The sequence below is a fragment of the Leucopleurus acutus genome (assembly GCF_964270905.1).
Source record: "Leucopleurus acutus genome assembly, chromosome: X".
In the NCBI taxonomy this organism is placed as follows: domain Eukaryota; kingdom Metazoa; phylum Chordata; class Mammalia; order Artiodactyla; family Delphinidae; genus Leucopleurus; species Leucopleurus acutus.
The window spans coordinates 45,699,688-45,842,410 of record NC_139148.1 but is presented as its reverse complement, the minus strand read 5'-3'; the positions used below and the strand labels follow the sequence as shown (position 1 = coordinate 45,842,410).

At 48.2% G+C, this 142,723-nt stretch overlaps 2 protein-coding genes and 1 pseudogene across 14 annotated transcripts; 2 read left to right on the top strand and 1 right to left on the bottom strand.

The window, feature by feature from the left end:
• Window positions 1–25,372: 25,372 nt before the first annotated feature.
• On the bottom strand, window positions 25,373–26,215 carry LOC309978561 (small ribosomal subunit protein uS2-like; annotated as a pseudogene). Its single transcript has one exon. The product of its transcript is annotated as a small ribosomal subunit protein uS2-like (transcript).
• Window positions 26,216–27,677: 1,462 nt separating this feature from the next.
• IQSEC2 (IQ motif and Sec7 domain ArfGEF 2) lies at window positions 27,678–102,368 on the top strand (the record flags this gene model as incomplete). 8 transcript variants are annotated; one of them, XM_082864125.1, is made up of 16 exons in its annotated part: window positions 27,678–28,384; window positions 51,737–51,766; window positions 64,145–64,240; window positions 83,964–84,225; window positions 85,505–85,906; window positions 88,331–89,226; window positions 90,591–90,752; window positions 91,208–91,330; window positions 92,320–92,486; window positions 94,773–94,912; window positions 95,691–95,816; window positions 97,675–97,774; window positions 98,327–98,488; window positions 100,088–100,261; window positions 100,749–100,798; window positions 101,403–102,368. In XM_082864125.1, the coding sequence occupies 16 exons, from the start codon at window positions 27,678–27,680 to the stop codon at window positions 102,366–102,368; spliced, it is 4,563 nt and encodes a 1,520-aa protein (XP_082720251.1). The 8 variants fall into 8 exon arrangements, with proteins under 8 accessions (XP_082720251.1, XP_082720253.1, XP_082720252.1 ...); XM_082864127.1 differs by lacking the exon at window positions 64,145–64,240 and having other exon boundaries at window positions 95,691–95,789; XM_082864126.1 differs by lacking the exon at window positions 64,145–64,240.
• Window positions 102,369–110,847: 8,479 nt separating this feature from the next.
• On the top strand, window positions 110,848–142,395 carry KDM5C (lysine demethylase 5C). 5 transcript variants are annotated; one of them, XM_082864242.1, is made up of 26 exons: window positions 110,848–111,293; window positions 115,395–115,472; window positions 117,727–117,849; window positions 118,143–118,313; window positions 118,693–118,824; window positions 119,572–119,695; window positions 119,805–119,986; window positions 121,022–121,180; window positions 122,954–123,073; window positions 123,200–123,358; window positions 124,211–124,392; window positions 124,490–124,652; window positions 131,435–131,554; window positions 131,664–131,858; window positions 136,153–136,334; window positions 136,424–136,548; window positions 136,677–136,824; window positions 137,443–137,548; window positions 138,271–138,629; window positions 139,242–139,380; window positions 139,881–140,060; window positions 140,216–140,353; window positions 140,540–141,139; window positions 141,419–141,488; window positions 141,624–141,823; window positions 141,932–142,395. In XM_082864242.1, exons 1-26 carry the CDS (start codon window positions 111,144–111,146, stop codon window positions 142,289–142,291), a joined length of 4,665 nt encoding a protein of 1,554 aa, XP_082720368.1. In that variant the 5' UTR covers window positions 110,848–111,143; the 3' UTR covers window positions 142,292–142,395. The 5 variants fall into 5 exon arrangements, with proteins under 5 accessions (XP_082720368.1, XP_082720365.1, XP_082720366.1 ...); XM_082864239.1 differs by having other exon boundaries at window positions 141,419–141,497; XM_082864240.1 differs by having other exon boundaries at window positions 118,690–118,824; window positions 141,425–141,497.
• Window positions 142,396–142,723: the final 328 nt, after the last annotated feature.

Below are 142,723 nucleotides of genomic sequence, written 5' to 3'. Positions count from 1 at the left end.
CTAAGTGAAAGAAGCCAAACACAATAGACCACATATTGTATGATTCCACTTACATGAAATGTCCAGAAAAGGTAAATTCTTATAGAAAGTGGATTGTTTGTTTCCAGGGGCTGGGCAGAAAGAGGGAATGGGGAGCGACTGGCTAATGGGTACAGGGTTTCCATTAGGGGGTGATGAAAATATTGTGTAACTAGATAAAAGTGGTAGTTGCACAACACTATCTATGTATTTTCACTGAACTCTACACTTTAAAATGCTTACTTTTCTGTTTGGTGCATTTTACCTTTATTCATTTATTTTATTATTATTTTTAAAATAAATTTATTTATTTATTTGGCTATGTTTGGTCTTAGTTGCTGTGCTCGGGCTCTCTCTAGTTGTGGTGAGTGGGGTCTACTCTTCGTTGCGGTGCATGGGCCTCTCATTGTGGTGGCCTCTCCTGTTGCAGAGCACAGGCTCTAGGTGCACAGGCTTCAGTAGTTGTGACTCGTGGGCTGTAGAGTGCAGGCTCAGTAGTTGTGGTGCATGGGCCTAGTTGCTCCGCTGCATGTGGAATCTTCCTGGACCAGGGCTCAAACATCTGTCCCCTGCATTGGCAGGCAGATTCCCAACCACTGTACCACCAGGGAAGTCCTTTACCTCTATTTTAAAAATACTTGCCTCCATTTCTTAAAAAGTTAAACATAAATTTACCATGTGACCCAGAAACTCTACTCCTAGGTATCTACCTAAGAGAAATGAAAACATATATCTGCATTGAAAATTGTACTTGGATGTTCATAGCATTATTTATAATAACCAAAAGGTGTAAACAACCCAAATGTTTACCAGCTGGTGAATGCATGAATAAAATGTGATATATCCATACCATTTGGCAATAAAAAGCAATAGAGTATTGATACATGCTACTCCAGGTATGAATTTTAAAAACATTTTGCTTAATGAAAGAAGTCAGACACACCCCAAACCGCACATATTATGAGTCAATTTATATGAAATTTCCAAAAGTTGCAAATCTATAGAGACAGAAAGTAGATTAGTGGTTGCCTGGGGCTGGGGGTGGGGATGGGGAGTGACTATAAATGAGCACAAGGGATCTTTCTGGAGAGATAGAAATGTTCAAAAAGTGGATTGTGGTGATAGTAGTACAATTCTGTAAATATGCTAAAATTAATTGAATTGTATAATTAAAGCAGGTGAATTTTATGCTATGTAACTATACCCCAATAAAGCTGTTTTTTTTTTTAAGAACAACACAGGAACATTCTATCCAACAGAATTGGAATACACATTCTTCTCAAGTGCACATAGAAGATTTTCCAGGATAGGTCATATGTTAGGCCACAGAAAAGTCTTAATAAATTTAAGATGACTGAAATCATATCAAGCATCTTTTCCAACCACAATAATATGAAACTAGAAATCAATTACAAGAAGAAAACTGGAAAATTCACAAATATATGGAGATTAAACAACATGCTACTGAACAACCGATGACTCAAAGAAGGAATTAAAAGAGAAATAAATATCTTGAGACAAATAAAATGCAAATACAGCACATTATAATTTAAGGGATGCAGCAGTTCTAAGAAGGAAGTTCATAATGATAAACATTTACATTAAGAAAGAAAATCTTAAATTTAAAAAATATAACTTTACACCTCAAGGAACTAGAAAAAGAAGAACAAACTAAGTCCGAAGTTAGTAGAAGGAAGGAAATAAAGATCAGAGTGGAAATAAATGAAATAGAAACAAAAAAGAAAATAGAAAAGATCAATGAAACTAAGAGCCATTTTTTAAAAGATAAACAAAATAGACAAAACTTTAGCTAGACTTACCAAGAAAAAGAGAGAGAAGGCCCAAATAAATAAAATTAGAAATGAAAGAGGAGTTATTACTGCTAATACCACAGACACACATAGGACCATAATAGACTACTATGAACAATTACATTCCAACAAATTGGGCAACCTAGAAGAAATGGATAAATTCCTAGAAACATACAACTTACCAAGACTGAATCATGAAGAAATAGAAAAAATTACCAATAAGGGGATTGAATCAGTAATCAAAAACCTTCCAACAAAGAAAAGCCCCAGGCCAGATGGCTTCACTGGTGAATTCTACCAAACATTTAAAGAAGAATAAATGCCAATCCTTCTCAAACTCTTCCAAAAAATAGGAGGAAACACTTCCAATCTCATTTTATGAGGCCAGCATTACCCTGATACCAAAACCAGATAAAGGCACTAGAAGAAAAGAAAATTATAGGTCAATATCTTGAATTCAACACCACACTAAAAGGATAATACAACATGATTGAGTGGGATTTATTCCAGGGATGCAAGGATGGTTAAACATCTAGAAACCAATCAGTGTGATATACCACATTAACAAAATGAAGGATATAAATCATGTGATCATCCTAATAGATGCAGAAAAAGCATTTGACAAAATTCAACATCCATTCATAAATAAAAACTTTCAACAAACTAGGTGTAGCGAGAATGTACTCAACATAATAAAGGTCATATATGGCAAGCTCACAGATAACATTATACTCAATGGTGAAAAGCTGAAAGCTTTTCCTCTAGGATCAGGAACAAGACAAGGATGCCCACTTTCACCACTTTTATTCAACATAGTACTAGAAGTTGTAGCCAGAGAAACTAGGCAGGAAAAAGAAATAAAAGGCATCTATATTGGAAAGGAAGAAGTAAAACTGCCTCTATTTGCAGATGACATATCATGTATAGAAAACCCTGAAGACTCCACAAAAACAAACAAACAAACAAACTGTTAGAACTAATCAACAAATTCAGTAAAGTTTCAGGATACAAAATCAATATACAAAAGTCATCTGCATTTCTATACACCAACAATGAAGTATCAGAAAGAGAAATTAAGAAAACAATTCCATTTACAATTGCATCAAAAAGAATAAAATACCTAGGAATAAATTTAACCAAGGAAATGAAAGATCTGTACCTTGAAAATTATAAGACATTGATGAAAGAAATAGAAGACACATAAAAAATGGAAAGATCCTCCATGCTCATAGATTAGAAGAATTAATATTATTAAAAAGGTCATACTACCCAAAGCAATGTACAGATTCAATGCAGTCCTCATCAAAATTCCAATAAATCTTTTTTTCACAGAAACAAAACAAACAATCCTAAAATTTGTTGGAACAACAAAAGACCCTAAATAGCCAAAGCAATCTTGAGAAAGAAGGACAAAGCTGGAAGCATCACACTTTCTAATTGTAAACTATATTACAAAGCTATAGTAATCAAAACAGCATGCTATTAGACCCAAAAAGTTCAGTCATTATGTTGTACACCTTTAACTTATACAGTGCTGTATGTCAATTATATCTCAATTAAACTGGAAGAAAAACAGTATGTTATTGGCATGAAAACAGACACATTGATCAATTGAAGAGAACAGAGAACACAGAAATAAACCCATGCATATATTGGTGAAGTAATTTGTGACAAAGGAGCCAAGAATACACAATGGGGAAAGAGTAATCTCTTCAGTATATGGTGCTGACAAAACAGGATAGACACATGCAAAAGAATGAAACTGGACCCCTGTCTTACAACATACACAAGAATCAACTAAAAACGGATTAACAACTTGAATATTAGACCTGAAACCATAAAACTCCTAGAAGAAAACATAGGGGGTAAGCTCCTTGATGTTGGTCTTGGCAATGAGTTTTTTGGATTTGATACCAAAAGCAAAGGCAACAAAAGCAAAAATAAGCAAGTGGAACTAAAAACTTCTGCACAGCAAAGGAAACCATCAACAGAGTGAAAAGGCAACCTACAGAATGGGAGAAAATATTTGCAAATCATATATCTGATAAGGGTTAATATTTAAAATACATAAAGAACTCATGCAACTCTGTAGCAAAAATCCCAAACAAAATGGGCAGAGGAACTGAATAGACATTTTCTCAAAGAAGACATACAAATGGTCAACAGGTACATGAAAGGTGCTCAGCATCACTAATCATCAGGAAAAGCACATCAAAACCACAGTGAGATATAACTTCACACCTGTTAGAATGGCTATCATCAAAAAGACAAGTGATAACAAATGTCAGCGAAGATATGGAGAAAAGGGGACCCTTTTGCACTGTTGGTGGGACTGTAAATTGGGCAGCCACTATGGAAAACAGTGTGTAGCTTCCTCAAAAAATTAAAACTAGAACTACTCTATGATCCAGCAATTCCACATCTGGGTATATATCCAAAGGAAATGAGAACAGGATCTCAAAGAGATATCTGCACTCCCATGTTCACTGCAGCATTTTTCATAATGGCCAGGATATGGAGACAACCTAAGGGTCCATCAATGAATGAAAAAAATATGATACACACACACACACACTGGAATATTATTCAGCCATGAGAAAGAAGGAAATCCTGCCATTTGCGACAACATGGATGGAACTTGAGGGCATTATGTTAAGTGAAATAAGCCATACAGGGAAAGACAAATATTGCATGGTATCACTTACATGTGGAATCTTAAAAAAAAAAAAGTTAAACTCATAGAAACAGTAGAAAAGTGGTTGCCAAAGGCTGGGGTGGGGGGGTGAATGAGGAGAGGTTGGTAAAAGGGTAGAAACTTTCAGCTATATGATGAAGGTCTGAGGATCTAATGTCTAACATGATGACTAGAGTTGATAACACTGTATTGTATAATTGAAATTGGCTAAGAGAGTAGAACTTAAATGTTCTCACCACACACACACAAAGAGATAACAACAACACTGCCTCAGCACACCTCATCATTCTCTAGCTTCTGCAGTGTATCTCTATCACTGTCATAGGCGAACAGCTTGAGAACATTATTTGCACTCCTGTCCATACTTCCTGTTCACTGTTTTCATTTTTATCTTTTTTTCCTCTAATCACTTCTTAACCCATTGCATTTTGCCTTCCACTCCTTCCTTCTTAGTCCGTTGTAATTTTCCATCCCCCCCCCACCACTCCATGTTCTCTACAAGACTCCCAGTGATCTTGTTGCTAAATTAGTGGTTGGTTTTCAGACTTTGTTTTGTGTACTATTTGGCATGTTAACCACTCCTTCCATTTTGGAAGATGATTTGCCCTTGGTTTCTGTGACACCACACTCTCCTGGTTCTACTCTTTACTCTGTGTCAGTGAATTGCTCCATCATCCATCCAGCCACCTCAGTCATAAATCCAGACTTCCTCTCTGACTCACTCTGTTAACTACCACATGAAATCCACTCGCTAATCATGCTGATTTTTACCTCCTAAATATTCTATTGTTCAGAATTCTATCAAGAGTTCGTGGACCCTGGAAGGTTTCAAAGGATCCACGCACATGCTGAATTGCAGGCAAAATTTGCTATGATTGTGTGTATTAGCATTTTTCTAGGGAGAGTGTACAAGCCGTAGCTTTCATTATATTCTTACACAGGCCTGTGACTCAACAAAAAAGTTAAACACCATTGCTCTAAATTCATCCATTTATTTTCATCCCCCCCACTCCGCCCACTCTGACCACATGCAGTCACTACAAAGACCTACTTCTCCATATAACAGTCTCTCTGCTCTCTCAGGGCCACAAATAAGAAGGGGTTATTGCGGAGGACATGGACTGAGGCTAGCAGGGCTGGGTGCATTCTGCCTCAGGGGCCTCCTGTGTGCCATAAAGCCCTGCTCCTCTCTCCCCTTTCTGCCAACAGACCATTTATTTTTTCTCTTTTCCTTTCCCTCCCATCTCTTCTTCAACTTCTCCTTTTCTCTTTTCCTCATTCTCCTTTTCTTCCTCTTTCTCTTCCCCACCTTCTCCTTCTTGCTTCATTAACACATTAATTATAGGGTAATCGGACTTTGACCACAGAGCTTGAAGCCTCTTAGAATAAAGACTAGATGCAGGACTTCCCTGGTGGTGCAGTGGTTAAGAATCTGCCTGCCAATGCAGGAGACATGGGTTCGAGCCCTGGTCTGGGAAGATCCCACATGCCACAGAGCAACTAAGCCCATGCGCCACAACTACTGAACCTGCACTCTAGAGCCCGTGAGCCACAACTACTAAGCCTCCGTGCCTAGAACCCGTGCTCTAAAACAAGAGAAGCCACCGCAATGAAAAGCCCGCCACCACAACAAAGAGTAGCCCCCCCTCACTGCAACTAGAGAAAGCCCACACGTAGCAACAAGACCCAACACAGCCAAAAATAAATAAATAAATAAATAAATAAATAAATAAAAAGACTAGTTGCAGCATTCACCTTGCTCATTGGCTCTTACTTGCAGAGTCCCCAGCATACCCTCCAAAGAAGAGGAAAGGGGAGTGGGGGGGGAGCTGAGATTGGAGGTATGGGGTCAATAACTAGGGAGACCCCAGCCCCAAGTATAACTGTAGTGGGTTAGGAGAAATACGTGGGTCAGGTCAAGGAATCATCGACCTTACAGCTTTTTATTAAAACAAAGTTTGGGGGGACTTCCGGGAAGATGGCGGAAGAGTAAGACGCGGAGTTCACCTTCCTCCCCACAGATACACCAGAAATACATCTACGCGTGGAACAACTCCTACGGAGCACCTACTGAACGCTGGCAGAAGACCTCAGGCCTCCCAAAAGGCAAGGAACCCCCCACGTACCTGGTTAGGGCAAAAGAAAAAACTAAACAGAGACAAAAGGATAGGGACGGGTCCTGCACCAGCGGGAGAGAGCTGTGAAGGAGGAAAAGTGTCCACACACTAGGAAGCCCCTTCGCGGGTGGAGACTTCGGGAGGCGGAGTGGGGGAGCTTGGGAGCCGCGGAGGAGAGCACAGCAACAGGGGTGCGGAGGGCAAAGCGGACAGATTCCAGCGCAGAGGATCGGGCCGACCGGCACTCACCAGCCGAGAGGCTTGTCTGCTCGCCCGCCGGGGCGGGCGGGACTGGGAGCTGAGGCTCCGGCTTTTGTCGGAGCGCCGGGAGAGGACTGAGGTTGGCGGCGTGAACACAGCCTGCAGGGCGTTAGTGCGCCGCGGCTAGCCGGGAGGGAGTCCGGGGAAAAGTCTGGACCTGCCGAAGAGGCAAGAGACTTTTACGTCCCTCTTTGTTTCCTGGTGCACGAGGAGAGGGGATTAAGAACGCTGCTTGAGAGAGCTCCAGGGACGGGCGCGAGCCGCGGCTAAAAGTGCGGAGCCCAGAGACAGACATGAGACGCTGGGGCCGCTGCTGCCGCCACCAGGAGGCCTGTGTGCGAACACAGGTCACTAGCCACACGCCCTTCCGGGGAGCCTGTGCAGTCCGCCACTGCCAGGGTCCCGGGATCCAGGGACAACTCCCCCGGGAGAACGCACGGTGCGCCTCAGGCTGCAACGTCACGCCGGCCTCTGCCGCCGCAGGCCCGCCCCACACTCCGTGACCCTCCCTACCCCCCGGCCTGAGTGAGCCAGAGCCTCCGAATCAGCGGCTCCTTTAACCCCGTCCTGTCTGAGCAAAGAACAGACGCCCTCCGGCGACCTACACGCACAGGCGGGGCCAAATCCAAAGCTAAGCCCCTGGAAACTGTGAGAACAAAGAAGAGAAAGGGAAATCTCTCCCAGCAGCCTCAGAAGCAGCGGATTAAAGCTCCACAATCAACTTGATATACCCTGCATCTGTGGAATGCCTGAATAGACAACGAATCATCCCAAATTAAGGAGCCCTGTGGATGAAAGGCTCTTGGTGCTGCAGCCAGGAGTCAGTGCTCTGCCTCTGAGGTGGGAGAGCCAACTTCAGGACACTGGTCCACAAGAGGCCTCCCAGCTGCACATAATATCAAACAGCAAAAATCTCCGAGAGATCTCCATCTCAACGCCAGCACGGAGCTTCACTCAACGACCAGCAAGCTACAGTGCTGGACATCCTATGCCAAACAACTAGCAAGACAGGAACACAACCCCACCCATTAGCAGACAGGCTGCCCAAAATCATAATAAGTCTACAGACACCCCAAAACACACCACCAGACGTGGACCTGCCCACCAGAAAGACAAGATCCAGCCTCATCCACCAGAACACAGGCACTAGTACCCTCCACCAGGAAGCCTACACAACCCACTGAACCAACCTTAGCCACTGGGGACAGACACAAAAAACAACAGGAACTACGAACCTTCAGCCTGCAAAAAAGGAGACCCCAAGCACAGTAAGATGAGCAAAATGAAAAGACAGAAAAACACACAGCAGATGAAGGAGCAAGATAAAAACCCACCAGACCTAACAAATGAAGAGGAAATAGGCAGTCTACCTGAAAAAGAATTCAGAATAATGATAGTAAGGTTGATCCGAAATCTTGGAGATAGAATGGACAATAGAATGGACAAAATGCAAGAATCAGTTAACAAGGACCTAGAAGAACTAAAGATGAAACAAGCAACGATGAACAACACAATAAATGAAATTAAAAGTACTCTAGATGGGATCAATAGCAGAATAACTGAGGCAGAAGAACGGATAAGTGACCTGGAAGATAAAATAGTGGAAATAACTACTGCAGAGCAGAATAAAGAAAAAAGAATGAAAAGAACTGAGGACAGTCTCAGAGACCTCTGGGACAACATTAAACGCACCAACATTCGAATTATAGGGGTTCCAGAAGAAGAAGAGAAAAAGAAAGGGACTGAGAAAATATTTGAAGAGATTATAGTTGAAAACTTCCCTAATATGGGAAAGGAAATAGTTAATCAAGTCCAGGAAGCACAGAGAGTCCCATACAGGATAAATCCAAGGAGAAATACGCCAAGACACATATTAATCAAACTGTCAAAAATTAAATACAAAGAAAACATATTAAAAGCAGCAAGGGAAAAACAACAAATAACACACAAGGGAATCCCCATAAGGTTAACAGCTGATCTTTCAGCAGAAACTCTGCAAGCCAGAAGGGAGTGGCAGGACATATTGAAAGTGTTGAAGGAGAAAAACCTGCAACCAAGATTACTCTACCCAGCAAGGATCTCATTCAGATTGGATGGAGAAATTAAAACCTTTACAGACAAGCAAAAGCTGAGAGAGTTCAGCACCACCAAACCAGCTCTACAACAACTGCTAAAGGAACTTCTCTAGGCAAGAAACACAAAAGAAGGAAAAGACCTACAATAACGAACCCAAAACAATTAAGAAAATGGGAATAGGAACACACATATCGATAATTACCTTAAATGTAAATGGATTAAATGCTCCCACCAAAAGACACAGATTGGCTGAATGGATACAAAAACAAGACCCATATATTTGCTGTCTACAAGAGACCCACTTCAGACCTAGAGACACATACAGACTGAAAGTAAGGGGATGGAAAAAGGTATTTCATGCAAATGGAAACCAAAAGAAAACTGGAGTAGCAATTCTCATATCAGACAAAATAGACTTTAAAACAAAGACTATTAGAAGAGACAAAGAAGGACACTACATAATGATCAAGGGATCGATCCAAGAGGAAGATATAACAATTGTAAATATTTATGCACCCAACATAGGTGCACCTCAATACATAAGGCAAATACTGACAACCATGAAAGGGGAAATCGACAGTAACACATTCATAGTGGGGGACTTTAACACCCCACTTTCACCAATGGACAGATCATCCAAAATGAAAATAAATAAGGAAACACAAGCTTTAAATGATACATTAAACGAGATGGAGTTAATTGATATTTATAGGACATTCCATCCAAAAACAACAGAATACACATTTTTCTCAAGTGCTCATGGAACATTCTCCACGATAGATCATATCCTGGGTCACAAATCAAGCCTTGGTAAATTTAAGAAAATTGAAATTGTATCAAGTATCTTTTCCGACCACAACACTATGAGACTCGATATCAATTACAGGAGAAGATCTGTAAAAAATACAAACACATGGAGGCTAAACAATACACTACTTAATAATGAAGATATCACTGAAGAAATCAAAGAGGAAATCAAAAAATACCTAGAAACAAATGACAATGGAGACACAACGACCCAAAACCTGTGGGATGCAGCAAAAGCAGTTCTAAGAGGGAAGTTTATAGCAATACAATCTTACCTTAAGAAACAGGAAATATCTCGAATAAACAACCTAACCTTGCACCTAAAGCAATTAGAGAAAGAAGAACAAAAAAACCCCAAAGTTAGCAGGAGGAAAGAAATCATAAAAATCAGATCAGAAATAAATGAAAAAGAAATGAAGGAAACAATAGCAAAGATCAATAAAACTAAAAGCTGGTTCTTTGAAAGGATAAACAAAATTGATAAACCATTAGCCAGACTCATCAAGAAAAAAAGGGAGAAGACTCAAATCAATAGAATTAGAAATGAAAAAGGAGAAGTAACAACTGACACTGCAGAAATACAAAAGATCATGATAGATTACTACAAGCAACTCTATGCCAATAAAATGGACAACCTGGAAGAAATGGACAAATTCTTAGAAAGGCACAATCTGCCAAGACTGAATCAGGAAGAAATAGAAAATATGAACAGACCAATCACAAGCACTGAAATTGAAACTGTGATAAAAAATCTTCCAACAAGCAAAAGCCCAGGACCAGATGGCTTCACAGGCGAATTCTATCAACCATTTAGAGAAGAGCTATCACCTATCCTTCTCAGACTCTTCCAAAATATAGCAGAGGGAGGAACACTCCCCAACTCATTCTACGAGGCCACCATCACCCTGATACCAAAACCAGACAAGGATGTCACAAAGAAAGAAAACTACAGGCCAATATCACTGATGAACATAGATGCAAAGATCCTCAACAAAATACTAGCAAACAGAATCCAACAGCACATTAAACCGATCATACACCATGATCAAGTGGGGTTTATTCCAGGAATGCAAGGATTCTTCAATATACGCAAATCAATCAACGTGATACACCATATTAACAAATTGAAGGAGAAAAACCATATGATCATCTCAATAGATGCAGAGAAAGCTTTTGACAAAATTCAACACCAATATATGATAAAAACCCTGCAGAAAGTAGGCATAGAGGGAACTTTCCTCAACATAATAAAGGCCATATATGACAAACCCACAGCCAACATCGTCCTCAATGGTGAAAAACTGAAAGCATTTCCACTAAGATCAGGAACAAGACAAGGTTGCCCACTCTCACCACTATTATTCAACATAGTTTTGGAAGTTTTAGCCACAGCAATCAGAGAAGAAAAGGAAATAAAAGGAATCCATATCGGAAAAGAAGAAGTAAAGCTGTCACTGTTTGCAGATGACATGATACTATACATAGAGAATCCTAAAGATGCTACCAGAAAACTACTAGAGCTAATCAATGAATTTGGTAAAGTAGCAGGATACAAAATTAATGCACAGAAATCTCTGGCATTCCTATACACTAAGGATGAAAAATCTGAAAGTGAAATCAAGAAAACACTCCCATTTACCATTGCAACAAAAAGAATAAAATACCTAGGAATAAACCTACCTAAGGAGACAAAAGACCTGTATGCAGAAAATTATAAGACACTGATGAAAGAAATTAAAGATGATACAAATAGATGGAGACATATACCATGTTCTTGGATTGGAAGAATCAACATTGTGAAAATGACTCTACTACCCAAAGCAATCTACAGATTCAATGCAATCCCTATGAAACTACCACTGGCATTTTTCACAGAACTAGAACAAAAAATTTCACAATTTGTATGGAAACACAAAAGACCCCGAATAGCCAAAGCAATCTTGAGAACGAAAAATGGAGCTGGAGGAATCAGCCTTCCTGACTTCAGACTATACTACAAAGCTACAGTAATCAAGACAGTATGGTACTGGCACAAAAACAGAAATATAGATCAATGGAACAGGATAGAAAGCCCAGAGATAAACCCACGCACATATGGTCACCTTATCTTTGACAAAGGAGGCAGAAATGTACAGTGGAGAAAGGACAGCCTATTCAATAAGTGGTGCTGGGAAAACTGGACAGCTACATGTAAAAGTATGAGATTAGATCACTCCCTAACACCATACACAAAAATAAGCTCAAAATGGATTAAAGACCGAAATGTAAGGCCAGAAACTATCAAACTCTTAGAGGAAAACATAGGCAGAACACTCTATGACATAAATCACAGCAAGGTCCTTTTTGACCCACCTCCTAGAGAAATGGAAATAAAAACAAAAGTAAACAAATGGGACCTAATGAAACTTAAAAGCTTTTGCGCAGCAAAGGAAACCATAAAGAAGACCAAAAGACAACCCTCAGAATGGGAGAAAATATTTGCAAATGAAGCAACTGACAAAGGATTAATCTCCAAAATTTATAAGCAGCTCATGCAGCTTAATAACAAAAAAACAAACAACCCAATCCAAAAATGGGCAGAAGACCTAAATAGACATTTCTCCAAAGAAGATATACAGAGTGCCAACAAACACATGAAAGAATGCTCAACATCACTAATCATTAGAGAAATGCAAATCAAAACTACAATGAGATATCATCTCACACCAGTCAGAATGACCATCATCAAAAAATCTAGAAACAATAAATGCTGGAGAGGGTGTGGAGAAAAGGGAACCCTCTTACACTGTTGGTGGGAATGTAAATTGATACAGCCACTGTGGAGAACAGTATGGAGGTTCCTTAAAGGGCTACAAATAGAACTACCATATGACCCAGCAATCCCACTACTGGGCATATACCCTGAGAAAACCATAATTCAAAAAGAGTCATGTACCAAAATGTTCATTGCAGCTCTATTTACAATAGCCCGGAGATGGAAACAACCTAAGTGTCCATCATCGGATGAATGGATAAAGAAGATGTGGCACATATATACAATGGAATATTACTCAGCCATAAAAAGAGACGAAATTGAGCTATTTGTAATGAGGTGGATAGACCTAGAGTCTGTCATACAGAGTGAAGTAAGTCAGAAAGAGAGAGACAAATACCATATGCTAACACATATATATGGAATTTAAGAAAAAAAAATGTCATGAAAAACCTAGGGCTGAAACAGGAATAAAGACACAGACTTACTAGAGAATGGACTTGAGGCTATGGGGAGGGGGAAGGGTAAACGGTGACAAAGCGATAAAGAGGCATGGACATATATACACTACCAAACGTAAGGTAGATAACTAGTGGGAAGCAGCCGCATAGCACAGGGAGATCAGCTCGGTGCTTTGTGACCGCCTGGAGGGGTGGGATAGGGAGGGTGGGAGGGAGGGAGACGCAAGCGGGAAGAGATATGGGAATATATGTATATATATAACTGATTCATTTTGTTGTGAAGCTGAAACTAACATACCATTGTAAAGCAATTATACTCCAATAAAGATGTTAAAAAAAAAACAAACAAAGTTTGGAAGAAATTTTTAAAGATATCTAACCCAATCTTCCTCCCATCGTGTCCTTCTTGATTCCTTTCTTTTCTTCACCCCATCCCTCCATCAACAAGTTTTTTAGCTCTACCTTAAAATTTATTCCATTCCACTGTCTTGTGTACTGTAGCTTCTGGCACTGTAGTTATCTTGAAATTGGGTAGTGTCAATCCTCCAACTTTGTTCTTCTTCAGTATTGTTTTGGTTGCACTAGGTCTTTTGCTTTTCCATATGAACCTTAGAATCACTTTGTCTATATCTATGAAATAGTTTAGCAGGGTTTTGACCAAAATTATGTTGAATCTATAGATCAAGTTGGGAAGAACTGATATTTAAAAAATATTGAGACTTCCTATCCATGAACATGGAATATCTCTCCATTTATTTAGATCTTCTTTGATTCCTTTCATTAGTGTTTTGTAGTTTTCCACATTCAGATACTATACATATTTTATTATATTTATACCTATTTCATTGTTTTGCAGCTACTGTTAAGTAGTACCATTTTCTTAAAATTTCAAATTCTAATTTTTACTACTGACATATAGGAAAGAAATTAATGTTTGTGTATTGACCTTGTATTCTGTACCCTTGCTATCTATATACACCCTCATTAGCTCCAGAAGGGTTTTTTTTTTTTTTTGGTAGATTGTTTGGGATTTTCCACAATCCCCAAAATTTTCATAAATTGTATTTTTCATTTTCATTTAACTCAAAATATTTAAAAATTTCTCTTGAGACTTCTTCTTTGACTTATATGTTATTTAGAAATATATTGTTTAATTTCTAAACATTTGGGGATTTCCTGGAAATTTTCCTGTTACTGATTTCTAGTTTAATTCCATTGTGGTCTGAGAGCATACTTTGTATGATTTCTATTCTTTTAAATTTGTTAAAATGTGTTTTATGGCCCAGAATATGGACTATCTTGGTGAGCATTCATTGCAAGCTTGAGAAGAATGTACATTCTGCTGTTGTTGGAAAGAGTAGTCTATAAGTGCCAGTGAGATCAAGTTGATTGATAGTGCTGTAGAACTACCATATGACCCAGCAATCCCACTACTGGGCATATACCCTGAGAAAACCGTAATTTAAAAAGAGTCATGTACCAAAATGTTCATTGTAGCTCTATTTACAATAGCCCGGAGATGGAAACAACCTAAGTGCCCATCATCGGATGAATGGATAAAGAAGATGTGGCACATATATACAATGGAATATTACTCAGCCATAAAAAGAAACGAAATTGAGCTATTTGTAATCAGGTGGATAGACCTAGAGTCTGTCATACAGAGTGAAGTAAGTCAGAAAGAGAAAGACAAATACCGTATGCTAACACTTATATATGGAATTTAAGAAAAAAAATGTCATGAAGAACCTAGGGGTAAGACAGGAATAAAGACACAGACCTACTGGAGAACGGACTTGAGGATATGGGGGGGGGGAAGGGTGAGCTGTGACAAAGCAAGAGAGAGGCATGGACATATATACACTACCAAACGTAAGGTAGATAGTGGGAAGCAGCCGCATAGCACAGGGATATCAGCTCAGTGCTTTGTGACCGCCTGGAGGGGTGGGATAGGGAGGGTGGGAGGGAGGAAGATGCAAGAGGGAAGAGATATGGGAACATATGTATATGTATAACTGATTCACTTTGTTATAAAGCAGAAACTAACACACCATTGTAAAGCAATTACACCCCAATAAAGATGTTAAAAAAAAAAAAAACAGATCCAAAATCTTTCCACTTATCTTTCTCCATAATCACTATCCTAGCCCAAGCTATCATGGTCTCTTGCTTAGACCTCCTAACTGGTCTCATCGTTAGCCTCCTAACTGGTCTACCTGTTTGCAGTTTTGCCCCCACTATAATCCATTCTCCACACATCAGACAGAATGATCATAGACATGTCAATCCCAGCTCAAAACCATCTAATGGCTTGTCACAGTACTTGAAATAAACACCTTCCCATGGCTGACATGGTCCTACACAGGCTTGCTCCAGAATTTCTCTCCTGCCTCATTTAGTACCAGTCTCTCCTTTTGCTCTCTTTAGTCAGACTTCTTCCTGAAATCCCTTGAATACACCAAGCTCATTCCCACTCTAGGACTTTTGCCCTTGTGTTTCACCCTGCCTGGGACGCCATGCCTCTGGATCTTCCTGAAATGATTGCCTTCTTGTCATTCAATCTCACTTCAACTGTCACCTCCTCGGAGAGACCTTCCCTGACTACTCTATTTAATCTTGTAGTCTGTAAGTGACAATGTGATCAAGTTGATTGATAGTGCTGTTCAGGTAAAAATATATCCCAAATCTGCCCAGAGACCTTTCCTGACTATTCTATTTAATCTTGTTCCCCAGCCCTACCCAGTCACACTACCTTTGCACATTATTTTCATTTGTTTTCAAAGCACTTTTACTTTCTGAAATGATCCTGTTCCTGTATTTGTTGGTTGTTTGTATCTGTCATCCTTTCTCTAAAATGTGACCACCAGGAGAGCAGGGACCCTCTTCATCACCGAACTGTCAGCATCTAGAACAGAGTCTGGCACCTAAATATTTATTGAATGGCTGCACTTCTGTTTGAACATTTCCAGTGACTTGGAGCTGACTACTTTGATCCATAAAGCAGCCGATGGCTCTTTGGATGGTTTTCTGTGTTAGAAATTTCATCTTTCTCTTGAGCTAAGCACTGCATTCTTGACCATATAAACAGATTAGAAGAGAAAAAAAAACATATGATCATTACGAAAGATGCTGAGAAGGCTTTGATAAAATTTAACACCAGTTAGTGACAAAAAAAGTTCTAAGCATATTAGGTATAAGAAGGAACTTTCTTAAACCGAAAAAAAGCATCCTCCAAAATCCTACAGCAAACATATATAATGGTTAAACACTGAAACTTTTCCCTTTAAGATAAGTAAGAAGACAGGGATGCCCATTGTCAACCCTTTTGTTCAGCATTGAATTGGAGATCCTGCACAGTAAGGGAAGGAAGTGAAATAACAGGAATAGGGATTTGGAAGGAAGAAACAAAACTGTCATTTAAATCTACTTTCTCATAGCTTTCACCCACTGGTTCTCTTTCGGTTTCCTGGAGGCCCACAGACCAAAGTTGTCCCTTCTTCTTCATGACAGCCCAGGTCTTCTTCCATCTCTGGGTCTCAGTCACCTCACCTAGAAAATGAAGGGTTGGACAATGTTATCCAAAAAGGTCCTTGTGGTTCCATCTTTCCATAATTCTTTGAGCCCATATCATCTCTCCTGCAGGCTAAGCATCTCTGTTTTCCTCAATAGTTCCTAATAGTGATGATTTCCAGAGCTCTCCTTTCCTATCAGCACATCCAGTTTTTAAAAATATATGGTTCCCAGAACTGGGGCAGAAGGTGAAGAAAGGGTAGGACATGAAAAGATTGGAGTAGAGGGAGTTGGTTAGACTGCAGACAGAGTGTAGAAATGAAATGGTAGAGAGAGGCAGCAGAAGGAATGGGTTGGCAGGAGGCAGGGGACAGCATCTGTGGAAAAAGTTGCCTGGTGAGGGAGAGCTCCTTGACTTCTTTCCCTGGGATGAGAAGAGGGTCCCTGCATGGTTTGGGAGAACAGTGATGGGAACTGAGTTTGTAGTTGGCCACAAGCATTTGGTGGCTCTATCAGTCCTTCCTTCCAGCTCTTCTACGCTGGGCTCCAAGACCCTCTCTCCCCATAGCTGGGCGGAGGGAGGGGATTGACACAAGCCAGCTCAGGGTGGGAAGGGAGACTGCACAGAGCCAGGTCCCTGTCCAGGAGGCAGGAGCAGCCGCCACAGTGGGAGGGAGCAGCAAGCCAACAGCTGAGTGAGACAAGGCCTGGGTTATTTTTTTTCCAGTTTGTTGGCATGTGGGTGGATTTTTCTCCTTTTTTCTTCTCTCCTGCTCTCTGCCGTTTCCACAGAGATGTGGGAGTTTGCAAATTTGTCTCAGTGGAGGGGAGAGGCAAGAGCCGATTTGGGGGTCCTTGTCAGGGACCAGGGGAGCAGAGAAGGACACTGCAATTCTGGTAACAAGAAAACTAGGGCCCATTCCCTGATAGTATCACTAGGGCGAGGAAGGCTCTCACTCTCTTCTTTCCTCTTGAGGCTGCAGGGACGCCTTCTCACCTCTGTTCAACTCTTAGCTCTCAAATTCATCCCACCTGGTGATTGCAAAAGGTTTTTCTCTGCTTCTTTCCTTGCTCTGCAATGCCAAATGCCCTTTCCTCAGGGCCCTGGACAAACTATGGGCACCCGTGAGACTCTTCTACCTAGAGGCTGCTCTCCTCTCCCGTATGGCCGGGGGCTGGGGGTGGGGAGCTGAGGAGCTTTTCTTTTTTCTAGTTATACATTTAAAGGATTAAAAAAAAAAACAGTACTTATAGCACATGCTAAGTGCCAAATGAGTGTTTCAGGCTTTCAGAGGGGGAAGCTTTCTGAAAGAATTAAGGGGTGAGTAATTTACAGAAGTCTTCCTGGAGGATGTGGGACAGAGACAAACTGATAAAGTAGGTGAGGACATGCCAGGCAGAGGCCAAGAGCACGGAGTTGTGGGTCTGGGCACCTAGATGCTGATCCCAGTTCTGCCATTTTGTAATGTGATGTTGAAAAAGGAAGTTACTTCCTTTCTCTTGGGCCGTCTTTCCTCATCTGGAAAATAAGCAGAATCTCTAAAGCTCTACAGATTTGTGGAGCCTGAATCCTGGCCTTGGGCGGGGAGGGGCGGCGGTTATGAGCCATCTAATGAGATCATGTGTATCCAGAGTGTGTTGAACACCATCAAGGGATTAGATGACCAACTGTACCATTTTGCCTGGGACTCAGAGGTTCCCTGGGAAGCAGAACTTCAGCGCTGAAACGATCCTGGGCAAACTGGTATTGTTGGTCACCTCAGCAAGGCCCACATCCCCTACTTGTTATTATCACTATCATTATTGTTATCATTACCATTATTATTACCACTAGAGGGCAACACACTCTTATGCCTGGGAGTAGGTCTAACCACCCCCACCAAAGAAAAGGTACGGAAGTGTCCCCTCATTCCAGGACCAACCAATCCTCTCAGGCTTTCTCTTGTAGAGAACACTGAGGAACAGAAAGATCTGTGGACCTTGAATTCCAGGAGCTTCCTTTTGGCCTTGCCAGCCCCACGTGGTCTGACTTTGCCAACTGTGTCCAAACCCCAACCAGCAGTCAGTTGCCTAGTCTGTCTCACTGTGGCAGAACTACCCTGCTTCTCAGGGTACTGGTGACATAGGAGATGCTGGCACATAGTGTTGGCTTGTCTGAACACAACAGGAACATTCACAAGGCTTTGCTGCTTGCATGCTTTTTAAAAAAATACATCTTTATTGGAGTATAATTGCTTTACATTGTGTTAGTTTCTGCTGTACAACAAAGTGGATCAGCTATACGTATATCACCATATCCCCTCCCTCTTGAGCCTCCCTCCCACCCTCCCTATCCCACCCCTCTAGGTGGTCACAAAGCACTGAGCTGATCTCCCTGTGCTATGCTTGCATGCTTTGACTACCTGGCAGTATATACATTCCACCAGGCCAGCTCCATTGATACAGGAGCTGGCTTTCTCCTTCCTAAAGAATTGATTTGTGGGACTTCCCTGGTGGTCCAGTGGTTAAGACTCTGTGCTCCCAATGCAGGGGGCCCAGGTTTGATCTCTGGTCAAGGAACTAGATCCTGCATGCTGCAACTAAAAATCCGCATGCTGCAACTAAGACCCGGTGCAGCCAAATAATAAATATTTAAAAAATAAATAAATAAAGAATTGATTACTGTATTACCTTATAGCTGTCATCACATCAAATTGTAGTTGTAATTTATCTATCTATATACTCCATTAGATTGTTGATTCATGCATTCAACAAACATGGATTGCTTACTGCTTACCTACCACGTCCCAGGCTTTTTGCCAGACTCGTGGTAGAGTGGGGGGCAAAACAGACGGAATATCTGCCCTTGTAGAGCTAATAGTCTAGTGAGGGAGGTAGGAGGGAAGCAAACAAAGAACCACACAAATCAATGTGTAATTACACACTTGCTAAGTTCAAGGAAGGAGGACTCACCAAAAGCATATATCAGAGGGATCTGCCTCATCTGGGAGTGAGAGAAGGCGCTGCTGATGAACTGACATTTGAACTGAGATCTGAAGAATGAATAAGCGGTAAGTAGGCAAAGGCAGCAGAAAAGAGCTTTCTATGCCAAAAGAACAGCAGGTGTGCAGGGCCTGAGAGGGGAAGAGCCCAGCTCCCAGGAGGAGCCGTTTGCTTCTTCAGGGCACAACCTGCCTCTTGTTCATGTTTTGCTATAGCTCCAGGCCTGGCATACAGAGATGCCAAATAAATGCCCGGGGACTTGAATTGGATGAAATTTGGTCATGGAAATCATCATAGGTTGGAGGTCAAAAGACCTAACTTCTGGTTCCATCCCTTCTGGGTAATTCGATTTTCCAACTGCTTACTGTGCACACATCATGTGCAAGGACCTGGGGCCAGGCTGGGCTGGGGGATTGAAAGGTAAACAAAGTGGTCTCTGCCCTTCAGCAGCACAGGGTCAGGTGAAGTGGCTGACAGGCAGACAGGCTCCTTCCACTCTCTGGCCCTCTTTCTCTTTGGTTCTAAAATGAAAGATTGGGGCTCCAAAATTCCTAAGGCCCCTTCTATCTCTAACAGTCTTGACCCGCTCTTCCTTGAATACCAGCTGGTTAGATGGCAGTGGGAACAGTGGAGCAATGCTTCCATTTCTCCTGCCTTATAGGCGTCACATAGAATAGGACTGGGGAAATATAGACTTGAGTTCTGTTTATGGACCATTCTCCCTTTTACAAGGGTCTCAGGAGCAGTTAGGGTTTGCTGCTTTTGGGGAGAATGTTTCAGAATTCCATGAACCTTTGTTTCTTTCTTTCCTCTCTCCTCTCCCCACCTACCCCCTCCCCCCAGTCTTCTTGTCTACATCTAGAACTGTGTTCATATATCAGGGCTGCAAAGGGCCTTTAACATCATCTTATCTAACCCCTCTATCCAGTGTTTACATTCCCTAGGCAATAGACCCTCCAAGTGAGTCCGTCTGGCCACTATTTGAAGACCTCCTTTTGATGGTGAACTCACCCTCTTCACTAGGCTTCGCCTATGAGATGTTTCTTCCCTCTGGGAGTTTCCCTGTAATTTTCACCCATTGCTTCTGGCTATGCCCTTTGGAGCTAAGCAGAATAATTCCACTACATTGCCCCCACTGACAGCCTATTGGATATTTGAAGCCAGGAATCATGTCTTCATAAGCGTGCTCTCCTCTAGGCCTAATATCCTCTGTTCCTTCAAATGTTCTTCACTGGTTCAAATCCCCTTAGCATCTGTAATATAGTTTAGTTTATGTAAGATTTATATCCCACCTACTTTAAAGAGGATATTAGGCAACTCATCAGTTACAACATGAAAGAAAGACAATTAGGGATAAAAATGTGGAAGAAAACAGACCAGAGACCATGTAAAGGAAGCACAAATAGATGTTGCCAGGTACCTAAAATGAACTGGATTATAATTGGACTCTGAATTTGGCTCGAAGTTTTATGGCAGCTAGGACAAAATTGGAAATGCATTGGGTTACGTGGTTTTATGTTCTGACAGACTTGAGCTTACAAATCATCTTCAGAGAGAAAATTTTCCTTAATCGAAACCCAGACTGGCCTATTAGGATTGCTTTCTGTGAGACTGTTCAAAGGCTGACTGGTACTTCACATACATCTTGCCCCTTCCCCCACTAGGGGGAAAGGGGCTGGAAGGATAATTAATTAATTAGCAAAATGCTGTCTCAGTTTTAAGCACCGCTATCTCTTTAGGGAACCCCACAGGGATGAGCCTTCTTTTTTTGTTCCTTTTTCCTTCTATGTGCCTTACAGATGGTCACTTTCTTACCATTCTTCTCTTTACAGTCTTTGATCTTAAGACTCTTTGGAATACCAGACCTCAGGAAATAGCCCAAGTAAGGAGTTATAGCCTAGGGGTCACACAGCAATTATGTGCAAATCATTTCTCTCTGGTCCTCAGTGTTCTCATCTGAAAAATGAGTTCATCTCTAAGCACTCTAAGCTTCAGGTCGGATATTCTGGACTGTAAAGTCTTTGAGGGAAAAGACTGATGATTTTTTAAAAAAATTTTATTTTCCCATCTTGTGTCTGGCAGCTAACAGTATAGGAGAAGATCTGCTTGTGGTAGAGCTGTGAGAATCCAATAGGAAAAACCAATTTGAACAGATGCCGCCTTCAAATCTGAGGAAAATATTTCATGGCTCTCATCATCATGATGAGTTCTTGTTGACTGGATACTGGCAGCAGTGAGATGTGGTTTTCAGGGTTCTTTCCTGCTTTAGCTCTGCATTCCTTGGCAAAGCTGGCCCTGGGGTAAGGGGAATTGCAACAATCACACGAGGGACCGAGGCTTCTGGGAAACGACTCTGGGAGGCAGCAGGCAGGAAAAAAAGGTAGTGCCACAGTCTCTGGTGAACGACAACAATGAACCAATAAAAACCCACTTTGTAGTGTGTAATATTCGGTACACTTAATGTCCACGTCCAGGAACCCCTCCCCTCCTAGCATGTTCCTCTCCTGCTCAAAAACCTTCCATGACTTTTCATTGCCTATAACAGAAGGTCCAGATGCTCTAGTTTGGCTTTGGAGTCTTCTCCAAGCGGAATCAAGCCATGTCTTCCCATCTCCTTCTATCTCTTACAATTGCACGCACGCACGCGTGCACTTCTCCTTCTCTCTTCAAACTACGTGTGGTTCCCTAAACACACAGTTTTCCCGACTCTGTTTCTTTCCTGCCATGGCATGTGGCTCCCTTCAACAGGTGTTTCTCAGCTCTACCACTTCCACTTGTTGAAATCCTCAGCTCAGCTCAAATACCTTCACATCCATAAAGACCTCCCAGCACCCTACTCCTGGTGCCTCCACTTTTGTTCTTTGCACATTCCATTTTGTTAGTCCTGTTTGTGATTTAGGATTGTAATCTGACTAGGCTGGGAGCTCCCTTAGGGCACAGGCCATGTGTAATTCCCCCAGAGCTCTCCATCATCCTTTGCTGCTTTGTTTTTCTCCAGAGCATCTAGCACCATCTGGGTTCATTTCCTAGGACTGCCGTAACAAAGTACCACAAACTGGGTGGCTTGAAACAGCAGACATTTATTTTCTCACAGTTTTGGGGGCTAGAAGTCCGAAATTGGGCCATGCTCTCTATGAAGGCTAGAGGGAAGAATCCTTCCTTGCCTCTTCCTAGCTTCTGGTGGTTGCCAGCAATCTTTTGTGTTCCTTAGCTTGGAGACTCCAAACTCTGCCTCCATTTCAGGTTGTATTCTCCCTCTCTCTCTCTCCCTGTGTGTGTGTGTGTGTGTGTGTGTGTGTCTATGTCCAAATTTCCCTCTTCTTTTAAGGACACCAGTCATTAGATTGGGACCCATGCCAATAGAATATGACTTCACCTTAACTTGAGTACATCTGCAAAGACCCTAATTTCCAAAATAGATCACATTCACAGGGTGGACATCAAGTCTGGGGGGATACTATTCAACCCAGTACTCCATTCAACATGTTCTACCTATTCTATTTCTTTATTGTCTCTCTCCCCCAGTAGAATGTCAGCTCTATGAGGTTAGGAACTGTTGTCTGTTTTGTTTGTTGGTATATCCTCAGTGTCTAGAATACTACTTGACACATAGTAAACACTCAATAAATATTTTGTGACTGAAACTTTATACCCATCTGCCTCCTACCTCGCAGAGAATCTGAATGAGAGAAGCAGGGACAGGGATGGGAATGCAGGTTTGCCTAGAACATAATAAATGCTCTGTAAATGTTTGCTGGATGAATAGAAGTATTTGATGGATATATTAATTTAACACTTATGGAGCACCTATTTTGTACAGAGTATAAGGAAAGATACAGAGAAATGAGGAGGAAACATCTGAGCATCCTGGCTATGCCTCTGTGTGACCCTGGGCAAGTCATTCAACCTCTGGGTTTCACTTTCCTCATCCGTAAGGTGGAGGTAATAACATTATCTACCTCATAGGATTGTCATGCAAATTGAGTTCGTGCATGTAAAGTACTTAGCACAGTGCCTGACACATGGTAAGCACCATAGATGTGTTATTATTACTGTAGTTGCTGTTACATGCTAGACTCTGTGCAAAGTGTTTTTAAAAAGCAGCTTTATCGAGATACAATTCACATACCATAAAATTCTCCCTTTTAAAATGTACAATTCAGTGGTTTTTAATTAAGAGTTGTGCAACCATCACCACCATCTAATTTTAGAAAATTTTCATTCTCTCTCCCCAAAACCCCATAGCAGTCACTCTTCTTTCCCCAACCCATGCCCTCGCCCCTGACAACCACTACGCTACTTTTTGTCTCTATGGATTTGCCTATTCTGGAATTTTATATAAATGGAATCATGCAATATGTGGACTTTTGTGTCTCCTTTAGCATAATTTAGCATAATGTTTTCAAGGTTCATCCATGTTTTAGCATGTATCAGTACTTCACTCCTTTCTTAAGAATTGAGGTATAGTCGATTTACAATATTATATAAGTTTCAGGTGTACAATACAGTGATTCACAATTTTTAAAGGTTATATTCCATTTATAGTTACTATAAAAATTGGCTATATTCCCTGTGCTGTACAATATATCCTGTAGCTTATTTATTTTATAGATAGTAGTTTGTACCTCTTAATCCTCTACCCCTCTCTTGCCCCTCCCTGCTTCCCTCTCCTCACTGGTAACCACTAATTTGTTCTCTATAACTGTAAGTCTGTTTCTGTTTTGTTGTATTCATTGCTTTGTTTTATTTTTTAGATTCCACATATAAATGATATCATCAGTATTTGTCTTTCACTGTCTGACTTATTTCACTAAGCATGATACCCTCCAAGTCCATCCATATTGTTGCAAATGGCAAAATTTCACTCTTTTTTATGGCTGAGTAGTATTCCATCTTGTACATATACCACATCTTCTTTATCCATTCATCTGTTGAAGGACACTTAGGTTGCTTCCATATCTTAGCTATTGTAAGTAATACTGCTTCAAACATTGGGGTGCATATATCTTTTCGAAGTAATGCTTTCCTTTTCTTTGGATATATACCCAGGAGTTGAATTGCTGGATCATATGGCAGTTCTATTTTTAGTTTTTTGAGGAACCTTCATAATGTTTTCCACAGTGGCTGCACAAATTTACATTCCCACCAACATTATACTAGGGTTCCCTTTTCTTCACATCCTCATCAACACTTGTTATTTGTGGTCTTTTTGATGATAGCCATTATGACAGGTGTGAGGTGACATCTCATTGTGGTTTTGATTTGCATTTCTCTGATGATTAGGGACGTTGAGCATCTTTTCATGTGCCTGTTGGCCATCTGTACATCTTCTTTGGGAAAATGTCTATTCAGGTCTTCTGCCCATTTAAAAAATTATTTTGCTTTTTTGACATTGAGTTGGATGGGCTGTTTATATGTTTTGGAACTTCATTCCTTTTTATGGCTGAACAATATTCCACTGTGTAGATATACCACATTTTGTTTACCCATTCATCAACAGATGAACATTTAATTGTTTCCACTTTTTGGCTATTATGAATAATGCTGCTATGAACATTCATGTATAAGTTTTCGTGTAAACACTTTTCATTTCCCTTGGGTATATTCCTAGGAGTGGATTCCTGGGTCATATGGTAACCCTATGTTTAACATTTTGAGAAACTTCCAAACTGTTTTCCAAAGCAACTGAACCATTTTACATTCCCACCAGCAATTGCTCCACAGGTTCACCAATACTTCTCCTTGTCTGTCCTTTTTGTTTTAGCTATCATAGTGGGTGTGAAGTGGCATCTGTATGTGTGTGTTTTAAGAAACTGATGTTTATTTTTCAACAACTTTATTTCCATTTTCTGTTTAAGAGCCTATGGAAGAACAGCTTCAAACTACCCAGTGGTCATTCCTACCCATTCAGTGGCCTGAGCATTGGGAGCAGTCTTCAATGGTGGGCTGAGTGCTCCAATCTTCAGCAGAGAACGGCTGGATAGTCACAGAGGGCACCAACATACTATCAGACCAGCCTGTGACCTCAGGTTGAGTAGCAGTAAACTCAGGAGCTGGAGCAGTCCATTCACTCTGAAATTCTTCCACGGTCACACCTTTCCAGCAGTGGCCTGTTTATCCTTTTCGATATCTTTAGGGTCTCTGTAGAAGGAGAGATCAGGCATGACCTCCAGTGGATGCTCATGGGAGATGGTGTCACATATGCATGGTACTTCCCAGGCCAGCATCCACATCAGACCCACTGAGTGGGCTCCTTTGTTGTTGCATGGGGTAGCAGCATCCACGTGGCACAGAGGAGAATCTGTGTCACACAGAGCAATGGTGGGCAGGTTAACATAAGACACCTCTGTGAGAGGCTGGTGGTCAGCGGTGGGATCGGTGACCACTGGAAGTTGTGGCTCATGGAAGGCTGCCTGGATCTTGTTAACGAAGATTCCAGGAGCGAAGCGGCCAGCAATAGGAGTGGCCCTGGTGGCAGCAGCGAACTTCAGCACAGCTTGCTGGCCAGTATTCCTGGAAGATATGACACTGACATCAGCTGGGTTTTCAGTGGCACGAGTCACCAGCAGAAGCTTCTCTTTAGATTTGTGATGTAGATACCATCACTGCCTTTTGTAGACATACTGTTCCATTTGAGTCAAGGTTGGTGCCACCTAAGTGGGTTCCTGCTGCAAGGAATTTAAGGACATCCTCCTTCATCTCAGGATATCAAGGGCTCTGGACATTGTGAAAGATTCCCTTTAAGTTACGATGGAAAGCTCATTGCGGTTTTGATCTGCATTCCCCTGATGGCTAATGATGTTGAGCATCTTTTCATGTGGTTAATGGTCATTTGTATATCTTTGGAGAAATATCTATTCAAGTCCTTTAAAAAATGGGTTGTTTTTTTGATGTTGAGCTTTTAGAGTTCTTTACATATTCAGATATATCATTTGCAAATATTTTCTTCCATTTTCTGTGTTATCTTTTCTGTGACAAATGTTTTTGCATGCTGTTTCCCAAGACCACTCCTGTGAGGTAGGTGTTATTGATAGGGAAATGGAAGTTCAGAGAGAAGATGAAATTTAAATCTAGTTCTGTCTGACTGTAAAACTCAAGCTTTCTCTTCTACCCCAACCTGCTCACAAAGATGAATGAAGACATGTTTCTGGCTTTAAGGAGCTTGGTCTGGCAGAGGACATGACACAAGAACAAAAACGAATGCGCTATAAAGCAGAGTTCCACTTGTCCCACAAGTGCCACAAAAGACGTGTGGAGGAAGCGAGCGATTCTGGCTGGGGAGACCAGGGCTGGCTTCAGTAAGTTGGCATATAAGTCTTGAAAGATGGGTACAGTTTCATTGGATGGAGGTGATGGAGTAAATGGAGGTGAGCATTTCCAAAGGAGAGCAGAAAATGGGGGTTGAATGAATGAATGGGGCTTTGATCCTAAGACTGGCTGTGATGGGGTGTCCCAGGGCTTGTTGGGGTGGGAGATCCTGGGACTGCCCATGCTGTGGACTAGAGAGAGGTCACCTGAGGTAGGAGGTCCAGGGGTTGGATGGGATGGGGAATCTGACACTTGGGATTGGCAGACCCAGGGGATGGGGAGTCTGTGTGATGCCTAGACCTGGGAGCTGCCTGGGATGGAGTTTTCTGGGAGGTCTTAGACGAGGATCTTGGGCCTGGTGGACCCAAGGGACATTGGAACGGACTGGGATGGAGGGCTTCTTTAGGCTGCATTAAGGGAAGACTCTGGGACCGGTGGAATGTGAGGGGGCTGGCCCGGGTGCCTTGGGGCGGGTCCGGCTTCGGGTGCGGGCGGCGGTGGCAGGTGGGACGCTCGGGGGCGGGCCGGGTGCGCGGGGTGGGGGCAGGGGCGGGGGGCGGGCCGGCGGTCGGGGCGGTCCCGCGCGGCCGCGCTGCGCAGTGACTCCGCAGCGGGCGGAGCGCCGTGGGCCGCGTCCTCGAGAGCCGTGGCGGTTGGCGGCGGCGGCGGCAGCGGCAGCGGCAGCCTCAGCTCCTGCTCCCCGTGCCGCCTGCCCCAGCGCTGTCTCCCGGGCCCCCCCGGGCCCCCGGGCCCTCGAGCCCGGTGCGCGCCCTCGCGTCCCGCCGGCCCCCTCCCCCGGCTGGGCCCGGGGGAGGGTGGCGCCGTGAGCGAGCGGGGACCGGGCTCTCTTGCCCCTTCCCCTGCCCCTGGGCCGCCAGGATGGAGGCGGGGTCGGGTCCCCCGGGCGGCCCGGGATCCGAGAGCCCCAACCGGGCGGTGGAGTACCTGCTGGAGCTGAACAACATCATAGAGAGCCAGCAGCAGCTGCTGGAGACCCAGCGGCGGCGCATCGAAGAGCTGGAGGGCCAGCTGGACCAGCTCACCCAGGAGAACCGCGACCTGAGAGAGGAGAGCCAGCTGCACCGCGGGGAGCTGCACCGGGATCCCCACGGCGCGCGGGATAGCCCGAGCCGCGAGAGCCAGTACCAGAACCTGCGCGAGACCCAGTTCCACCACCGCGAGCTGCGGGAGAGCCAGTTCCACCAGGCGGCCCGGGACGTGGGCTACGCGAACCGGGACGGCGCCTATCAGAACCGGGAGGCTGTGTATCGGGACAAGGAGCGGGACGCCTCCTACCCACTCCAGGACACTGCTGGTTACTCTGCCCGCGAGCGCGACGTGGCCCAGTGCCACCTGCACCACGAGAACCCAGCCCTGGGTCGCGAGCGTGGCGGGCGGGAGGCCGGGCCAGCGCACCCGGGCCGCGAGAAGGAATCCGGCTATTCGGCGGCGGTGGGCGTGGGGCCCCGTCCATCACGAGAGCGGGGCCAGCTGAGCCGTGGCGCATCCAGGAGCTCCAGCCCCGGGGCCGGCGGCGGCCACAGTACCAGTACCAGCACCAGCCCGGCCACAACCCTCCAGAGAAAGTAAGGAACGCGTGTTTGTCTTCCCTGGCTCTTCCCCGCTAGTTCCCTCTCCAACTTGTACGGCTGGTAAAGTAAGAAGCCGGTGCCTGATTCCATGTCCTTCTCTCCAGTCCCAACCTGCCGGGAGAAGCCGGGTCCCCCTCGTGCAGCCGACACCCCTTCTCTAGCTACCCCAGAGTGGGTTGGCCCGATGAGTGCAGGCGTCTCTTCTTTCTCAAAACCGTGGCCAGTGAGGGCCTGGAGCAGTCATCACCCCCTCCACTTCTTCACCCCCTCGCTATATCCTTGCCAGAGGATGGCTTTTCATTTATTTATTTTATTTGGATGTGCCGGTTGGGATTTTTATTGTCTCCGACGGTGTCAGATCAGAGCCCCAAGGGAAAGAAAGGCCCCCCCCCCCCCCACCTCGGGTCTCCTCTGCGGGTCCTGAGCACAGGCCTGATCTGATCTCCTCTGGCGGCCTCAGCTCCATCCTTTCGCAGAGAGGCAGGTGGAGACCAGAATGGCTGCTGGAGGCTCTTATCCCTCTGAGGGGAACTGCCGCACATCCTGGTCGGGGGAGCAAAGATGGAGGCTCGGCCCTTGGCTAGTTCCTCAAAGACCACCCCCTCTCCACCCTCAAGGAAAAACCACCCAATTAAAGAGCATACCAGCAAGGGAAGGCTACAGATCTTCCCTCTTGTTGGATCAGTGCCAGTTTCTGTGCTGGGGTCTGTGTGTCTGCCTATTTGGGACACCTTGGCAACATCTATTGGGTTGGTGGAGCATGGGCTGGGTCCACTTCTTCCATGCAGATACCACGGTGAGCTGGTTGGGATAAATGTCAGGCCAAGAGAGTCAAGGGCGTGCAGGCTCACAGGGCTGCCCTAAAGGCTCCCTGATTTCTCTTCTGCTGGATTGGAAAGAATACTGACCTGGGAGTTAGGAAACCCAGGTTCCCCTTCCAGCTCTGCTGCAGATTGGCTTTGTGACCTTGACTGAGTCCCTTCCTCGCTCAGGCCATCAGTTCTCCCATATCTTTTTAAAAGGCAAGGTCTGCCTTGAATGCTCTTTAAGGGCCCCTCCAGCTTAGATTTGATGGTTCTATGACTAATCCAGCCACCACTACAGAGCAAGTCTGAAGTCCTCTAGCGAATGGACAGCTTTCCCCCTCCTCTCACTGCTCAGCTGGTCCTACCATGTGCCACAACCAGTGGAGTGTCTCTTGGAGGCTGGTCTGGGGGTGGGGAAGCCTTCTGCCTCAGGAAATCTGCCGGGAGACAGCTCTCTGCAACTCCCCCGTGGTGAGGCAGCAGGCTGGGGTGCTGGGTTGAGATGGCTGGGCCCCAGGAGCAGCAGCTGCAGCTCAAGGGCTCGGCTGGGCTTCACTGCAGTGCACCCTCAGTTGAGGTTTGGTGTGGGCTGCCCCAGAGGGAGATGGACTCTTCTGCCCAGCCAGGGCTGCTGGGAGCCCATTCCAGGAGGACTGACTGTGTGCAGCTTGGGACCCCACACTGGAGGGAGGGGCCAGGTCGACTGACCAAGCAAGGCCTTTTCAGGAGAGGGCCATGATGGGGTGGGGACAGAGGGAGACTGTATGGGCATTGTGGTCCTTTAGCCTGGCTGCCGAAGACTTTTCCAGAGTGGTCAAACCTGTGACAGAGGAAGCAGCCTCATTATGTGTGGCTCCAGGGAGCAGAACCAGGAGCAATGGGAAATTTTGGGATAAATCAGGAAGAACTTTCCAACCTGGCTGTCTGGTGATGCAGTGGACTGCCTCAAGGGGGTCGGGGAGGGCTGGAGAAAGCATAATTCCTGAACTGGTGGAAAGCCCAATGAAATGACCTGGGTCTTCCCAAATTCTAGGATTCCATTCTTCTCAGATTCTCCATCCTGCAGATGTGGGTCTGAATCTCTTGGCTGGCTGGAAGCCTGTTTGCTCTTGAGCTCTGTGCTTCTGCCATCTGGGCAGGCCTGCCTCTCGGTCTTTCCCTCTTTTTGTGCACCCTCCAGGCTGTTTGTTGGATTCCCTTGCTTCACATTTCCTACTGGATTAATACAGGAATTTAGACGGTACTTTGATTGTACACCCATTATTACCTCTTTTGGTCCTCACAACAGGGCCTGTGCAGTGAGCACTAGCAATTCCATTTTAGAGATGGGGAAACTGAGGCTCCAAAAAAATGAAGGGAACATGCTCAAGATTACACTGCCAGTTCCTAATAGATCTGGGGCTAGAACCCAAGTCCACCTGTCTCTGAGGCCTGTTATTTTTCCACTGGGGCTTTCCAGCCTGAAGGAGTCTCTTGGCCTCAGGACCTGGCCAGGTCACCAACTGGGAGAGGCCAGGAGAGCCTGAGGTATCTGGAGGATTTGAGCAAGGGGAGATTGCTCTGGGATGAGTGATGAGAAGGGGAGTCGATGGGGGAGGGCAGAAGGCCTGTCTCCCTTCTTTCTGCTCTCCCTCCCTCTCTCGCGACCAGGCATCAGGAGGGCGTATTGATGCACTAGCCATTGTTGTCGCCACAGCTGCTGCAAGCTACTCCCCTGCCAGGCCTGTTCTGGGTTTGTAAGGAGTGGGTGAGAGGCTGCCGCTGGAAGCCAGGGCAGGCAGGGTGGGTGTTGAGCAGCAGAGGCTGCAGCATTGGGGGAGGCTAGGTAGAGCTGGTACATGCTGGGCGCTCCTGGTCCCCAGGCTCCCTCTGGTGGAGGAAGAGGGGACAGAGGGGCCTGGGCCCAGCTGCTGCTTGTTGAAGGGCCCCTCTGCCCAGCGATGCTGTCCGTCTGTCACCACAACCCACGTTTTACAGCTGAAGAAACCGAGGGCTCAGAGAAGTGAAGTAACACACCAGAGGTCACACTATCTGTGAGACAGACTCCCGAGCCTGTGAACTTGCCCTCTACCGCAGTTGATAGCAGCTGTCACGTCCACCCCCACCTATGTCATCCCCCCAGGATTCCCACATCCTCCCGCACTGTCTCTTCTGGACAGGTTCCCGGATGCCAGTCTGCCTTCTGCTGTGCTCTGGGTGTGGCCTTTCTAGTGCAGCATAGCGCAGGATGAGGCCCGACCTCCTTCTGGCCACTGGGCCTCTGTACATGAGGTCTTTGCTTGCTTGTTTGTTTTTTTAGCAGCTGCTGGTCTGCAATGCTTAGGTCTTTTTCCCTGGAATTGTCACCCCCACTCCCCATGGTTAGAGAAGAGCTCTGTTTTCGTTGCTGATCTTGGCCTGGCCCCCCCCTTTCCGTTCTGGCACCTGGAATGATTTACAGGCGTGCTGGGGGCCACTGCTGAGTCCTCCACGCTGAAGAGAGCTGCATTTCCCATGATTTTTGCCTGGGCCCAGCTCCGGCTCTGCCGTAGGCGGTGGTGGGCTGAAGCTGGTTTGGTGGTAACTCTTCATCCTCTGCACGCCACCCCCCTGCCAGCAGGCTGGCTTGCGTTGGGGGACAGCAACCAGCAGGACTGGCCTGGTGTTCTCAGCAGCCAGGACAATGCGTGGTCTAGGCTCTAGGCACAGTTGCCGGGTTGTCTTATGTGTGCGCTGGAGTGTCAGTGCACTCCCCACAGGGGCTGAGGGCACTGGGAGGGAGGGAGGGAGCCCAGGGAGGGGCCCTGGGGAAGTCTGTCTCCTTTGGGGTATTGGGCACTTTTCCTGGGCGGGGGGTGGGGGTCTTTCCTTCTTCCCAGGAGGGAATACCATTGCCCTCCCTCCCCCCACTGTGTTGGGAGCATTATACTCACGTGGGAGGCAATGATAATGTCGAATTGAATGAGAATTAGAGGAATCTTGCTTCTCAGTCTAGATCTGGGGCGAGAATGGGGCTGTTGTCATCCACAAACATTTCTTGGCTGTGTGCACAGAGCAGGAGGGGCCCCCAGGCTGAGCAAACACCAGACTCTCTGCGCTTGAGAACCCTCCCACCCCCTTCCCTGACCAAAGACATAGGAGACCAAGCCTGACCCACTGTAGTGCCGGTGCTTAGGACAAAATGAGTAGGAAGGGCAGTGAGGAGTGGAGGCCAGGCCACTGGTCTAAGACCTGGGCAGGGGACTTTGAAGAGAGTGGGTGGAGGATGGAGGGGGAGGTGGGAGGAAGACCGGACCCAGGCTTGCCCTCTGCTACTCTTTCATCTATCTCACCTCTGCCTCTGGTGGCCTCTGAATTTGCTGGGAGCACAGAGGAGGCCTGGGGCATGGAGAAGGGGCCGCACATGTGCTGAGTGAGCCTCAGCCTTCTATGTGCCAGGCACCACCCTATGTGGCTTTATGTAACAATAGCTAACGTCTTTTTTTAACCTGCATTTACTGTGTGCCAAGCACTATTTGTTCTAAGTGCCTTCTGTGTATTAATTCATTCAATCGCCATATGAAACCTTTGATGTAGATACTGTTATTAAGTCCATTTCACAGATGAGGAAACCGAGGCCCAGAAAGGTTGGGTAACTTCCCCAAGGTCACTCAGTGAATAAGTAGCAGAACTGAGAAGGAGTTAGAAGGAGCCCAGGTGGCCAGGCTCCAGAGTCCATCCTCAACGTTCTCACCCACCATTCCATGTTGCTTCTTATCTCATTTGCACAGAGTCCATACCAGGTGGATATTGGTATTATCCTCTTTTTTCAGACAGGGAAACGAGAGGTCAGAGAGGTGCGATGACCTGCCCAAGGTTACACAACTGCATGAGGCCCAGAACTATCTGGCTCCTGAGCCTTTGGTCCACCAATGCCTCCTGCAGGCGGGTGTGAAGACGGTAAAGATGCTCTGGATGTGGCTCTGGGCTTCCCCCAGCAGAGCTCCTGGGACCACTGCTTGAGTCAAGCTCCCTCTCCTGATAGCCTCTTGGATTTTGACCACAGTCTCCTAATCGATGCCCTCCTGCTCTTGTTCCCTCGGGCCCCTGATGAGGTACAGACAGACCAAGCTTTCTGTGGGGCTCCAGCAGTTTCCTGCTGTCTCTGCCTGCAGGAGAAGGTTCAGACTGCTTTGCCTGCCATGCATGGACCCTTTAGGATCTCACCTTTCTCCTCTCATCTTTTTACAGTCCCCCTCACACAGACCGAGTTCCAGCCAGACTGGCCTGTGTGCCCCATTGTCAGCCCACTCAGCCTCCTGAGAGCCTCTGGGTCTTTGCTCATGTTGTTTGCTTCTCCTGGGCTGTTCCATCCAGTGCCCAGGCTGCATTCCACTGTTGTTGCCTCTCCCGTGTTTGTGCACAGGTCTATCCCTGACCCTTGAAATGAGCACTTTGCCCCCTTTTATACCTTTATTTGTTTACACCTCGTGTCATCTCTACTAGCTTGAGGGCTCCATCAGATTAAGATTTCATACACATATATCATGTGCACGTTGTGTCAGTCCCTCTGCTAGGTGCTGTGGGTGTAACTTAAGGAGCTAGAAGCTTGGAAAAACATAGCACAGCACATAGTGGCTGCTCAGTAAATGTTGAGTAGACAAATGATTGTCAGATTAAGTCCCGGTGCACTAATGGCCAGGGGTGCCTAAGGTGTTCTTCCTTTCAGGACTCCTGTAGAGAGAGATGACTCAACTTCAGGGTTCTCTAGGCTTCTCTGTGGCTTTTCCCTCATGCTCCCTGGAGCTGTTTGGCCTCTGCCCTCTGTGTTCCTCCCACTCACCAGTCTCCCAGTTCATAGGATGTCAGGGTAGCAGAGTCAGATGAGACTTCAGAGACATTTAGGCCAATCTGCTCATCATTACCTGTCCCTCCCATGCCATGGCCATGTCATACCATGTTCTTCTCCCTTAATGCGGGATCTTCTGTCCTGAAAGGAGCAAAGAGGCCTGCATAGGACCTGTGTGCCCTCTGCCTCATCCAGTGGGAAATTACTTATTTACCCATCAAATCTTTATTGGGCTCTGACCCTGGGCTAGGCACGGCGTCTTGGAGTCAGAATAAGACACAGCCCTTCTAGCTCATTCTCTGCTATGTTCCCTGGCAGAAGAATCAACACTTGTCATGGGGAGGAATGAGGAGTAAATGACTTATTCCTCTGTTGTGGTAAGTCATTTAGGGCAAGATCATTTGCTAGTTACCCTCACTTCCTTGTGGTGTCAGGTCTCTCTCCAGGCATCCATGTTGAAAAGCACTCACGCAAGGATGCCTGTTTTTTGTGTTGGCTGCACAGTGTGGCATGCGGGATGTTAGTTCCCCAACTAGGGATTGAACCCATGCCCACCTGCATTGGGCGTGTAGAGTCTTAACCACTGGACCGCTGGGGAAGTCCCGGGACGCCTGTTCTTAAGCACTTAGGAGCTGCTCTCTGGGACCTTCGCATTTGGAGAAAAATGTGGTGCCGTGGGAAGGAGGAATTTCTGTGACTCTAGGCAAGTCACTTAACTTTCAGAACCTCCGTTTTCTCAAGTAGTCAATGGGGATAAAACTGTATTTTCTGATGGGTGCGATTCCTGTTGCCCGCCTCCCCCCAGCCCCACAAAAATATATCAGAAAGTTTCCTGGCTGCCAAGCACACCCAGCAAGGTCCTGATCAGGATGAAAAAACCAAGGGATAAGGGTGGAAAACAATATGTGAGGCTGCCCTGCCCTCTAGAGGTGGAGTGTAGCAGACAAAGCAACCCAGCCAAGATTGTCTCATCACATCCTTTTTAAAACAAACATGACAAGCCAGGGCTACACGACAGATCACGATGATTCCTCTAACATTTTAGAGGGAAATTTATCACAATTATCACCTGATATGTACCATTTCACTAATATCAAATGTATTTCTTTGTAGCTATGTGATGATACACACACACACACACACACACACACACACACACACATATATATATATTTTTTTTAAGGGATAATAAGATTGCATATCTGGCTGGGCCTTGTGATTTTCTACTGGATTCCAGATGCAATATACTGCATTCACCTGAATAGAACCAATATTTTCCTCTATAGAACCACTTTAGAATTATTGTCATTATATCTGTGATTAAAAAGTACCTAATTTCTTCCTTCCCCCAAATTTCCTTACAAAACTGGGAGGCATGCCTCACAACTGTACATCTGATATGCTAGACAATTCATAAATGACCCATCTTGTCATGATTGTTGTGAGAATTCAGTGAGATGACAGAGAAGTGTTCAGCAGAGAGTGTGTGTTTACTTGGTGATAGGCATTTTTATTATTAATAATGATAATTTTGCAAAATTCCGTGCCATGGAAGGGCAGGAGCGAGAGGTCATGTGCGAGCTCATCACATTTCTGAGAGATAGAGGGCCATCCAGTGAATATTGTGCACCTGGGATGTGCCACAGCTTGTGCTATTGCAGGCAGGGAGTTCCGTGATTAATAGCATATGCTTCTTGGCTTCAGGGAGCTCACAGTTGGGTGGAGAAGACAAATGTAACGTGGTGTCTTGTGTGCTATGCCAGAGGGGAGCACGGGAGGCCACGGGTGCCCAAAGGAGGGACATCTACCCAGACTGAGGTGATGCCTGATCTGAGGCTTGGAGGATGAGTAGGGGCTAGCTAGGTGAAGAAGGACGGTATGTGGGTCAGTGGGAATTGGGAACCAAAGGGAGGTCAAGACGGAGGGGACAGCACGAGCAAATGTACAGAAGTATGAGACCAGCAGGGTATGTGGAGGTGAGGAGGGGAACACTTTTACCAGGTCAGTACAAACTAGAGCACAAACAGGGAGGCAGGGAGGATCCAGAGAAGAGTCTGACGACTTGGCTGGTGCAGATCATGAGGACACTGGAGTAGCGGGATAAGGAGCTTTATTCTGTTGCAAATTGGGAACCAACATAGAGTTCTAAGCTGAGGGAAGAGGTGTGTATTGTAGAGTACGGGGTGACGTGTTGAGAGCAGTGTATTGGAGAGATCCTACTACAGGGCAATTTGGAAGATAGACTGGAGGGCATTCAGTGATGAGGCTGTGCGACAGTCTAGATAAGAAGTGATAAGGCCTGAACTTGGGTGGTGGGAGTAGAGATAATCTACTGGGGGAGAAAGACAGTGGCAACACACTGATAAGTGCTGTGACAGAAGGGAGTGCAGCCACTCATGACCAGTAGGGTTTTAATAATATCAGCATGAACGTGAAGAACCTTCCAGCTGGAGGGACCCTTAAAAATCAGGATGTTCATTTTACAGATGAGAAGACTGAAGCCTAAAGAAAGGACTTGTAGGAGGCCACTCAACGTGTGAGCAGAAGAGCTCTGATTAGAAAAGTCACTCTAGTGTTAATGCCAGTGTTTAAAGCATCATTCCTTAAATGTGCTATTTTATGCCTTGAAATCCTGTGAAGGTTGTAGGGATCATTATCTTTGTCCTACAGATGAGAAAACCAGGCCTCCAGGAGGCTGGCTGATTTGCTGGGGAGGAAACGGTAAAGAGTATGCATCACCTAAGTAAAGGATCTCTTGCTTCAGTGGCAGACAGACCCTCTGCTCTGGTTCAGCCCCTCAGAAATCAGATCAGGTAGATTCATAGCTGGGGTCTGTGGTTTCCGTTTCTCCACCCAGGCCCAGCTTTCTTTTTGCTGCTTTCTGCCTTGCAGGTCCTCATTTAATGTAACTGAGGCAGCTCAGAGGCAGTTTCTGGCTTGACAGCAAGGCCTGTCATCCCCCTTTTTCTGTTTTCATGGAAGAGGGCGGGCCTGTGTCATTACTGTGTCCCCATTGCCTTAGGCAGGGTGTCTCTAGCCTGGGTGGCTTTGTTTTGAGGCCCCCGGTATGATACGTAAAGAATGAGCTTTGGAGACCGACCTAAGTTTGAATCTCGGCTCTGCCCCAACCAACTGGATGACCTCAGCTAGGTCATTTTACCTTCTCTGAGCTTTAGTTTCCTCATCTGTAAAATGGGATGACAATGCCCATCTCTCAGGATTGACCAAGATCATTTGAATGGCATTCCCTGATATTTGTAGGTGCTCAATAAATAGTCATTTCCGGGGGAAGAAAAGCAATGACATAATTCATGATTGTGCCAAAACATATGCTCTTATACCTCATTTCATAATCATGATATTACCTAGGATTCTTCAGTTTTTATAGGAGATAAGTCATCCAGATCTGGATAGCACATCATTACAATAGGACAGCTTGAAGTTTAATAAAACAAAAACAAAACAAATCAAAAACAGTCATTTCCTTCTCCTTCATGAAATCTCCCATGGACAATGGACAATGACTTGAAGAATTCAGTGCTCGGCAAAGGTTTGCTTCCCCTGAAAACTGGTATATTTCCTCCTTCCTAATATGAGGCTGTCATGGCTCATTGTATCTTGCTTTCTGCCTCAGCTACCAGTTAATTTGAAGTACAGCTCTAGCATCTTTGTTGATCTCTTTTTCTGAGCTCTTATTTTCTAGTTCAATTTTTATTCTTTCCTTATCTGTGTTATTAGAGTAAGCCACCTCAAATCCTTTGTGACTCAGGCAGGTATAAATAACTAATGGGTGTAAATAGTTGAATGAATGGAAGGCTGGTGAGGCTGGACTGGTGATGGTGGGGTTTGAAGATGACCAGAGGGTGGTGCAGGCTGGGGCACCTGAGAAGGCATCTGTAACGGATGATTATGATACTGTGAGGAGTCGAGGGGTTAGTTAGGAAAGAGTCGGTCCTTCACTGGCATGTCTTGCTTCTGCTCTAGAAAGAAGCATGGATTTTGGAGAACAAGACTTCGCATCACCTAGAGTCATCAACCTCCCCATTTTATATGGACCGTGTGGGAGACTGAGGTCCAAAGAAAGAGGAGGGACTTGTTTTGAAAAATTAAATCAAAGCAGTACATATACATAATTTATTTATTTATTTAAAAAAATACTTATTTATATAGGCTGCGCCAGGTCTTAGTTGCACCACTCGGGACCTTAGTTGTGGCATGTGGACTTCTTAGTTGCGGCATGCGGACTTCTTAGTTGCGGCATGCGAACTCTTAGTTGTGGCATGCATGTGGGATCTAGTTCCATGACCAGGGATCAAACCTGGGCCCCCTGCATTGAGAGCGCACAGAGTCTTACCCACCGGACCACCAAGGAAGTCCCCATATACATAATTTTAAAAGGGCAAATAGTACACAAGGACATGCATACTAGTAAGCCAATGTCTCCCTGCCCCCCACTTCCCAGCCCCCAGAGGTGACCACTTTTACCATTGAGGCTTTCTGGTGGTGACTTCGTATCTCCAAATAAACATCCTTTGTCGGTTATTTCTTCATTTATCAACTTTAAACATCATCTATTGACTTCTTTCTACTATGACAAGTGAGAATTTAGCTTGTTTACAACACTTGACTCTTTTTTCCCCCTTCCAAACTTTAATAATTATATTACTATTTTGGTTCCTCTATTAGTTACCTTTGTAACTTTGCTAGATACTACTTAGACTGTAATTTCTTATTCCATCAATTTTCCACAGTATCTCTTGACCACTCAGTTTGTAAGATATAGTTATTAGTGCCCCATCCTTCCCTCCATCTCTCCTCCACCTTTCCATCTCCCACTTTCTGTGTTCTGTACTTTTGCATCCAGCAAGGTTGACTACATTTGCATTCTGTTATGTAACAATAATTAGGTCTTCAGTGCTTTTCTGGACAGATTGACTTTAAAAGTTGACCACCAATACACGGTGTTTATGTGATTATGACTATGTCATATTATTAATTGCAGGGCTAAATAGTGTACTGTAATTACACCTCACTTCCCACAGGTCCACTGTCCCAACCTCTGTACTCCCAGGAAAATTTTCCTAGCATCAAGATCAAATGAATTTTCGTTTCTTATGCTCTACGAATTGCTCAAAGTCATGCCGCTTGTTACTTTGTTTCATATTTGGATCAGGACTTTCCACCTTATCGATTTATTTATTTATTTATGTACTTACTTAAACTTACTGTTGTGTGGTGTTCCTTGAAACCACAGGATAATCATAGCACATCTTCTGGGGACATTTTATTTGAAAATTTTTTAGGAGGGGGATTTTTTTAAAAACTTCATACTGAAATATGTATACAGAAAAGTGCTCATATCACATGGTCAAGTTTCCACAAGCCAAACACACCTGTAAAACCAACACTCAGCTCAAGGTCTGTTTTTCATTAACCCTACCTGGTACTCAGTGAGCCCTTTCAACTTGATGCACCTTGTCTTTTCTTACATAATTTCTTTGGTAGTTTCCTGCCCTTCATTTTCTCTGTTTTCTCTTTCTGGAATGTCTGTTAATTGGATGTTGAACTTCCTGGATTGATCCTCTACGCTGCTCACCTTTTCTCTCATATTTTCTATTTTATAGTTTGTGAATGAGTTGATACAAAGTGAGATGTCTGTATATCCAGCTGACTTGTCCACTTGCTGGCTTTATTTTAGGTGAGCCGCCGGGGAGCTGGCAGTTGTAATGGGTGCCCCCCAAATGCCAGAATGAAAAGCACTTTATTCTGGGAGCACCAACATGCCACTAGGTGCCCTGAGTAATCCCAGATAGTTTAATTCCTTTGATATTTTGCCTAGGGATGAAAGCCAGGCAGCTTGTGTTTTGGATCTGGGAGTTGTCAGTGGGGGCACAGGGAAGGATTTCATGTACTTACCTTCAGTTTATCCCCCCGTTTTCAGCCCCTGATTGCTCCTACCCTCCCCTGTACCTACCATCTTCAAGTCTGGACTCTCTCTGGGCCTCTGCTGGCCTGACTGGCTCCCTCTCCAGCTGCAACCCCCTGAGTGGCGTTGCTGGCTCTCCTTCAACTGTGAACACTCTTCTCTTTGTTTTTCGCTCCCAGAAATTGGTTGAAATCTCTCACCCATTGATATCACCCTCTCCCATCCTCTTCACTGTTATGATTTCTTACCTTATTTTATTCCTTCACATTCTTTTCAGCAGGGTCCTGACAGAAGAGAGAGATAAAGATTTATGCTCTTGAGGTCCAAACTAAGGCTAAAGCTACTTTTAAAAAGTGGTTGTTTTGCTTTCTCAATCCAGATTGAGAATGGAAATTATTAGTCAACCCCCAAAATACCCAACCCTGTATGGCCTCATTTTGGCATGTGTTGCCTCTGGCTCCAGCCCTGTCATGAGCCTTCCTGTGGCAGCCTCCTGAGCACCCCTTTTCCTCAACCTCTGCCATCTAGACCACGCAATCAAGAGAGCCCTCAGCTGAGGGACTGGAGACCTGGGTTCTGACCCCCATCCTGCCACTGCCTTCCTCTGAACCCCCGGGCTAGTCCCTCCACCTCTCAGGGTGCCCTCACTGTGACTTGAGAGGGTCTGGGTCTGCTGTAAGCTGTGCTTTGGCAGGATTGGGTGGGTGCTTGGAGAACAGCCTAGCCTCCTTTGCTTAGGCAGTGGGAGCAGGTGGGCCAGAGATGGGCCCCAAGCACACAGGAGGGGGCTTTGAGGCTGAGCTGAGGCTTCTGCAATAGCAGGCTGCTCTTGCTGCTTCCCCTTCCGCCCACTCTCTCTGCCATCATGGCTGAACCTCCATCCTTCTGCCGCCAGCAGAGGGAAGCAAGAAGGGAGGGCTGGAGAGCCAGTTCCATTTTCCTTCTCTCTCTCTCTCTTTTTGTGATAGTGCTGAGCTGCTTTGGGCTGCAGTACCTGTGCCTAACCCCACCTTCCCTTTTTGGTGCCCCGCCTTCCATCCTTGAATGATTGTCTCTTCCAGAAGCACCCCCTGAATGCTCATGGTGTGGAGGGGAGTTTGGAGCCAGTTGAGGGAGAGAGGTCAAGCTGTGGGAGATGAAGTGCTGCCTAGCTCTGGCATGACAGAAGGAAGCCACAGCTGTAGCAGTGAAAAGCATTGGCTTTGGAATCATACAAACCTAGACTTGAGTCTCGGCTCCACTACTTATTAGCCGTGTGACTCTAGGTAAATCACGTTGCTACTCTGAGCCCCAGTTCTCACATCTATACAATGAGAAGAATAATAATGACCTTGCACAGCTGTTATGAAGATAACACAAGTCCTGGACCATTGTAGGTGCTTAATAATCACTTTATTCTTTTTGGATTATTAGAAGGCAGAGATGCTAAGGACCAAATAAAGCTCGCTTTAGTGATTGAAAGGGGCGGGAGGTTAGGAAGGCAGCATTTGACCTTGTCACTGCTTGGTTCGAGACCCTCAGGGGCTTCCTGGCAATTATACAATGAGGTTCACACTCTTGCCTGGTGTTCAATGCTGTTTTTGTTGTAGTCTCTGCCTGTCTTTCTTTTCTTTAAAATAAAAATGTGAAGTGATACTTGCCTCTTTATTTTCTGAAAAAGAAATTTGAAAAGTGATAGACAGATATTTCCTCTGATGCAGCAATCTTTATCATCATCATCATCGTCATTGTCATCCCAGGACTTTTCAATGAGTAGTGGTAACAAAGGACTAGAGGAAGAGTAATCATCAACAGAAAGATAACTAGCAACTGAAACCACCATGGGCTTTCATTTCGTTTCCCCACCACGATCTTGGCCTGTGAATCATGTGGATCCATTCAATATCATGTGAAAAATGCTGAAAATGGTTACATTATCCAACAAGGTTTCTGATTTGTTCTGTGGTTCATCTAGTTTTTCTTCTCTTTAATTAACCTTATAAGATTTTTTTGCATGTCACTATTACCTCATCCACATGACTTCTATACTTGCCTATTTGTCATTTCTAGGTCTGATTCTTGGCTCAGATGGCCCCTTAGAAAGGAGTCTTCCCTCCACCTGAATTATCTTTCAAAAGGTTTTAACTTTGGCCTTTCACATCATCATGATTTAGGTGGCAGTTGAACTTGGGAGGCATCTTTGCCTCTCCCCTAGTGCTTTTCCACTTCCTGGCTGTCACAAGTTGGTTTTCACACCACCTGTGGTCTAGGGAAGCTCTCGCATGCTCCTTTGGGTCAGGCCACAGCCCCGCTCACCTTTCAATTAAATTTAGTTTTTATTTATTTATTTTTTATTGGGGTATAGTTGTTTTACAATGTTGTGTTAATTTCTACTGTGCAGCGAAGTGGAGTTCCCTGTGCTCTACAGCACGTTCTTATTAGTTATGTATTTTATACAATATTATACGTATTAGTCAATCCAAATCTCCCAATTCATCCCCTTGCCCCCCCGCCCTCCCCCCTCCCGCTTTCCCCACTCATCTTTCTAGCCACTCTGTTCCCTTCCTGACCTGCATTCAAGTTGTACTGAAGTATCTAGGATACCCTCGGCAAAGTGGACTTCTTTATGGGTCCATGCCTATATTCTGGCTGTTCTCTTGGCCAAGAATACCTTTTACCCCTGTCTACATGGCAGATATCTACTCGACTGTTGAGGAACATCTTCAGTCTCTCACTGATACAGGCACTTGGAAACAGTGAACAAAACAGACCTCTCTCCTGCTGAGCTGACATTCTAGTGTGTGAATGTAGAGAGTGGGGAAAGAAAAGAAACAAATAAACAAGAATATACAAAAATATGTCAAATAGTGGTAAGTGCTATGGAGAAAAATAAAGCTGGGCAGGAGGATGGGAGTGCAGAAGTCTGGTCAATCCTACCATAGCCAACATTTGCACACCCATTAATAAAAGCAGCCTTTTCTCATTTAAGCATTTTCTAATGTTATTACATACTCATTATAACCATAATCCTTCCAACAACTTTATCAGGTTAGTGCTATTATTTTCTTTATCATATTGGTGAGCAAACTGTGCCTTAGAGATGTAAATCACATAGTTAGGAGGGGCAGAGCTGGGATTCAAACCTGGGCCTGTCTGACCCAAAGCCTGTGCTCATAACCTCTAAGGCATTGTGCCCCCAGCAAGCCTCACAACAACTCTCTGAGATTGGAATTATTATACCTATTTTATAGTTGGGGAAGCCGAGGTTCAGAGAGGGGAATGGACTCATCCATGGTTGCACAGCAAATAAATGGATTTGAACCTAGATCTGTCTAACACTCAAGGTAGGCCCTTCTACCAACCTTGAGGCCTAGGGACCTACGGACCTGCCTGCCTCTATGTTTGTGCAGCCCATGCAAGGTACCAGTTGAGGCCATTGGCCCTTCCCCCTTCTCTTCCCACCTGTAGTTCATATGGAGCTTTGAGATGTGTATGGATACCCCAGCCCACATCCAAACCCTGTCTGTTTTCCCTTCCCATTGACCACCCACTGGGCCTAGCAGATGGACCTGGATAATAAGACCACACAATTCCTGCAAGTAAGCTCAAGAAATATGGACAGAGAATTCTGGGTTCCAGGTACCTGAGTGCAGTCTAGAAGGGAGAGGGCCAGAGATCCTGATGGGCATATTCTCTTGGCCCCACAGACCCTTTACCTCACAGAGAGAGGCCTCTGAAGTGTGATGTCCAGTGTAGGGTAAACCTTCTGTTTCCCAGTACAGCCTATGATATTGCAATTTGTAAAAAGCTGGGCTCTGTGATCCTCCTCCTTTGGCTTCCTGAACTAGGTCCTGCTTTGCAGTGGGGGTGGGGGCTGCAGTGGGGCTGGGGTTCCATGGGCCTGGGCCTTCCGGGTCTCTGGCCAGTGAAGAACGGAGCCTTTCCAGCAAGTGCCGCTAGAAGTGTACACAGACCCTTGGGTCCCCTTCACAATATTTTGTTCATAAGTATCTCAGGATACTTCATTTCTTAGGAAATTTTTAAAAGTATACACTTAATGCATTCTTCCATTCGAAAATTTATAAAAACTTAGAAAAGTAGAGGAGAAAAACATTACCCATAATTACAACACACAGAGGCAGCTACTCTGAACATTTGATGTATTTCCCTGTTCTCTGCATTCTTTTCATCTGATTGAAATAATACAGCACATACAATTTTTTCTTGCTTTGTTCGTTTGAACGTTTCCCCATGTAATTGCATATTCTTCAGAAGCATCATTTTTAATGGCAACTGATATACCATAATGTACTTAACCATCCTCTCAACATGCTGGGCCTATTTTTTTCACTGGTTTTTATTTATTTGTTTGTTTGTTTGTTTATTTATTTATGGCCGCGCTGGGTCTCTGCTGCTGCCTGCGGGCTTTCTGTAGTTGCAGCGAGCGGGGCCACTGTTCATTGCGGCGCACAGGCTTCTCATTGCGGCGGCTTCTCCTGTTGCTGAGCCTGGGCTCTAGGCACACGGGCTTCAGTAGTTGTGGCACGCGGGCTCAGTAGTTGTGGCTCACGGGCTGTAGAGCGCAGGCTCAGTAGTTGTGGCGCATGGGCTTAGTTGCTCCACAGCATGTGGGATCTTCCCGGACCAGGGCTCAAACCTGTGTCCCCTGCATTGGCAGGTGGATTCTTAACCACTGTGCTACCAGGGAAGTCCTTCACAGGTTTAAATCATGCTGCAGTAGGCATCTTTGCACATACAGCTTTTAGGGAACTTAGAGCTTTTAGGGAACTGGCCTTGTATAAGAACAATTGTATTCCGCTTATTTCCCTTTCTAGATGGTCCCTCTGGCTGGGTCTGATTCATACGTATAGTCATTCATTTATTAATTCAATCCATCATCACTTTTTTATTTTTTTTTTTGCGGTACGCGGGCCTCTCACTGCTGTGGCCTCTCCCGTTGCGGAGCACAGGCTCCGGACGCGCAGGCTCAGCGGCCATGGCTCACGGGCCCATCCGCTCTGCAGTATGTGGGATCTTCCCGGACCAGGGCACGAACCCGTGTCCCCTGCATCGGCAGGCGGACTCTCAACCACTGCGCCACCAGGGAAGCCCATCATCACATATTTACTGTGTACCCCTGTGGACCAGACCCTGGGAACTGGGGGCACAGGCATGACTAAGACGTGGCCCCAGACTGCCAGGAGGCCTCAGTCTGCAGGGAGAATCAGGCATGGAAACGGACACTTTCAAAACAGTTTGATCAGAGCTGTGATGGAGGCAAGAAAAGGAGCCTGTGGGAGAACAGAGGAGGGGCTCCTCATCCAACTTAGGGACATTAAGATAAGCTTCCTGGAGGAGGTCTTGCCTAAATGAGTCACGGAGGATGAATAAGAGTTGGCTGGAATACGAAGGGGAACTTCCTGTTAAACACAACTAATTGAGTAAACTTCTTTATCTCTGCTGCTTCCCCAAATCCCACTGAAATATGAGTAAAGGAATAAAAAAGGTAGAAACACAAGGTCTGGGGTGCTGACCAGAAGTAAACTATTCCACCCAGCAAGCCCCAGGAATCAGAGGTCCCGTGAAGCACAGAAGGCAGGATGAGGCATGGAACTGCAGAAAGCAAGGAGAATATTGAAAGTCTGTGAACAGACCCTCTTGGCCCCTCTCCGACCCCTTTCAGTCGGGACACCCCTCCCCAGCTCCACCTCTATAGATGGAGGGTGATTCTTTGGAGAAATTGAAGTTAGGAGCCTCCAGGCTTGGGGACACCAGGCACAGTGGAGGATGGGGGTGAAACAGGGCTGCAAGCAAAGGGATCTGTACCCTAAAGCAGTGGAACCCCAGCCTCCTTCCACTTGCCTACTTCCAGAACACCAAAGTCAGGAGCACATGAGACAGAAAAAGATTCTTCTCTGGGGAAACTGAAAGGCCCCAGACAGAGCCCTCCAAAAGATGACATGTGGGAGTCCTCCAACAAAAGAACAGGCTCTCAGCCCATAAACTCTGTAGTGAAGCCCATCACCTGGCCAGCTCCATCTACACACAGAGCTTCCCGTCATGGGAACTGATCGCCGGGGCTCACCAGCCAAGGATCCTTAAGGTAGGTATATTTCATTTTATGTAAATTAAACTTCAGTGTAACTGGCATTAATAAAAAACAAGCCTTAGGTAGCCAGAGATGATCAGATAGTACAAGGGTACTTGAGGAAGCCCATCAACCTGCAAGAATGACCCAAAAAGCAAACAAACAAACAAACCAAAAAACTTGGAAGGAACAGAGGTAATGAAGGGAGGGGAAGAAACCTGGGAAATTTGAGATAGTGAGAGCCAACATAAAGATTTCAAGAGAAGGATTAGAAAATAAAGTTGAAGAAATATCCTAGGAAGCAGAATAACAAGGCAAAGAGATGGACAACAGAAGAGAAAAGATGAGAACACGGGAGGATCAGTTGAGGAACTGCAACATCCAACAATAGGAGTTCCAGAAATAGAGAATGGAGGAAACAGCAGAAAGGAAAGGATCAAAGACGTGATACAAGAACAAGTCCAGAACTAAAGGAATGAATATCCCACCGAGTAACCAGCAACATAAATGATTAAAGAAAAACCCCACCAAGTTATGCCACAGCGCAATTTCAGAATACCAGGGATAAAGAGAGGATCCTAAAAGCTTCCAGAAGAAAAATATATCATGTACAAAGGATCAGGAAAAAGAATGGCATTGGACTGCTCAACAGCAGCACTGGAAGCTAGGAGGCAATGGAGCAGTGTTCTCAAAATTCTGACAGACCATAATTTCCAACCTAGAAGCCTATACTCAGTTGAATTATCAATCAAGGGTGAGGGTGCAATAGAGACATCTTCAGACAAAGGAGAGCTAAAGATTTTATGTCCTAGGCCTCCTTTCTCAGGAAGCACTGGAGAATGTGCTCCAGCAAAATGCAGGCATAAACTCAGAAAAAAGGCCAAGGAATCCAGGAAACAGGAAATTAACACAGAAGACAGGTGAAGGGAATCCCAGAGTGATGGAGAAGGGAGCAGATCTATGGGCAACCTTGTGCAGGCCTGGAGAGCAACCAGTCTGGATTGCAGCGAGAATGATGTCTCAAAGGAAAAAAAAAAATCTGATGGATTACCTGATGTGTCAGAACACATTGAGAAGAGAAATGCACTACTCACAGAGTTTGGGGAGAATTGATCATATACATGAAAAAAACTAAGCAAGCAAAAAAAAAAAAAAAAAAAAAGAATAGTCATCAACACCAGGGAAAAGAAAAAGTTGTATGGGAAGGAAAATGTAATTATAGCAAATGATTTACTCATTATTAATATCAATGCAGTCATAATAATGTAAGCCACCAATATTGATTTAACCAAAACTTTGTGCTATAACTACAGTGGTAGAATGGGAAGGAAGGACGGTGCACCCACATAAGAACTGGGGGCTAGAGGTGGTTGTGTGTGTTAGGGAGCCCACCCTCTCTCTGCACGGTAGGAATTCAGTACATGATATACAGAACTGAAAAAAGTAAATCAAGAAATAGAAGTACGCATGTGTTCCTTAGAAATGAGGAGGTAAATACCTGAAAAAGTAGTTAAAAGACTTGAAAACAGTTTGTCTCTGAGAGTGGGAGTTGGGGGTGAGGAGGGGTAGAGTGGGGAATTTGTGTGTTTTGTTTTGTTTTAATCCTTGCAGTACTATGTGACTTGAAAATCTATATGCATGTATTACTTTGGTTAAAAAAATATTGAAAGGGCACACACACACAAAAATGCCAAAAATGGATTAGCAATATAAGCGTATACTTTAGAAATATGAAAGTAAACTCAGAAAAAGGTAACTAAGAGAGTTGAAAAGGAAACTTTTATTTTTAAGATCCTTTCAGAATTTGACTTTTTAAACTAGTTTACATATCACTTTAATAAAATTTAAAATAATTTTTAAAAACATAAAGGGGAGCAAGAGTGTTCCAGGGAACAAATACCAAATGTTCTAAGAAAGTAGATGGGAGGGCGGAGTAAGATTTAGAGCTTCGGAGAGTCTGGGCTCGACTGGCACGGAAGTTTGTGGGAAAATTGTCTGTGGGAAAACTATCGGTGAGAAAATTATTGAATGTTTGAAGCAGCAGAACCACATCAACTGATTTGTGCTTGAGAGATGTTCCTTTAGCAGCCAGTGAGAGAAGGTGGTTGCCCATTGAAGAGACTTGCAGTTAGACAAGTTGATGTTTGGGAGATCAGTTGCCTGGCTGCCCCAGGGCTGGTTCTCAGCTTTTAGAGAGACTTGTATGATCCCTGGGCCAGGGTACCCACCTCTTTCTCCTCAGGACACTTCTAGGAGGAGCCCTGTACACAGCAGCTCTTCAAGTCTCCTTTAAAAAATGTACTTCTGTTCGTGTCCAATCACCTTTCTGTTGGACACCTGATTTTGTAGACATGTTGCTCAAATGCTGGCTTGAGAAACAGTCTCTCTTTCTCACGTAACTTTGCATATCTCGTTTCTGATGCATTTTTTGTTTCTTAGTTTAGGTCTCAGAGGACAACCTTATTTATCCAATTCCAGGTTCTTGGGAGAGAGGCACCTTATTGTGTTCCCAGGCACTGTTTATAGATAGCTTGGAGGGTCAAAATGAGAGGCAGGGAATCCAGTCAGGAGGTGAGAGCAGAAACCCCAGTATGGCAACTCAAAGGCTTATATTCTTTTGAGTTATTCTGCCCTGTTGTCGCCATAAGTCCCCCAAAGGTTCAAGAACTGTCGATATTTTGCCATTTATTCTCCCATCTGCCAGATTGCCCCTTGTACCTGGAAGCAGCAACGTCAGAATCCTTGGTCTCATTACATGCCTGTGTTTTTGGTTCAGAAAATACGGTCACTATACTCATAGGCTTCAATCAGTTACTGTTTATTGAGCATTACTCTTGAGGATGGGAATTGGCTTAGACAAGCCTTTTGAGAACCCTGGGGTCTGAAGTGGCCTTCCATTGGGAGAAAGCCATAGGAGTAGCAGGAGAAATCCATCTCCTTTCCTGACATGGATTGATAAAGGGAGGTCTGGTACCCTGGGTCTTTGTTTCTACCCATAGGTAGCTGAACCCAATTGATAAAAGAGAGAAACTTTGGGATTCTGAAGAAACTAAGTATCTTAGGGCCTGAAGATTGGAACTCAACTAACACAGCCCCCTTGTTTTATAGATGACGAACCAAGGTCCAGAGAGCAGTGATTTCTCCAATTCTATGCTGCCAGTTAGGGAATGAGCCATAATAGAGCCCAGCATTCTTTCTACGTCTGTGCTACTTCACAAAAGAATGGCGGTCCAGCTTCATGGAGTAAGGGGTGGATTGACCATTGGGCTGGGCATTAGTCCTGAAGAGGTGTAGGATAGCACAGTGTTAATGATGATGGTTATCTAGATGTAAATAACAATTTGTATACTAAACGCATAAGAGCCTATAAACCCCTGAGGTGGCATGCACCCCCGCATTGAGGGTCATAAGATGCCGTATACCCTCGAACTAGTAAGAATCAGTCCACAGTGAGGAGAGCTGGCTAATTCACTCTGCCTCATGGTGTGGAGCTCTTTTGCTCCCCGTAGCTGCCATCTTGAGGACTGTAACATCATACAGAAGTGCTTTTGGAGCAGAAGTACATATCTGGTAATCTCTCCTAAGAAAGAGCCTGTCAGGAAGTGCCTGTCCTGACTTAGGGGGACGAGGATAAGGGAACTCACCTTAACGATGCGTAAATGCCCAGCACTGAGCTGCTGGTGCAGTGGAGCGTGGTGGTAAGAGCACGAGCTGTGGGGTCCAGGCCAAGCTTTGCCCCTTCTTGTGTGCCGTGGGCAAATCATTTCAACTTCTCTGAGTTTCAGTTTCATCATCTTAAAATTGCATGAGTAATTCCCACTTTGCAGGATCAAAGGAGGTCATGTACCAAAAGAGCCTGCCACCCTGCCTGGTACATAGTAGGTGCCCGGTGATTGTTCACATGCCAGTGGAGACGATTATATATGTGGCTTATGCTCTGAAGTATAATAGATTGAGGCAAGGGGCCAGTCTGTGAGCAACTTGAGGGTTTATATTCCTGAGTCGGGGCCTGGTATATAGTAGTTTGAATACGTGTGTGCTGGGGGTTTTGGGGTGGGGTGGCGAGGAGACCAGCCTGCCTGGAGCAGAGGGTTTGTGTTAGGGAGAAAGGCTGAGGGGCTTAACTTCCATTCTGTTGACAGTTGGGGAGTCATTGAATTAAGCCCACCTGATCTGGTACCTGTGAATAATTGAGCCAGGCCTGAGAAGAAATCTTGTTGCTGCAGAGTGAGATGGAAAGTTTTAATAAATGTGAAAAGGTGCTCTGTGGCCCTGCTCCTCTGTCCCTTTAGGGGGCTGCAAAGGCTAACGATTGGACCCACTGTTGTCCACTGTGCCAGGCTGAACCTCACAGCCACCCCACCCTCCTGCCCCCATCCCCTCCCCTGTCATGTCATTTTACAAGTGAGAAAGCTGAGGCTGGACATCGGGGAGTGCCTTCCCTAGGAGTATATGGCTAGTAAGTAGCAGAGCTGGAAGCACTGGCCTCACCCACTGCCTGTGCTCCTGCACCCAGATGCTTGCCTGCCCCACCTGGCCGGTGGGTGCTCCATTCACTCTTCCAACAAATACTCACTTTCCCCTCCCCGCGTGTCCCTCTCACTTTGCAATCAGCATAGATGACTCTCCCCCCACTCAGGTCCCCTCACTAAGGTCCCTTCTTGGTTCTCTCACCTGAGGACAGAGCCTGTGATGTGTTCATCTCTGTCTCCTCCGAAGTCTGCAGTGGGAGTGGGAGTGGGGGTGGGGGAGGGAGGGGAGAAAAGGAGGAAGAAGAGGACAGAGGGGACAGGGAAGCCACTTCACACACTCTCCCCGCTTCTTCCAAGTGCCCTGGTCCTTCTTCCTCCCTTTCCCCACCCCCAAGGACAGTTCCACTGTTCCTCCCTACACACACACACACACACACACACACACACACACACACACACACACACATTCTTTTAGGGAGGAACAGCCGGAGTGGGTGTGGGTCGGGTTTCACTCATTCTCTCAGTCCCCTCAAAGCTGTCCCCAGTGCCACTCTCTTCTCTTGCCCTTCCTTTGCCTCTGAGGGGGCCTCACAATGAAGAAGGCAGACCAATGTAGTAGAAAGGAGCCCAGCAGCTGACTCACTCACCCCTCTCAGCCTCATTCTTGTCATCCAGAAAATAAGCAGGTTGGACCAGGCAATTGGCAAAGCCTTTTCTATGTTGTTAATAATACCTGGCATTTGTCTGCTGGGCTGCAAAGGGCTTAATCATCCCAACAGCCCTGCAAGGATTGGCCTCGTGTTACAAGTGAGGAGACTGAGGCTCAGATTCCAAGCAGGGAGGTGATTTGCCCAGGTCACAGGGCTGGTAAGTGGCAGAGCCAGTATCTGAGGCTTGGTCTCTCTGTGTTTAAACCTCGGGCTCTGCCCCTGGCCACCGCTGCAGGCTGCCTCTCAGCCACTCCGAGGAAGGCTCTTCACCATGACCCACTAGGCTAGAACATGGTTGGTTCCTGGCACCTCCTCGACCTCACCTCCAACCATTCTTCCCCTCACTTATTCCACCCCGGCCACACTGTCCTCCTCCGTGTCCCAACAACTGGCCAGGCCCTCCGCCACATCATGGCCTATGCACTGGCCATTCTCTCTGCACGAAATGCCCTACCCTTCATTTTCACGATGCGTGCTAGGTGTCAGGGCTGGGCAGAGGGAGGAGAGGAGTAGAGGGCATATGCTGACTGTCGGGTTTTTTCTCTGTTTCTCTTTCAGATCTGATGGTGAGAATTCCAGAACAGTCAGGTCAGTACCTCCTTTCTTTAGTAGTGCTTGGGAGTTGGGGCAGGGACTGGGGTGGGGGCCTCTGGCTTGTCACTTTGGGATCCATGGGAGGGGCGGGGGCCAACTCCAGGGGTTTTGTCCCACTGGTATTAGGGGTGGGGAGGAGGCAAGCATAGGGAGGGGGTTGAAAACTCTTCCTTAGTCTTTCTGACCCTAGCTGATTTGGGGGCTCGGCTGAACACTGGAGGGGCTCATGGGAGCTACCTAGATGGGAAAGCTGACCTGCAGAGAGGTCAGCTCTGGACCCGGGACCTTCTCCCCCTCCCTTCCCGGGAGAAGGGGACACGATAGAAACGGGGCTTCCCTGGTCTGGCGTTTGTGCTCCACCCTGACCTGCACTAGCCCTGAGTAGTGTGGTTTGGATGGACTTTTGATGTGACACATTCCAGTCATTAGAAATATACCTTATATTTAAGGTAATGTTACACTTAAATATACCTTATATTTAAGTGTAACAAGTGCCCCCCCCCTTTTTTTTTGCATGCTTGGTGAAAAAGGTTTACAAGCATCAATCAGTAAGTTTTCAGGGTGTGATCAATCTGCCATTTGGGGGTAAAACTGGGGTTAGGGACAAGGACTATTAGTGCATTTCCCAGGCCTTAACCCAACAGAAGCTTCGTGAAAACACAAGTGTCAAGGATAGGGACTATGTGGGAATGATGCGGGGCTCAGGGTAGGGCCCAGTCAGAGAGCATCCAGGCCAGGGGTGATGCAGTGGGCCTCTGAAATGAGATGGGTCCAGGCAGCAGAGGCATGAGATGGGCTCACTCGGTTCCAGCCAGGGCTGCAACTAACATATATAACACCTATGTGAAGAGTAGAACCCACTGCGTGGATCAGTTGGAGGAATGTTCCCTTTCCACAGGGCTCCTGCAGCCCCTCACCAGGGTTCCCGGCTCAGTGAGTAGAGCACAGGTTGAACTTCAGCCGCGACTCATGCCCTCTTGGCTGTGAACCCTTGTGCAAGGCACTGCTTGTCCAACCATATGCAGCAGCCCAGGTCCTGGCATCCAGGCAGTGGATATGGGAGGGGGGCAGAGGATCCCAGCATCCAGACGGAGGTGCATAATGAGACATGCTGTGTCCTTGCATCCCAGGCAGGGGGGATGGGATGAGCACACTGGTGCCCTGGGCCAAGGTAGGGGCTGTGGGATGGGAGCACACTTCAGCCAGCAGGAAAGCAGGGGAAGTGTGGTAGATACAGTCCGGCCTAGTGTCCAGGCAAGGGGTATATGATGAGATGCAATTAGTCCTGGCATGCAGCCAAGGAGTATGGCCTGGGAACAGCCTGTCCTAGCATTTAGGAAGGCACTGGTCTAGCAAAGGACACTGATCCCAGTGCCCCACTGTGGGTTTGGAGAAAGACAGCTTGGGCTGACTCTGAGCACAGGCCCCCAGGCATCCCCGTTGATATGCCTGCGACTTGTCAAGGAATGCGACTGAAGGCGTCTCTAGCTCTTCCCGACAGGGGAGGTCCTAGGACCTATAGCTCAGGGTTTTAATAGTTATTATGATCATAAATCATATGATGATGTACGTTGGGCCTTTACAACTTACAGAAGTTGTCAGGGACTTTCTTTTGTTTGATCCTCCCAGTGACACTGTAGGTGGAACCTGGGCTGCCCTTATCATCATTATTTTACAGTTGAGGAAACTGAGGCTCAGGCTGGTTATGGGTTTTGCCCACAGCCATGCAACTTATTTATGGCTGAGCCAGGATTCAAACCCAGGTCTGCCTGGCACCAAGCCCAGAGCCCTGCCCACGCCATCCCTGCAGGAGCTTTCGACAGCCTTGCAGATAATAATAATCATCCTCATCCTCATCCTAATATTAGTAATCATAGCAGTTATCATTTGCTCCTCACATACTAAGAACTCTGAATATGATCTTATTTAATGCTCACAACAGCCCTATTAGGCATGGATTGGGATCTCTGATTTACACATGAGGAAAATGAGGTCCCACAGAGGGTCAGTGCCTTGCCCAAGGAAATAAGAGAAATGGGGCAGGGTGGCATCACTCTGACTCATACCCTGGGCTGTCTGCTGCCAAAGCTGGTATTTGTTTTACTGAGATGTACTTCCCGACATCCACCCTGGACCTACAGTCAAGGAGGCTACAGGGACCTTGCAGACTCAGCAACTGTGGAAGCAGGGGTCAAACTTGGACTGTGGAAGGGGCCTAAAATAGCACTTGTGGGGCAAAATCTTGCAAATATGGTGGGAAGGTCCTTTAACTTGGAACCAGAGCTGGGTGGGGTCATCTGAGGATGCTCTCAGGACCCGCATGTGAATTCTTGAGCTCACTTCAGTTAGGGGTCAGGGAGAGCTTCCTGGAGAAGGTGGTGTCTGAGCTGGGTCATGGAGGACTGACACGCAGACTGTGTAAGGAGCGCATCCCTGTAAATGAAACCAGCAGGCATCGGAGGTGAGGGGGGCTGGGTGGGGGCAGTCAGTCGGGCTAAAACAGATCTGGGCAGGAAAGGAGCAAGTGTTAAAGTTCAGAACTGGTCTGGTCGGGACTGGGTCACAGATACCTTCTGTCATCAGTGGGAGCCGGGGGAGGCTGGAGGAGAGAGGTGGGGCTCTGTAGCACAGAAAGGGCAGCAACTGGATCTGGGCAAAGGGTTCCATTTATGGCCAGGTCGCTTTCTAGTTATGTGACTTTGAACAGATCTTTTCCCCCCCTGGAGCCCCAGGGTTGTCATCTAATAAACATTGTGTGTGTGGAGGGGAAAGTTTAGGAGGGTAGAAGGAACACGAAGGAAAGGAGCTAGACTTCGGCTGCTGTGGAAGTGGAATGGGAAGGAATGAGCAGGGTCGGTGGATTGAAAACCCCCCGTAGCAGGGCCCAGGCATGAGGGCTTCCAGGTATGGGGTGCCAGAGGAAGTGTGGAGTCTAATTAGAGCTGAACAGCTGGTGTTGCTAAAGGGCTGTGGGCAGAGGAAGATGCCTGGACTTCCTGTAGATCCATGAGAAGTTGTCAGACCTACAGGCGCCTTAAATCCAGGTCCAGAAAGGGACTGGCGATGGCTCAAGGTCACAAACTAGCTCTCAGCAGAGCCTGCTTCCTAGCTGTGTGTTGTTTGCAAAGTCACTTGGCTTCTCTGATCCTTACTTTCCTCATCTGTAAAATGAGGTCAATAATTCTGACTTCTTTGGGTTGATGAGAGAACTTAAAGCAATGCTCAGCATAAAATGGTGGCTCAACATATTGTAGTGCCCTCCGCCATCCCCTAACCCAATGCATTGTCATTTATGGGGCAGTCAAGCTTGAGATATGTGGAGAGGTGCAGAACTTGAAGACAGAGGGGCAGGAGGGGCTGATACCTCCGCCACCAGAAGAGGAGGGAGCCCAGGCCTAGAGGTGCTACCGCTGCAGTGAGGGTCTGGCTGGAACTTGGGGGCCCTGGGGACCAGGCTGGGGTTGACAGGCAAGCAAGGATGAGAGCCAGAGGAGGTGGCCTGTTGCTAGGGAAGGAGGGAGGAGGTGGGGGAGCTGCTGACACCCGCAGAGCCAGGGACGTCCCCATGGCAACAGGAGCCGCTGCTGTCGGGAGGAGAAGTGGGAGGAGGAGCCAACGCTGGCTCTGTTCCCAGAGGAGGCCTCCCACTCTGGGCCTCAGTGCCCCCATCTGTCCAACGGGAGTTTGGATTAGGTAATCTCTAAGATTCTTTCTTGTTTTGACCTCCTGGCAATCTGGGGTAGCTGAGACCTCACAGACCTTCCGTGGCTCCCCCATCCACATGTCCAGACACTGCCAGTCCCCAGAGCTGCCCCAGCTGCTTCCAAATCTTCCCTTGCGTGCTGCCTTCTGTTCAGCGCAGCCTGGTTGCCTGCCCTGCCCAGCTCTCTGTTCCCACCACTTCCTTTTCCTGGAACCTTGTCACTTACCGCCTGCTGAATGCTCTCTGGCTCTGGTGGGTCCAACTCCAGCCCTGTGCACTCTGGGGTGCCTTCCCTGGCTGCCCGAGTCCACCCTGACTGCTTCCTCGCTCCTGGGCTTCTTTGGCCCCACAGGTCTGCGCTCCTCCTGCTATCCTTAGTAATCGCTGCTGCAATGCATGGAGCCACTTCTGAGAGCTGGGCTCCCCTTGACAGGCTCAAATCATTACAGTAAATTTATGGTGTCATATTGTGAATACCCATTTTACATATGAGCCAATGCTCTGAGAGCTTATGTGGCTTGTCTGAGTTCCCCCGGGTCCTATGTGGTAGAGCCAGGCTTGGAACTCAGCTCTGTATAATTGCTGCTACCCCAGGCCTGAGGCAGGGCATAATTTATCAGCGGCAGCAGCACTTGCTGGGTGATAGCTAAAGCCCATATATGCTGGCCACCATGCTGGGCACTTTACCTGTGTTTTCTCACTTCATCTTCACAATAATCCTATAGAGTATATATTCTAGTCACTTTACAGGTGAGGAAACTGAGGCTTTCAGAGTTAAAATAATTTACCCCCTCCCCCCCATAGAACTCAGATCAGAATCCAGACCATCAGAGTTGCGGTCACCATGCTATACTGGGGTTAACCCAGTTGTTTTCCAGAAGCACGAACAGAGCATTCCCTGTGTACCAGGCCTGTGTTGGGTGATCCATGGGGGAGATGGAAGCGGGCTACAGACACAGATGAGCCAGCTCTGGCAAGCCCAAATGGGAGTGCGTTGATGAGGAGAAGCCAGTTGTAAGGACAAGAGGCTGGAGGGGGTAGAACTTGAATCTGACTGTGGGATGGAGGAGGAGGGAGGTGGGGGGGGGAGGGAGATGGGTAATTTTCCCAAAGGAGTTACCTTTTTCCAGGAAGCTCACGAGGGGCAAGAAGGGGTAAGGGGGTCCTCCTTCCCCTTCCTGTTAGTGTTTCCCTGCCCCGGCCTGGCCCAGCCCCAGGAAGTGGGTGACCCCTAAGCTGGCTGCATGCCTGATTGGCACCAAAATAAACTTGCCTTCTCTCTCTTTCCCTCCCCTCCTCTCTGTCCCCTCGGTCCTGGCTTTAATTAGCAGCCCTGGGGATGAGTCACTTGGCAGCTGGGGAGGGAGGCTGCTCAGAACCCAGTCGAGCCTGAGCCTCGGTTCCTGGCCCAAGCCTCCCAGGCAGCACCACTGTGTTCTTGGTGTGGCTTCACATCTGTGCGGGTGTGAGGAACGCAGGGGCAGCGCTGCGTGCTGGTGGGTGTCCATGCACGGCAGGGTGTCTGCATAGAAGCAGATCTGGTTGTTGCTGCATTTGTCTTGGTGTCCACTGAATGTCAGTGTATGTGAGTGTGCGACTGTAGCATGTATCTGTGGTCGCAACTGTCAGGAAATGAGGGAGCATTTGGGTGAACAAACACAAATGCTTTATAATTGCATTCACCCCTCCCTACCTAAGTGTTCTTTATGCGTTTTTGCTTATGCAAGCCCTGCACTTACATCCCCAATTTTCCCTTGTCTTAGTCTGGGTACACTTTGTTGCAGGGAACTGAAACCCACTCAAACGCGCTCAAGAATAAAGGGGGGGGGAGACTATTGTGAGGCTACATCTCACAGAATCTAAGAGCAGTAAATGACGTATAGCCAGGCCTCATGCCAACTGGAAGTGGGACCAAGAAGTCAAGGAGGAAAATTGCTCTCTCTTTCTCTCTCTCTCTCTCTGCATCTCTGCATCTCCCTGGCTCATGCGTTGTCTCTCTCCATCTTTCATGACTTGCCTGGTCCCTGTCATCTCTTTGTCACTGACTCCTCTCTCTGGACTGACTTCCTCTGCTCTCAGGTGGCCTGATGTGGCCACCAACCTAGAAGCTATGTGACCTTCCAGCTTCAGGGCCCACCCCCACGGGACAGCACTGTTTCTGTCCATCCTGTGGTAAACGAGGTGGCAAGGGGCTGTAGGTGGGAGTGGATTCTCCTAGAAGTGGGTGAGCGTAGAGGTCAAATACTCTGGACTTGGTGTTTCTTCTACAGTGCCCACAGCTTTTATGTGTTCACAAGCGAGGTCAGAGCCTGGGGAGTAGTCTGCTCAGAGGCCCACGATTATAAGCTTGCTCGTCCATCAAGGTTTTGGTTCCTACTCTAATGCAAGTTGACCTTAGCTCACTATGCTTTCAAGTTCCATGCTCTTGCATCAAAATACCCTGTTTTATCTAAAACTTTCCCCTTATTTTGTGCCCAAACAGCCTTTAAGTGCACAGTGAATATTACCATCGCCACCAGTGTGCGGTGATTTTCATAGTCTCAGAACAACTGGCATAATGCTACTCATGGTACAGCTGCTACCAAGTTCTTGGTTGTTTCAGGAATTTTCACATTTTATTAGTGCAGTGACTGAATTTATAGTTATCTTCAGTATAGAATTACAAGCACACATTATCAATATTATCAACTTGACGCTCGAGCTCACTTTTCCATTAATACAAACCCTGCAGTTTTTACATTAATTACAGAGGGAACCTTAGACAGGTTTTCACCTATGAGTAAAGAGTTTGGAACCAGCTGTGCATGTAATGACTGTTCTCCAGATGTAGGGGCAATGCCCATGGCTCTGACCTCGGCCCGGGCCTTGCATCCTCTGGCTGAGACTGGAGACTGCCTACCTCCTTAGGGAGCTCCTACTTCTGGCCTGGCACATAGCAGGTGCTGTTGTTATTTTTTAATAAAAAGGATAGTTTTCTTATTATTGTTAAGTCCATCTTCCACATATAGGTGGTAAGCCTGAGTGGGAGAGATCATCCCAGGCTCAGGGCAAAGCCTCCTTCAACTTAATAAATGCTTTGATTCAGAAAATGTGTACTATGTATCAGGTACTGTTAAGGAGCATTCCACACACCTTATCTTTAATCCTCCTGGCAGCTCTGCCAAGTAAGGGTGATGGGATCCACTTTACAGAGGGGGAAACTGAAACCTTGAGAGGTAGAGTCACTTGCCCGAGGTCATCCATCCATCTGTCCATCCATCCATCCACTTAGTCATGGGACAATTTCTTGAGTACCTACAACGTGCCAGGCACTGTGCTAAACTAAATGCAGTTGATACAATGATGAATAATAGAATCCTGCTCTGAGGAAGCTCACCGTCTGGTAGGAAAGCAGATAAGGAAACAGACAATTACAGGCGAAGTGTAGGGTGCTGTGGGAGAACCTCAGAAGTGTACCCAACACAACCTGAGGGTCAGGGAGGCTTCTCCAAGCTGACATCTAAACTGTGACTTGGTGGATGAGTAGAAGTTAGCCTGGTGAGGGGTGGGGGTGTGTGTGAGGTGAAGTGGAGAGTGTTGCAGACAGAGCAAAAAAGTGTGCCAGGGCTGTGGAGCAGTGTTTGGTACTTGCATTCGTGAAGAACTGTAACTGTATCTGCAGTGGGATGGCACTGTCATGAGAGATAATCTGGAAAGGAGGCAGAAGGTAAATTGGGAAGCTGGGACTGGGACCCCGGTCAGTTAGACCCAGAGCCAAGGAGCTGCAGGACCCAGGAGCAGAGTTTCCATGCTTCCCCGCCTGCCTGGTCCCAGGGGCCAGCCTGGGCCAGCCTGGCTAGTGCCAGCGGCAGGCCAGGATTCCAGTGGCCACAGTGCCCTCTAGTGTCCAGCAGCCCATCTTGCAGCCTCTACCTCAGTGTGGATTGTCTGTCTCTCAATACCTGCTGACCTGTTTGACTAGGTGCCCTGTGCCGGATGCTGGGGACACTGGAATGAATAAGACATGGTGTCTGTCCCCACCGAGCTCCTGGACCAGAAGGGGCAACGGCATGTGAATAGACAGCGCTGGAGAAACGCAGGGTGGGAAGGACACAGGGGAGGGATCCCAGAGTCAGGTTCCCAGAGGGCACCACCTCTGAGCAGACTTGTGAGGAACAAGGGGGAGCTAACGAGGTGGGGAGGTGGCACTGGGGGCAGGGTGGTGGGGAACGGTGTTTTGAGCAGAGGCAAAGGTGAGGGCGGACAGCAGAGTGTGGCAGAGAATTGTAGGCGCTTCTGTTTGGGTGGAGCACAGGTTGAAGGTGGGGTGGGGGGAGGCTGAGACCACGGGGAAGTGGTGGGGAGGGGCAGCTCACAGAAGGTCCTGGGATGCCTGACACTAGCTCATAGTCAGCACTTAGTGAATGGACTCATATAAGGAGTTTCCCTGCCCTTTTGGGATCACAAACCCATCTGAGGATCTAATGAAAGCAATGTTCTCCCCGGAAATGCACTCATACTCACTCATATTTTTCATACAACTTTAGGGGCTTCAGAGACACTCCCCGCCCCAGGCCTATCCGTGAACCACAGACTTCCAAATTCCTCTTAGTATAAATACTGAAACCTTATCAGGACCTCCAGGCTCTGCATGATTGGGCCCCCGCCTACATCTCCAGTCTCGCTCATCTCCCCTTTGCTTTTTCCACTCAGCCACGTTGGCCTCCTTGTAGTTCCTGGAAATACCACCTCAGGTCCTTTGCCCAAGTTGTTTCCTCTGCCTGGAACACTCTCCCCCACTACCTCCACTTTTTGCCCAGCTTAATTCCATTAGTGGTTGAATAATGTCTGTCTCCTCTCACTTGAATATGAGCTCCATGAGATCGGGACATTGACTGCCCTTAGTCACTGCCGTATCTGTCACCCAGCTCAGTGCCTGGCTCACAGGATCTGTAGTGTAAGTGAATGAAGGCCCTGCCAGTGCCCTGCGGCTGGGTCAGGCTCCTCACCCTTCGCTCCTTCTTCCCTTCAGCCCCTAGAGGGTTATCACATGAGTCGCCCCAACAGGCTCAGATATGCCTGAATTCCAAGAGTGGCCCAGATGAAGAGGTATCTTCCTAGAAATCTTCCCCTGCCCAAAACAAACAGGTTTCCCAAGAGTCTCCCGTACCTCCCTGGGAGAAGGATCATACTCTCTCAGGCTCAGACTGAGACTTTTCAGCATGTGCATATGTGTCTCATTGAAACCTCACAAGAACCTGTGAGATAGGAGTTGCCACTCACCTTTTATAGATGAACAGACCGTGCCTCAGAGGGGTTACCCAGCTGAAAAGTTGTAGAGCTGGGACTTGTATCCAGCTCTGCCAGGCACCAAAATGTAAGCTCTTTGCCTCACCAGAGAGGGGAAGGGGCTTGCTCAAGGTCACACAGCATCAGCCTTAGGGCCAGGACTAGAATTTCTGTCTCTCAACTTCTGCCAGGCCAAGGTGAAGGTTTGGGCCACAGGTGCCACCCTTAGGACAATAACTGCAAATGGGCACAAGGTGTGGCTGCCACAAGAGCCAAGAGAGTTGCTGAGGGAGAGAGAAAGAAAAGCAGGGGCTGAGACCAGAGCCTTGAAGACCAAGGGGCTTTAGGGGGTGGGCAGAGGGAGAAGAGGCCATGAAGAGCCCATAGATGCCAACTTTGCGGTGGTCCATAGGGCCTATCTCTCTCAGCAGCTTTGGCTTTCTTGAGAGGAACCAGCTGCCCCGGCAGGGAGGCAGGAAGGCAGGAAGGCAGGAAGGCTGGCCTGTTGCCTGTCAACTCCTATTCCTTCTAGATCACTGGCCCCCTGGCCCCTCCCAGGGCTGCCTTCTGCTCAGAACAGCCAGGGGCCTGGGCTCTGGGGCTGTGAAAGGACAGGAGCCCTCTGAGCTGGATCTGGGGTACTCTTCAGGAACCCCACACCCTTCAAATCCTCCAAATTGTCCCCTTTCTCCAGCCCCCCACATAAGGAGGAGAGAGAGATTACTGTGGTAGGTCGATGGGGATTCTAGTTTGACTGGCTGTATGAACTTTAGTAAGACTCTTCCCCTCTCCCCGTCTGTAAAATCAGGTTGGCCAATTTCCTTGGAAGAACAGCCTATAGATTGTGAATGGCGTGTCTTCTGATTTTTGCTTTTCTCTTCAGGGAGCATTTCTCTTAGCCAGTTCAGAAAACAACGCAGAAGAAAGTGAGAGCTTATTGCAATGGTCAAGAAATCGGCTGGGCCCTCATCTTGATTTCCCCAGATGGGTGATTTGAATTTTACTTGAACTGGAGCATCCCAGCATAACCACCACACAGAGTCTCTTTAACTCTGTGGAAGATGAAAATGTTTGTGAAAAGCTTCTATGGAAAGGTTTCTGTATTCACAGGGCAGCAATATGGCCAAGGGGACAGAGTCCTGATTTGGGAATGGCCAAACCAGGTCCTGATCTTGGGGTTCTGCTACTTACTAGCTCTATTACCTGTGCCGAGTTACTTAATGTTTCTACATCTCAATTTTCTCTTCGGGAGAATAGGGCTAGTGACATGTACTTGACAGGGTACTTGGGGAGATTCCAACAGAGGTGCATATAGTGAGCACAGCCTGAGGTTTGGCCGAGAGGAGTCACTTCAAGCTCTCAAAGCTGCTTCCTCGTACTAGGAGTTCCCAGCCCTCCTGGGGGAGCAGGGGAAGGAGCAAAGTTTCCAGTTGCAGTCTGGCCTATAGCCCAGCAGGCCTGGCCCCGCCTCCTTGGTTCCTCCTTCTAGGGAAGGGCTGGGGAGGAGGGGGTGGCAACAGCAGTGGAGGCACCGCCCTGGCCAGGGGGCCTGCCCTCGGGACAGGTCCAGACCCATGGAGCCCCCCGGGAGGAGTAGCAGGTAGGAACCTGGCCCCCACCCCCAACCCTGCAGCCCGACCCCCTCCCTTCCTGCCCAGGCCTGGACCTGGTCCCTGGGCTGCTGATTCAGCAGCCTCCTGGCTTCCTGGTTCCTGGCTCTCCTCTTGGATTCTTGGAGGCCTTTGGCTTGGGGGAGGGAGCCAGCTCAAGTGGGTGAGCCCAGGGGCATCTGGGTGCCCAGCTCTGTAAGAACCCTGGAGCCCTGAGCAGCGCAGTCGGTGGCCTGTGAGGGGTGTGATTGGTGGCTGCCCTGGCTCCTAGCCTGGTGCTGCGGGGCTGTCCACAACAGCTGAGACTCTCTGATACCAACATTCCAGCAGCCTAAGGGTCTCTGAGTCTCAGGTTTAACGAGTCAAGGACTTGGGCCAGTGACTGGCACTTAGATGGCACTTGAGAAACAGTCGTTCTGCTGATGACAATTATTCCAGAGGCTCTGATAAGAAGAGTATCAGATTCCAGGATTCTCTGTTAAGGTTCTAAGATTTAGGCATCCTCTCCAATTCGCAGCAAGCGAGATAGTGGGCAGCTGGCCTGGCCTGCAGCCACATCTCCCGGCCTTTACTTCGGCTCTTGAATGGCCAGGCCCTGACCACAACCTGCCTTCAGGGGCTCGTGGGGGGCAGGGGCTGGCTGACCTGGCACTCACTCCCAGTATCTGCCCTGTGCTGCGTAGGGCAGGGACAGGGCCCTCGGCCTCACTACCCTGCTGTCTCTCCTCCCCCTTCCCCTTCTCTGGACTTTAATCGTGGGAAGCAGGAGGCAGAGGGGCCTTTGGACCCCACGCTAAGGGTGGGAGCACAGCGCTGGGGGGCGGAGCTTGGGCCCTGCCCCAGGCTGGGGGCGCAGCACTGGCCTTGGAAGCAAAGAACCACCCTGTCCTCTGGCTCGCTGGGCCCCACTCGCCCACTCAGCCCGAGTCCCATCCTGTCACCAAGACCACTGAGACCTTGTCAGCTCTCCTCCGCCCTCGCCTCTCCTGTCCTTTGCTCTGGCACTCTCTGCCTCTCCCCGTCTTCTCTCTGTGTCTTTTGTCTCGCCCTTTCACTGTCTTCCTCCTTCTCTGTCTTTCTCCTTTTCTGTCTTGTCTCTTTCGGTTTCTCTCTGTCTCTTTCCCTCTCCTCCTCCAGTGTCTCCTGCACCCCCCCACCCCCACCCCCACCCCGCCCTGGCCTGGGTTCTTCCCCCACTTTGGACCCAGAGCCTCTTTTCTCCCCATCCCTCCCTCCTTTCTTGTGAGGGGGTCTTCTCTAAGGGGGAACCCCCCCATACACCTTTTCCCTTTCTCTTTCATCCACCCTTCCCTCTCCCCTCTTCCCTACCCGTGGCGTCTGGTGTGAGGAGGGCTCCCTTCCCCCTTCCCTACTGTGGTGTCCCAGTGTCTCTGAGGCCGAGGTCCCCACGGAGTCACCTGGAACACAGGAGGCCCAGCCCAGCTCTTTCGTCTCTGCTGCCCCCTGTTGTCGTTGTGTTCTGTTTGTGGTTCGAGTGCCGTCCTCTCTTTCTTGACTTTGTGGTTTTTTCTTTTTTTCTTCCTTCCTTCCTTCCTTCCTTCCTTCCTTCCTTCCTTCCTTCCTTCCTTCCTGCCTTCCCCCTCTCCCTCCCTCCCTCCCACCCCTCCTCTTCCATTCCCTATCCTCCACCACCCATTCCTCCCAGTCTTCCCCTTTCCCCTACCCCACTCACTTTCGCCTCCTTGTCCCCATTCCCCACCCTGCCTCTCCCCTCCCTCCCTGTCTCTCTCTCTGTCTCTCTTTCTCTCTCTGTCTCTTGCTGTCTCTCAGGTCCACAGCGTCTCATACTCTACACCAGTATTGCTGTCCTACTCAGGTCCTTGACTCCATGAAGCTTACCCCCTCAGGCAGGCTGGCAGAGAGCAGGTAAGAGCTAGACCCACCCCTCCCCCAATCCCTCACCCCTCCAGACAAATATCAATATCATTGCCAGCCCCTCCCCCATCTCCCTCTAGCCTCTGGAGTGACTGTGGAATGGGTGTCTGAGCGTGTGAGGAGAGTGACTGGGGGACCAGGCCAGAAGACCAAAGAGGACATTCACAGGCTGTTTGTAGCTTGTCCTTCCTTAAAAATCCTTCTCTAGATACCTTCCCCCCCGAAGTGGGAGTGGTTGGTCCTAGAATATATAACATTTGAGCTGTTTTGTAGGATGAGTAAGAGTTTGTCAGTTGGATAGGATGGGGAAGGGTGTTTAGACAGAGAGAACAATCTGCTTATACTTTTGGGGAAGGAGATTATTTCCAAGTTAATTTGAAAACACATTTTACATTTTCTGATTATAATGCAATGAAATAAAATATTAATAGCAATGGCAAAAAGGCTAGGTCCATTTGAAAGTTTAAAAATACTTGTGTTAAAGAGGAAATAAGAATGGAATTTATGGACTATTTAGAATAAATGTCAATTGAGAATGTCATAGATCAAAACCTATGGGATATGACCATGGGGGTTCCCAGAAGAAAGTTTGTGGTCTTAAATGCTTTTATTAGAGAACAAGACAGTTTAAATGAACTAATTATTCTGATCAAGAGTCTAGAAAGTTCTAGAAAAAGAACAACCAAAAGAAAGCAGAATCAAGTAATTACTATATATAAAACCAGAAATTAATGAAATAGAAAACAAAAGGTTTGATAAGCTAAGAGGTGTTTTTTGAAAAGACCAGCAAACTAGACAGACCCTCCTCTGGCAGTTATGATTGAGAAAAAGGCAAGAAAACATAAATAAAATAAGGTATGATGAAGGGGATTTAACCACAGATTCAGAGTATATGAAAAAGTCATAAGAAAATGCTTTGTGTAATTTTATACCAATAAATGTGAAAATCTAGATGAGATGGGTGGTTTTCTAGGAAAATATAAATTACCAAAATCACTTAAGGAGTGGCAGAAAACCTGAATAGAATGGAACAGTATAGAAGAAGTTTAAAAGATGGTCAAAGTTTTCTCCTCAGAAATGGTACCAGGCCCAGCTGGTATTATGGAAGTTCAGGTATTATGGAAGTTCTATCCAATATTGAAAGATCAGCTAATAGGAAAAGATGGACAGCTTCCTAGTTCATTCTAGAAGGCTGGTATCACTGGACAGGTTTAGACAAAAAAAAGGAAAACTATAGTCTAACCTCACATATTAATAGAGCAACACATGTTTTAAATTACAGATTCTCCAACTGAATCCATCAGTATATTAAAAGAAGACTGTATCGTGACAAGTGAAGGTTTGTCCCAGGAGTGCAGGGATTGTTCAACATTAGGGAAGCTGTTATTGTAATTGATTATGCTAATAGTTTTACAATCTTTTTACTCTATCTCCATAAATGCTGAAAAAATAATCTGACAAAATCACACATCCATTCTTGATTTAAAAACCCTTAGTGCCTTAGTTATCTCTTGCTGCATTGGGGTAATTTGTTAAACAGCAATAGATAACTAGTACAGTAAACTAGGAATGAATGAAAACCTCCTTAACTTGGAAAGAATTTTTATCAGAAACCAAAAACAATCATCAAATGTAACAATGACGTGCTAGATAAATTTCCATTCAATTTGGGAACAAAATAAGGATGACTACTATCACTGTCACTAACCAGTGTTTTCTGGAAGTTTTAATCATTGGGATTAAAAAAAGAAATAAGTGGTATAAATATCAGAAATAGAGTCAGAATTAGCATTATTTGAAGATGATATAGTTGTCTACTTAGATAATCAAAGAGAATAAAAGGAAAAATTATTAGAACTAATAAGAAAATTCAGTGAGATGGGTAGATACAAGATAAATATACACCCAAACCATCAACTTCTCTAAATACCATCAATAACTAATTAGAAGACATAATAGAAAAAGATTCCCATTCACAATAGCAAAAAAAAAAGATAAAATTCCTACGAATTTATAAGAAATTTAAAATACTTCTCTGTAGAAAACTAAAATTTCGTCAAAGGCTATAAGACTTGAATAAATCACGAGTCACATCCTATTCTTGGATGGGAAGAATTCAATATGGTTTAAAATGACATTTTACCCCAATTTGATCAAAAGATTCAATGTATTTCTCATTAAAATTTCAGTGGTATTTTCTTTGGGGATTGTGCAATTGGATTTTAAAGTTCATTTGGAAGAGTAAATGCCCATGAATTACTAAGAAAATTTTGAAAAAGAAGAACAATGAGGGGGGACTTGCCCCGTTAGATATAAAAACTTACCATAAATCTACAGAAATTACAAATATTATATCGTCACAGAAATAGAGGAATACATAAATGGAACAAAATAGAGAATTTAGAAACAAACCCATATATTCATATGGGAATTTAATTTGTGACAAAGAATGCATTTCAGATCAGTGGGAAGTCAGTAAATAGGATGGGACTATTAGCTACCATTTGGAAAAAATTTAAGTTAAATCCCTACCTTGTACAAAAACAAATGCAAAAAATAAAGCTGTAAAAGTACCAGAGGAAAATCTAGAATATTTTTATAACAGGGTGGAGAAGCCTTTCTGATCAGGGTTTAAGAACTCAGGAGCCATAAAGTAAAGAGCAATAATTTCAACTACATTAAAGTTAAGAACTTCTGTGTGGAGAAAGATACTATACACAAAGTTAAAACAGAAACAGGCTAGAAGAAAGTATTTGCTACATAGACATCTGTCTATATCGTCTCCTGGAAATCAATAAGAAAAAGGTGCCCTACCCATTTAAAGTGGAGAAATAACGTGATTTGACAATTCAGAGAAGAAGTAGACAGCTAATGAATGAGAAAGGATGTTCAACCTTACAAATAGCCAAAGAAATGTAACTAAAACAACAGCGAAGTACTAATTTTAAAGTACCAAAATTTAAAAGATTGAAAGGGTTGTGAGGAAACAGAATCGCTCATATTCCTTGATAAGAGTACGAATTGGTTTCATTTTATTATGGGACCAGTTTGTTAGCTGCCCCCAGAAACTTAAATGTGCATATACTTCCAAGCTGAGAACTATGTCTTAGAGTTAGGTTTCTCTAGAGTTTTACTACTAGGTAGACCCCAATTTGGCCAGCCAGAGGCCTTTTCTAAAATACCCCAACCCCAACTGCAAACATAAGCCATACTGTGCAACTCTATCACACGCCCTTTTGTAGGGTAGCATTCTCAACCAACTCTTAATGAAAAGGTTGTATGATATATGCTTCTTAAATAAAGACAGGATTATATGAGTAGGAATAATCTTTATTTTTAGCCAGTTTATAAAAATGTTAAAGCCACGGAAATAACTTTTATCTACATTTTAAACAAAATGTTCATTCCCTTTGCCCAGCAATTCAACTTTTAGGAATCCTTCAAAACTACTTTCAGACACATGCGAAGATGTTCACTGCAGCATTGTTTATAATAGCAAGCAATTAAAACAACCTACATGTCCATCAGTAGGAAACAGCTTTTCCTTCATGATCCATCCATACTCTGTAGCAGATCAAAAGAAAAAGATATATCTCTAGATACTCACCTGGAAAGACCTCTAAGACTTATTGTTATATGAAAAAAGCAAATTGCAGAACAGGGCTTATAGTATGATCCCATTTTTGTAAGGAAAAGAAAACCCCCATAACAACAATGAAAAAGATGTTATACATACCCTGTCACAACTTTAAAATTACTGGCCTTTTTTCTTGGTCCCACTTCCTTGCCTTTACTAACTTGTTTCCTTCCTCCTCTGTACCTTTTTCCTGTATCCACCTGTTGTTTTTCCTTTTAATAACTTGCTCAAATACCACCTGATTCATTCAGCAAGCATTTGTTCTGCCTGCTCTCAGTTAGGCCTTGTGTTGAACCTTGGTGGTATATGGGAATGAGCTGTATCTGGTCCTACAGTCAGGGAGCTCAAGTCTGGAAGGGAGAGAGAGACACATAGACAATGACTGCATAGTGTGGTTTGGGATAGAACAGAAGTAGGCCCAGAGGGCTGCCAGAGGAGGGGTACCTAACCCCACCTGTCCCCTACAGGAGGGGACATGTGTACTAAGTCTTGAAAAAGTAATAGCTTTCCTTTATCCCCCAATCCTGCCGGAAATGGTTGCCTACTTTTTGGCTCTTCAAGCAGGATGACCTAATGGGGGAAAATAGTTGGGTCAGTATCTTTATTCAAGTCCAAATTCGGCTACTTCCAAGCTTGACTTTCGGCAAGCCTCTGAACTTCTATTTCCTCATCTGTGGAATGAGGACAATGCCTATTTACCTCTCAGGGCTGATTTTGGGATTGGAGAAGGTACATGTAAAACTCCCGGATGACTATCAACTGTTGAAGGGCAGGGACTACCCATGTCTTGTTTTCCTCGTAGCTAATATGTAGCCTTGGATTGGATTGGATCTAAAAGCTGTACGTGTCTAGGGATGGTTCTGGAACAAAGGATGCGCCTGACCATAGTGGGGCTTTGGGATGAGGAGGCTGAGAGTAGTACATGGGATGGAGGGGATCGCACCGTAAGAAGAGAGAGCCAGGGAATTCGCTGGCAGTCCAGTGGTTAGGACTTGGTGCTTTCACTGCTGGGGCCCAGGTTCAGTCCCTGGTCCGGGAACTAAGATCCTGCAAGCCTCGCAGCATGGCCAAAAGAAAAAAGAGAGAGAGAGAGAGAGAGAGCCAGGTCCCTGGTGTTGACATGAAGGTGACACAGGAGGGAAAATAAGAGTAGGCGGCCCTGGGAAATGGAGCCCAGAGGGCATTCTGGCCCTGGTTCTTGGTCCTATTCTGCTACTGATACCATCTCCTAATCTCACAGTGCAGGGCAGGGAAGCATGGTGGACCAATACTTGCATTGGTGTCAACATGTCTCAATTCAATCCCACCTCTGTCACTCACTAACTGGGTGACCTTAAACAACTCACTTCACATCTCTGAGCCTAGTTCCTTATCTGTTAAAAAGAATACCAACATCATGGGGTTTATTTATTGAGGAGTAGAAGAGATCATAAATAGTATTCATGTTGTTGAGTGCCTGGCACATAATGAGTACTCAAAACAGGGTAGCTGTTATTAGTGTTTGTTTCAGTAGACACTTAGGGAGTTCTGCTACGGCAGGGCCTATGCTGGGTAATGGTTCTTGCCTTCCACAAATTCCCAGTCAGCTGGGGAGACTGAGGAGGGCTATGACAGAGGAGAGCACAGGGTGGGGGGCTGCTGTGGAAGCCCAGTGGAAGAGATCTGGCCCCACCTAGGGCTGGTGCAGGTCAACTCAGCCTAAGAGCTGAGTCTTAGAGGATGAGTCAGAGGCAGTCAGGGGCAGAAGGGTGAAGTATGGCAGAATGTTCCAGGCAGAAGGAACAGCATATGCAAAAGAACCTGGATGTTGTTGGGAAGAGCCAGAGGTTTGTTACGAGCCTGGGTTGCATGGGTCCCAAATGGCTTCAGGTGGCCCATGAACCTCCTGAAATTGAATGCAAAATGTTGTGTGTGTCTAGTTGTGTGCATTTTCTGTTGGGGAGGTGGTTTGTGGCTTTCATTAAATGCCTAAAGGGTTTTGGGTTCCTCCAAAAAAGGTTAAGAACCAATGTTGCTGGTGATGAAGTATCATGTGAATGGATTCTAAATAGGAGAGAAATTTGGTAAAATTTGTGTTTTAGACATATCACATTAGCAATCGGTATGAAAAATGGATCGTATGCATGGAGGCCAGCTGGAAGGCCTACACTGGGATATTGGCATAGAAGAAGTGGCTTGGAGCAGGGCTACTATGTTGCACTATTCCCGTGGGCACCATTCGCAAAGAACCATTTTAATTTCAAATTATGGAATCTAAATTCTTTGAGAGATAGACCCAACAGCAGGTGAGAGAAAGGGAGGAGGCAAGGATGGATCAGTGTTAGCAGAGGGCCAGAGGGCCATGAGTCCAGGGTAATAGTGCAGGAGGAGAAGGGAACCTCTGTTAAGGCTCGCCCAGCACCCAAAGTCCGTGGTCTCAGATATAATTACTAACTTCCATCCTACTCCTGGTTCTCGGAGATTCTGAGTGACACTGGAGACACTTATTTCTCTATGTATTTGGGGGAGGAATTACTTCTGGTTTGTGAGTCAGGTATTTTCCTGAAAAAAGTCGTGTTTGAGCCAGTCATCCAGGGTCTGTAAAGATTTTGAGTGGTAGAGATGGGAGAGGATGCTCTGAGAGTGAACACAGAGGCCTGGAGGTGAGAAATGGTAAGGCTGAACACTGATGCGGAGGTTAGACACGCCTCAAACAGCTGTCTGGGGAGCCCAGGGTCCTTTCTCGTGGTAGGCAGCTGGAGAGCCATGAGCAGTTCTTGAGGAGGGAAAGTAACATGATCAAATTAGCATTTTAGAAGGAAGGGAGACTAGGGAGGAGGCTTTTGCAGTAATCCAAGAGAGGTAAGCTGAGGTAGTGGCTGTGGGGCTGGAGCAGAGGAGGTGGATTTGAGAGGTGATGGGGTAGAAGAGAGAGCTGGAGTCAGAGAGACTGAATAGATAATGGGGGTGGAAGTGGGGGGTGGAGATGACTGAGGATGGTCACAGTGAGTTGCCCGTGTTCAGGCCTGGCAATGGATTCATTCATTCAACAAATATTTATCGAGTGCTAGACACTGTGCTGGGCATTAAGGATATAGCACTGAGCAAAACAGATGCCTGTCCTGATGGATCTTACGATGGGTGAGACAGATACTAAATAAATAAGCAACTAAATATATAGAATGTGTCTGGTGCCACACCTATCTGGGGGATGATGTTCCAGCGAGTGCAAAGGCCCTGAGGCAAGAGTGTGCTTGTTATGTTTGAGGGACGGCAGGGAGACCAGTACGATTGGAGAAAGAGTGAGCGAGGGGCAAGGGGAGTAGATGATGAGTTAGCAGAGGCCAGATCATGTGTAGTCTTTTAGAGCTATTTAGGGGGTAGAATCAGCAGGATTCAGTGGCTGACTTGGTAAGGGAACAGGAAGAACCTAGGGTGACTTCCAGGTGTGTTTTGGGCTTGGGCCCCTGGGTGGTGGTGCCTTTCACGAAGGTGGGAAATGCAGGAGGACGGGTTTGCAGCGGTAAGATGCTGCATTAGAGGTCCCTGTGAACTCTGAAGGCCCTAAGGGCCATCTTGGTGGAGCTTCCAGCAAGCATTAATTAGGCTTGATGGGTCTGGGACCCAGGAGAGAGATCCATGCTAGAGAGAGAGATGTGGGGTCCTCAGCCATACCTGAAGTTATGGAATGGACTGAGATCACTGACAGAGAGTGTGGAATGAAAGAGAAGAGGACCAGAGCAGAACTGGGGAAGAGGTACTAACGCATAAGGAATGGAGAGAGGAAGAGGAGCTGGGGGTGGTCCGAGAAGTAGGAGGAAAACCAGCAGGGAGTGGGCTCACGGAAGCAGAGGAAGGAAAGAGCCGTCTGCGCACGGGGGGGCTTGTTAAGAGTGGCAAATGTTACAGCTGGGGGAAGTAAGATGAGGGTGGGAGAGAGTCTATTGGCTTTAACCAGTGGGAGGTCCTGGGCGACCTTACTAAGAAGAGTTTCTGTGGCTTGGTGGGCGCACGAGGCAGATTGCAGTGGGTTGAAGAGCCCGTGGGAGGTACTGAAGTGGAGATGGCCAGTGTAGACGAATTTCTCAAGAAGCTTAGCTGTGAAGAGGAGAGAGGGACACTGATTGCTAGAGGGAGATGTGGGGGCAGATCGAGGGTTTTTATTCCCAGATGGGAGAGACTTGAGCTTCTATAAATGTTGGTAGGAAGGAGGCAACAGAGAGGGAGAGGTTGAAATACTGGAGGGAGAGGGGATGATTGTTATGGAGGTGGTAGCAGGGGTGGGCTCCAGAGCCTGGGTGTAGGGACTGGCCTTAAATAGTATAGGGGCCCTCTTTTTCTCACAGGGAAGGAAAGCAGAGATAGTGGTGGTCGGGGGAATTCAAGGGCGTTGAGGGGATTAGTGAAAGAAATGCTTCAGAAAAGTTCAAAGCAACACATGGAGATCCCTGACAAAGAGCACGGATGCTGGAGCTAGGAGGAAGCAAAGAATACTTCTGGTTGGAAGTCAGGGAGGACTTCCTGCAGGAAGCAGCATTTGAGCTGGGTTGTGAAGTTCAGACAGGATTTCAACAGGCAAAGCTCTGTGCAGAAGGAAGAAACAGAGTCAGCAAAGGCATAGAGGCGTGAAAAGGCTGGACGTGCTGATGTAATAACAAACAAGCTAGTTTGATGAAGGCTGGGCGGTATAACATTGATGGCACTGATGCTGACAGTAACAGTAATAGTTACCATGTATGAGGCACCAAACCTACCCTGTGGCAGGTGCCTTACATACTTGAATTCATTTAATCCCCACCACATCCTGCAGAATAGGTATTTCCTCATTTTGCAGATAAGGAAAATAAGTCCTAGAGAGGTGAAGAAATGGACTAAAGGTCACCCAGCTAGTAGGTTGTGGGGCTGATATTTAAACCCAGGTCTGTCTGACTCTAAAGCCTGGGCTTTTTCCACCTGACAGGAAAGGCCAGGTGAGGCCATATGGTGGGGGAGCCTTGAATGCCAAGTAAAGGAATCTGAACTTTATCCAGGAAGCTAAGGGGAGCCAAGGTGGGTGTCTGAGCAGAAGAGATTCACACTCAAAGGTGGGCTTTAGGAAGGCTAATGTGGTCCAAGAGAGTAGGGAGAAGAAATCAGGAGGTGACTGCAGTGTCAGGGTGAAGGGTAGCAGGGGCCTGGCCTGGATAGGAGGGGAGTGAGCAGAGGGACTGGAAGATCATTTGTTCCTCATGACAGCCTTGAGAGGTGTGGAGTTTCCTTCTCCTTTTATAGATGAGGAATGGGAGACTCTGAAAGGAGGAGCTACTTGCCCAGGACTTGAGCACTGGTTCATGTGGTTTTGCTGACTCAGTGACTCTGTGGAACAATGTGTCAGAGGGAGCTCTGAGTATGAGGAGGGTGTGTGTGTGTGTGTGTGTGTGTGTGTGTGTGTGTGTGTGTGTGTCCCCGCGCGCGCACCCTGCACGTGCTTGTCTGTCAGTTGGACAGCAGTGCCTTCCCTTGCCTTCTCTTTCCTTCCCATGTCTTCCCAATACTCCAGCATCCTGGATTCCATATTTCCTACATCTCCTGAGCCAAGGGGGTCTGGGAGTGGGCTGAGACTGTTTCTTTGGAAATCTCTAGAAGATCAGCCTTTTCACTCCCAAGACACCTGGTCCCACCCCAGCCCTCCTGCCTGTCCATCCACCCCATGAAAATGTAGTCCAGCTCCAGTGACTGCCACATGCAGACTGGCCCCTGGTACTGCTCCGCAGGACCCGAGGAACAGGTGCTTGTTCCTGCAATGTTTCCTCCCCGCCGCTGTGGCGCTTCTGTGTGGGTGCAAACGGCCACCTTGGTAATTAGGTTCAGTTCATGAGCAGTTAACAATAACCACCACCATGTTCCCATCACTCTTGTTTGCCAGGCATTTGACATGTATTCCAGTCCTTTGAACAATCCTGTGGGGTTGGCATCATAAGCCTCATTTTTACAGATGAGGAAACTGAAGCTCTAAGAGGGGCATTAACATGCCTGGGGCCGCAGCCTAGAAGCACTTGTAGAGCTGGCCTTGGAACTCAGGTCTGTTTGCTTCCAAAGCTGTGGACTTTCCACGCACCATTTCTAAGCATCTCCTACATTCCCGACGCTGAAGCCTTCAGGAAATACAAATCTTTGTCCTTCAAGGGCACAGTGGATTTCTAGAGATAGTACCAAGTTCACCCAAAGGACCTGCTGGGAAGAGTCTGAGACTTGGAGCTCCAAGAACTTCCAGGTTTAAATCCTGACTACCGCTCACCCAGCTGTGTGACCTTGGGCAGATATCTAACCTCTCTGAGCTTGAATGCCCTCATCTTTAAAATGTTGCACAGTTGTTGCAGGGGTTAAATGAGATGATGCATGCAAAGTGCCAGCAGAGAGCTGATTGCTACTATTTATGTTAAAATTAAGGTTGGGCACCTGTCAGGTCAGAAAGGGAGTTTACATACTCTGGGTGTAACCTTAAGCCTGAGCCCAGCCTGAGTGTGGGGGAGGGCCGTTCCAGGAGGGGGACCAGCAACAGGCTGCTTGGAGACTGAGATGGATGTGGCCCCATTGGTCACGCTGGCCTCCCCATTCCAACCCCCATCCTAGCCCTACCTCCCTGGTTCCAGCCCTTCTTGCGTCTCCCTTGCTCTGCAAACTAATGCCTCTGCCTCTCTCTGTCACCCGCCGCCTGTGGCCTCTACCCTGCCCTTCCTGGCCCCAGGGAAGAGGAGGAGGAGGAGGAGACTGAGGAAGAGGAAGAGGAAGACGCTCATCAGTTCTGCTGTCCGGCCTCCGAGTGCAGTAGTCCCTCCTCTCGGTAACTGAGAGGACAAGGGTCATTTTCTATGCAGAAGCAAAAGCCTTAACCAGCCCCCTGCCCCCTGCCCCCTCGATCCCCCATGGGACCCCGTCCCTGCTTCAGGAACCAGATGGGCAGGCATAGTGCCCCGTCCTCACCCACCCCCTTCTTGGAATTCCCACCCTCACTGCTGTCTCCCCTGGACTCCAGCCCCCAAATTATAAAGGCTGGAGCCCTAGGTCTGACTAAAATGTGGGAGCAGCAGAGCTTGGAGCTTGGAGCTTGAAACCTGGACCCTCCCATACCCGCACCCCACTTCCCAGGCACCCTGGAGCCTGCCACTCCTGGAGAGGTCTCCAAATGACATCCCAAGGACCTACCTCTGTCCTCTGTGAGCACAAACAGAGATGCAGGGTGCCTAGGGCTTAGAGGACCAGACGGGGTCGGGACCCAGCCTGCTCATTCCCTCGCTGTGGCCATTGCTGCCATCTCTTCTACTGCTTGGAGGCCTTGTCCCGTGCCTCCTGCCACTCCCATAGCGCTCTGTAAATATGATCAGGAGGAAAAGGCCTTTCAGAGTGCGTGTCGCTGTGTACAAAAGAATTTCCATCAATAAAAGCTGATCTCTTCTCTCTGTCTGATGTATGTTCCACCCCACCCCACTTCCCTCTCCCCATCCCCACCAGGGTCTTACCTTCTTTCCTATCCAGGGCTGGGAACAGGGGCTGGGAGAGAGAGTAGGGTTTGATTTTATTGTCAACACCCAGAAGGCACTCAATAAATGAATGAATGATGTGGCGCTCTCACCATGTGCAAGCCTAGCGCCTTCTTCAGCCTGAGGTGGTGCGAGCTGGTCAACTTGGACACGTTGCTTGGCCTCCCTGCTACCCAGTTTCCCCATGTGTAAAAGGAGGAGGGAGCCTGGACCAGAGGATCTCCAAGGGCTCCTCCAGCTCTGACATTCTGTGAATCTGAGATGGTACAATTTTAAGAAACTATGATTACATGACTTTAAGAGAGGGTAATTCAGTGACACATTCCATCCAATTCTGTGGTTTCTCTTTCTATGATGCTGTGATTTGGGGATTCTACAATACTGTGGTTTTAAGATTTCATGATTCTACCATTTAGAAAAAATTCTGATGGTGTGATTTTAACATTCTGTGATGTTAATAGTCCTTGATTCTGTACTTTCAAGGTTCTGATTCTACAGCTTTGGGGATCTCTGAGTCTGAGGGAAAGCCACTGCCCCCAGATGCAATAACCCTAAGTATTTCCTGCACCTGCCAAAAGCTAGTTCTAAGAATCCCCAGAGGCTGTTGGCAGGAAGGCAGAAGGTGTCCTCTATGCGCTGTAGAACCCACACCTTCCATGATGAGTCTGTGTTAGGAGCAAAGCCAGGAGACTCCCAGGTGGGCTCATACCCCTGCTTTCCCTTTCTGAGCCTTTTTTTTTTTCATTAGACAAATCTGAGTTTACCTTATGGTTCTGCCACTTACTCTCTGTATAACCTTGAACAAGTCTTTTCTTCTCCTTGAGCTTCATTTTCTTCCCAAGTACAGTGAGAATAGATCTACCTCTCTGCGTTGTCATGAAGATTAGCAAGAAAAAGCACAAGGAGCTCAGCATAGGGTCTAGTGCACAGCTGCCAAGTGTGTACTGATTGGAGGCTCTTGTTTTGATTAAGGCCCAGGTGAGAGTCCCTCCTCTCCTTTGTTTCCCCCCTCCCTTCAGCATCCCCATCACATGCCCTGGTAGTTTTCCAGAGGCTCGCCTCACTCTTCACTCGTTGCTTGACTCACTTAGGCACTCAACTCAGCTACTCACTCACTCATTCAAATTCTCATTTATTTCTCCCCTCCCTTCTTCCCTCCCTCTCTCTTCCTCTCTCCTTTATTTACTCTTCCAGAAGGCATTGCTCAAACACCTACTGTGTACAAGGTTTCAAGCTAAATACAGTGAGGGACCGAAAGTAAGACAGTGGCTGTGTTCTCCATAAGTTCTCCATCTATCAGGGGAGATGAGAATTCCTTTGGGAAAGTAGGCAGGGTGTGAAGGGCAGAAGTGATTGAGCAGATATGGCTTCAGTAATGAGCAAAATATGTTCCTGGCCCAAAGAGTAGGGAGATGTCAAGATGAGCTGGGGGTGGTGGTGTCCAAGGATTGCTGGAGGAACAGGGGCAAGAGTAGACGGCCGGGAAGGGTTTGGATAGATGGTTTGAGAGGTGAGGCATTAAGGAGTCAGAGACAGCATGGACCAAAACCTGGTGGAAAGCCCCAGGGGTTGTGTTGGGGAATGATACATACATTGCTTGGTTCAAGCTGGGCGTGTGAGTCTAGGTGACCTGTGGCTGTGGAGGGGGAGACCATTCTACCCTTCATTTGATTGGAGATAGAAACAAGTTAGGGGGCACAGGGGCTCAACGAAAGGTCAGATAGCCATTGTGGGAGCCATGGGGGTGTAGACTCCTGTGTAGGCAACTGAATTGGCTGAGGGCCTGTGCTATGGGAAAGGGGAAGGTTTCTATCTGTTGTGAGGGAAACGTGTGTGCCTGTGCACAGGTGTGCATGAGGCTGGCAGGTGAGAGAAGAGTGAGAGGCTGTGCACTGTTGTGTATCTGAGGGAATGTGATTGTGTGAGGCTGGGTGTGAGGGATTCTGAGTGTGTGAGGTTGATTGTGTGAGGTGGCAACTTTCTGTGCCTGGCAGTCTCTCTGCATGTGCCCCGGTGGAGATAATCACAAGAATGTGTGTCAGTGGCTTTTGAGCATGTGGTGCTGTGGCTTTTAGGGTGACAGTTGTCAGACAGGATGGTCACACAGACACACATGACTGCCACCTGTGGTCTTAGGGGACCAAGGTGGCTGCTGGGCCCTGGCCTGGGCATAGGGAGGGTCCACAGAGGTGAATTATACCAGGCCACTGCCCCTGGGAAACGGGAGTAGTGTAGGGAATGGACACTTCAAGAGAGAATCTCAAGTTAGCCGGTGATAAGGACGGCCGGTGACATGAGTGTGCACAAAACATAGAGAGGGGATAACTGACCCTGTCAGGTTCTGTGGGGGGTGGGAGTGAGTCAGAACCAACTTCCCAGGAGGGCTGGCTGGCTCAGGGCACCACAAGATTCAGAAAAGCTCAGCCAGACCGACAAAGGCTGCAGGTAGAGGGGAGAGGGAGGAAATCCTGGGCAGTAAGAGCCTGGGCACAGGCGTGGTGCTGTGGATCAGCTTGCCTTGCCTAGAAAGTTCAAGGAGCCTGCTGCCACCAACATCTAGGAGCTTAAAGGTGCCGGGGGGCGGGGGTGGGCACTGGACAGAGTCAGCTAAAAAGTTACGCTGGCCTGGAAGATAGGGGATTGGGGTTCTCGTCCTGTGTGACCCTGAGCAAGCAAGTCACTTAGATTTTTTGAGCCTTAATCTGAATCTGTGGAATTAGATGGTTCGAAAAGTCCATCCCAGTTCTGTGGATCTTCTACTCTTGGCCAGCCAAACCAGTGAGTCATTGCTCTCAAAGTCAGGTACTTCTTCCATCTAACCTCAGTCTTTCCTGCTTCCTCCTGGATCGCTTCCTCACTCACACACTCCACAAATATTTACTCAGCATCTGGCCCTCTGTGTGCCACTGTGGGAAGGCACAGGGAGCTGGAGAATGCAAGGACTCTGCCTCAGAGGGGCTGCTCAGTGCTGGGCTGGTGGGTACAGGCATGAGCGATGATTCGACTCCTGGCACCACCACTGCTGAGCATTGAGACTTTAGGCAAATTACTTCATCTCTCTGTACCTCAGTTTCTTCATCTGTGTTATCCCCTTCAAGGGGAACAACCCAGACCTTGCAGAGTTGCTGGGCCTAGCTAAAAGTACGTCCTCAGTAAATGACAACTATTATATTTAGGGCTGCAAAGGAAGCAGAGCCAGGATTGAAACCCTGATCTGTGTGCTCCCAAGCCTATGTTTGCCTGCTGGGTACCCAATCAGCCCCTCCGATGGCTTCCTCTTCCCCTGCCAGTCCCTGTGCCAAGCCGGGCTGGCCTCAGGTTTGGAGTCTTTGTGGCGCTGGGATTGGACAGCAGAAACAGCTTGTTGAAAAGCTGTCGGGGGAGAGGGAGGTGACTGGAGTCCCTCTGCCCTTCTGCCCCCACCCCCCGCTGGGTCTGGTCTCCTTGCCCAGTCTTCCTCCAGAGCCCAATGCCCCTGGCCTCATCTAGGTGTGCTGACCTCCTTGTCTTGTTTTCTTGTCTCACTTCCGGTCCCCCCCACCCCGCTTTCAGCCCAAGTTGTCATGGGGATAGTCCTCAGCATCCCTAGCTTCCTCTTGCCCTCATCTTATGGTATCCATAGCAACAGCCCCCATTCATTTCCATGGCAACTGCATCCTGATCCCATCCCCTGCTGGCTGCCTGGCTCCGGTCAGTGCCAATAAAGGGAAGGAGAGAGAGATACCTCCCATTAATAGCAGCAGCCAGAGTGGGTCAATGCCCCCGCCAAGGGCAGGCCACCCCAAATCCCTACTGCCCGTTCTGCCCCGCTTCTCCCCATCGTAATGCCTTGGCTCACAAGGTCCCTCACTCCTTCTCTCTACCAACTCCTCCTAGGAAAGGCCCTATTCAATAGCTCCCCCACCCCACCACTGCCCCATGAAGCCTTCGAGGCAGGGGAACTAGCACAGGCTCTGGGCTTTGAATCCCTGTTCTGCCACTTGCTAGTCCTGAGACCTTTGGCATCACTTTCCCCCTCAGAGCCTTCTCCTCACCTGCAAAATCGGAATCCTAATTCTTCCTTCACATTTGCCATGCAGTTAAAATAATGTGCAGAAAATGCCTGACACAGGGAAGGTGCGCTGTTAAGTGCGAGTTTATTTTTATTCCGCTCAGCACCCCTGCCCCACCCCGCAGCAGGAGGAATGTCTCCTGAGCTCTCCTAGCACTTCCTCCGTTCCCCAGCCCTGAGAACTTTCAGCTTTATACTGTGGTTAGTTGTGTAACGTGATTTATTCCCCCCGCTGCAGAGGATGCTCCCCAGTTTCCCTCACAGAATAGCCCAGCAGACAGCACACATGGGTGCACGTGTGCGCGTGTGTGTGTTTTCTTTGCTCCTGTTCCCGGCTGGGAGGAGTCCCAGAGAGGTAGATCTCCCAGGCCCTTTCTGAAGTGCAGGAATCCAAAGAGGGAATTGCATTTTGAGCTCCACGCGGATGAGAAACTGAGGTGCATAGAGGTAAAGGGACACACCCAGGCTCACACAGCGGATAAATGGCTGTCAGGACCTGAACCTAGGTCTGCCCAGCTTCTTATTGCACAACATGTTCTCTGTGTGTGTGTTTGTGTGTGTGTGTGTGTGAGAGAGAGAGAGAGAGAGAGAGAGAGAGAGAATGAATATGAGTCTATGTGAGATGTAAGAAAGAGAAGAGAGATTTTTCCATGTGATCAGCATTTGCCACGCAGTTAAAATAATGTGCAGAAAGTGCCTGACGCAGGGAAGGTGCGCTGTAAGTGCGCTGAGTGTTTGGGAGTTCTGAGTTAAGGGATCCCACGTCCCCAGGTCCCATTTCTTTAGCAGTGTGCATGATGCCCTCCAGCTCTGTCCTTTTTGGGGGGCTGTGTTGACAGCCTGACCTCCCTGCCACTATTACCTTTGCAACCAAAACAGAAGGGAGAGGAGAACTGCCAAAGGGTAGAGGGCCAGGGGCAGCATGGGGCTAGAAGTGGGGATAGGCAACAAGATGTCATGTCATGAGAAAACAGCCTAGGCCCTGGGTTTGCATCCTGACTTTCTCACTTAATAGCTGTGTTACCTTGAGCAAGTTTACATCACCTCTTGCCTCAGTGTCCTCATCTATAAAATGGGGCTAATGGTGCCTGCCTCAGTAAATTGTAAGGCTTCAATGAGCTAATTAATGCCTTTGCCCTAGGGATAGAGGTGACTCTAGGGTCCTATGGCAGCACAGAGGAGGGGCCTGTAAGCAATCCTGTGTGAAGGGCTCAGGCAGGCATGGAAGGGAACACCCGAGCTAAATGTTGAAGGGTGAGCAGGAGGTAGCCAGGTTGGGGTAAAGGGGCAGAAGGTATATGAGGCAGAGGTCCGGTCAGGAGAACCATCCTCAGCTATGGTAAGGAAGCTGGAGGTTATCCTATGGATGATTATTCCTGTAAAACCTAAGTAGATCACGCCCCTCCTCTGCTCATCTCAATCAGAGCAAAAGCCAAAGTCTTTTTCGTGGGCTCAATGCCCTTCACAATTTTGCCCCAATTACCTTTCTGATCTTATCTTCTATCACTCTCCCCTCGTTTACTCTGCTCCAGCTTCACTGGCCTCCTGGCTGTTCCTCAAACATGCCAAGCACAGTTCTATCTCAGGGCCTTTGCACTGGCTCTACCCTCTGTCTGGACTGCTCTCGTGTCAGATAACCGCACAGCTCACTCCTTCACTTCCATCAGGGCTCTGATTATATGCCATTTATTCAAAAAGCCCTTCCCTGACCACCGCGTCTAAAACAGCACCTTTAATCACCCTGCTGTATTTTCCTTCCTAGCACTTCTCTCTACCTGAAATGATAGTATATATTTATAGTCTTCTTCTCCCACTAGAATGTCACTTCCACGAGGGAAAAAATCTTACACGTCTTGCTCACAATTGTATTTCCAGCACCTAGCACTGTGCCTGGCATGTAGAAGGGGTTCAGTTGTTGTTTGTTGAATGAGTTATGAGAAGCCATGGAAGGGTTTTAGTGGGGGAGCAAAACGGTCAGATTTCTACTTTGGAAAGCTCTCTCTGGCCACAGGATGGAGAACGGATTGGGACGAGGAGACTGGAGGCTGAGGTCAAAGTTCAGGTGAGAGGATATATTACCGCAGCCGCCAGAGCTCATTCACTGACTTCCTCCCTCCAGAAGCTTTCATTGAGCACCTACTCTGTTCCAGGCCTTGTGCTCTGTGCTAGCAGAGAGATTACCAAATTCTCTTCCTGTGCTGGGATTCTGGGAGTCAGGAACACAAATAGCTGTCACGCTTTGCCAAAGCTAACCTGCTCCATAAAAAGAAGGACAGACATGTGCTGTGTGTGGGAGCCCTGAACAGGATCAGCAATCATTTCTGGCTAGAGGTGGGCTTCGGGAGGGCTTCTTAGTGGTGGCATATGACCTGAATCTTGATGGCACTAAGGTGTGGGGGGGTTCTCAGATTGCAGATGGCAGAAGATGATAGGGATGGCATTGCAGGTAGAAAGTACTGTATGAGCAGTTTGGGAGGTGGAAAGGACAGGAGTATTGGGGAGAAACAGGATTTGGGCTGGCTGGAGGGAAGGGTTCATGGGGTGGGGGGCTGGCAGCCAACCCTGCAGTATGGCTTAATGTTTAAGACTGTGAGCTCTGGAGTCAGACTGCCTGGATTTGAATCCTGGCTGTATCATTAATAGCTGTGTGACTACAGATACATTACTAACCTCTCAGTTTCTTTATGTGTAAAATGAAGACGAATAACAATACCTACCTCATAGGGTTGTTTTGAAGAGTAAACAAGTTATTAAATGTGAGGTGGTAAGAACAGTGCCTTACTAAACATTAGCTACTGTATCTTGGAGAAGCCTCAAATGCCACAATAAGGAACTTGGGCTATCTCTTGTGGGCAGTGGGAACCATGGATGGTTCGTGAACAAAGGAGACGACAGTTGATCAAAACTGGGAGCCATGTGCTGGGAGGGGAGAGGTTTGAGAGGTTGGTGGGCAGGATCCTGCAGTCCTGAAGGGGCGAAGAGGAGCATCTTAGATGCCTGGGGGGCGCTGGGCTGGGTCTGACCCCTGAAGGGGGACTTCACAGGCCCCAGAGGACCAGAAGGAGAGAGCATCTGGGCAGGGCAGCCCCTCAGTCTGTTTCCGCCCGCTCCTGACAGTGTAGCAGATTAACACTTAGGAGGGTAGAGGGTGAGCAGTGGGCGGGAGCCTCCACCAGGACAGAGCCAGCGCCAACGCTGTAACCCACCACACCCAGCCCCCAGACCAAAGTGCTCTTCTCTGCCAGGCTGGCAGGCCCGTTGTAGCTCAAGCTCCTGAAACGGTAGGGAGCCCCCCTCCACCCACCCCAGCTTGCCCCCGTTCTGGTTCTGCGCCCTGGGCCTCTGCAAGTAGGGGCTGGGGAATGGCCCCTTAACCCTTTCGCCAGCCAAGAGCCCCCTCACCCCCGTGCCTGCCGGCCTCAGCCACATCTATTCTCCCCACAACCCCCTCCATGCCTCCCCCTGCCTGTCGCCCCCTCCCAACCCCCCTCCAGTGTTCCTGTCTCTGCGGCTGCTCATCGTGCCTGCCCAGCTCAGGGCGCCTGGGCTCTGTCGCCACCTGAGTTCCCTGGCAGCCTGGTTGCCATGGCACCGTGGGAGCAGGTGTGGCAGAACAACAGCTCCGGGTAACCAGGGCGGGCAAGACCCAGTGCCCAGCTCCTACCACTCTTCAGCCTTGAGACCCTTGTCCCCCTCCCCCAGCTGAACAGAGGAGGCCATGAGGAGAACAAGGAAGTTGCCCCACAGGGCAGCTCTTTACCTGTGAGGATGCTGGATGGGAGGTGCCTCCCACTGTCACTGAGCCCGTGTCCTGGCGGCCAGGGAACCCTGGGAACTGGCCAAGCCCGGAGTCCAGGCCTCTGAGGGCAGAGGCAGGGCTGTAGGGGGCAGGGCTGGGCGAGCAGGGGAGAGCCTGGATGTGCAGGATGTGGGAGTGGGCCTCAGGCCTGGGGACAGTGCTGATCGGGGGTGGTGCTGGGGATAGGGCTGGGAGGGATGCATGTCTCGTCTTGTCTCCTCTTGGGGACAGAGCTGTGAGGGGAAGAGGTCTGGGGGGGGTGGAGATACAAGGGAATTGGTCCCTCGGGGGAGGAAGGGTTTGGGGATGGAGCTGTTAAGGGGCTGAGATGATTAGAAAAAGGAACTTGAGGGGACAGGAGTGGGAGGAAACTGGTCTGAGGATAAGGCTGTGAGGGGACATGGCCACGAGGGGACCAGGCTGTGAGAGTAGAGTAGGACTGGGGACAAGACTGTGAGAAGACATGGCTGGAGGGAAAGGAGTCTAAAAGGATGGAGCTGTGAGGGGACAGGGCTGAAGGGGTGAGGACAGGACTGTGAGGGCAGTGAGGAGACTACTTGGGGGGGTAGGACTCCCCTCTGGCCTTTAAGTATTGGGGTCCTTGTATCTGTGAGGACGCTGGGGAGGATGGGGTTGTGGGAAGGGATCTGGTCCACCCACTCTCAGTCTGGCCCAGCAGCCCTGTCTCCTGTTTCAACATCCTGGCTCATCTTATCTCATCCCCACAGTGTGGAGGGTGATGCCCCAGGCAGTGACCTGAGCACAGCGGTTGATAGTCCCGGGAGCCAACCCCCCTACCGGCTGAGCCAGCTGCCCCCCACCAGCAGCCACATGGGGGGCCCCCCTGCTGGGGTGGGCCTTCCCTGGGCTCAGCGGGCTCGCCTCCAGCCAGCCAGTGTTGCCCTGAGGAAGCAGGAAGAAGAGGAGATAAAGCGCTCCAAGGCCCTGTCGGACAGCTATGAACTCTCCACGGACCTGCAGGACAAGAAGGTGCCGACGAGATGGCTCTGGCCGGGAGTGGGGGTGGGGGTGGGGGTGTGAGAGGACCAAGGGAGGGATTGGAATGTGGCACTCAAAGGTGGTGTCCAGGGAGGGATAGTGAGACTAGAACAGGAGAAGACTGGCTCCAGAACCCTTCACCCTACTAGGGCCTCACTGACCCATTCACCATCCATCCACTGAGTCTTGTATTCACTCAGCAAACATTGAGGGAGCTCCATGCTGGGCACTGGAGATGTAAAGATGAAACACCTGGACCTAGTCCTCAAAAATCTCAGTGTAAGGGGAGAAGCACACACATAAATTGACAAGTTCAGAACAGTGTGTTACAAAATATCACATGTATCACACAAGGTATTGTTTAGCTACAACAGGGGACACAAAATACTAATGTACAAAAGAAAAAAACTGGAAGGACATATCCCAAAATGTAATTGTGGTTATGCCAGGTGTTGGGACTTTAGGTGAACCAAACTTCCTCCCTTCCTTCCTTCCCCCCTTCCTTCCTTGCTCCCTCCCCTCCCTCCCTCCCTCCCTCTCCCCCTGTCCTCCCCCCTTTCTTCCTCTCTCTTTCAATTTTCCTTCCTTCCTTCCTCGCTCCTTCCTTCCTCGCTCCCTCCCTCCCTCCCTCCCTCTCCCCCTGTCCTCCCCCCTTTCTTCCTCTCTCTTTCAATTTTCTTTCCTTCCTTCCTTCCTCCTTTCCTTTTTTCCTTCCTTTCTTCCCTCCCTCTCTTCCCCTCTCTTTCTCCTTCTTGCTTTCAATTTATGTCTTCCTTTCTTTCCTTTTTTGGCTTCTCTGTGTTTTTTCTTTTCTTATTTTAAAATACTGAACATCTACTTCTTGTAAATAAAAAAAGAGGGGCTTTCCTGGTGGCGCAGTGGTTGAGAGTCCGCCTGCTGATGCAGGGGACATGAGTTCGTGCCCCGGTCCGGGAGGATCCCACGTGCCGCAGAGCGGCTGGGCCCGTGAGCCATGGCCGCTGAGCCTGCGCGTCCAGAGCCTGTGCTCCGCAACGGGAGAGGCCACAACAGTGAGAGGCCCACGTACCGCAAAAAAAAAAAAAAAAAAAAAAAAAACCACAGTTCAGTCCCGTGTGACATGTGCTATCTGAGATTAAAGTGAGAACACGACACTGAGAACCCAGCCTGGCGCATCCAGGCAGCTGTAAGCAGTTAGCTGTGACTCGGGCGGTGGTGTGGTTGACGCCCAGGGAGATGAGGAGGCTGTAGTGAGTTTCTGACCTTGTTCCCCTCCACCCTCCCCTGCCAGGTGGAAATGCTGGAGAGGAAGTATGGGGGCTCCTTCCTGAGCCGCAGGGCTGCCAGGACCATCCAGACGGCCTTCCGTCAGTACCGCATGAACAAGAACTTTGAGCGGCTCCGCAGCTCAGCTTCAGAGAGCCGCATGTCCCGCCGCATCATCCTTTCCAACATGCGGATGCAGTTCTCCTTTGAGGAATATGAGAAGGCACAGAACCCCGCGTACTTCGAGGGCAAGCCTGCCTCGCTGGACGAGGGTGCCATGGCTGGTGCCCGGAGCCACCGGCTTGAACGGGGGCTCCCATATGGAGGCTCCTGTGGAGGGGGCATCGATGGTGGGGGAAGCTCCGTCACCACATCTGGAGAGTTTTCTAATGACATCACAGAGCTTGAGGACTCCTTCTCCAAACAGGTCAGCATCCCTGAAAAGGGCCTTTCCTCCCCATCCCTGTGCTCTGGCTACTCCTACGCCTTTTTACCTGTACTTCAAACCGAAAGAAGTTGCCCAACAAGCTTTTGATAACAACGAATAGCTACCATCTGCGTAGGGACTGTGAGAATAATGAGAAAGGATTGGCAAGAGAAAAATTATATCGTTTAAACAAGCAAGTTAAAAATCTGGGTGTCTAGAACACATAAGAAAATTAAAGTTCTCACTCTTTGGAACGTGAGCCACTATCAGATAAAGGCCTAACAGGTGATGAGCTCCTACTCTGTACCAGGTGCTGTATATGCCTCATAATGACCTTCCAGACCAGTGTTGTTATCCTGGTTTTACAGGGGAGGAGACTGAGGCTCTGTGGCCCTGAGAGGTGAAGTGACTTCCAAACTGGATTGGAACTCAGCTCTGACTGGTTCCAAAGGTTTCCCTTATACCATACGACCATGGACCAGGCTCTGTGCTGGGCGCCATGTGGGAGACAGATGAACCGGCCAGGGTTCTTTTTCTCAAGGATCTCCCCAAGCCAGTAGGAAATAGCAGACACATGTGCACAGGACTGTCTCCTGAAAGAATGTGCTCAGAGCCATGAGAAGGGATCACCTGGGAACCCAGAGGAGGGAGAGGAAACTTTCTTCTGGGAGGACCAGGCAGGCTTCTTTGAGGAAACAGCACTGGACCTGGGCCTTAGTAGACAGTTAAGAGTTAGCAAGTTGGAGATAGTCGGGAGGGTGTTGCTTGCATAGGCATTGCATCAGCAAAAGCAGGAAAGGGTGGGAATGTAACCGGCAGTGATAGTGGTAGGAGATCACTCTAGGCTTGTGGTGTGTCAGCATAGCTGATCAGCTGCAAATCCCAGTTTTGCTATTTCCGAGCTATGTGACCTTGGGCAAACTGTTTAACCCCACTGAAACATGATCAATAAAATAGAGATAAGACCTTCTTTTTAGAGCTGTTTGGAAGGTTCAGTTCAGCTAGGTAGTATATCTGAAAGCACGTAGTACATGGTAGCTGCTAAGTACATGTTAGTTTCCTTCCTAAAACCAAAGAGGTATTTGGCAGAAATTGTTGAATGAATGAATAAAAGAAAGTTTATAAGAGAAGAAGTTATTCTGCTCTAACCTCTGTGATCTGGCCCTGCCATAAACCTGGGCATGCTTCCCTGGAGGTGTGTTGGGGGTGGGGGGGCAGGGGCGGGTAGAGGGAAGGAAAGAAGTATTAAAGGGAAGATCTAAATCAGTCATTTATTCATTCATACAACACATTTAATTGAACATCTCTTCTGTGTCAAGCAATGTGTGTCGAGCTGAGCTAAAAAGAGAGAAACCTGGCCTGGACCCATCCCTCAAGGGGGTAATGGAGCATTGGGCTCACAATCTGGCCTGGGCCCAACTCTCAGTGCTATTCAAGTCTGATGGGGAAGTGTATTCATTATCTATTGCTGCATAACAAATGACCCCAAAATTTAGTAGCTTAAAACTGAATGTAAAGATGGAGCTTAAACAACAAATAGTTTTTGAGGGCCAGGAATCTCAGAGTGGCTTGACTGGTTGTTCTGGTTCAGGGTCTCTCATGAAGCTGTGATCAAGCTGTAGGGCAGGACTGTAGTCTCTGAAGACTTGACTGGGGCTGATGGGTCTGCTTCCAAGCTCACTTTCTTGGCTGTTGGCAGGAGGATTCAGGGCCTTACCACGTGGGCCTCTCTATAGGACTGCTCACAGTGTGGCTTTCCCCAGAGTGAGGGGTCTAAGAGAGGGAGCACAAGTGAGCGAGAGTGCTCAGGATGGAAGCTGCAGTCTTTCATAACCTAATCTCAGAAGTGACATCCCATCACTGCTGCCGGATGCTGTCAGTCCCATAGACCAACCCTGGGATACTATGGTACACGAGGGTGTGAATACCAGGAGGCAGCGATCATTAGGGGCCAGTTTGGAGGCTGAAAACCATAGGCAGAGTTACCAGCCATGGTCCAGATTCTCGAGGCTAAATATTATGGATTTCCTAAGAGAGAACCAGACAGAGGGCTCTGGGAGCCCAGAGGCAGCTGGGATTTTGGTTTACCCTAAGGGAAGGCAGAGGCAGGAATGTGGCTTGGATCAGGGAGGAGGTGGCATTTGGCTTGGGTCTACATGGACATGAAGGAGGTATTGGGATATCTGAGAAGGGAACTTGTGGGCATTAGTTCCAGCTCCTGTGAGCTCACAGTGGCTCCCTGGGAGTTATTTTATATGCTGCAGAGAATCTGTGGAGGTCGGGGAGGGGAAGCCCTTTTTTTGGCTGCCCCACCAGGAAGATTCCCCCCTTTTTCTTTCCCTCCCTCCCTCATTCCCACCCTTCCACCATCCCACCATCCTTCATCTTTCCTCCCTTTCCCTCCTCCCCTTTTCTCCCATACAGGTAAAGTCTCTGGCTGAATCCATTGACGAGGCCTTGAACTGCCACCCATCGGGGCCCATGTCTGAGGAGCCAGGGTCAGCCCAGCTGGAGAAGCGAGAGTCAAAGGAACAGCAAGAGGACAGCTCGGCCACATCCTTCAGTGACCTTCCCCTCTACTTGGATGACCCAGTTCCCCCGCCATCCCCTGAGCGACTGCCCAGCACAGAGCCCCCACCCCAGGGCCGGCCTGAGTTCTGGGCACCCGCCCCTCTCCCACCAGTTCCTCCACCAGTGCCACCAGGGACCCGGGAAGATGGTAGCCGTGAGGAAGGCACTCGCAGGGGTCCTGGGTGCTTGGAATGCCGGGATTTCCGGCTGCGAGCTGCCCACCTTCCCCTGCTTACTATTGAGCCTCCTAGTGACAGCTCCGTGGACCTGAGTGACCGCTCAGATCGCGGCTCTGTCCACCGTCAGCTCGTGTATGAGGCTGATGGCTGCAGCCCCCATGGGACCCTGAAGCACAAGGGGCCACCAGGCAGAGCCCCGATCCCACACCGCCACTACCCAGCCCCGGAGGGCCCAGCCCCAGCCCCGCCAGGGCCCCTGCCACCAGCCCCCAACAGTGGCACTGGGCCCAGTGGTGTGGCTGGGGGTCGGAGGTTGGGGAAGTGCGAGGCAGCAGGCGAGAACTCTGATGGTGGAGATAATGAGAGCCTTGAGAGCTCCAGCAATTCCAACGAGACCATCAACTGCAGCTCTGGCTCCTCTTCGCGGGACAGCCTGAGGGAGCCTCCAGCCACCGGCCTGTGCAAGCAGACTTACCAGCGGGAGACCAGGCACAGCTGGGACTCGCCAGCCTTCAACAATGACGTGGTGCAGAGGCGGCACTACCGAATCGGCCTCAACCTCTTCAATAAGTACGTGCTCCCGTTCCCACTCCCTCACCCCTTCCTACCCTGCTGCGGACACTTTGACCCCTGGAGGCAGTGATCCTGCTGCCACTATCCTCTCATTTTGTGGATGGTGTTTCTCTTCAGCTGTTCAGGGAAAAGAATTGGCAATAGGGTGACAATAGTAGAAAGCTGCCCCCACCCCCATGAGAGGCAGTTCTGGTCCTAGTTCTGTTTCTGACTGGCTGTGTCATCTTGGGTGAGATGCTTCCCTCTCTGGGCCCTAGTTCTCTGTCTATAGGATGGATGGATTCTGAACTTTGGGTTGCCCACCTTCCATTTTTGGTAGGGAAGCGATGTGGTGTGTAAAGAACCCTGTTCTCAGAAACGGGAGACTTGGGCCAGACTCACTGGGTAGCCCTGGGCAAGGTGTGTCCCTTCCTTGGGCTTCAGTGTTTCTATCTATTAACTAGCAGGGTGTGGATATTTGAGGTGTTGGGGGCAGGGTGCTGTGTTGGACTAGTCAGTGACCAGGACCGAGCTCTTTCTAGGTACCTGGTCTTGTGCCAGGTGCTTAGCAATGGAATGGGAGTGTGACGTTTGATTAGAAAATAATTAGAAAACAAATGCTTAACATCTTCATAGCCTATGAGACACGGCCTTCTATATTTAGTTCTCAGGATAACTCAGGAAGGTTGGCAGTCGTGTCCCTATTTTATAGAGAAGGAACTGAGGCTTGGAGAAGTAAAGGGAATTGTCCCAAGTCATGCGTAGTAAGTGATGGATCTGAGACTCCTGTGGCACCAAAGTCTTCCAAATTCTAGCCTCGTAGGACCCTAAGGCTCTGGGGTTCTGAATATGGGATAGCTCAGACCCAGATATGACCTAGTGGAAAATGGGGAGCAGCTTGTCTATAGAAACACTCACAGAGGCTGTGTGATACCTGTCTGAGTGGGATGTGGGATGAGGACAAAGTAATCTTTTCACTTCTCTCCTACTCTGAGGGTCTGTGACTCAGGGAGAAGGACTTAGCCTGGAACTCAGGCTTTCTCCCAGGACTCCTCGGCGCCTGTGAGGAATATCAAAGGTCCTGGCACACAGCAGGCTCTCATTAGATCTTAATTTTCTTTCAATTGTAGTGTGGCTCCAGTGCAGGAGGAAGTTGGGTTGAGGATACCTTGGAATTTTGAAGCACTGTGAAATGGGAAACTGCCTTCTTCTCCTTGGTCCTCAGTTTTCTCACCTGTACCATGAAGGGAGTGGACCAAGTTATATATTCGACTTCCTTAGTTCTCTGAGGACACGGTTGGGCCCAGAATTAGTTCAAGAAATGGGACGGGGGCAGAGTTCCAGGAGGACAGTCATCTCATCTACCTCCCCTCTTTCTGCAGGAAGCCAGAGAAGGGTATCCAGTATCTGATCGAGCGGGGCTTCCTGTCAGACACGCCGGTGGGAGTGGCTCACTTCATCCTGGAACGGAAAGGCCTGAGCCGACAGATGATAGGGGAATTCCTAGGGAACCGGCAGAAGCAGTTCAACAGAGATGTGTTGGAGTGAGGACCCCAGGCTGGGGCAGACTGGGCCAGGGGTTCCTGGAAAAGGAGGGCAGGAGGGAGATAAACTTTGCAAAACAGGATGAATAGACCTTCCTGCTCCCATACCTCTCTGCCGCAAAGAGATCTGATCTCTCTTGGAACTAGTCCTAAAGTCTTCTGGGTGGCCCCAGGCAAGGCATGCTTGTCCTTTGGCCTGCTTTGAGCCTCAGTTTTCCCATCCCTGATATGAGTGGGTTGACGGAACAGACCATTAGTAACCATGTGTCTGGCCTGGACTTTTTGGGATGGATTCCATTTCAGACGTTCTATCCTCATAAGTACTTGCTTAGGCCACAGGTCCAGATTTTGGAAGTCTATCAGTGGGGGGTTTGGTTCATTGGAGCAGGTCAGGGTGGGTCAGAGGTTTTCTGCAGGGAAATTGAGAGTTCCACACACCCTTCTCTGCTCCTCAGCTGTGTGGTGGATGAGATGGATTTCTCCTCCATGGATTTGGATGATGCACTCCGGAAGTTCCAATCCCATATCCGGGTTCAGGGTGAGGCCCAGAAAGTGGAACGACTCATCGAAGCCTTCAGGTGTGCCCACTTCCCACTCCTGAAGCTGCCCTTCCCTACTTTGGGGGGCAGTGTAGGACGTGTCTACAAGTCACCTCTCTGAGCGTTATACTTTCTTAACCAGAAAATGGAAGTTATAAATCCTATCTTGCAAGGCAGTTGTGAGGATCAGAGGTAATGTGCCTAAAGTATCCAGCTCAGCATCTGGGACATGGGCATCCAACAAGTGACAACAGCATCAGCAACAACAGCTTATATTCACTGAGCTGATACTGTGCTCGCCAGATATTGGGTACTGAGCTGGACACTTTACGTGATTATTTCAGTGAATACTCACAACAACCTGGTAAGGTAGGTGCTTCTCTTATTATTCCCATTTTGCAGATGAGAAATAGGAAGTTTAGAGAAGGTAAGTAACTAGCTCAGAGTCATGTGGTGAATAAGCAGTGGAACCAGTATTTGAACTCGTGTGTCTGACTCCATGACCCATGCCCTTAAATATTATCTTCCTCTGTGAATGCTTCGGGGATCAGGCATCAGACCTGGGTATAAACCCTGGCTCCACCACTTTGAGGTATTTAGAGGAGAAACAGAAGAGTTACTGAGAGCTTGTTTCCCAACATGGGAGAAGGATTTGCTTTGTAGTCAGAAAGATCTGCATTTTCATCCTGGTTTCACCATTTATCAGCTCTGTTGCCTTGGGCAAGTTACCTTACCACTTTGGACCTCAGTCACTTCATCTGTAAAATGGGGCTGCTACTAGCTACCTTGCAGGACTGTGATAGGATTACATGAGATAATGTACATAAATCCCCTGGCAAAACTCCGTGAAAGGTAGCGGTTGTGATTTTTACATGCTAGTCTTGAGGAAACTCTGAAGAAAGACGAGAGACCCAAAGGGTTTGGGAGTATGTCTTGGAGGAAGGAGTTGGTGGTGCCAGATGGGAGGATAGTGGGTAGGTGGAGGTTACTGGTGCCTGACCCTGGCCCTGACCCCTCCTGTCCTGCAGCCAGCGGTACTGTGTGTGTAACCCAGCTCTTGTGCGCCAGTTCCGGAATCCAGACACCATTTTCATCCTTGCTTTTGCCATCATCCTCCTCAATACCGACATGTACAGTCCCAGCGTCAAGGCTGAACGCAAGATGAAACTAGATGACTTCATCAAGAACCTGAGAGGTGACCCCAGACCTCCCCATCAGCTTTCCCTATCTTTTACCTGGGAAGGGAAAGTGGGCTGGGTGGCAGGGGTGGGGAAGGAAGAGGGAGATCACATCTCCTCCCTGGAAATTAACCTGAATTTCTGCCAAGGCTGGATGTGCCCACAGCATTTACTTGTTAATTCACTCAAATAGTCATTTGTCCATCCATTCATTCCCACACTGAATACTGTCTGATTAGGAGGTCCTGAACAGGAGGTACAAGCCCTGGCTCTTACGGAACTTACACTGATTCACTCACATGTCTGTTTACTCATCACTCCCTCTTTCCCTCCCTTGTTTATTTATGCCCATAAAGACTCGTTTATTTTAGGTACCCTTTCCTCCACTTATGCATTCATTTATTCACTCCACCAACCAGCCAGGCAGTTGACACTGGGTGCCTCATGTGTCCCAGTCCCTGTGGTGGGCGCTAAGGACTGGGGAGGGGCATCTGCCACAGTCCCTGCCCTAAGAGGGCTCCCGGTTTGTGGGAGAGATACCCAGCACAAGACAGGAAGTGAACTGTGATGTCAGGCCAAAAGTACAGTCAGAGCTCAGGGGAGAGAGAGCCTACCTCCAACATGCTTCCTGGAGGAAGCAGTATTTTCATTTTCAGGTGGTTCTTGAAGGCACAGATAATGTGATGGAACAGTGATAGAGGAGGCTTACCTAGCAGTAAGAATAACAAAGGCACAGAGGTAGGAAAACGTTAAGTTGTTTGGAGAACAATCAAGAGGGGGTGGACAATCCAGTTGGTAAGGTCAGTTGGAAGCAGTATCCAGCAGCCTTGAGTGCCAGATGAAAGGCGTCACCTTGACCTTTTTTCTCAGTTTATTGTATCGATGTCAAGCCCTGCCTCTCACCAAAGAGCAGCCTACTAAAAATGGCACAGATGTTAGGATTATTTAGACAGAAATGAAAGAGGGAAGTATAATTGAGGAAAAACAAACAGACAAGACAAATTTGCTGACTGTCGCGGTTTGCACAATTGGGCTCTAAGCTCTCTGGCAGCTGAGGTAAAAAGGCGGTGTGATGAAGGCTGTTCCTTTAGCACCTGGTGTCCAAGGAGGAGGTGTGGCATTTCCAAAGGAGAAAACATTTTCTTTAGCGGAAGGTTTAGAGAGAAGAGTGAGTGGGCTTCGCTCAGCAGACAATCAGAAGGATGGTAGACTTGAGAGGAGGGAATTAGACAGATCAGAGGCCATCTGGAGCTGTCTCCCAGAATCCTGCCATTAGTCGTTCGTTTGTTCCTTCATTCATTTCATCCATTCTCCCTTCCCCCCTCCCTGTCTCTCTCTCTAGCTCTCTTTCTTTCTCTCTTTCTCTTTGTGTGTGTGTGTGTGTGTGTGTGTGTGTATGTATATGTGTGTATATGTGTATACATATACATATTTTATATATGTATGTATATGTGTATATATTTCCCCCTCCAATTATTAAATAAATAAGCAAACAAACAAATGAAATAAATACCTGCTCATTCTGGAAATTTTAGAAATATAGGAAGTTATTAAAAATTTTAACCATCCAAAATTCTGCCCCCTAGAGGCAACCATGGTTGATATTTTGGTGTATTCTAGTCTTTTTTTCCTGTGCATATGTAACTTTTTCTACAGTTAAGATCAGGCTGTACATGCAATTTATTATCTTGCTCTTTTCACTTAACTTGCTACAGGAATTTTCTCATGCTTTTTTGATAAACATCAAATTTTTAATAGCTGTAAATTATTTTATGAAACAGGTATACTCAACTTTACTTAAGTATTCTGCTGTTAGAACTTAGGTTGTTTCAAATTTTTCCCATAAGTTGTACTTATACATATATCTTTGCACATATTTCTGAGTAATTCCTTAGAGTAGGTTCTTAGAAGAGGAATCACTGAATACTTAGGCTTGCCAAATTACCTTCCAAAATAGTTAACGTCAGTATATCTGCCTGCTTCCCTGAACTCTTACTAACACTGAATATTATCATTTAACATTATTTTTGCTAGTTAGAAAGGCCAAAAAAAGTGTCTGATTGTTTTAGTCACACTGTACTCTGAGTTGTTTAGATAAAATCCCCACCTTGGGGAAGAAAGCAACTGACTATCTTGAAGGGCCCCTTTCTTGGCCCGATCCTGACCAAGGGACCGAGGGTGCCCACTCCCTCCAGTCCTGGCCATTGTTATGGCCCACGCTTGGGTGTGGGGTGTTGTGGAGAATCCCTGCCACCCACTCCCCACATGTATACTATATATTCCTGTGTATTCCCTCCACCCAGGGGTTGACAACGGTGAAGACATCCCCCGAGACCTCCTGGTGGGTATTTACCAGCGCATCCAGGGGCGTGAGCTGCGGACCAACGACGACCACGTGTCCCAGGTGCAGGCCGTGGAGCGCATGATTGTGGGCAAGAAACCGGTAAGCGCCTTGGGAGACTGCAGAAGGGACAGGGTTTGGGAGGTGAGTCCATGCCCCTTTCTGAGCCCCAGGCTCCCCTCAACTGCCTAATGGAGTGGGTGGTGATGCATTCCTCAGGGGTGGTGGGGCAGGTTGAGTGAGATGCTCTATGGGAATGCATCTGGCACATGGCAAGGCACATCATGGGTGCTGTATAAACATTAGCATCCTTCACACCTCTGGTTTTGCCTGTCCATCCCGAGTGAGCAGCCAAGATAATAATTAGCTGATGACCAAAGCCAAGAACACACTCTAGTCTTTTAGTCAACAAACATCTACAGGTGCCTTTCCACTGAGCCCAGCATTTCGATTGGCACTGGGGACACAGATATGAATAAGATGTGATCTCTGTCCTTGGAAGCACTCCCAGACCGGGTGGGGAGGTGTCAGACAAAGACACAATACCTTCACCTTATAGTTAGGTTAATTTAGGGGAGTACGCGGGAGGGAGAGGTCATTTTCAGCCCAGGGAGATCAGGAATGGCTTCTTGGAAAAGAGAACCCTAGAACTGGGGTTTGGAGGAGGGGTGGAATGTGGCCATAGGGAGCTGGGCAAGAAAGGCATTCCAGACACAGGGAGCTGCCGGGACAAAGATAAGCCGAGGCTTAGTTGCTTAGACTCGTGTGTCACAGTGACAGTGATAGGTACCAGAGGTGAACTTCCTCTTGCAGTTAATGTTAAGATGCCTGAAGCTGGTGGGCTGGCCTTGCGGACACCTATTTCTTCATGCCTATCTAGGTCCTGTCTCTTCCTCACCGTCGACTGGTTTGCTGCTGCCAGCTCTATGAGGTGCCAGATCCAAACCGCCCACAGAGGCTAGGGTTGCATCAGCGAGAGGTCTTCCTCTTCAACGATCTCCTTGTGGTATGAGCACTGAGGGGAGAAGGAGGGAAGGTGGTGAGCCTGGACCCCGGGTCTGGTGTGAACCATATTAACATTGGTGGGTGGAGGCGTGGCAGGTAAGGAGCTCTGCCATGTGATCTGAGTGCCTCAGCCCCTCCTTTACTTCACCATTTGGAGGATCCATTTGGAGGTAGTGGCAGCCACACGGGGGCAGAAAATGTGAGAACCAGGGCAGATGACAGGCTTACAATCTGGGAAGTGGTAGAAAAAGTCCCTGCCCACCTCAATAGCCCAGTGAGTTGGCTGGAGGAAGTGAACCTGTGACCCTGGGGTCAGTCTGAAACCTTCCGGTGGTCGGGCAGCTTGAAGTGATTCTTAAAACCGAGCTCATCACCAGTGTAGACGTGTGTCTTTTAGAACTAGGACTCTTAGGACTCTGCAGGTGGGAAGGGAAGTTCAGGGTCTCCTGTCCAACCTCTTGCCCCACGCAGGAGCCAGCTTCCTGCATGGCCCTCTGTTTGCATGAGTGCAGGCACAGAAGGCTGCCTTCCTCCAAGGCAGCCAGTTTCCCGTTCAGACAGCTGACTGCTAGAATCTGTGTCTCCCAGTGGGTTTCCTTCAATAATCTTCACTCAACCCTTGGGATCACAGAGAACAAGCGTTCTCCCTCTGCTCTGAGACAGCTCCTCAGGGGTTTGAGGACAGTGACCTGTCCTCCCTTGGTCTTCTGTCCTTTAGAGCAGGTCTCCCAACCTCGACACTATTGACATTTGGGGCAGATGTGGGATACTTTGTTGTGAGAGCTGTCCTGTGCATTGCAGCATGTTTAACGGCATCCCTGGTCTCTACCTACTAGGTAGCAGTAGTACTCCTCAACTAACAATGTCTCCAGACATTGATAAATGTCCTCTGAAAGGCAAAGTCACCTCTAGTTGAGAATTGCTGCTTTAGATGAAGCTCCTCCAGTGCCCTCTCTGAGCCTTTATTTCCTCCTCTATGAAGTAGAGCTAATCCCTATCTCAGGGTTGTCATGGGGATGAAATAAGAGGTTAGATGCGGACTAGCCTAACCCAGAGGAGGGCCTGGCCCACGCAGGTATTGAGTAAATGTTTCACCATCCATCATGTGCTGAAACCTGTGGGTGCCCAGCCCCATGCTAGGCACTGGGTTCCCAGAGATGAGGGAGACTCGGTCCTCGTTCTCGGGAAGCTCACAGTCTGAAGGGCTAAAAAGATGCTTCGCATAACTGTGCACTGTAACCATCCTGAAATCAAATCATGTGCTTTTAAACACCATTTGCAGGTGGTCTGAGGTGTTTACAACTTATATTAGCTCAGTCCAGAGTGCCCAAGTACTTGACAAAGACCTTGGTTGTTGAGAGGAAGACTCGTTAACTCTATACATTGCTTTATTGAAGATTGCTAATGTGCCCCGGGTCTGGTCCAGGTGGGCAAGATACATGAAAACCAGACTCCTCTTGGCGCTCCCAGTCCAGCAATCACACACTCAGAGTACTCTCCTAAAGCCTAGCAGTGAAAGGCACTGAACCAGCACTCTGGAAGCTCAGAAAGTGGTGGGAAATCTATGTGAGGTGTTAGAACAGGCTTCCTGGAGGGAGCAGCATTCAGTTAGTTCCTGTAAAAATCGAAAGTGCCTGTTGTGCATCATCATTACATCAGGAACTTGCATTTTTCTCCCGTCTTTCCTGTTCTGCTCCACAAGCTTCAGTTCGCCCCAGCTTGTGGGTATGTGTGTTTGTGTGTATATGTCTGTTAGTGGCAGTGGGGTAGAGGGGAGGGCAGCTGCAAGCAATAGGTGCCATGTGGAAATTCCCCACCCCAAACCCTGCCTCTTGTCTTTTTCCCCGCCCCTGCCGAAGGTCACCAAAATTTTCCAGAAGAAGAAGATCTTGGTGACGTACAGCTTCCGTCAGTCCTTTCCCCTCGTGGAAATGCACATGCAGCTCTTCCAGAATTCATGTGAGTCCCTTCTCGGATCCCAGCATCCCAAGAGTCTTTGCCGTGGCCCTCATGCTCATCCTTTTTCCACACCAACCTCCAGTTTTTGGACTCCTTTACAACTGGGCTAAGGTCTCCAAAGCACCTACTTGGTCCCAGGATGTAAGACAGGCCAGGGTGGAGTATGACTTGTGCCCTGGGGAGCTATGGTCTGGCAGAGAACTGCAGCATGTATGTTTTTTGGTGGGCCAGAGGCATGGCGATCATGGTATGCATTGAAGGACTAAACCAGAGGAGCTTTGATGGGTGGCCTTCTGGGCAGCAGAAGCAATGTGAGTAGAGGTAGAGGCATGAGAAAAGGGGTTCTAGAGAGCAGCCAGAGTTCGGTCTGCCTTTACAACCCAGGGCCATGATTACCAGGAGTTTGGGGGCTTTGGAGCAAAGGGGAGCTGCTGCTGATGCTCATGCAGAGAAGAGGCTGGGTCAGAGTTGGACATTAGAAAAAATTATTTCACATATGAGCCACCTTGCTTCAGTCCTGACAGAGGTGCCTGACCTCCCCTCTCCCCACAGATTACCAGTTTGGGATCAAGTTGCTGTCTGCAGTACCTGGCGGGGAGCGCAAAGTCCTCATCATCTTCAATGCCCCCAGCCTCCAGGACCGGCTGCGCTTCACATCCGACCTGCGAGAATCCATCGCTGAGGTGCAGGAGATGGAGAAATACCGCGTGGAGTGTGAGTAGCCCAGCCACGTCTCCTTCCCCGTCTCCTGATACAGTGCCTTGCAAACACTAAGAATCCTGTCCTCTGAGAAGCTCAGAGTTGAGGGTTAGCTTGTCCAACCTTCCTACCCTCATTCCAGGAACACTTCAGCCTCTGCTTGAATAGCTTCAGTGACAAGGGGCTCATTAACCTCTCAGCCTCAGATTATTACTCCAAGCCCTAATTATGAGCCAACTCTTCCTTCTATTGAAAGGCAGCAGGGAAAAGAATCAGGGTATTGGAGGTAGGACTCTAGGTTCAGATGCCAGGTATGCTACTTATTATCTGGGTAAACTGGGGCAAGGTGCCTGACTCTCTGAGCCCCAATTTCTTCATACATGAAATTGGGGTGGTGAAATCTCCTTCGCAGAGTTGTGGAGATTCAATGAGATAAGGTGGAATGTGTGTCCTACATGTTCGTAGGACATGAGTGTTGAACATCCTAGGTGTCCGACACTAGGTGTCCCAGCCTCTCCTTTCCTCTCCCCACATTCTAGTTCCCGAGCTGAGTCCTGGTGACCCATCCTCCCAGCCTCCAGGGGCCATATCAAGTCATTTTGATCATATATGATGGAAAATAGTGATTACATCTCATTCCTCCCAATGCCCTCTAAGTTTTCTCTTCTCCAGGCTAAGCAGTCACAGTTAAGTAACATGGTGTTAAGGAGAAAGAGGCAGGCAGAGAAAGACAGAGACAGAGACAGAGGCGGCGGACAGCTCCTCGGTGAGGCCTTCACAGTTCCAGGGTCTGCTGTGCTCCTCAGCAAGGCAGGGTCACTCATTCAGCTCACCAGATCCTTGAGACCCTGGGGACATTCAGAGAGAGGGTGAGCATGCCAGGCTGAGGGGAGGGTGATAGACAGAAGTCTCCGTGACCTCCGCAAGGAGGCAGGAGTGTAAGGCTGAGAGTATGGGCTCTGTACTCAGGCAGACCTGCTTCCAGAATGTCGCCTCCCCCACTTCCAGCTGTATGACCCTGGGCAATCTCTGTGACTTCTTGGATCCTCAGTTTCTTCCTCTGAAAACTGGCTACTAATACTTACCTCTGAACTGGTGTAAGGATTGAGAGAGATCGAGTACGCATAGCACCCAGCATACTGCTGGCACATGATAGATGATTTGATTCCCTTTGGTTTCCTGCTCCTGTCCTTCCAGGAGCCCTCTGCTCTGGAACAAGGTATCTGAGAATGGAGAGGGCTCTGGAGTGAGTGCCCTTCACTATAGGCTCGAAGGGCCTTCCTGCCCCTCCTGGGAACAAAGCAGCCAATGTAAAGCTCAGTTTTGAAAGGTAGGGGTGGTCTGGGAGACCAGGCAGGGAAGGGGAGAGGAGCCGGAGCAGCAGACACTGAGAGGGACAAGGGGAGACTGAGCCAGAGGAGATGGCACGAGACGGGCTGGGCGCCGCAGTGCTTAGGAGATGTAGCTGAGGTTTGGCCGTCCAGGGGGTGAAGCAGGAGGCCTGAGGACAGAGCAGGTGAGGAGGGGGAAGGCCCACGGAGGGCTGGGGTCAGTCAGGTGGCCTCTCACTCCTGTCCCTGACTTTCGCTCCCTGTCTCCCCACCTGCCACCCAGCGGAGCTGGAGAAGCAGAAAGGTATGATGCGGCCTAACGCCTCACAGCCCGGAGGGGCCAAGGACTCGGTGAACGGCACGCTGGCCCGAAGCAGCCTGGAGGACACGTATGGGGCAGGCGATGGGCTCAAACGGGGAGCGCTCAGCAGTTCCCTGCGAGACCTCTCTGATGCAGGCAAGTCTCCTGGGGCCCCTGCCCAGGCTGGGGAGCCGTGGGACCGGGTGTCCTCTTCGCCTCCTATCACTGACTGCCAGCCTTCCTTGCACCCGCCACACGTGCACGCACCCTGCCTTCATCCAGAGCCCTGGGTGCCGCGCCGCAGGGGGCCTGGGAGCCGGGTCAGAACAGGCGGAGCCCAGGGTTTGGGCCAGGGAGCGCGAATGGGGCCACAGTCTTAGCCCCGCTCTCTCGCCGCTCCACCTCTCCTCTCTTTCCTCTTCTGTCTGTCCAGCACCACCTCTCCTCCTCCTCCATCTTTTCCTCCTCTTGCTCCTCCTCCTCCACCTCTCCTCCTCCCCACCTCCCCCTCTTCAGCGGGGGAAAGGGAATAGGGGTGTCTGTCCCCGGGAGGGGCCCAGACCTGGTGCCCAGCTCTGGAGCCCAGCAGGGTGGGGAGGGGGGGTTGCTGCTCTGACGCTGGGCTCCTTGCTTGTGGGTGCAGGGAAGCGGGGGCGGCGTAACAGCGTGGGATCGCTGGACAGCACCATCGAAGTAAGTGCCAGCTCCTGCCCCACTTGTCCTCTGCATGAGCCCCGCCCCGCCGCCCGCGGAGCCCCAGAAGAGGAGGGGACCTGTTGCTTCCCCCTCTTCCCTGCCGGGAACCCTGCGGCTACTTCTCCCAGCCAACCACTCTCTCAATCTGTCCTCAACTCTGTCTGTCCTCACTCTGCCTGTCTCTCAGTCTATCTTCCACTCTCCCAAGCCCCCTCTCAACCCCAGGGCCGACTCCAAGTAGTGATGCCCTTGGAGTTGGGCCCAGAGAAGCTCTTACCTCCAAGTCCTGCTCTTTGACCCTGAGCAAGTCACTCTGTCTCTCTGGGCCTAACATGCTCCCTGTCTGCAAAATGGGGATGAGGAGGAGGTACTGCTAACTCTTCCTCTCCCAGCTGAGGCTCAGATGAGATAGTGGATGTGACAGCAGAGCTCTGCAAGCTGGGGGCGCTCCATGTACAAGTACAGGACTGTGACTTGGTTTTCATTATGCCGTGGGAGGGCCCTGTCTCCCCAGCTCCAGCCCTCAGGGACCGGGTGGAATTTAGGGTTGGGGGTTTAGGACATCTAGACCGGCCTGACTTCCACCCCTCCCCCCTTCCAGGGGTCTGTTATTAGCAGTCCACGCCCTCACCAGAGGATGCCACCTCCGCCCCCACCCCCGCCGCCAGAGGAGTACAAGAGCCAGAGGCCCGTCTCCAACTCCTCATCCTTCCTGGGCTCCCTATTTGGAAGCAAGCGGGGCAAGGGGCCCTTCCAGATGCCACCACCGCCAACAGGCCAGGCCTCTGCCTCCTCTTCATCTGCTTCTTCCACCCACCACCACCACCACCACCACCACCACGGTCACAGCCACGGCGGCCTGGGGGTGCTGCCTGATGGGCAGTCCAAGCTCCAGGCCCTGCATGCCCAGTATTGCCAAGGACCGGGCCCGGCCCCGCCCCCCTACCTCCCACCTCAGCAGCCCCCTCTCCCCCCACCTCCTCAGCAGCCCCCGCCCCTCCCGCAGCTGGGCTCCATCCCACCGCCTCCTGCCTCAGCTCCTCCCGTGGGGCCGCATCGCCACTTCCATGCCCATGGCCCAGTCCCAGGCCCCCAGCACTATACCTTGGGCCGGCCAGGCAGAGCTCCCAGACGGGGGGCCGGAGGACACCCTCAGTTTGCTCCACATGGCCGCCACCCCCTGCACCAGCCCACCTCCCCCTTGCCCCTGTACAGTCCTGCCCCCCAGCACCCTCCAGCCCACAAACAGGGCCCCAAGCACTTCATCTTCAGCCACCACCCACAGATGATGCCAGCAGCAGGGGCCGCTGGGGGCCCTGGATCCCGGCCACCAGGGGGTTCCTACTCCCACCCCCACCACCCCCAGTCACCATTGTCACCGCACTCACCCATCCCACCCCACCCCTCCTACCCACCCTTGCCCCCACCCTCACCCCACACCCCACACTCGCCCCTGCCGCCCACCTCCCCCCACGGCCCACTGCACGCCTCTGGGCCCCCTGGCACGGCCAACCCACCCACTGCAAACCCCAAGGCCAAGCCAAGCCGGATCAGCACCGTGGTCTGATGAAGGGAGAGTGTGAGCTGGGGACTAGGGAGGTCTGGGGAATCTGCAGGAGAGGGGCCTCACACCCTCTCTGCTTCCTCAGTTTTTCCAAAACATATATACACATAGACATGTCCTCCTCCCCACTGCCTCCCTGCCTTGGGACCCCTCCTCTAACCCCCAACAGTCTCCATGGGATTTCCTTCCAGATTCGAGACTCCTTGCCACTTGAAGCCTATACGCAAGGCTCTCAAGCTCTGGGGAGTGGTGAGGACCTTTCAGAGATCCTCGTCCTCTTTCCTCTCTTCACCCTCCCCCCTCCCTTTCCCTGGAGGTCTAGTTGGGTGGCCTCAGACCTCCGGGCCAGTGTGAGCTCCCTGTCAGCTCTGGCTGGTGGGGAAGGGCAGGTGTCGGGAACAATGAGGGTGAAGGCTTCCCCAGGGCACCTCTGGCCGCGTAGGGCCAGGAGGGAGCTCTGTAGAGTTGTGGCCAAACCTCAGCTGGCTCGGCCCTCTCTCTGACCTCAGGGCCTGACCACGCACCTCCATGTGTCTCTCCACCTGCTGGAGGACATGGAGCGTCAGTGCACGCGGTGGGTGGGCCCCCACTTATGCTGGTCCCCAGGTGGGGCAGTGCGTCCTCTTTGGAGCCAATCTCTGCCCTCTCTCCAGTGGGCCCCAGCCCAGACCTCTTCAGCTTCAGGACCTTGCCTCTCCTTGCAACATTCTTATCCTGATCAAAGTCCAGACAGGTTTGGGGCGGGGGGGCTCAGGTCTGGGATGAGAAGGGCGCTGCCCTCCCTCACCCATATTGCATGCCCCCCATTCCCTCACACCTACCCCACCTACAGCTGAAGACAATGCACTTTATAGATATTGCCCACACACATCTTGCTGGGGCAGGGCACCCAGCATCAGCCCTGGGGAGAGGGGCTCCCAGAGGGCCACCGTGAGCCTGAGATGTCCTTCCTGAGGCAGAGATTGGAGCCATCAAAGTGGGGGCTGGGAGCCAGGATGCCTGAGTCCTTCTGTCCGTCAAACTCTCCGCTGCCTCTCCAGCCCTTTTACAGCCCTGTTTATTTATTATAAATATATTTTTTACAAGCCCCAGCTCCTCTTCTTGCCCCGCATATCCAGCTCCTTTCTCAGCTCCTGCCTCCCTCTCCCCTCTCCACCATGGGCTGCAGTACAGACAGACAGATAGACCCTGGCTGTATGAAGGGCCAGGGACCCCAGGGCTTGGGGGTGGGGAAGGGCAGCAGCGGGAGGGGCTGTATGGAGAGGAGCTGGGGTTTAGGCATTGTCTTTTTTCCTCCTTGTATATAAGAATGTATATTTGATGCCTCATAAAAGACCTTGTGCTCACCTCCCGCCTCTGCCTCCTACTTGTGCCCCCTCCCCCACAGTGGAGACCCGGGAGAGAGGCCTTAGCCCAGGGAGGTGAGGCGCTGATGGTAGAAGCTCAGGCAACTGGGTGGGTGAGATGCTTTGGTTGGGTGGGAGGTGGGGGTGAGGGAGGTTTTCCTGTCTCGTTTCATTAACGATCTGCATGACAGAGCAGAGCGGCAAGGGTCTGGGCTTTGGAGTTGATCCAGTTCAGATCCTGGGGCTTCCCCTTCCTAGCGCCCTCGGGAAACTGAGTCTCTGTTTCCTCAGTTGAAAACTTGGGGTGATAAGCCATTGCCACGTGGGATTGTGATGAAGGCATGAGGTAATGAATGTCCAGCAGCCAGCATGGAGTAGGTGCTCAGCAAGTTAGTTCCCTTCTCTTGCTTTCACAGGTTGGATACTTCCTCTACTCTTGTGGCATCTATTCTCACCCTTCCTGTGACTGGCCAGGCTTTGCCCTGGAGCCCTCTCTCCTTCCCCACAGCTGGGCCACATTTGTGTCCTTAAGGGTGTGTGTGTGGGGGGGGCGGATGGTGACCTGGGCCAGGAAGTGAGGGCTAGATACATCCATTTTAAGAGCTCTGTGTACGTACTTGGGATGTTAGATAACAAATAGTTGAGCTCTGTTTAGTTTACAGAGGAAGGGTCAGGCCCAGAGAATGGAAGGGTCTTTCCCAAGGTCACACAGCAAGTCAGGATGGGGCGTTCCTGACTTCTAGTGCAGGCCCTTTTCCAGTGCCCAAAACTGCCTCCCTATAAAATGGACATGTTTCCAGCACCACTAATCATGTCCTGGGTCTCGGCAGAGCCTAGGAGGAATGGGGGACACTGGCTCTTGGTTAGGGTCAGCAGGGTCCCCAGAAGCAGCAGTCAGTAAATATTTGGAGGGCCTTCCTAGAGTGTGGAATGGCCTCTAAGAGGGAGCAGTTTGGATGGCCCCACTCTTAAGCAGCTGGGATCAATGTCTTTGTTTTCTTCCTCATACGCACATTTAAGCAAAAGCAGCAGTTGGGGCCATCTAAGCATTTGGTCCAGAATCAAGTCCAGTCAGCAGTTTTTTTGTTTCTTCCCTGGTGGACCAAGCTGGACTGCCTTTGGTTGTTCCCACTTCTCCCACCTTCAGCTTGATGCTCGTTTTGTCTTCCCAAAGCTCAGCTTTTAGTACTCAGTCAGACTTGACTGTTGCCTTTGGCAAGTCACCTTCTCAGAGCCTGGTCTTTCACCTGTAGCATACGGATAATAGTCTTACAGGGCAGTTGTTAATAGATGGATGTGAAATGCCTACCTCCTGCCAGACACACAGTCAGCTGTTCTCGGCCACCTACAGAAACAAGTACAAACTCCTTTGCCTTGACGTTGGAAGTCCTCCACCACATGGCCCTGGCCAATCTCTGTAATCCTCTCATTTCTCGCCTACACTTTGGCCATCCGCTCACCACTCCCTGAAAAGATCTGTGTGTAATTTCCAAACTCAGTATTTTACCTGTGCCTTCCCCGCTGCCAGATGTACTCCCCTAACATCCCTGATGAAGGTTTTCTCACTCTTATGAGCTGGCCTTAAAGGACCCATCCCTCACAAAGTGCCCTTGATCACATTCTCTGAGATCCCTCACATCATTATCTATCTTCCCCACTAGGCCATAGCTGGCACAGATATGACACTGGTCTGAATCACCTCTGTCCAGAGTATTGCCCAGCACAGTGCTTGGCACAGCACAGATGACACTAAAATGTTTGTTGATTTGAATGAATGAATAGTTCTTTCTAAGCTAAATCTTAAAGTATCTTGGCATTGGTTGATTTATTGATTGATGCAAGCTTTCAGGCCCCTCTGGAACCCCCTCATGCTTCTCTCAGCTCTCTCCTACCTTCTCCTCCTCCTCCGTTCCTCACTGCAGTCCCAGCACTGGGCCATCCCTGCTCGACCCTCCCCCTCTCCCTGGAGGCTCACCATCCAGGCTGTGGAGGGGTGTTGGGCTCCTCACCTCCCCATTTCCCTGAGGACCTGAAGACAAGGAGTTCACTGGCTGTCCTCAAACGTTCTACTGCCAATCTCTTTGGCAATGTGGATGAGGAGGGATGACACACAAGAAAGGACAAAGGTCCTAGAATCTCACGGAGTTCTTATCTTTATCTAGACCAGTGCTGTCCTGTTATAAGTCTTTCTGTGAATATGGAAATGTCCTATACCTGTGCTGTCCAGTATGGTAACCCCTAGCCACATGTGACTATTGAGCACTTGAAATGTGGCTGGTTGCAACTGAACTGAGGAACTGAATTTTTAAATTTAAATTTAAATAGCCACATGTGGGTACTGGCTACCATATTGGACAATGCAGGACAAGACTTTCAGAAGTAGACAGCCTAGGGGGATGATGTCAATACAATATAGTAATAAGTGCAGTCCCAGAAGGAAGCACAGCATGTGTGGGAGCACAAAGAAAGGGAAAACCCAACTTGGGGCAGGGGTCAGGTAAGCGTTTCTGGAACCGCTCCTTTAGCTGAGTCTTGAAGGGTGAGTAGGAATTAGCCCAGTAAAGGAGGGCATTTGTCAAAGGGAGCAGCATGTGCAAAAGCCTGGAGGTGTGCGAGTATGTAATGTTAGCAGAATAATGAGAAAGGAATGCGAGAGGGCAGCCCAGGTGGTGGGCATGGCACATCCCAAAGCAGAGGTGAGCAGCCCCCATATCCTCATTCCTCTGTTGCCAGCAGGTTTTCTCACCCAGGCTTCGCGCCTCCAGGGTCTCCGTAGAAGCTGAAGAAAGACCACACCTGGTCTTTCACGTTGGGCTACGTAGTGTCTCTGTTGTAAAGCTATTATTTTTCCCTACGTAATTAATGAGTATCTTGAGGGGAGATGCATTGGCATTATGTAACTGTCTTGTTACTCCTCAAACTTTCACTCACTAGTTTTAGCATTTACTGATGATTCTTGAGGTTGCCAAATGGTGACTGTCCAATGCCATCATTCTTTTGACATGGATTAGTTGGCTCTCCAGTGTAAAGGAGAGCTTTCCCTTCTCCTATGTTTATGTATTTATATTCTCATGGACCATGCTTGTCTATCATTTTCAGTGAGTTATAACACATTAATGTCATTCTTTATTTTGATGTTCAAAATGTCCCAGATTTGGCCAGCAAGAGGCCCTCCAAGCTGGCTCCTGTGTCCTTTTGGCAGGTCTCCATCTTTCCTTGAGCACTTCCTTGTTTTCTGGCACCACAAGATGCTCCAGTCTCATCTTGTACTTTCCCTGCCCCAGCCCTGGAGTCAACCATTTTTTCCAAGGAGACCTGGAAATGCCTGGTTGACAATGGCATCTAGGAACCAAGATTTGGGCACTAAGTGTTATAGCTACGTTTTCAGGGTTTGCTTTTTTATTTGGAAAAAGTTTGAGCATCTATTGATGATTTTCTAACTCCATCATTCTTTGAAGGAAGAGCTTTCCCTTTTCCCTCATTTTATTTATTTCTATCAGTGTGGAGTCAAGGATTCTTATTTTAATGAGTTATAATCCACTACTATCATAATTCATTTGGAATTATCATTATTTTGAATATATCATTTTATTGTCATGCATATGTATTAAGCACATAATATGCATCTCTCTCTCTCTCGCTCTCTCTATGTGTGTATATATATATATATATATATATATATATTTATCTCCATAAATTCACATAGAGACCTTGATATCTTGAGGAGGCTCTTTTAATAATCTTGGCTAGAGTTAGTAAATGGCTCTCATGGGGAGCAGAAGATTAGAAAAAGGCATGGGGAGGAGGGGGTAAATTTCAGAGCTATTTAGGAGTTAGAACTCACAGCTCATACCTACTTCAGAATTGGAAGGGACCCTATTTTACAAATCAAGAAAGTGAGGCACAAATTCACTGTACAGTTCATCCAGAAAACGTGGATGGAGTGAGTATGGTCGAGAGCACAGCTGAGCATTCCAATCACTGCTCCGTACCAGTTCCATGCCAGACCCTCTCTTCCAGGTGGGTGGGTGAGGCCAACCGAACCCCCAGTCCAGGGTGAGCTCCCTGGTGCGTCCCAGTTTTTAACCCTGCAGTGCCCAGACTCAGGCAGGTCTCCAGCAAGATCCAAGGATTGAGAAAGGATTCCATTTCCTGAGCACCTGTGGTTTGGAGGGGGGAGGGGGCACCATCTGAGATTTTTACAGGCAGAATTGTACAGCAGTCAGACAGACTTGGGTTTGAACTCTGCCACTTACTAGCCATGTGACTTGCTTAAGTTTATACTTCTCTGAACTTCGGTCTCCTCATCTGTAAAACAGGGATACCAATACCTATTTCATAGCACCTGGCCTTTGATGAATGGTAGTTATCATGATCTCTAATCTTCATAACTACCCTGTGAGGAAGGGTTTACATAGTCTCATTGGATAAATGAGAAAATCAAGGTTCATGGAGGTGAGGTACTTGGTAGATCTCAGTAGGTGAATGTCAGCTGCAAGAAAGCAGGGACCATGTCTGTCTTGGTCACCATTATATTCCCAGGGCCCAGAAGAGTGCCTGGTGCATAGTAGGAATTTGATAAATGTTTATGAATGAATGAATTGGATCTGACTGGCTTCAAAGACTCTATGCAATTTCCATTTGCCCTTCCAGGATGGTGCGGGTGGTGTCCCAGCTAAGGACCTCAGAGAAGGCTTTGGGAAGGCTAGGCTGAGCTGAGACCCCAAACCTGGTCTCCTGATTCCTAATTCATGCTCTTTGCCCTTCACTGAGCTGCCTCAAGATGGAAAGGCCAAACTTCCTTCAACCTAGGATTTGGCATATTCTTTTATCTTCTTTGTTCTCCTCACCCTTCTCCTGCCTAGTTCTATCACTGGTAGGAGCAAATGACAGGAAGAGCATTTGACCCCGAGGCAGCAACTTCCCGTGTAACAGTGGGCAAGTTGTTTAATCTGTCTGGAACTTGGTTCCTCATCTACAGAATGGGTAAATTGACCTACATCTTTCCCAAGACTGTTGCAAAGATTAAGGGAGATAATTGGTATGAAAGAGCTATGTGGGCTGTTAAATGCTTACACATGTGAGAGACTAGTGATTTTTTTTTTTTTTTACTGTTATTAGCATCACCTCACCTAGCTTTCTGTTTCCTGTCCAGACAGTTGTTCAGTTGGGTCATTCACCTGTGTTGCAGGTGGAGAAGGGTTGAGGTTTCCCCTGACACCTAGAAAACTAGAAAGGAGTTGTCACTTACTATATGTATCACTTGGGACAAGTTTCCTCACAAGACAAGTAGGGATAAAGGTTCCAAACATTCAAGGCAATCTAAGGGTTCAGGTGGTAAAAAAAAAATCTGAAATCACTAGGCACAATGCCTGACACAAAGGAGATTCTTAATGGGTTTTGACACATTGTTTGTTGACTCTCAGAAGTAAAAATAACAGTTAACAGATACTGAGGGCCTTCTATATGCCAGGTACTGTACAACAATCCTGCAAGGTAGGGATTATCATCTCCATACAACATCATTCAGTTACATAAGTTGGGACTTACCCAAGGGCACATAATTAGAAAATGGCAGAGTTGGTGGGACTAGAAATCAGGACTCTCTGACTCCAGGGTGTGAGCTCCTACCAGTGTTCCCCACTCCCTCAGAGCGGATGCCCTTAGCTCAGTCGTGAAGTAGGCAGAATGATATACCTAACTGGGATATGGTATGTGATTAGAAACAGTTAACTGAATGGAGGAATGACACTCTCCATCACCTTCAAACATATTCAAGCTTACAGCAGATGCTTAATATATCCAGGAAATGTTTGCAAAGAGTATGTATTATTTTTAGTCAATATATACTAAGGCTGCTCAAAAATATTCATTTTTCTTTTGTTTACTCAACATTAATGTACTGCTTACCATGCCAAGTGCTAAGGATGTATAAGGTCACAAGGTCCCTGCCCTTAAGGAATTCACAGTCTGATGGGGGAACACAAAATAAGCACGTTATCAGCATGTATGTAACTAATATGTGCACAGTAGGTGTTCAAACTACATGTGGTAGGCCCACAACTGATGAATAACTTAGAGCTCCTCAAATGCAGTAGACGTCTGACATATGGGCAAAGTACTGGTTTGATACTCAAAGTAGATGCAATAAACCTATTCAGAAACTGCTCACAAACATGCACACAATAGGAGCAGATGTACACATAGTAGGTACTCAAATGCAAGACAGGCTATACACAATAAATACAATCCATGTACACAAATATTTGATAAGTACACTGTAGGCTCACAAATGGGCAAACAGTAGGTGCTTCAAACGGTGGGCACTGGTAGGATACACTCAGGCTTATTTTGTAGGTGTACATGCCACAAATGTGGACACGATAAAAGTGCACACATAACAGGTGAAAGTGTTCATTCAAATGCTGACTGACAATGACTCTTTGGGGTTAAGAATGGAAGCCCCATCTCTGAGAGGTCTCTACACGCAAACTTGGACAAAATAAATATTTTCTTCCTCTCCTCGGGACCCAGGATTCAAAAAATCCGCAATCCCCGGGGAGGGAGCAGCATCCCGACTTCCTTCGTTCAAAGCCCCAGAGGTATCAGCGCCTAGAGCTGGGAGCTGTGTACTACTCTCCTAATCTGCGGGCCCGCAGAAGGGTGCCTTGCAATCAGGCACCCGAAGCCGCCTTCTGTGGCCCACACCGGAAAGACCCGGGAGAAAGAGAGCGTGTTGGGGCGGGGCTCGCGCCAGGGCTGAGGTCATCGAGGGGGTGCCAGTTCGGACCCACCACCCACCAACGCCAACTCCTCTTCCGGTCTGTCTCCATAACGCGCATGCGCAGCACTGGCCTTTAAACGTGCACCGCCGGTCCACCGGAAAGAGGATCCGGCAGTTAATTACACTTTGTTCCTCCGCCGCTGAGGCGGACTATTTGCTCTCAGTCTGGGAAGCACTTTTGAGTTCCTGCTTCCTGATAGGGAACCCACGCCTGCCGATTCAGCTCAGTCTCCACGGGATGAAGGCTCCCTAGGGCTTGGCCTCACGCACGTTATACGAGGCTCGGAGGGACACCCTGCGGAGGGATCTGGTTTGTTGTGGTGAAGGGAGGGGGGAGACGCTGACAAACCAAGATGGCGGCGGCGGCGATGAAGGCCGCGGTGGTTGGGAGGTAACTGTGGTGTTGAAGGCTGCGGTAGTTCCGAGGCAGCGGCAGAGTTTGGAAGGAACGGAGCAGGACGAAGAGGTGGTAGCAGTAACGTCAGCCTGAGCCTCTCAGAGCGCGGCAGCTACACGCCCCCTGGGCCCTCGGCGGGCGGCGGCCGCCCCGCTTAGGGCCTAGTCCCCGAGCAGTGCCTCGGCTTCGTACAGCGGCGTCCGCCATGAGTCCTTAAGGGCCGTCCGAGCCCTCCAGTCCTAGGGCCCACCATGGAGCCGGGGTCTGACGACTTCCTACCGCCGCCGGAGTGCCCGGTGTTCGAGCCTAGCTGGGCAGAGTTCCGAGACCCTCTCGGCTACATTGCGAAAATCAGGCCCATCGCCGAGAAGTCGGGCATTTGCAAGATCCGCCCACCCGCGGTAAGGCCCTGGGCTGGTGGTCGCCGGCGACCAGGCCGGGGATGATGAACTAGGGTAGCGGGCGGAGAAGTCTGGAGCGGAGGGCAGCTCGAGCTGTGGGGAGATGGGGTGGCTGGGACCGTTGTGGATGCGACGCGGGTCGGAGAAAGGGTGCTGGGGCCAGGGGTCCTTTCGTGGTGTGAGGGCCCTAAGTCGGAGACCCACCTCCACCCCCCAACTCCCACCCCGCCCTTCAGAACTACTCCTAGTAAGGTTCAAGACAGGGATGCCTAGTGGCCCCGGGGAGAGTTCCCAGAGAGGCGCCCCGCACATCTCTTGGTTACCCCAAACCACCTAGGTCAAGGCTGCTCTAAATAAGGCTTTTCTCCCATTTACTGGCATCATTTCTCTTCAGGCAGGCAGTGTGGTGTAATGGAAAGATCACAGCTCTGAAGGGAGATAGATCTTAGTTCAGAACTCCACTCTGCAGCTTACCAGCTTTGTGACCTTGGACAAGTAACGTAATCTCTCTGAGCCTGTGAAATGGGTCCCATGAATGGTTATTTCGAGAATTGGATTAAACTAGGTAGCGTCTGTGTGTAGTAGGCACTAGATAAGTGGTAATTATTGTGACTGCAAAGGTGTTTGATGTGGTCATTGGTTTGCTCCTATGTGGGTTGACTCATATTTACTCACACCCTGCCAGGCCAGTCCATTTATGATAATATTCTGGGCTGGTAAGCCAGTCAGGAAATCAGTCTCACAGGCTCTATTTGGCTCCCCTGAGATGGGTTCAGGGAATTGTTCCCTTCTTTTCCTAGTCGAAGGCAATATCTGGGCCTTTCCTGCACATCACCGCCCAGGCTTGACTTCTGTGGAGAGTCTTGGACCAGTCAGTTTGGAGTGGGGTATATGAGTCCTTCCCAGAAGATTTCTACTCTGACCTGTCCCAGGATGTAGGAGGTCCCAGAGAATAGGATATTCTTGGACTCCCAGAAACAGAATGGACGGATGGAAGTCTGCCTCCTTTGGAACCCTTGATTCCCAGATGTCAGTGACAAAGGGCATATCTTTGCTCCTAGGCCTGGCTTCAGGCCAGGAGAAGTCCCCCAAGGGCTAGGATAGGCTGCCACCTTGCTAGCATGGAGGGGAAATGATGATATGCGTTGTTCAGTCACCACTTGGGATTCCAAGGGCAGGAATTGAGTTTGTCTGCAACAGGGTATTTTTGAGTAGGTGTCTCCTGGCTGAAACCAAATGGGAAACCCTGCTGCCACCTGAGGAGGGCACCATAGGCCTCCTTATTCAACTTGGTGCTTTCTGGTGTTCAGCCATACATCTAGGCTGGTTTCAGATGGATCCTCTGAGAGGTGTTGGGTAAGCTGATTTCTTCCTTGTTGGAGCTTGGCCACAGATCTCTGAGGTTTCCTTGTCCATGGTGAGGAAGTGGCAGTGGGTAGTGAGAGGTCGGGAAGGCCAGCAGAAAGGAGAGGCTGGAGTCCTGGACAGCATCAAGGAGGCACTCCCTGAAGTGGCCCAGAGGCATATCTGCCATAAGGGGTAGTTGAGGCTTGAATTTTCTATCCCATTTTTCTATCTTGGACTTCTTGGGGCAGCCTGGCCTTGTGTGGGTATTGTTACCCTTCTTTGGGGGACCAGGGGTGGGATAGGTGACATGTCCCTGGTGTGTGTGTGTGTGTGTGTGTGTGTGTGTGTGTCCTGCAGGGGGCCGTCCTTTGTTATGCTTCTGGAATTTAAAGCACTCACCCAAGTGGTGCTGGATTCTGAATTGCTAGGCAGGTGACTGCTACTCTTGGGGAAGATGGGTGAGAGGAGAGTGTTGGTATACTGGAGTAGACGCAGGGAAGCTTGGAAGGGTCTTCCTTCCTGCATCAGGTAGCCAACCTTTTTATCACCATCATGACGTAGTGAGTATTTGGCACATGGGAGTATGGGACTGAAGGCAGGATGAGGGAGCTTGTAGGTCCCAGGGAGAGCCAGGCAGGGAGATTTGTTGAACCTTTCCCAGCTATCTGTTGCATGCACAGCTCCTGCTCTAGGATTTCAGTTCTGCCATTTCCTGTCAGGTTGCTTGATGTTGCGCTTATTCTTATCTAGAACTTGATTCAGCAGGAAAGAAAGGTGCCTGGAGTTTGGGGTTTGAGCACCTTTCTGCCTGGATTACGTGCGCTGAGGGGAGTGCCCTACTGATGGGAGGCAAGAGGGCATGGGGAGCTTGTCTGGGCTTGAGCCATATCATTTTAGTTTGAGGGTTTTTTGTCGTTGCTGGGTTTGTTTGTTTGTTTTTGCCCCAGCTTCACTGAGTCCCATGTGTTTGCTACCTGCTTTGGCGGGGGGAATATGTGTGCATGCAAGTATGAGTCCTCTGGCCCCTTTCTGTTTTTTTCTTTTTTAAAAAAAATTAATTATTTTATTTTTGACTGCATTGGGTCTTCGTTGCTACTCACGGGCTTTCTCTAGTTGTGGCAAGCAGGGGCTACTCTTCATTCCAGTGCACGGACTTCTTATTGCAGTGGCTTCTCTTGTTGCGGAGCATGGGCTCTAGGGCACGCGGGCTTCAGTAGTTGTGGCACGCGGGCTCAGTAGTTGTGGCTCGTGGGCTGTAGAGCACAGGCTCAGTAGTTGTGGTGCACGGTCTTAGTTGCGCTGCGGCATGTGGGATTTTCCCGGACCAGGGCTCTCGAACCCATTCCCCTGCATTGACAGGTGGATTCTTAACCAGTGCGCCATCAGGGAAGTCCCTGGCCCCTTTTCTCAAAGTGTGTGTACAGAAGAGGCCAACAGCTTTTCTTCTCTTTTACCATCCTCCTCCCCCGCTTCCATATGTATGCACATGTGCGTGAACAGTCGTAGCCTGGTGTAGTGCAAAGAGCCTTGGACTGGAGGTCAGAAGACAGGGGTTCTAGTCTTGGCTCTACCACTAACTCAGCATGTGATTCTGGAGAAATCATATTTCTTCTCTGGGCCTCACTTTCTCCATTCATTAAATGAGGGCACTGGTCTAGGTTACTCGAGGTTCTTTTCACCACCCAAGCAGGAGCCAGGGTTCTGAGGAGGAAAGGACTGCGTGGGGTGTGGCGGGGTGGGGGGCAGGCGGGCATTGGGAAGAAGGCTTTTCACAGCTGCCCTTTGGGCAGGACACAACAAGCTCTGACTTGGCAGGACAGAGTCTCCCCCACTTTCATTATCTTTCCCTGACTTCCCTCCTTCTCCCCAAATCCTCCCAATTCTTTGCTACCACAGTCAGTGGTGCATCCCAGCACTTAGGACACCCCTCCCCGCTTCCTCCCCTGCCTCTTCCTGTACTGGGCAGGTGTTTGAGAGTGGACCCACAGGAAGCCTTTCTGACCAGGTGAGTATTGCAAATTCTTGCTCCTTGTTCCTTGCTCTTCCCTGCAGTGTCTATCTCAGGCCTTTTAAACTGAGAGAACAGACACTAAAGGCCCAAACCTTTAAATCCTGCCCAAATTGGAGATGAGCTACCCTGCATATGTATTGGGTAGTGAGGTCAGCCTTAGATGTCAAGTCTTAATGATGATTCTTTTGAATAACATTTTCATTTGAAAACCAGTTTAATTTTCATATCAGTCTTATGAGGAAGCCAGGGCAGGAGTTCATATTCCCACCTTACAGTTGAGAAAACAGGTTCAGAAAGGTAAAATCCCTTAGCTAGTAAGTAGTGGAGCTAAAACATGAACCCAGGTTTTCTGACTCCAGATCCTGTGTGCTTTCCAGTACTTCCAGACTGTGTGTCCTATGCCTAGGGGATGAGGAGTTAATATGGGCATAGGGAGAGTTTGAAGTCAGCTGTTTTGGGCCCCATCTCTCTATTTCTTAAAATCCTAGCACTGTACTGTTGCAGGGACTCTGAAGACATTTCCTAGGGTATGTGCATGGGGTATTGGATGTGGACTTGAGGGGCTTCTAAAGCCCTGTAGTGAGGTGTGTGTGTATGGGTTGGGTGTTTGCCAGGTTAAAAGGTCTGACGTGGCTAGAGGTCTGGGAAGGCATGAATGGGGTGCTGAGCTGCTTTTGGTGCCCCTCTGGTCTTGCACTATACTGGAATAACCCAACTCCCTTTTTTCCTCTGTACCCACTCAGGACTGGCAGCCACCCTTTGCTGTAGAAGTGGACAACTTCAGGTTTACTCCCCGAATCCAGAGGCTGAATGAACTAGAGGTAAGATGACTAGCAACTGGTGGTGGGGTTGGGAGAATGGATACCTGAGCTCTGATCCCACTTCCCTCCTACCTTCTCTGTCTAAGGTACTTTACCTAACTAGGCCTTTGTTCTCTCTTCTGTGAAATTGCCTGGAGGGCATGGAGGAAGCTTTAGAGCTCTGAATGTAACCTAGAGCAGGAGCATTTAGCATCCCAAATCTGATAGCCCCAAGGCTGGGGGTGGCCCTTTTCCACAAAGGTTTGCTACTTCTGAAGCTCCCCTGTCAACTAACCTACCCTGCTTGGGTCAACAAAAGAGAAACATGGGGCTGGTTGAGACCCTTTCTTGCTTGGCCAGCTGAATGTGTCCTCATCTATCCAATTCATCTACAACCCTGTGCTTCCTACCTTTCTTCCATGGTGCTTGGTAAGGTGGGAGGTGAGGTGGATGGGCAGGAACAACACAAGAACTGGTCTGTGAGGAAGCTGGAATGGTTACAAACTTGGACAGAGAGTCAGGCAGGTAGGCTTTCCCCTCTCCTTTATGTTCCATACAGGAAATCTAGGCCCTTTGCATGGGTAAGATGAGGTTCTCCACTAAGGACTTGAGAATGCCCCAGGGCAATGAGAGTAGATGCCCTCAAGCCAGTTCCAGAGGTAAAGTTCTGGAGTTTCCCATGGAAGGTGTAGGGTAGAGGTATGCTACCACTCCTCTCCCTCATTATTATGTATCCTCAAGCCTTACTAGATGTCTGGGGGTGTGGGGGTGACTATTAGGCCCAACCGAATACCCGTTACCTAAAAGCATACTTGTCTTCTAGACCACAGTTCCTCAACCTTGGCACTATTGACATTTTGGGCCAGGTAATTTTTTGTCGTGGAGGGCTGTCCTGTGCATTGTAGGATGTCTGTCAGCATCCCTGGCCTCTACCCACATAGTACCCTCTCCCGGTTATGGCAACCAAAAATGTCTCTAGGCATTACTTAAATGTCCCCTGGAGGGCAAAATTGCCCCTCATTGAGAATCACTGTTCTAGAGTCGGTGTAGGTGCTGTGCTGGTCAGGGCAAAAATCATCTCTTGTATGGGGTACAAGGTCCTTAGAGAAATGGATCTGACCAGGTCTGCTGGGGTATAGCCAGGACAAGGTGTAGCCTACCATGGGACAGGGGCAGGTTTTCTAGAGAGATAGTGCTGGCTAATGAGGGGGAGGGACAGGGATGGGCCAAGGTTGGAAAGCTAACGGGTTGAGGTGGAGGGAGTAGGGTTCCTGGCCCCTTAGGGATTCTCATAGCAAAGGAGCCATAGGATGTTCCTTTCCACAAATAGACCTTACTTTTCCTCATCTGTGAAAGAACTGTCCCTGTTTCCCCCTAATGGGATCAGAGCAAGGTAATGAATGATAATGACTCACCCAGTTCTCCCTAGAACTAGGCCTTCTGATTAGGGTGAGGTGGTTATAGACTTGGGGCCTTGGGGAGCCCTTCTTGGGTCACTGAGATTTCGGGAAAGCATGGTACATGCCTTGTTCCTAGAATCTTTGGCCCACATTGGTTCCTGGGTAGGCCAGGTGGCAGTGCTGCTTTGGTACACCATCTCAGTTCTTTAGGCCATTCTATCTTTAGCATACACTCTCACCCTTCAGCTACCATGGAACAAATTTCATGGTGCATGTGAAGAGGTGAATGTTTTCTTTTGGAGCCTTCATTCTCTGAAACATGCCTAGAGCTTAGATTTAATTCCAGAGTTCCAGAGGGCATTCACTGTTCCTCTCATAAGTCTACCCTTCTGGGGTGAGTGGACTGGGCAGTTTTTTATTTCCCTCATAATCAGAAATCGGGTCCAGAGAATAGAACTGACTTACTCAAGACTATACAGCAGATTATTAGCAGAGGAAAAGCAAATACGTACGTTATTTGACACTCAGATCTCTTGGTACCTGCTGTGTGACTTGAGGAAGCAGGGACTCTCTGTAAAAGAAATGACAATACTTCTACAGCCCTGTCAGGGAGATTGAGAAAGAGTATATGTAAAGTTTTGGCTGTTATGACTCTACCTGCTCTGTTTTGGGACCTTGGGCTTCTCCTGTTGCCTGGAAGGTGGCAAAGATAAGAGAGGTGGGCGAGGTGCTACCTAGAGTTGGGGATCCAGTTCACTGGGAGAGGCCCTGGGTAGTGGGCTGCTCTGCATCCCTTCTCCTCCCCTAAGATTAGGCCAGAAGATAGGGGTCAGGTAGAGGGGGAGGCCGGCCTCTCTGAGCCATTTTTTCTCCAGGCCCAGACGAGAGTGAAACTGAACTACTTGGATCAGATTGCCAAATTCTGGGAAATCCAGGGCTCCTCCTTAAAGATTCCCAATGTAGAACGGCGGATCTTGGACCTCTACAGCCTCAGCAAAGTAAGAACAGGTTTTTCTCAAACCCCTCCCCACCCCACACCTTAATATCCTTGGTACTCTGGGGGCCACCTTGGTTTGGATATTGGATCTCTAGGCTACAGTGGAAGGGGCACAGCCTGGTAGCACACAAGCTGTCATCAGAACTTCTTGGCATCTCTTGGCTGCAATTTGAGTCTGAGTGGTGGAGGTAGGAGGGGGTAGCCTCCAGTGAAGTGAGGGGCTGGAGTTGTCCTCGTTGTCCTTTCTGTACATACATACAGCACATCCACGTCCCTTTCTGCTTGTCCTTACAGATCGTGGTGGAGGAAGGTGGCTATGAAGCCATCTGCAAGGACCGTCGATGGGCTCGGGTGGCCCAACGCCTCAACTACCCACCAGGCAAAAACATTGGCTCCCTGCTACGCTCCCACTATGAACGCATCGTTTACCCCTATGAGATGTACCAGTCTGGAGCCAACCTGGTGGTAAGGATGCCGAGCCGGGGTGGGAGTAGGCTTTCCCCTGCCAGATGCAAATTTCCACACTTGTTCTTAATGGAACTGGTTCAGTGGAGTGGACTGGAGACCTGGAGAGGTCTGGGAAGAGATGGAGTTTGGTTTAGTTGGGGAGATGGTTGCGGGGAGGTGGTTGGAAGGAGGGATGGCATAAGCAGAGACATGAGAAGAATTCCCAAAGTGTGTGCTGGTGTCAGTGGCCAGTTGAGCAGGGCCTGTTGGGTGGGTGGGTGGCGGGCGGTGTGAAACCACGGCTTTGGTTGCTATTGGGTGAGGGTAAAGGGAGGTCCTTGCTGTTGGGAGCTGGGGCCCCATGCCCTGACCCTTACCCCTCACCTGTCCCCAGCAGTGCAACACACGTCCATTTGATAATGAGGAGAAGGACAAGGAATACAAACCCCACAGTATCCCCCTTCGACAGTCTGTGCAGCCCTCCAAGTTCAACAGCTATGGCCGGCGAGCCAAGAGACTACAGCCTGATGTGAGTACTTCCCTTCTTCTAACTTGGAGCTTTGGTGGTGAAGAGTCCTCTCCCTTCCCTCTGACCAAGGTTCTCTTCCCTGTTCCACTCTCCCTTCTCTTGGTTCTCTGAGTTCTGAGCAGTAGTGTGCCTCTTTCTGGCTTCACTCTTGCTCTTCCTCTACTCTCAGCTGAGCTTCTGAGCTGGGTTTTGATCTGTTTGTATAATATCTTTCCTATGTCTGGTGTTCTTGCCTGCCTTGTTCCTTTCCTGACTCACTCTGCTCATAGGGGAAGAACTCTTCTTTTTCTCCTTATAACTATATCTTAGCCTCAGGAAGAAGCTTATGTGCCGGCATTCTTCTGGGCATTGGGGATACAACAGGGAACAAGATACACACTGTCCCTGGGCTCACCGAAGCATGTAATTTACCAGATCATATTAGTCACTGCCATTTATTGGTAGATTCAAATACTTAGATTTCTTTATATATGTTTTCCTCAAACCCCTTGTAACTGTGAGATAGGAGTTAATATTCTCATTTTACAGTTGGAAAAACTGAGATCCCATCTTAATTCCATTCCAAGAGAGGAATGAGGAGGGAGTTCACTTACCCTCAGTCTCCAAAAAGCAATCTGAATTCTTGCCTGGGCCCACCTATGCCTCCACCCTGGCATGAACTCATGTGGTAGAGTCCAAGCTGTTGTTCTTTTAGGATGGGGCAGTCTGCCCAAGATAGTCTTGATTCATTTCCTTCTTTCCTTCCAGCCGGAACCCACAGAGGAAGACATTGAAAAGAATCCTGAGCTGAAGAAGCTTCAGATCTATGGGGCAGGCCCCAAGATGATGGGCCTGGGCCTCATGGCCAAGGATAAGACTCTGCGGAAAAAAGGTGAGGCCTGATAGGCTGGGGCAGTGTGAAGAATGGCCTCACCAGGGGAGAGGAGCCTGGGCCGCGACTGTTCAGACTTGTACTTTAGAGCCATTCTCCTCTCTCCCAGATAAGGAAGGGCCCGAGTGCCCCCCCACCATAGTGGTGAAGGAGGAGTCAGGCGGGGACGTGAAGGTGGAGTCACCCTCACCCAAGACCTTCCTGGAGAGCAAGGAGGAGCTGAGTCACAGCCCAGAGCCCTGCACCAAGATGACCATGAGGCTGCGGAGGAACCACAGCAATGCCCAGTTTGTAAGGACCTAGCCCTGCCTTCCTAATGCTCTGCTTCTCATCCCTTCAACGAGCATTTCCCCAGCATGGCACTGGACCAGGTGGCATTAAGCAGAAAAGTGGGCCTGGTGGGCCCTGCCCTCAGGTAGCTCACTTAATTGGGGAAACAAGGCCAACTCACATGGAACAAAGAACAAGAAAGGGTGATCAAGTGCTGTCAACATGAAGTGCTGGAAGGGTGCAGAGGAGGAGACTCCCTCTCCATTGCTTCAGGATAAAGGCTAAGCTCCTCATTACAATGCATGATCCAGTCCCTGCAGACCTCTAGCCTCATTCCCCAGCATTGCCCACCTTACTCCTTCTGCTATAGCCACACTGAACTACTTGTAGGTATGTTTGTTTTTTTCCTGAGATGTGCCATGCTTTCTTTCCCCATCCTTTGTACATGCTGTTTCTTCTGCCTGGAAGAGTTTTCGCCTGTGCTCTGCCCCATTGCCAAATTCCAGTTTGCCTTCAGGTCTCAGTTTCAAGTGTCACCGTTTCAGTGAAGTTCTTCTCAGGCTGTTCCTCCTTATCTCCAGCTGATTCGAGTGCTTCCTCCTTTAGGTTTCCATAGTACCCTTTTATGGGCTGCTGTTGGCAGTTTCCACACTGCCCTTTAATTTTTATGAACTTGTGCCTCTGGAGTACTGTATGCCTTTAGAAGGCAGATGCCATGTCTCATTTATCGCTGTACTGAAGAGTCCAGCGTAATGTTGAACACATAAGTGTTCAGTAAGTATTGAATGAATAAAAATGGGGGATTCAGGACTGAATGATAAAGACTCTGCTGTCACAGCTCTACAGTTAGTTTATTTGGGGAGGTGGTACGTGCATGCAGTTAAATTCCAGGCCTAGCATGACTAACCTGTACAGGGCCATGAATGATCCAGCCAGCAGGCAAGGTGGGTTTCTAATGGAGATCTTTGTGGACTAGGGTGCAGTCTGGAGGAGTCTGATGTTTGAAAGGCTGGACAGGGCTTAGGTTGATGAACTGTTGCCTCCCTCCCCTGGCAGATTGAGTCATATGTATGCCGAATGTGTTCCCGAGGGGATGAGGACGACAAACTCCTGCTGTGTGATGGCTGTGATGACAACTACCACATCTTCTGCTTGCTGCCTCCTTTGCCTGAGATTCCCAAGGGTGTCTGGCGGTGCCCAAAGTGTGTCATGGCGGTAAGGACTTCCCAGCCCCAGTCTATGTCTGCCTCATAGGCTATCCTTGCCTTCCTTCTTCCGGTCTTATTGAAAGCAGCCTTCTAGCTCAGCCACAGTCTTATGTTTTGGGTCCCTGGAGTGGGGCTAGGTTGGGCAGAACTTTGGGAGAAAGAAAAGGAGGACACTCAGCCTGTGTTCTCTGGGAGCTCTCGGACCACCCCGGGAGGTGAGAGTCATGATTAGACAGATCATATGTGATGACATATAATCAAATGTTAAATTGTGTGTTAGAAATTCAGATGTAGAAGTTCAGAGGACAGGAAAGTGACTAAGGGTAGTAATCAGGGAAGGTGTCAGCAATGAGATTTGGAGGACAGGAATATGAAAAAAAATGTTCTTTTGATTTCCAAGTTTTTTATTCTTTGTTTCTTTTAGAAAGCTTGGAAAATAGACAAATTACCTATCATCTCACCACCTAGAGACAACCATTGTTAATAGTCTGGTATATTTTCTTCTCATCTTTTCGTTGTTGCCTATATATAACTATCTTTAACAAGTTTGGGATCTTACTGTATATTTTCATTTGTTACTTTATAATCATTTTTCTATATTATTAAATTTATTCATGGGTATGATTTTTTTTTCCTTGTAGGGGGTCCATCATGTGGGTATAATATTTATTTAGGTATTTTCCTTCTGTTGTGATAATTAGATTGGTTTGCAGTGTTGTAGATTTTAACTACAAGAGGTGGGCAGGCTTTCTAGACTGGGGGATGGAGGAGTGCAGGAGTAAGGATACATGGGGATAGTGTACCTAGTGCAAGAGAGGCAGTGAGGAGAGCAGCTGTAGCAGCAGTGAGGGCTAAGAGGCCTGGGAAGTCTTTCAGTTCCATTTCATGAGCCTCCTACCTTGATCCAAATTCCGGGTGCTTGTCTACATCTCTCCCTCGGTTTCTGGAGAGTAGACGCTGACAGTTTCTTGCCCTGTCAACTGTGGTCACAGAGACCAGGTGTGCACGTGCACACACACTAGACACACACAAATGAGGAAAGAGACCAGGGCAGTGCATAATTGCCTTGGTAGTGGTGGGGATTCCTTTAGGGAGGAGTTTGGATACCAAAAGTATCATAGACAACAGACTGTCAGGTCTACTTGGCTCTCTTCTCTAAGTGGTTGTGGGCCAGTGGACCAGATTGACTTTTAGTTTTCAGACATGAGCAGAAGGTGTGTCTGACTGGGGTACATACATCTCTCATCTAAAACCACGAACATAGATACAAAGTGAGTTAGACACACGTCCTGTCTTCTGAGACAGTGTAAAGAACAGGAATAGTGTGGGGTTTGACACTAGGAGTTGGTGCCTTCGTTTCCCATCCTCCAAGCTACTAGAATATTCAGTGTCATTTTCCCAGGTCTGTAGTTCCAGTCTGGGCATAAAACTTCTCTAAGCATCCTGTATAAAGTCACATTTTATCTTGAGAGAAAAAATACTGGCAGAAGAGCATGGGGTAGCATATTTAAGTCAGAGCCCATGGTTTAGATAAGTAAAGTCCTAAAGGAAGAGAAGAGCAAGAGCATGGTAGAAGTGCATGTGGGGAATGAAGAGACTAACTGTGCTCAAGTGCTAGGAGGAAAAGGTAGAGCTATGACGTGAGACCTGCCTCAGGGGCCTTCAGTACAGACCTAGGGCTGTTCTCCTTCTGACTCCTACCCCATATTCCAGCTCCGCTTTTGAGGATTCTCCACCTCTTTGCCTCTGCCTTGGTGACGTGTTCTCCTTTGGGTTTCAGGAGTGTAAGCGCCCCCCCGAAGCCTTTGGCTTTGAGCAGGCTACCCGGGAATACACTCTGCAGAGCTTTGGCGAGATGGCTGACTCCTTTAAAGCCGATTACTTCAACATGCCCGTACACGTAGGTGATGGAGGGCTGGGGTAGTGTCAGGGCTAGGGTCATAGGTGCCTGATGGTCAATAGCTCTCCTGGGTCAGTGGGGCCAGGATATGATGGGCCATGGTCATCTGCTACCCCTGTTCCTTAGATGGTGCCCACAGAACTCGTGGAGAAGGAATTCTGGCGGCTGGTGAATAGCATTGAGGAAGATGTGACTGTTGAGTATGGGGCTGATATCCATTCCAAAGAATTTGGTAGCGGTTTCCCCGTCAGTGACAGTAAGCGGCACCTAACCCCTGAGGAGGAGGTGAGTAGGTGATTCATGGTTATGTCAGCTGTGTGACTTAAGCAAGTCATTTAGTATCTGAAAGACTCAGTATCTCTATAGGATGGGGACTATTATGCCTACCTTATATGGTTGCTGTGAGATGTAGATGGGATGATATGTGTAAAGAACACAGCCTAATATCTGGCATGGCATCTCCAGCCATGATATTGGCTGTTTATTTTGTCTGTAGAATGGGGATAGTATCCATTTTACAAATTTTATAAGAATTAAATGAGAGGGCTTCCCTGGTGGCGCAGTGGTTGGGAGTCTGCCTGCCGATGCGGGGGACACGGGTTCGTGCCCCGGTCTGGGAGGATCCCACATGCTGCAGAGCGGCTGGGCCCGTGAGCCATGGCCGCTGGGCCTGTGCGTCCGGAGCCTGTGCTCCGCAACGGGAGAGGCCGCAGCGGTGAGAGGCCCACGTACCGCAAAAAAAAAAAAGAATTAAATGAGAAGGTATATGAAGTACCTGGCAGGGTGCCTGGCTCATTCATAAGAAGTGTTCAGGGACTGGGATTGTAAGTTCAGGAAATAATGAGGCCCTAGGCCTGTATCAAGGGAAGGGTGCATTTTGGTCCAGAGCAGGGGCTTTTAACTTGCAGATATTTTGGTGGGTGGGCACATCTATAAACCTCCCTAAAATTGAAGTAAAGTGAAGTGGATTGAAATTTTGTGTGTATGCATTTGACGGAGGCAGGGGGAAGAACACCTATATTATTTCTTAGATGTTTCAGAAAGGTCTATGACCTCGAAATTAAGGTTCCCTGGGCTAAAGATCTCCACTCCTTAGCAAAACTCTCATCCCTTTTCCACAAATACCTGACCTGACAGGAGTATGCTACTAGTGGTTGGAACCTGAATGTGATGCCGGTGCTGGAGCAGTCCGTACTGTGCCACATCAATGCAGATATCTCCGGCATGAAGGTGCCCTGGCTCTATGTGGGCATGGTCTTCTCAGCCTTTTGCTGGCATATTGAGGATCACTGGAGTTACTCCATTAACTACCTCCACTGGTGAGTGGGGTCCTGGAGAGCCAGGGAAGCAGTCAGGGTGGGCTCCTTCAGTACCATAGGTGTGTCCACTCTACATGTCTCCTTTCTGCTTGGCCAGGGGTGAGCCGAAGACCTGGTATGGGGTACCCTCACTTGCAGCAGAACATTTGGAAGAGGTGATGAAGAAGCTGACACCTGAGCTCTTTGATAGCCAGCCTGACCTTCTGCACCAACTTGTCACCCTCATGAATCCCAATACCCTCATGTCCCATGGTGTGCCGGTGAGTGTCCAGGACATAGGGCAAGGTGTAGGAATGAGTTAGTGGTGTCCTTTGTGGTGGTGGTGGTGGTGGTGGTGGTGGTGGTGGTGGTGGTGGTGGTGGTGGTGGTGGTGGTGGTGGTGGTGGTCATTGTCTGGAATCTACCCCTGCCCCTTTCTCATTCCTATTCTGTCTTAATCAGGCTATAGGTTTGACAGAAATAATAGTGATTAGAGATACAATGTGATGGTGAGCCCTCTGGGCCTGATGTTTGAGGGCAACACCTTAGGGATGGCTTCCACCAGTGGAAAAGGGAAATAGAGGAAGGACTGGGCAAGACAAGTCTCCTTACTCTTAAGGGCACACATCATTTCCATTCACCTCTGGTTAGTCACAGCTTAGTCACATGGCCACATCTAGCTGTGAGGAAAACTGGACAATCTGATTTTTATTAAGGATGGTCATGTACCAGCTACAAATTGGAGGTCATGCTATTAAGAAAGAGGGTGAGAATGAATATAGGGGGACAACTAGCAGTCTCTGCTATCCTTTCCATATTGTGACCCTTCTTGGAGCAGTGGGTAGGTCTGTTTATTTATTTAACAGGTCAGAGTTCTATGGTGGTAATTAGTTTGCAATATATAAGTGTACCAAATCCACATGTTGTACACCAACATGTTATATGTCAACTATATCTCAGTAAAGCTGGGACGGGGTGGGGGGAAGTAACCTAAAAAAAAAAAAAGTGCCAATATCTTTCAGCATTTAAAAAAAAAAAGCTGAACCCAGAGTCCTGACTTGTCCTGTTCTCCTTCTCTGTGGACTTCTCTCCCACTGTGGGTATACATCCTGGCTTACCTATAAGGGGCTTTATATTCCTGGGAATTTCTGACGTTGAATAGTATCGGCCAGTTTTCTGGTGTGGATCTTAAAATAACCTGATCAACAGTCCTGTAGAAACAGGAATGAGTACATCTTCCACCTCTGCTTTCAGTCTTATTCATTCTGTGCTGCTACTCCTCCCCACTCCCTTCAACCCCGTGCCCCCAAAACCATCCTTGGCTACCTTACTGCTTAGTCTAGTGCGTGGGACAGTAAGCAGTCAGTACATATTGAATTAGTATCTCCTTGAAATCCCTGGTCATCTGTACAGTAGGTCAGTGGTTCTTGCCTGAATTTCTTCTTGCCTTCAGCTTGTTTTGCTATACTATATAACCTATGAGTAATACTTTTTATTATGCATTTTAGTGATACTTAACCAAGGTTTGAGATATCTAGGGAATTAGAGGAAACGCATTCCTTTTCCCTCTCTGCATCACCTCATTTAAGAATTACTGGGAAAAAAAAAAAAAGAATTACTGGACTCAAGATGTAGCAATGACCAAGGGCCCTTCAAGTTATGCTCTTCACAAGTAGACATTGGGTCTGACCTTTCCTCAGACTCCTTTCTTCCTGACCCACAGCATCAGTTCTTTCCCACAGTGTCAAGGAGAATTATAAGAGTAGAAGAGGATTCTCCTTAAGGATTCAGACAGCTAAGATTCATACATACATAATACATATATATACACACATATATATATTCATTCAATTCTAATCTCTTTTTATTTGTTTATTTTTGCGGTACGCGGGCCTCTCACTGTTGTGGCCTCTCCCGTTGAGGAGCACAGGCTCTGGACGCGCAGGCTCAGCGGCCATGGCTCACGGGCCCAGCCGCTCCGCAGCATGTGGGATCTTCCCGGACTGGGGCACGAACCTGTGTCCCCTGCATCGGCAGGCGGACTCTCAACCACTGCACCACCAGGGAAGCCCTAATCTCTTCTTAAAAAACTTTTATCACAGACTTTTTTGCTTCCACCTTCACAGCATTTCTCCTGCTCATAGCTCCCCAGCTTCTCTGGCCAGCTGCTGTTTCACCACCCCACCCTCTGTCTGCCAGGCCCTTCCTATAGGTAGTTCCCAGCATCTCCAGGCTCTTTGGACTTGGCAGTATCCCCTCAATCCAGGACATCTGATTTTCATATTCACATGTCGGCAGGCTGCAGTTTAGCCAACTGGAGGTCCCTCAGAGCTATCTTTGGCCGCACTCCCCCCCCGCCCACCTCACCCATCTTCCCCTTTGGTGAGAGAGGGCCATTTCTTTTTATAGAGATATATAGTATAAGTATTTTTATTATAAAAGAAACATCCCCCCTTTCCAAAAAATGGCAGTAGAGAGGTCATCTCTATATCCTCCACATTTTGTTACATTTCCATCTTTTTTATGTAAGTTTTGACATGACAGTAATCAGTGTATGGATTTTATAATCTCTTTTGTTAAGTTTGATCATCTAGAATGGCATTGTCCAATTTGGTAGCCACTAGCCACATGTGGCTGTTGAGCACTTGAAACATGGCTAGTCCCAGCTGAAATGTACTGAAAGTATAAAACATATGTTGGATTTCAAGACATTGTATGAAACAGAGAATGAGAAATATCTCAGTAGTACTTTTGTATACCAATTACACATTAAAATGATAATATTGTGGATATATTAAATAAAATACATTGAAGTTAATTTCACCTGTTTCTTTTTACTTTTTTAATGTGGCTACTGGAGAATTTAAAAAGTACATATGTGGCTGGCATTATATTACTATTGGACAGTGCTGGTCTAGAATAATTTTTTACTTCCTCACCATGAACTATTTATAACCATCTTTTTTGAAAAACGGCTTTATTGCAGTATAATTTACATACCATAAAAATCACGCATTTTAAATGCACCATTCAGTGAATTTACAGGGTGGTGCTACCATCACCACAATCCAGTTTTAGAACATTTCCATCACCCCAAAAGGATCCCTTGTGCCCTTTTGCAGTCACTCTTCATTCCAACCCCTAGTCCCAGGCAACCACTGATCTGCTAACTCTAAAAATTTGCTTTTTCTAGACAGTTCATATAAATGGAATAATATGTGGTCTTTTTTGTCTGGCTTTTCACTTAGCATAATATTTTTGAGGTTCATCTATGTTATAGCTTGCTTCAGAACTTCATTCCCTTTTGTGATGGAATAATATTATATTGTATGGATATACTACATTTTGTTTGTCCATTCACCAGTTGATGGACTTTTGGGTCATTTTTTAATAGCTGCAGAATGTGAGGAGAGCTTTCTAAAAAAAACTGCATAGGAAACAGTAAAGTGACATTGCCAAAATGAGGGTGCATTAGGTTCTATTTCTGGCTCTGCTACTTGAGGCTTCTGTGGGACTCAGTTTTCACATCTGTAAAATTAAGGCTGGGACTAGATCATTCAGCAAATACTGCTAGAACTCCCTCTGTGTGCAGGACCTCTGGTCAGCACCCTGAAAGCAAATAAACTAATCCCTGCCTTTAGTCATGTGCAGTTGAGTAGAGGACAAAGGTGAGTAAACAACTGGAATAAAATATTAGAGGTGCTACAAAAGGACAACAGACTGGGTCATTAGGAAGTAGGGGCGGCGGGGGGAGGTCAGGAAAGCATTTGTAGAAGTGGTGACACTTGAAGGAAGAGTAAGAGTTTGCCTATTGGGGCCGTGGCTTTATCATGTAGTTATGGGGATTCAAGTGAGGGGTTCTCAACAGGGACATTACATAATCAGGTTTGCATTTTGGTTGGGGAAGACAATTCTAGTGGTTGGTAATGGGGGCCAGTGCAGTAGTACAAGCAGTAAATACTGATGTTGCCTCTAAGTAGGGAAAGATTTGAGAAGAAAATGTACTGGAGGTGGGAACTGATACATGGCCTGAATAAATGTGCAGATTCAGTATTGTTAGGATGCTGATTCTCTCCTCATTAGTCTAGTACCCTAGCAGATGAATTGTTGGGTTGAAGGCTATAAACATTTTAGGTTTTTGGTTATGTGTCAGCGATTTTGCTTTCCAGAGAGAAGTTATTGGTCCCCATAACAGCACTGTACTTATTTCACTGTGTCGTCTTCAGCATCGAATGTTCATTTTAAAAAACTTTGCAAGACTTCTTGGTAAAGACAGCTAATTAAACGTACACATGGCTACTTCCATTCCTTACTGAAACTTCACAAAATGCCACAAAGTGATTTTTTTTTTAAGGTTAAAAAAAAAAATCACAGAGATGGGGAAAACAAGAAAAGAGACAATGATAAACAAAATTCTTGAAACTAGGAAACAAATAAGAAAACTGAATCTTAAGCCAGTTCTGGAATATCTGAGAACCAATCTGATTTATACCTCAGTACCCCCCAAGGGTTCAGTAGTTGGTTGCAGCAGACATTCCAGGGAGTAAAGACCAGGGAGTAAAGACAAATGGGGTAAAAATAAAGATTGGTTCATATTTATATAAGAAGCTATGGGAGGGACTTCCCTGGTGGCACAGTGGTTAAGAATCCACCTGCCAGTGCAGGGGACATGGGTTCAAGCCCTGGTCTGGGAAGATCCCACATGCTGCGGAGCAACTAAGCCCGTGTGCCACAACTGCTGAGCCCGTGTGCCACAACTACTGAGCCCGCATGCCACAACTACTGAAGCCTACGCGCCTAGAGCCTGTGCTCCACAACAAGAGAAGCCACCGCAATAAGAAGCCCAAGCACCGCAACAAAGAGTAGCCCACGCGCAGCAACGAAGACCCAAAGCAGCCAAAAATAAATAAATAAATAAATAAATATTTTTAAAAAGCAGCAGCTATGGGATCCTCACCCACACTGGGCAGCTGGAAACGTGACCCTCCCTCACTCTAGCAAAAGACTGTGAGATTTACTTTCAAAGAGGTTGAAATAGATCTCTGGATTGAGGTCTTCTAGGTACAGTTGAGAGTAGAAGTATAGTGAAACTAGTAGGATTCACTGTATACCTACTGAATGCTGAGGTTCCCAGCCATCTTCCTCCACTTGGCTCTTAGAACAATAGCAAGCCAGACCTTTTTCCTTCAGGCAAAAAAATAGGAGTTCTCTCTGGGGAATCTGACTGGCCCAAAAGGAAAGACCTAGAGTTTCCCAAACTAAGTGGTTTCACTCTACAGTGGCTCACAGTTGACAAACTTCACCTCTGTACTCAGAACTTTCATTTAGCCTTTTCATTTCTTACTCTTGAATATAACTAGATAGCCACAGATTAACAAGACAGCTGAGAAAATTCTAGAATAAACAAAGTAGACCCAAATGGTAAAAAAGCAGCTTGGACAAACAGAGGCTAGGCAGGGAGAAGTAAACTTCAAAAAGAAAAGGAAAAGAAACCTTATTAATACCTTCAGAGATGAGCATATATTGCAAACATAAAATAAGAACAGGATGCTATTTTAAAAGAACATGCTGAGAACGAAAATTAAGATAGCAAAAGTGGAAGACGAAAAAAAAATAAAAAGCTTAGAAGATAAACAGTTAAGGAGATCTCCCAGAAAATAGAATAGAAAGATAAAGATGGAAAAAGGTAGAAAAAGTTAGAGAATTTGTTCTGGGGGTTCAATATTCAAATAATTCTCTCTGAAAAGAGAATAAATGAAAACTGAAAGGATCAAATTGTTAAGAAATTGTTCAAGAAAATTTCCCTGAACTGAATGACAGTTTCCAGAATCAGAGGGCCTACCCAGTACATGAATGCAAATAGATCCACACCAAGGTATACCTGGTGAACTTTTATATCAAACAATGGGACCAGAAGACTCCTACAAGCTTTCTGAGAGAGAAAACAGGTTTTATTCAAAACATTAGGAGTCACAACAGCTTTAGACTTCAAAAGCAACACTGGAATCTAGAAGACTAGAGCCATGCCTTCAAAATTATTTTCTTTCTTTCTTTTTTTTTTTTTCCAAAATGATTTTCAACTTAGAATTTTATGGGCAGTCAGATTATCAAGGTTGAGAGTAGAATAGAGGCATTTTTTTAAAAAGTTCTTCCCACCATTTCTCAGGAAGCTGTTGGACGATGTGCTTAAGCACAGCAAAGGAACAAACCAAGAAAGAGGAAGACATGGGATCTAGGAAACAGGAGATCTGTCGTGGGAGAGTGACAATCCAGGGAGGGCAGCTGGTCCCAATTGAAACAGATCATAAGGCTCCATGAGAGACTGCTACAGAAAGGTGAAAAGTGATAGGAGAGAGGAAAGTTGGACACTTGTCCAAAAGGTTGGGATTAAATTACTAATACATACACAGAAAAGTAAGCAAATTGAGACATAGGAGGCTATTTTTAATATAGTCTAGAAGCATGTTATTTAGGGAAGCCCCGGGTCTGCTGACTTTATAACAAATCTTATAGAACCACTTGGTTCTTGAAACTGCTTACATGACTGGTAACAAAAATTAATGAAAAAACATGTCCAGCTTAATGAAAAGTGATACTTTGAATTTTTAAAAAATTATTAGGGGGCCTCCCTGGTGGCGCAGTGGTTGAGAGTCTGCCTGCTGATGCAGGGGACACGGGTTCGTGCCCCGGTCCGGGGAGATCCCACATGCCGTGGAGCGGCTAGGCCCGTGAGCCATGGCCACTGAGCCTGCGCGTCCGGAGCCTGTGCTCCGCAACGGGAGAGGCCACAACAGTGAGAGGCCTGCGTACCGCCAAAAAAAAAAAAAAAAAAATTATTAGGGAAGTTGAAATATTTTGGTATATGTACATTTCCTGCTTTTGACTCAAATTTTCCTGTCATCACAAATCAAAACCTTGAGAGCAGAGACCAATGATCCTTTCTTTCGGAGTTGGAGGGTCTGGGAATCTGTTGTCAGACTGTGTTCCCTGAGACTTTCCTTCTTCTCCTTAAGAACCCTGGACTTAGATCTCTGTCTCAATGACCTTGGCTTTTCTTCCTCAGGTTGTCCGCACAAACCAGTGTGCAGGAGAATTTGTCATTACCTTCCCTCGTGCTTACCACAGTGGCTTTAACCAAGGCTACAACTTTGCTGAGGCTGTCAACTTTTGCACTGCTGACTGGGTGAGTCTGGAGTGTGATGGGATGGCAGGGAGAAGCAGGAGGGTTGTGGGGAGGCTGAGGCACCATCGCCTCCAGACTTGGCCATACTCAACCTTGAACCTGTCCACAGCTGCCAGCTGGGCGCCAGTGCATTGAGCACTACCGCCGGCTCCGAAGATACTGTGTCTTCTCCCATGAGGAACTCATCTGCAAGATGGCTGCCTGTCCAGAGAAGCTGGACCTGAACCTGGCAGCAGCTGTGCATAAGGAGATGTTCATCATGGTTCAGGAGGAGCGGCGTCTACGAAAGGCCCTGCTAGAGAAGGTGGGTGGTGGGGAGAGTGCCCTGGATTGGGTGCCCTAGTCTGGCAGAGGTGGGGGGGAGGAAGAAGTAGAAGATGTAGCCACTTCTCTTAGGGAGTAGTGAAAAGAACTAGACACATCTGGATTGGAAACTACAATTCCATTCTCTACCATTTACTAATAACTGTTAGTAAGTTAATTTACTTTACTGAGCATCAGTATCCCCATCTGAAAAAAAATGGGGATGATAATAGTGCTTTTTTTGGGGATAGTTGAGTGGATTTAAGATGTTTGTTAAGTAAGTGACCCATAGCAGGTGCTGTTATTGCTAATGATGTTATTGCATCATTATTTAAATAACCCAAGACCAACTGACATATGAAACCCCCACTTGCTGGTAAGCTGGATAACCTTTTCAAGTTAGTTAACCTCTCATAGTCTCACTTTCCCACTCTGTAAAATGGGAATAAATACCTCACTTGCAGGGTGGTTGTAAAGCTTGAGTAAGGTGATTTATGTCAAAGCATCTATTGCTGCACTTGCAGTGTAGCAGATGCTATTATTGGTAATATTAGTACATGAAGAAAATGATAGAAATATGGAACATTTCTTAAGAAATGCCATTTTATTACACTCATATAGTTCAGTAGCTCAAACTAGGTTAATATTACTGAGTAGAAGGCGGTCTTCCTTTAATAGATTTCTCATAACATGTCAGTTTGGTTTGTAGATGAGTGGCACCGCTATTCATGTAGTTTAGCTGCCGCCTTTTTTTTTTTTTTTAATGTGGTACGTGGGCCTCTCACTGTTGTGGCCTCTCCCATTGCGGAGCACAGGCTCCAGACGTGCAGGCTCAGTGGCCATGGCTCACGGGCCTAGCCGCTCCGCGGCACATGGGATCCTCCCAGACCGGGGCATGAACCCGTGTTCCCTGCATCGGCAGGCGGACTCTCAACCACTGCGCCACCAGGGAAGCCCCAGCTGCCTTTTTAAAGCTCCAAACTTGTCCAGTTAGGGAGTTGACTTAGTGAGAGTCCTCCATAGGATTACAAAGGAATGCTGGTCCTGAGGAATCCCTTGCTGGATCCCTTTTCTTAAAATAAGAAAAGTTAGGGTAATACTTTCTTATTTTAAAGCTCATTTATAACTTTCCTATGAGCATGGGTTGTAAGGAGAATTGCAGCTATGGTAAGTGTTGGAAGTCTGGGGCCTGTCAGTCTGTGGTATTAGTTGGTGAGCCCCTGGGCTTTTCTAGGCATCATTTGCTCTCTCTGTTCAGTACTGTTATTGGATGATCACTCTGGGGCTGTGCTACACTACAGAAGGAGTCAAAGCAAGGTGGGAAAAGATGTTTCCATCCTAACACTCAGAATTCTTTACACTTGGCCCTTACCTAAGGAGAAGGGTTCTGGACCCCGTAAATTCTGTAAAAGATTGTGTGTGTGTGTGTTTGAGTCCTTTTCTGGGGAGAGGGCTCATAGCTTGCATCCAGTTCTCAAAGGAGTCCATGATCCAAGAATACCTAGGGGCTTCATCCTTTTAGCAGCATTCTCTGGCTTCAGAATCAAAATAGGCTGCAGACAGATTCTCACTTTGGGCAAGTTACTCTCTCTGAGACTTAGTTTCCTCCTTAGCAAAATGAGACAGGCCTGTGAAATAGGTATCCTTATCTGAAGATTAGAGCCAATATCAGTAAATATTTGTTGGGCACCTATTCTTTTTTCCCCTCCTATAGTCATCATGTTGTACATTGGATCCCCCAAACTTACTTATCTTCTAACTGGAAGTTTGTATCCTTTGAGCAGCGTCTCCATATTTTCCCTACCTCCCTAGCCCTTGGCCACCACCATGCTACTGTTTCTTTCTTTTTTTTTCTTTCTGGCTGCATTGCAAGCTGGCTTGCAGGATCTCAGTTCCCTGACCAGGGACTGAACCCAGGCCTTGGCAGTGAAAGCCCGGAATCCTAACCACTAGGCCACCAGGGAACTCCCACTACTCTGTTTCTATGAGTTTGGCTTTTTTAGATTCCATATATAAGTGATATCCTATAATACTTGTCTTTTTTGTCTGATTTGTTTGACTTAGTATAATGTCCTCAAGGTCCATCCATGTTGTTACAAATAGCAGGATTTATGTCTTATGGCTGAATAATATTCCATTTTATATGTGTATGTATGAATACACACACACACACACACACACACACACACATCCCACATATTTATCCATTCATCCACTAATGGACTCCTAGGTTATTTCCATATTTTGGCTATTGTGAATAATGCTGCAGTCAACATGGGAGTGCAGATATCTCCTTGAGATCCTGGTTTCATTTCCTTTGGATATATACCCAGAAGAGGGATTTCTGGATCATATGGTAGTTCTATTTTTAATTTTTTGAGGAACCTTCATACTGTTTTCCAAAGTGACTGCACCAATTCGCATTCCCACCGCAGTGCACAAAGGTTCCTTTGTCTCCACATTCTCTCCAACACTTGTTATCTCTTGTCTTTTTGATAATAAGCCATTCTGACAGGTGTGAGGTGATAATTATGGTTTTGATTTGCATTCCCTGATGATTAGTGATGTTGCACATCTTTTCATGTACCTATTGGCCATTTGTATGTCTTCTTTGGAAAAACGTCTATTCAGGTCCTTCGCCCAATTTTTATTCGGATTGTTTGGTTTTTTGCTGTTGAGTTGTATGATTCCTTTATATATTTTGGATATTAACCCTTTAGCAGATAGACAGTTTGCGAATATTCTCTCCCGTTCCATGGGTTGCCTTTTGATTTTGTTGATAGTTTCTTTTGCTGTGCAGATGCTTTTTAGTTCGATGTAGTCCCACTTATTTATTTTTGCTTTTGTTGCTTGTGCTTTTTAGGTCTCATGTACAAGAAATCATTGCTAAGACCAATGTCCAGGAACATTTTCCCTATATTTTCTTCTAGGAGTTTTATGGTTTCAGGTCTTATGTTTAAGTCTTTAATCCATTTCAAGTTAATTTTTGTGAGTGATATAAGATAAAGGTCCAGTTTCATTCTTCCGCATGTGATTATCCAGTTTTCCCAGGACCAGTTATCAAAGAGACTATCCTTTCCCCATTGAGTATTCTTGGCTTCTTTGCCAAATATTAGTTAACTATATATACGAGAGTTTATTTTGGGGCTTAATTCTGTCCATTGGTCTGTTTTTATGCCATTACCATACTGTTTTGATTACTACAGCCTTGTAATATAGTTTGAAATCAGGAAACTTCATACCCCCAGCTTTGTTTTTCTTCCTCAAGATTACTTTGGCTATTCAGGGCCTTTTGTAGTTCCACTATTCTAAGTGCTAAGATACTTTTCTAGGTCCTTAGTCACTTTACCTTTGTTAATCCTCATAACGACCCAATGAGGATAGTACTATTGTCTCCATTTTACAAAGCAGGGAAACTGAAACCCAGAGAGGTTTAAATAATTTACTCAATATCAACGCAGCTGGGTTTGTAATGTGCAGTGGACTCATCTTATGAGCAGGATTTGTAATGTGCAGAGCGCATTTGTGGCGGAGCGGGATTTGTAATGTACAATGGACTTACGCAGAAGTTAGGTTGGTATAGAAGACAAAAACGTTAGAATCAAAATTTCCCTCTAAAATCCCTAAAATTGCCCATAATGTATAGCATTATATTGTCTTTCAATTACTCCAAGATAGCTGGCTTTTCCTCCATTTTTGGAAGGGATTGCTTTTTCTTCATCTAATCAACAGATAAAGTCATTGGCTTAGGTTTGGAGGCCATGTTTTTTGGGGGGGAAAAATTGTATCTTTAAACACTGAACAGAAGCACATAGAGTTTATTTCTCTAAGTTATAGATGTGTGTGCAGTGTGCTGATAAAGCAGCCAGCACAGTGCCTGGAACACAGTGGGCGCTGAGTGCCTGGAAGCTAGCATTATTCCCCAGTACATGGCACTTCTCTTGGCCACTTCCACATATTGCCATCTCTCTGGTGCCTTGGTCCACCACTTTCCTCACCTTCTCTCACCCCGAAGGTCCTTTCTGCTGATCTGAATCTTACCTGATTTTTCTCCCTCTCAGCCCACACTGATCTTACCCTGCTTCATGTGATTCCCCCAGCTTTGAGAGTTTGGACTTCACAAAGGCAGTGTGCTCTGTGGAGTTTTGTCTTAGCTCTTAGCACAGTTTTGTCACAGCTCTTAGCACAGATTTGAGTCTAATGTGGGGCTCAGAGAGTCTACTGTGGGGCTCAGTGGTGGCTGAGTTAGGGGTTTCTGCAGCCCTCTTCTTGTTCTATATAATGAACACCCCCAGGGCATCACGGAAGCTGAGCGAGAGGCTTTTGAGCTGCTCCCGGATGATGAGCGCCAGTGCATCAAGTGCAAGACCACGTGCTTTCTATCAGCCCTAGCCTGCTATGACTGCCCAGACGGCCTTGTCTGCCTTTCCCACATCAATGACCTCTGCAAGTGCTCCAGTAGCCGGCAGTACCTGCGGTGAGCAGGGGGCCTACCTGGAGGAAGTGGGCTGAGGAGGGGGATGCAGAACTGGGCCAGATGTGCTCTTCCCTGCCCTCTTCCTCCAGATATCGGTACACCTTGGATGAGCTCCCTGCCATGCTCCATAAGCTGAAGGTCCGGGCTGAGTCCTTTGACACCTGGGCCAACAAAGTGCGAGTGGCCCTGGAGGTGGAGGATGGGCGGAAGCGCAGTGAGTGATGGGGGGACGGAGGGACTCCACAGGCAAGTTCTATTCCCTTTTCTTCTGTACTCCCCCACCCGCTTCCTCTGCCTTTACTCAATACTGCCTACTCCTTGCTGCTCTCATTCTCTCTCCAGGCCTTGAAGAGCTGAGGGCACTAGAGTCTGAGGCCCGTGAGCGGAGATTTCCTAACAGTGAGCTGCTGCAGCGACTAAAGAACTGCCTGAGCGAGGCAGAGGCTTGCGTGTCCCGGGCTCTGGGGCTGGTCAGCGGCCAGGAAGCTGGGTATGGAAGCATGAGGCGTTGGGCACAGGTAGCCTGCTGAGGAGCCAGCACCTAGGAGAAGGACTATGGCAGGGGGAGGGGTGGACTCTGAGTACCATTAGGCAGATGACATCAGCAGGAAGCTGACAAGCACTGCAGTTGGAGGCGTTGGGGAGGGCAAGGAGACCAGGCAACTAGAATGGAGGGGAGCGCCCCAGTGTTAAGAAAGCTAGGAATGTTTCTTTTTATCAGTACCTGAAGGTACTGATTTCAGAGAGGCCGAGGGATTTTGTGGGCAGGGAGGTGTTGTGGGAGGTTTAGGGACAAGAAAAGGACACAGAAGCATAAACTGATCATAGAGTTCACAGTAGAAGATGGATTAAAATTGTCCAGCTTCTGTTACCATCAATTTCTAAGCTTCCCCCACCAAATATATATTCCTCTCTTCTAATTCTTTCCCCCCATCATATGAACTTGCATGTATCTTAAAACCCTCCCTCTAACCTGGGCATTTGTGGGGAACTGTGAAGTATGAGAGGTCAAGGTGGGCAGGGATGAGGAAAGGTGTTGGGCCTTAGCACAGAGATGGAGGGAAGGGACTGGGTTTGGACTTGAAACCCTACATGTGAAACTCCATAGCCCCTACAGGGTGGCTGGCCTACAGATGACCCTGGCTGAGCTCCGGGCCTTTCTGGACCAGATGAACAACCTGCCTTGTGCCATGCACCAGATTGGGGATGTCAAGGTGAGGAAGGGTGGACTTGAAGTGCTGCTGAGGGATCGGGGTGGTGGGTTGGGGGACCTGAGCAGTAGGCCATTCTTGGCTTCTTTCAAAAGTTGCAAGTATTTGGGCAAGACAGGATGCACATGTGAGAATAACAGGAGGTAAGAGGCAACGGGTTTTTAGCAAATTGCCTCTTAGAAATGGGATTTGAGGGGCAGGTGACAAGGGTACAGGTACAGGATGCATAGTCAAGGGAAGGTTTCCTGGTGGAGGTGGAAGAGGAGAAAGGAAGTAACAAGGATGTTTGTGGGCCTGGAAAGCTGAGTCAAGTTCAGGAAGGTAGAGGAGTGGGATGGAGAGGGCAGTGGACACCAGTATGAGTGTAGAGATTGTGAGAAGGCCAAGCATAGCAGAGCATTTTTAGGACAGAGGGTCTCCTGATGCTATACATCAAAATCCTCTGGGGACTTAAATAAAGCACAGGCTCCTGACCAACCCCTATTAAGAATCTCAAGGAGTGGACCCAGAGATCTGCATTTTAACAGATGCCACAGGGTATTCTATCGGGCAGTGAGTGTTGGGAACCACTGCTTAGGGCCTGGCAAAGGAAGAGAGCCCAGCCCGTGCTAGGCTCTCCTCGCAATTACTGGAGGGTAAGAAGGTAGGTAGGGCAGGGGTACGTAGTGGTGGAACTTCTGTGTGAGCCCTGCTGAGGATTTTGTTCTTTATCTGTGTCCTGGTAGGGTATTTTGGAACAGGTGGAAGCCTACCAGGTTGAAGCCCGTGAGGCCCTGGCCTCATTGCCCTCCAGTCCGGGGCTCCTGCAGTCCCTGCTGGAGAGAGGGCGGCAGCTGGGGGTGGAGGTACCTGAGGCCCAGCAGCTCCAGCGGCAGGTGGAACAGGCGCGATGGCTGGATGAGATGAAACGCACACTGGCCCCCTCAGCCCGAAGGGGCACCCTGGCTGTCATGCGGGGACTGTTGGTCGCGGGTGCCAGTGTAGCCCCTAGCCCTGCTGTGGACAAGGCCCGAGCTGAACTGCAGGAGCTACTGACCATTGCTGAACGCTGGGAGGAGAAGGCCCATCTCTGCCTGGAGGCCAGGTGGGTCTAGCTTCTTCCCCTCCCTGCTCTACCGCAACCTTCAAAGTTTAGCAGAGAAACTGAAGATGATTCCCATGGGTGGCCTTGGGCACCAGACTCCTGTGTTGGTGTATTGACTATCCTCGCCTTTTTTGTTTCCTATCTTTTTTTTTTTTTTAAACTCCATAGTACACGTAGAGGCAGAGATAGTCTTACGGAGAAGCAGAGATGGACAGATACAGAGCTATATAGAGGACTAGCTCCACAGGCTGACGTGTGCACACACTCACAAGCACAAGTACCAAAAGGCAGATGGACAGGTGTCAGTAGAAAGACACCATGCATGGGACAATCTGACAAAGTGCAGCACCAGGTTAATACTGCAGGTTGTGTGTGTAGGCACTGCCAACAGGCTGACAGACTGGTGGACAAGCAGAGGCATGGAGGTATGGCAGAAGTTGGGTGCGTGCAATCTGGAGCAAGCAGGGACTGACAGCCATGCGTAGGCAAAATACAAGCAAATAGGCCCAAGCAGCAGCCCCAGGGGCTCATACCGCTGTATCTGGAAGTCAGGCTGGGCTTCTGGTTAGGCAGACCACCCCACACTGAGGCCTCTCTTTTCCCTACCTTTAGGCAGAAGCATCCACCAGCCACGCTTGAGGCCATAATTCATGAGGCAGAAAACATCCCTGTTCACCTGCCCAACATCCAGGCTCTCAAGGAGGCTCTTGCTAAGGCCCGGGCCTGGATTGCTGATGTGGACGAGATCCAAGTGAGGACCCTGTTGCACACCCCCCCCTCCCCGCCCCCGCCCCGTTTACCCGACACCTTCAGTCCAGCTGGGAGAGATGGCATACATTGCCTTGCGCTGGGTTGAGTTGGGTTGGCTAGAGAGAGGAAGGGGTCACAGCACATTGTGAGGAGGCAAAACGTGCTTGGTGAGCATTGTGAAGAAGGGTTGCAAGGCTGGCCTGAGGGAAGATAGGATGCTGGTTAGGATGAGAATGGTGGGGGGCAGGGAGGATAGAAGAGGCAAACCACAACAAAATAACTAGTCTGGTGGTCCTGGGGACTGACTGGATATCCAGAGGCTGAGCCAATGGATGTAGGAGTTGTAAGAGAGAGCCAGGTGGGTGTGCCTTCCTTAGGATGATCCCTGTTTTTTCTGCCTCAAGACTGATTCCAGTCTGTCTTCCCAGCTCAGGGCCAGGCACAGAGTAGCATCATAGATGTTGGCAAGTTGAACTGAGCTTTCTCTTGCCCCTGTCCCAGAATGGTGATCACTACCCCTGCCTGGATGACTTGGAGGGCCTGGTGGCTGTTGGCCGGGACCTACCTGTGGGGTTGGAGGAGCTGAGACAGCTAGAGCTGCAGGTACTGACGGCGCACTCCTGGAGGGAGAAGGCCTCCAAGACCTTTCTCAAGAAGAATTCTTGCTACACTCTGCTGGAGGTGAGGCCTAGGACCCTGACCCACAGCCTCTCCTGCCTCTGGCCCAGCTGTTGAGACAGCTCATATGAGTGGGGCTTTGGGGGTGCTGGGCAGGGGAGGGAGGGGGTGGGAGTGAGGGGAAGCCTGGACATTCCTCCTTTGTCTGCTTGCCTCAGGTGCTCTGCCCATGTGCAGACGCCGGCTCAGACAGCACCAAGCGCAGCCGGTGGATGGAGAAGGAGCTGGGGTTGTACAAATCTGACACAGAGTTGCTGGGGCTGTCTGCGCAGGACCTCAGGGACCCAGGCTCTGTGGTAAGGAGCTTGGGCCCAGATGGGGAGAAGAGCCTGGTGACAATAGTGTCTGAGCCAGGTGGCCATGAGCAGCAGACTGCTTGCTCCCTGGGCCTCAGTTCTCCTGGTTTGGGAGTGGGGTATTCATGGTGCCAGAGAAGGAGGGTTGGGGTGCTGACCTCTCCTCCCCTGTCCTGGGCACGGCAGATCGTGGCCTTCAAGGAGGGGGAACAGAAGGAGAAGGAGGGAATTCTGCAGCTGCGTCGCACCAACTCCGCCAAGCCCAGTCCACTGGCATCATCGACCACAGCTTCCTCTGCAACCTCCATCTGTGTGTGTGGGCAGGTGCCAGCTGGGGTGGGAGCTCTGCAGTGTGACCTGTGTCAGGACTGGTTCCATGGGCGATGTGTGTCGGTACCCCGCCTCCTCAGTTCCCCAAGGCCCAGTCCCACCTCATCCCCACTGCTGGCCTGGTGGGAGTGGGACACCAAATTCTTGTGTCCGCTGTGCATGCGCTCACGGCGCCCACGCCTGGAGACCATCCTGGCACTGCTGGTAGCGCTGCAGAGACTGCCTGTGCGGCTGCCTGAGGGTGAGGCCCTACAGTGCCTCACAGAGAGGGCCATCAGCTGGCAAGGCCGTGCCAGGCAGGCTCTGGCCTCTGAGGATGTGACTGCTGTGTTGGGACGGCTGGCCGAGCTTCGCCAGCGGCTGCAGGCTGAACCCAGGCCCGAGGAGCCCCCTACCTACCCTTCAGCCCCTGCCTCTGACCCTGTCAGAGAAGGCAGTGGCAAGGATATGCCTAAGGTGAGCTGCACAGCCCAGCTCTTTCGCCCTCAAATTCCTGTCTCCTAGCCCTCACCCTTACTTAGGCTCCAGCCCTGTCCCTGCTCTATGACTTTTCGTCTCCTTTGGCCTGGCCTCCCTGCCCCGTTCTGCCTCCTCTCCAGATCCCTGCAATGCTCCATGCCGGCAGCCTGTGTCTGCCCTCCTCCCGGAGGTGGAGGGTCCCAAGTCTGAGGTTGTGGGGGAGCAATCGGGCCTGGTTCTTCAGTTACCGCTACCTGTCCTTGCTCTCTTCGGCAGGTGCAGGGGTTGCTGGAGAATGGAGACAGCATGACCAGTCCCGAGAAGGTAGCCCTGGGGGAGGGCTCAGGTAAGAGAGGTAGGTTTAGGTGTGGGTAGGCTGTTTATTGGATTTCACCAGAGTGACCCACGTGGTCCTGGGCTCTGTCGTGGGGGGTACGACCGGGAACAGACTCTAACCCAGCTTGTCCCCGCAACCCCTCAGACCTGGAGCTGCTGTCCTCGCTGTTGCCACAGTTGACTGGCCCTGTGTTGGAGCTGCCTGAGGCAACCCGGGCCCCCCTGGAGGAGCTCATGTTGGAGGGGGATCTGCTTGAGGTGACCCTGGATGAGAACCACAGCATCTGGCAGCTGCTGCAGGCTGGGCAGCCTCCAAACCTGGAGCGGATCCGCACACTTCTGGAGGTGAGGAGAGGAGGGATCATGGGCAGGGATGGGAGGTCAGGCCAAGCAGGCAGGGAGCCCAGGCCTGACCACTGTCCCGCACTTCTCTTTGCCCTTTGGTGATCACAGCTGGAGAAGGCAGAGCGCCATGGGAGCCGAGCACGGGGCCGGGCGCTGGAGAGGCGGCGGCGGCGGAAGGTGGATCGGGGTGGGGAGGGCGATGACCCAGCCCGAGAGGAGCTAGAGCCAAAGAGGGTACGGAGCTCAGGGCCAGAGGCCGAGGAGGCCCAGGAGGAGGAGGAGCTGGAGGAGGAGACTGGGGGTGAGGGCCCACCCCTGCCCACCACTGACAGCCCCGGCACCCAGGAGAACCAGAATGGCTTGGAGCCGGCGCTAGGGGCCAGTTCAGGCTCCTCGGCCCCTTTCTCCACTTTGACTCCCCGGCTGCACGTGCCCTGCCCGCAGCAGCCGCCTCAGCAACAATTGTGACAGTGGCTGAGCCTAGCACAGACCCCAACAGAGACCCCTTGGCCTCAAGGATCCTCTTTCTGACCATCAGGCCTGCTTCTTGGGAGGTGGGCGAGTAGGGGGGATGGCCACCCCCCCACCCCAGCCCATCCCCGAGTCCCTTGACTTTTATATTCTGACTCCAAGGTATTGTTCAGACCTCAGCTCCTGGGGGCCGGCCCCTGGAGTCCCCCTCCCTGGTAGCCTCTAACCAGCATTCCCAGACACCTGAGGCAGATAGACAGATGGGCAGGTGGGCAGGGGGGTGGCTGGGGCTGGGCCGGCACCATTCCAGAGACACGGCCAGTGCATATGCAAACTGGGGGAATCTCCTCTCCCTTCTCTCCCCAGTTGTGGCCCTCGCCAGGCCATGCTACACTAACCTCACCTCTCCCTTTCACTCTTTCTCCTCCT

What these genes read in the sequence shown, in the direction of transcription:
- KDM5C (XM_082864238.1), top strand. Translation starts at nt 111,144, where the DNA reads ATGGAGCCGGGGTCTGACGACTTCCTACCGCCGCCGGAGTGCCCGGTG. An exon ending in CCAAGAGACTACAGCCTGAT is followed by an intron (nt 118,825 to 119,571) that starts GTGAGTACTTCC and finishes CTTTCCTTCCAG; the next exon opens with CCGGAACCCACAGAGGAAGA. An exon ending in ACTTTTGCACTGCTGACTGG is followed by an intron (nt 131,555 to 131,663) that starts GTGAGTCTGGAG and finishes ACCTGTCCACAG; the next exon opens with CTGCCAGCTGGGCGCCAGTG.